The sequence below is a fragment of the Agelaius phoeniceus genome, chromosome 12 (genome assembly GCF_051311805.1).
Source record: "Agelaius phoeniceus isolate bAgePho1 chromosome 12, bAgePho1.hap1, whole genome shotgun sequence".
NCBI lineage: Eukaryota > Metazoa > Chordata > Aves > Passeriformes > Icteridae > Agelaius > Agelaius phoeniceus.
In genome coordinates this window covers 3,114,877-3,236,772 of record NC_135276.1, presented here as the reverse complement: position 1 = coordinate 3,236,772, position 121,896 = coordinate 3,114,877, and the positions used below count along the sequence as shown (strand labels likewise).

The window sequence follows — 121,896 nt, the reverse complement described above, 5'->3', positions numbered from 1 at the left end:
CCGCCGGCCGGGAGCGCTGGGGGCTGCCGGGCCGGACAGGGCCGGGCGGCGCCGAGCTGGGCCGGACAGAGCCGAACTGGGCCGGGAGGTGCCGAACGGGACCGGGCAGAGCCGAGCTGGACCGGGAGGTGCCGAAGCTCCGCTCCCGCCATCGCGCGCGGGACGCCGACGCCGCTCCGCGACGTTCCCGCCCCCAAGTCAGCGTCTGCGCCCGCAGCTCTCGCGAGAGTAGCCGCGCTCCCGGCATGCACCTGGCGGGCCGGGCGGGGGGGGGCGCTGTGAGGGAAGATGAAGGCGGCGGCCATGTTGGGAGCCGCGGGGCGCGGGCCGTGCTGAGCGCTCCGCTGAGGGCTGTGCCGGGGGTTCCGCTGTGTGGAGAGCGGCGGCTCGGAGCGACGGGAGGACAGCGTCTACTACGACTCAGGGGCGGGGTTGCTTGGCTACTTGTGCCTAGCTTAAGGAGCCCTCGGCAGCGGCGAAGGGGTGTCCCTGACCGAGAAGCAGCGCCATGAGTGGGGGGACGCCCTACATCGGGAGCAAGATCAGCCTCATCTCCAAGGCTGAGATCCGCTATGAGGGGATCCTGTACACCATCGACACCGAGAACTCCACGGTGGCGCTGGCCAAGGGTAAGGACGCGGCCGGCCGGAGGAGCGGGCCCGGCGGCGCTCGGGGAGGGGCGCTCGGGGAGCGCGGCCGCGGGACGGGATCGAGGCCGCGGCACCGGGATCGGCCCAGGAGCCGGAGCCGCGGCGCTGGCCGGGCGCTGGGGGGGCCCGGCGGGCGGGCTCGGCCTGCGGGGGCCCGGCGGAGCTCGGTCAGAGCCCGCCTCGTCCCGCGGGGGAGGTGGAGGCGAGAGAGGGTCTGGCGTGAGAGCGGCGGCGCTGCGAGGCCCCGCTCCCCCGTTCCCCCCGCTCCGGGAAGGGACCCTCGGCGAGAGGAGCCGGCAGCGGCTCCGTGCCGGGGGCTGCTCGGAGCTGTTCCCAGTAGAGTGCGAGTATGAAACCCGTGGCGGTGAAAGCGGTCCGGAGCTAGTGCGTGAAAAGGAGTAAGAGGGGGAGGCTAGAAGGAGGTTTTCTTTGCATGGCTAAGAATTCCAGACCTACAGGGTATAGGGCCGTGTGTGACTGGGTTGCTCTGCATCTTAGGACGGCAGACAGCTCGGGTCTGAAGGGAATCCTGAGTGCTGGATTACCGACAAAAGCTGAACGTAAGCTGTTAATTTTGGAGGTGTATGGCACAGTGTAGTCCGAAATGGCACGAGAATGTTATCGGCCACAATATATATATATATATATATATATATATATATATATATATATATACAAACACACATTTTTATATCGAGAAAGAGAAGAGATCTTTGTGAATGTATAAGAAAGTTAGAAAGTCAGGTTTACTGAGAAGAGAGTTGGGGCCAAAAAAGAGAATTTTTGAAACTGGGCGTCCGAAGGACTTCAGTGTTTCTCATGCATGGTAATTAATTCTCAAGGTAAAACATTAAGTCAGAACTTTTAATAACCTCTTTATAATAGATTCTGCAACACTCAGCATTTTTTTCCTTTACACTTCTTGCATCTGTGAAGTCTTGCTAAGTAATCTAAATTCATATGTAAAAGCAGAAAGTCCATGCAGCCATTAGGGAAGAGGAAAACTGAGTGCTTGTAAATGAAATATTTGGGACAGAGAGGGTTCCAGAGCTCGGTTCGTGGCCCATAGCAGAGGCTCAGCGCCGGTCCGCTCCGTTCTGCACAGCTGCGCTGGTGCTGGTGCATACCGCGAGTGTGTTCGCTCTCGCTGCCCTTTGTGGTAATTTCTGTTTGTGCGCTGTGTCACTTTAAGGCCTTCCCTCCTCGCAAGCAACACCTCCCCCCGTTATTGTTTAAGAAATAAGTTACTTTGTTTTGTAAATTGCGATGCGTGGGCTTTCAAACACCTTACGGTGGGTTTGGTCCCGGGCTTGCACATTTCGCTTTTGGGGCAGAGTTAGCTTTCACTGTGTGATTTTTGCTTATTTCTAAAGCTGCCTTTAGGTTAAATTGCCTGGCTGGAGTTGCATTATCTACTTTGAAAGGACAGCTGGTTTTGGTTTATACAAGTAAAAGCTGGATATTGTGATTAAAAATAAATGTTCAGAAATTCCAGTCGCATGCTGTGATTGTTAAGGTTTGTACAAAAGCACATAGAAAAAGAATCCTATCCTTGAGGACCTTGTGATAGTCTTGTCCAAAATTAGACTGATTTAGTGCTGACCAAGGCAATTTTTCATGACTTCTCTAGAGTGGTTAAGTCATGTTGTGGTGTATCTGCCAAAGTGTGCATATTTAAGATAGATCAAACTACAGTTACAAGTCTGATCTACTTCTCCTAGCTCTCATCAGAAATGTAAATCTAAACCACTGAATTTACTTGAATAAAACTTGGCTGAGTTAGCTGAAGAATGTGTATTTTGTAATAGTGTTATGATTCAGAAGAGAATAAACCAGTATTTCTAGGCCACCTGGAACCAAAAATCTCGAGATGAATGTGGAGCTGCTAACACCGTGTTAGAGTGTGGAGCATTCTCTGTGCTCATCAGCAGAATGCTCCACTCCAGAGAATTCAGCTTTCTGCAGGCTCAGCCACTGAATGTATGTGACAGTGTGTATGGAGGGGGGCAGGAGTGCTCAGTTATTGGCCAGCTCTGTTTGGGAAAGAAGCAGAACTTGTACTCTAGCTGTAAATATGTTGATCAGCTGATAGTTACCTCTTCTTCTTGTGCTGAGTCCAGAAGTCAGACTAGAACTGTTTACTGTGAATCTTGACCACAAATGTCTTTTCTTTTTGCCAGAGAGAGACACAACATAAACCCCCAAAAGATTTGATGCTTTCAGTTGCTGAGCTGTGAGGTGTGTGTGACATGACTATTCCCTGAATTGAATACAGGGCACCTTAGCATTATTCATATTCTAACTGAGGTTCTGAAATGGTGACATCAAGTGCAAAAGCAGAGCTAGAGTCTGTTCCTGAATAACTACAGATTTGCCCAACTGTAGGATTTGTGTGGGCTGAAGCAGTCAGAGATTAATCTCATGAAGTTGTGTTCATGGCATGCCTTCAATTGTCCCAAATTGTCGAGGTTTCAGACAGAAATGAGTTTTTGGGGTTGCCAGCACAGGCTGTAGTCCTTCCTTACCAGGGGCAATCTGCTCTTGTTCTCTAATCAGCATTTTGTTTACATCCTGGGGATCTGTTCACTGAGCTAAACTTGTGGCCTCTATCTCACAGCTAGAGAAGGAGAGGAACTATAAAATATTGAGCATAGCATTTTTAACCTAAGCTGGAGTCTGACAAGGTGAAGTGATGCATCCTCTCACAGAGTGTGTAAGTGTTATTTAAATAACAGGGGAAACCCCATCCACAGTGCATCCCAAACACTGCAAGCTGTGCAGACATTTGAGGTTCCCAAATGTTATTGGTGCATATGTTCTCTTTGGATCAGCAGCTTTTCAGAGACAGTGTCTGGAACCAAAACCCACTCACTCCTATTGTCAAGCCTCAAAATAACTGGAAATGTCCTTCTAGTTCATGGTTCTAGTTAACACTTAGTTTTTTAAAAATCGGTTATTAATTTTTAAAACATCATTAAGCCCAAGCAATTTAAGAGGAGTTTGCAAGCTATGGTTAGTTTTCTTGCTGGAAAATGATTGCTGCCCTGCCTGGAGCATTTACAGAATTCTAACAGTGCTTGATCTTAAATGTTGTGGCACTGACAAGGAGATGTGATCTTTCATATCAGTTATACATAATGCTTTTCTATGTCAAGGCACTGATATAGAGAGAGTTATTTTTAATGCTGTGTAAGAACAACCATATTGTGTCAGAAAAAGCTTTGTTCCTTCAACAGCAGGAAATCCTTAGGTATGTGAGTATAAGAACCAGAATTATATATTGTCTCTGCTATAATGCATCAGTTCTCACTTAGCAACTCCTGCACCACTGAGAGTTGCAGTTGGGACCATGATAATTGATAGATACTAATGAAACAGCTTTTGGTAATTTTAAGAAGTAGTTCAACTTCTGGAATGTTCAACCATCTGTGATAGTGTTGTCCATGGTATAATGACCCATCCAAAGGAAAACTTCCCTTTCAGACTTCTACAGAGTTAATGCAGGTGAAAGACTCAGAAATGCAGACAGGAAAGTTGAAATCCTGAGCTTGAGCTTATTCAGGGGTGGGAGCAGGAAAAGGAAGGGTTACATTTCTATCAGTTTTTAGGAGTGTATTTTTTAGTCAGTTAAGTAACATGCTCCTTGCATGTCTTGAAGGTTAGGGCCTGTGTGCCAAACCAAACTTGGGCACAGTATGTCACAGCAGAAAAATTCCTCTTGTCAAAGCCTGCTCCATCTCCCTGCGAGCGAGGGAATGCAGGCTGAGGTCATTGTCTGGGGAAGGAGCTGCTGTGTGCAGGCAGCAGAGCACGGCTGCACTGGAGGGAGAGGAGGCAGCTGCAATGACTGCAATGTTCACCTGTGGTGCTGTCCTTTCAGCGGCCGTGCTCCTCCTGGTGCCTCTGTGTGTGTGTTTGCTCCTGGGGAGAGGAGAGAGGCACTGCTGTGCACAGCCTGAATCCTTGCAGGAATCCACCTTGTGGGGGCAGAGCCAATGCCTTCACTTCTGCTCAGATTGCCTGTGTTAATCAACAAGTAATAGCTATACTGACTAATGACTGGGGAAGTTGCAGTGTGGCCATTGAATGCTACAGTAGTATAATATGGTAATATACATTAAAATATACTGTAATATCACAGTCAAAATCTGTACAAAACTTTGCTCACTTGGGCACAAGTATATAGATTAATAGGCTCAAGAGAGTTATTTTAGCTAGCTACTGACTTGTGTATATTTACACTGACAAAAAATAAGTTTGCTTTTAATGTGTACTGCTTGTCCTTTTGTTTGCAAGTCCTTAAGCCACTTTAGCTCTTTCAAAAATAACAGAAAAAACAATCCTGGAGTAGACAAGGTAAAATTAATTAAATTTCCTGCAGTTGTAAGATTGTCTTTCACAAGACAATCTTTTTGTGCTTATTTTAATCTCCTCTCCCTCTTCAGTATTTTGCTATATATGAACTACTGCACCTTGTTCTGGAGGAAGGAGATAGTCTGAGGAAATTCCCCAAGAGTCAGAGCTGGACAGGGCTCTAAGCCTGCTGCTGCTGCTCCAGTACCTTGTGCTTTTGATACTCTGGCAACTGAGTATTTCTGAGTATGAGAAAACATGGGAAAAGCTATTTCTTTGTAAAATCCTGCTATTCTGGCCACTTCTAATATTAGACTTCTTACTCTAATGAGCTCAGATTGTGTTAGATCCTAATCTAAGCGAGGAAAATACAAACTGTACAGGTAGGTATGCCTTTGCAATACACAAAAAGTAACTTTGAACTCCTTAACACTACTCTGAAGGACCTGACTGGGGTGGGCTCCTCAGGCTGCCCTTCTTAAGATCACCACACACACAGTTCTGGTTCCTGTTTTCAAAGGAAGCTGCACTTGGAGTGCTTATTTTGGTTGCTTGTGGGGAGAGAGCGAGTCTGAGCTGCAAATCAGGGGAGTTTGCTTACCCCTCTCCAGCAGAGCACATCTTCATTGGATGAAATGGGGTTTATATTTTGCAGAAGGCTGTGATCAAACCAGTTTGATTTGGGGCAGGGGAGAAGCAAAGGAAGAGTCAAACTTTTAGTAGCAATATTGAGCATAGCATTTGATGTATTTTATTGATAAACCATTGGCAACCCTATCAGGGTCTTCAGTTAGCTGCATAGACACTTCAATCTCTTAAAGATGAATTCTAAATTTTGGCACTGAAAGACTTCCTTTTGATGTTATGGTGATTTCATGGTGTGGAAAAAGACATTTTTTAACATAACTGAAATCCCTTTACTCCTTTCAGCATGTCAGTAGATGAAAGTCTGGTGGTTCCCTTTTTTAATTGGTTTAGGATGGAGAAAGGTAATTGTTATGTAACTGAAATAACAGTTCTAAAGGGTGTTAGAACTGTTCCTGTATGTGTCATGGACATTGGTATTAATATTGAAATACTTACCTGTGTAGTGTAGCTCTGCCTTAAGAGAAGTACTTTCCAAACATATTTCTTCCACAGTTCATCAGATTTTTATTTCCATGTAAAGGCAAGGTCCAACCCTCCAACTTAGCACCCTTTCTCTGTGGTGTTTCTGTAGAGTGGTTTCTTCACTTTAGCTAGAAAGGAAAATCCTTTGGTAACTAACTGATCACACTCTGGCCATTTTTGTGCACTTTTGTGGACAAAATGGCTACTAGAGAAACCATTTCAGTGTGAAGCAGTACAAAATCAACTTTGGTTTTACTTACCAAGGCAGCAGGTCAAATGATGGAAAGGAAGTCCAAGAGAATTTATTAGTTAGCTGATAAATAGGGTATCAGATGGCCAGAAAGTGAGGGTAGATCATGGTCAGGATAGTGAAATAGAAAAGCTTGGTGAATAAAAAGCAATGGGATGAACTGACCCAGGAATGCACATGACCCACTGATAATGTTATTTAAGCCTCTGTGCATTACTTTGAGTTCATTTCTGTGAATTCTTAAGCTCCAGACACTTTTTTCTGTAAAGGAGAAGAAGCCAGATTCCTTTTCTGACAAGGACTGCCATGAACTGAGCAGTGTGTGCCTTTTTACAGTGCTCACACTCTGCATTCAGAGCAGACTTTCAGATGCACAGAAACTGAAAAGATCATGCAAGTCAGCTCACTGATGATACATGAACAAAGTCATTGTAACTACTTAATGATGTTTTTCTTTGTAGTGTGGGCATGATCTCTTTACCCCTGAATTATGCTTCTTAAAAAGATTTGAATACCTGATGTTAAGCTCTGTTTATGCAGTATCACAAGAAGCAACAGTGATGGAAGATGGCTGGTGCAGCCTGAGAAATGACTCAGTATCACTTTATACATCTCTACAGGAGACTCTGCTTTTCTTGAAAAGAAAAGACTAATGGTTCTATGGCTGCAAATAAGTGCCTAATGATGTCTCCAAAATGTTGATGCATCTGAAAATGGAGGGAAATCTAATTCTGCTAAATTAAAGCAAAATACAAATTTTTTTTTTTCTCAGCATAACCTGTACCTTGCAAAGCAAACAAACACTTTCTAGAAGGCTGGAGCAAAAGCAGTCATGAGGGATTGTTAAGCTGCTACAAGTTAATGAGATTGTGACTGAATGGGACTGTCATGATTTTGGGGGTTTGTTTTTTCCCCTCTCTGGTTTCAGTCCATTGTTTAGTTTTTGCTTACACAACTAACCCTCAGAGACAATTCTCTTCTTCAGTTATTTGTTTGTTTCATTTGATACTCACCCAGGGCTGGCAGTCTAAGGCTGGGGAAAAGTTTCTGAGAGGGCAGTGACAGCAAAGTGATGGTGTCCATGTACAGTGCTGGTGATTACACGTGGTGCAAAAGGAAGAGCTTCATTGCTTCATTGCTGTGCACTCAGAAAGCTGCTGGAATTCATACAAGGAATTTCATGTCTTGCTGTAGTGCACACTAGGAAGATGGTTATGCCCCAGTGAGCTTGCTTAATTTGGCAGAGATCATATGACATCATATGAACCTTACACCAGCAAGAAGAATGCATTTTGCTTAGGGAAAATTGTATATACATCCCACAGAATTCTTGTTCTTTTGTTAAATTTTGGATCTCTTGAGGAATTCACATTTGATAATTCTTAATATTCCAGATTTTAGTAGTATTAGCATATTTTTCCTGTTTTTCAAAGGCAGAATATGAAGTATGTAAACTCATTTATTTCTTGATTCATAGGATTGACTTAACAGCCAAAAAAACCTGCCTTGCTGCTTCCCCTTCCCCTCACCAAACATTTGAAATATTCAATGTAATTAATAGCATGAGTGATGTCTCAGTCTTTTGGCTTGGGTTTTGACTCAGATGTTTTAGCTTCAATCACACGTTTGTCTGAGGAGAGTTGATAAAGAATATGATGCCTATTCAATAAAGGCTTTTTCTCAATGAAATTTTATCCCTTTCATTTGAAGCTGTTGGTCTCTGCAGTATATTTAAAGCCTTTTGTTGAACACGGGATGTTTCACTCTCTGTCTCCCTTGCCAATCTGCAGTTCGCTCCTTTGGTACGGAGGACAGACCGACGGACAGACCCATCCCGCCCCGCGATGAGGTCTTCGAGTACATCATATTCCGTGGCAGTGACATCAAGGACCTGACTGTGTGTGAGCCACCCAAACCTCAGTGCTCCTTGCCCCAGGACCCTGCCATTGTCCAGGTGAGTCACAGCAGAGGGGGAAATCCTTGTGCTGAGAGTTTGAAAGTTCAGGTGTTTTGTGGGATCTCAGCACATCGTTCCCGATGTCCAGAGATGCCAGGAGAACCCTTGGGGGTCTCGGAAATCCTGGAACGTTGCCAAGAGTGCTTGGTGGCTTGATTTTGATCCATCCACAGAAGTGACAGGAGTTTGAGGACATGAGAATCACTTTAGAGTGAAGGGTGTAAAAGGGACACATTTAGAGGGTGAGATACAGACTTTAAGGTTTTTGGTACAGGGGGTTATGGAGACAAGATGGAGGGATCAGGGCGTGTCTCGTCCTTCTTCTTTCTTCTTCTTGTCCTCCATCTCCTGTGGTGATGTTGGCACTTGGGGATTGGTTTATGGTGAAGGTGCACTTGCCAACATGTATTTATTCCTAACTGTAGTTCTTCTGTTCATGCATAGTTACATGATGATACTAACAGCAGACCTGATTAAGAGGTGGTGACATGACTTTTAAATCAGCTTAATATTAACAGGAACTGTATGGATAGTTTATATAATATTGGAAAAATGAGATTCTGGATGATATTTGAATGGCAAAGAAAAAGGAAACTGAGCATTGAACACCTTCACCCTTACCTTCATGCAGATGTTGTTAACATTGCTCCTTAAAAACCCAAACCCCATTATTTCCTGCTCTTCCACTCTTCCTTGCTGTCAAGGAAGAGTGTAATTGTATTGGAAAATAAAGGTAAATATCATGTACGTAGATTTTAGTATAAAGAGACATGACCGCCCCGTGGGTGGTCAGAGAGTGCCTGTGGCTGCCTTGCAGGTCAGACCTCTGCTGGGCAGACAGAAAATTCTGTAGATAAGAAATAATAAACAATCTGAAGATGGAAAAGCTGAAGAGTCCAGACTCATCCTTAGAAACGTGTCCACCCAAGAACCACCCTGCCCGTGTCAGGGCACAGACAGACAGACAGAGCCGACAGTGTTTGTCACTGGAACGTTCACAACCCAGTGGAAAGAGCTCTGGAAGGATCTTCTCCTGTCAGTCTTTAACTGTGAAAATGAGGGTTGAAATCTAACTCTAGCACACTGCACTACATACCAAAGCTGCTGTCTTTTCAAAAGCAACTAATGATGTTTTGTAGGTCTTCATGCCTTTTTTGAAAGGGACTTGGCTTAGGACACATAGTTCTTGGGAAGATCAGACTTGGTATAGATCAAATGGAGTAGATGATGAAATATCTCCAGATAATTAGTGGCTTTTTTTTTTGCTTGTTAGTTTTATTTTTGTTTTAATGTTCAACATTTTTTGCTAACTGTGACTTTAAAGTGTTTCACCTAGCTATGTTTTCAAACAGGCTTCATACTGCAAGGCAGTTGTTTGAATAGTGAATACTTGGTTTCTGAGGGGAAAGCAGCTTACAACTTGAAGCCTTCAGATTTGATTCATCTGTCATTTTTACTAAACAGACTGATAAATAGTTTTCTCAGGAATTTGTTGGCTTTTTGGTTGTATTTATGGAGTATCTTAAAAGTCATCCCTGAGAGCAAGAGGATATCTCTTGCTTCAAATGAAGGTCGATAATCCCATGTAATAAAATTCTTCTGCTTTATCTATTCTATAGGATAAAATTCTTGTGAACTTCCTTATGATGTGCCCTTGCATTTCTCCACTGACTTTTATTAAATTTGGTGCAAGTCCCTCTGTCAGTTGTAGTCAAGAGTGGTGAAGTTGCATTACTGTGAACCCCAATAACAGTGATAACCCCAGCCTCCTCCAGTATGCTTGGGTGTCTTATTGTACCTGTGGGGTTTGAAACTTCAAGGAAAAAGACAGGACACTTCCTAAATTTGCCAACAAAGTTTATATGTGTGTGTTGGACAAGAGAGTGTCTGAGGTTATAGGGAAAAGATGGCAAAATTTTGTGTTACTGTTTCCACATGTCTGTAAGCTGTACATACTTGTGAAAATGTTTTTATTAGAGTTTCTCCATGTCTTGCCTCACAGAACTATTTCCTAATTTTGGTGTAAATATGGATTTTTGCTAGTGTGTGGTGTGTTCTGCCTTTAGTCCTCACTAGGATCCTCGACCACGTCCTCATTCCAGTCCGTGGGCTCCTACGGTCCCTTTGGCAGGATGCCTGCGTACAGCCAGTTCAGCCCCAGCCCGCTGGTGGGCCAGCAGTTCGGCGCCGTGGGAGTTGGTAGGTTCACTTTGCTTCTGGGCTTTCCTGCCACTGAGGCTCCCTGGGTGCACAGACAGCAGCCACTGCCTAGAGTTTCATCAAAGCCTTCCAGCTGCAGTTTAGCTTGAAAGTAGAGAGGTCTTTGTAGTCTGCATCTTAAAATAATTATGGTTGAGAACTGAACACCTATCTCAGAGGGACCAGCATTCGTGGTATTTCACAAGGGGTAGAGGCAGCCCCTCCAGAGAGGCCCTATAGCTGCTGGGTTCACCACGTGCTGTGTGCCTTAACTAAGGATTGGGATTATTCAGCCACCACGTGGCAGTGCAATCCCCCAGCTGTTCCTGAGGTGTTGGCTGGCTGGGAAATAGATGCTGGAAGTATTTGTGAGCTGCAAGGGCTAGGTGCTCCTGTAGACTGCACGTTCTCTCTGAGACTCACAACCAACTTTCCTTCTTCCCTGAGAGTTTATTTCACAGTTTAGCTTTTCTCAAAGGAACTTAGAGTCTCATAACTGTTCTGGCAGCAGTGCTACTCCTGAAATGTTAGCCATGCAAAAGAATGGCTGTAGAATTGGCCATAATTTGATATCAATTAACAGTCATACTTTTGCTGAAAGGATCTTAAGTGGAAATGTATACCAATAACATGGATGGCTCCATAAGATGACTGTTTTGTTAATGCTTGTGGTGGTGAAGTTAGAAGTGCTCTTTTGTTTTCCATTTTAGATTGAAAAATTGAGATATTAGTCTTAGCAGCCTATGTGCATACATCTGTTAGATTAAACTAAAAGTGCATGGGAAGGGCAGACTTACATGTAGTCTAGAATAACTTAGTGGAGCTTAAGAAAGCTTCACTAATCATTTAGTGCTAGTTTAAAAAAAGTCTAAACCAGATTTTACAACTATATTATTTCTTTCAAAGCAGGAGGCTCTTTAACATCTTTTGGAACAGACTCTTCAGGCAGTGCTAGCATGTCCCAAAGCACTGCAGTTGGTTCTGCATTTACAACAGATGCAAGATCACTAAAAACGCAGATGTCTCAAGGTAAAGTCTTCTTTAGTGACTTCAATTTCTTTTTTGACAAGTTGTGTCCATGTGATTTTGGTGGTTGCCAGAAATGCCAACCAAACAGCTGAATTTTCTCATGAAAGCACTTGGTATTAAACCCAGGAGACACTGAGAGCCTTTGGTTTGCTCTTTAAATGTGTCTTCTCTACATCCTGCAGTGCTGCAGGCAGTAACACATTTATTGTTACCCTTAAAGCACCTGTACTGAGAAGCTGGGCTTAATTAAGTGAAATAGTGTCAGCAAACAGATACTTGTGGAAATTCAGAATTTAGTTTTGTTAATAACATGGCAGAACTGCAGATACTTCATACTGAGTGAAATGGAAAGTCCTTCAGCTTAAAATTTTAAAATCTTTATTCCTAACTGTAGTTCTTCTGTTCATGCATAGTTACATGATGATACTAACAGCAGACCTGATTAAGAGGTGGTGACATGGCTTTTAAATCAGCTTAATATTAACAGGAACTGTACAGATAGTTTATGTAATATTGGAAAAAATGAGATTCTGGATGATATTTGAATGGCAAAGAAAAAGGAAACTGAACATTGAACACCTTCACCCTTACCTTCATGCAGATGTTGTTAACATTGCTCCTTGAAAACCCAAACCCCATTATTTCCTGCTCTTCCACTCTTCCTTGCTGTCAAAGTGTGTGCCAAGATATATTTCTAATGCTGTTTTTAAATTATGCAATCATATTAAAAGGCAAAACACTTACAGCAAAGTTTATTTCCCCAAAATTCCAGCTGAGGTTTGTATACCCGTTAGGAGTGTTTCTAAAATTTTGCCAAAAATAGGTTCTACTTTGTTGGATGAATGCAAGGGGCAAAAGTATGCTGAGCATTTCTCTGTTGAAACAGAAGTTTGGTTTTCTGCAGTTCAAGCCTGCCCCATTTGTGGACATGCTGAACATACATTCTGCCACAACATTTCCTGTGCTTTGCTCTGAGTGTTTGCTTTTAGAAATATTTTTCAATTGCAAGTGTGGTATGGTTGGATTTATTGTTTTCTTCATGGGTTTGGTTTATTGTTTCTTTTCCTTTTGGTTTGTAATGAGACAGATAGAGCCTTGTTCTCTCCCTTACTGGGACTTGAGTCTAATTCTAATTATTCTAATGATTAAATGTACCAATTTGATGTTGTAAGCTTGTCTGGCTGGGTCAGTGGCTCCATGCTGAGGGTGCTTCTGCCTGCAGCCCCTGTGTGAGCAGGGCAGTGTGGGGCAGCTCCTCCAGCTCCTTCCCTGCTCTGAGCCCAGCCCATGGCACTGTCCTTGTGTGGGCAGGGATCCTGCAGCAGTGCCTGACTGCATCACAGCTGCCTTTGGGCAGCCCCTTCCCACCTGGCATCCCAGGAGGGCAGAAGGAGCATTTTTACCTCCAATCAATGCCAAAGTTTGATTCCACAGCTAAATGTACATCAGGAATAGGTTGGTAGGGGTTGGGTGTCCTACCTATTGTTTCATTATTGCCTAAGGGAAGGGGTATTCCTAAACATCCTTTATTCTGAATTAGTAGATCTGATGGTGCAGAATTTATTTTTTTTTGGACACAGCTGCCTTAACTGCTAAGGCAGGTAAACCTGTCAGCCTAGATTGGCTGAGAGCAGTAACTCCAGTAAGTCACCTCTGTAGATGAGAGATAACCCTGTGGGGTTTGGTTTGGTTTTGTTTCCCCCAGGTCGTTCAAGCCCTCAGATGGACCATTTGAGAAGGAGCCCCACCATGGAACAAGCTGTACAAACAGCTTCAGCCCACCTGCCCACTCCAGCACCAGTTGGGAGGAGGAGTCCTGTACAAACCAGACCTTTGGTGTCTGCAAGCCAAAAATCCCTAGAGAGCCAAGAGCACAGACGAGGTAGCTTTGGACACTTTTCATCCAGCTTCATTCCTTCCATACACATACAAAGTGCTCCTTTAAAGGGTTAATAGAAATTTTAATAGGAATTTTCCTGCTGTCTGCTACTGGTAGGCTGGCCAGCAGAGACCTGCATTAGATACATATTTCTTTTTAAATTTAAGCATATATTCTAAATTACTTTTTTTTCTTTTATGATTTAAATATGTGATTTACATTTATAGGTTTGGATTTTTTTAAAAATCGGAACTATATATACAAAAGTATGATCAAAAATACCTAATTGGATAAACAAATCATGTTTTTATTTCCAACTTTAGCTGAAGCACACAAGGTTTCAAGATCAGAAAATGAACTCAGAAATGAAAACAAACGACAAATTGGTAAATCATGTTTTGAGAAATAGCTATCATTGCTTTCAGACCAATACTTTTTTTAAATTTGCTAAAATACATAAATTCTTTCACATTTTGCTTTGAGAGGGTAACAACTTTGCATTGAGCCAGAGAAATACAAGCAAATGAAGTCAACATTAAAGAGAAAAATATTTTCTTGTTTTATACTAAGCAATCAATTTAAACAAAAATATGAATCAAGTACATGTTTACATCACAGAGTTATAAACATAATAGCATGAAATAAAAGCCTTTGTAGAAATATACTTGATTGAAAAGGCACTAATATTTTAACTTGTTTTCCAAAAGCTTTTAATGACTTCTAGAGAGTCTTTAACACACAAATTTAGTGTTGTTATGCCTTCTGTGTCACTTTCATCATTACTGTAAGTGAATTTACAAATTACAAGCTGCTCTGATGGGACTTCAAACAACAGGCATTCTCTTCTTGCACTTCTGAAGTCCCAGCCTGTTAGCCCAGGAATTAGAAATCAAACCAAAACACAAAACACCCTCCACCATCCTCAGAAAAAGCCAATCCACAAAGCAAAACCCAACAGAATTTCCCTCTTTTCAGTTCCAGGTGCACCTGCAGTACGGAGAGGCCGCGGAGGTCACAGAGGGGGCCGAGGAAGATTTGGTATCAGGAGGGATGGGCCAATGAAGTTTGAGAAGGACTTTGACTTTGAAAGTGCAAATGCACAATTCAATAAGGAGGAAATTGATAGAGAGTTTCATAATAAACTTAAATTAAAAGGTAAAACAATTTTTGCTTTAGATTTGAGCATGGAAAAACTGTGTCTTGCTGTTTTGATCCTACCTTGGAGAACAACTTTTAAAAGGCATTTAGTATTAAGTCTTGCTTGCAGTCATTAAAAAATAAATTTAAAAACCAATTAATAAGTAAACCAAAGTCATATGTTAATTAAATACTTGGGTCACTGAGGTTTTAACGAATTTTAACTAGTAGATATAATCTGTGAAGTTCTAATAAGTCTGTTAAAAATGCAGATTACTTAACCAGAAGTCCCAATAACATTTATGACTTTAAAATTCTGGAAAGGATGCAATAAAAAAAAAATCCATGTTTTAGGTTTCAATTATTAGACCAAAATTATAATGTCAATTATAGACCAAAAGCAAAGGAGTCTGGGATCAGAACTTCATTGTAGTACGTAGGAGAGTTTGTTTGAAAGTTTCTAGCATTGCCTTGCTTTTATCCTTTCCCAGAGGAGCACAGGAGTAGTTAGAAACCACGCTGCCAGCACTGGTTTTCTAGCAGGCTTCTGTTTTGATTACCTCATTCTCTTGTGACCAGCCACCTGTTTGTTACACTGCTGCTGCTATTTTTGGACAAAATTGTTGCAGGTTAATACAGTGAGTTCCCTGTTTCAGTGAATGATTGGCTAGAGGCTGGGAAACAAGGGGTGAAAATAAATGGTCAGATTTCAATGTAGAGTAAAAGCACCAGTTGAGTCCCTTAAGATCTGTCCTGTGGTGCTCACCTGTTTTTCTGGATCATTTCTCAATCAGTTGATGGTTTGCTGTTGATACTGTTTTTTCAGAATGATAAAGAGAAAAGGGAATGCTAACCATAAGTAGCTATAGAAATGTTTGGAGTGTGGTAGTTCTTGTGTGTGGTGTGGAAAGGTTGAGCTGGTTATCTGAAGTTCATGCACAGCATTGTGAGATTTAAGCTGTAGACATTTAGGAATGAGATTTGAAGATAGCAACAGCTGTTGATGTTGAACTATCAGCTTTGTTTTCAGTACTGATTAAAACAGTGAGTTGAACTTGAGGCATTATTAGGAAATAAATACATCACAAAGTTAGAGTGCTGGCCCTGCTTCTCAGAGGAGAGGCAGTAAAACCACAAGGCAAAGGAGAAGGACAAAGGGGATGAACAAAACCATGGGATGGCTTTTAGGAGGGTTCACTGAATGAGGCTCTTGAGGCCAGGAAGGAGGTAGCTGAAGAGGGGAGAAAATAGATGGGTGTCAAATCTGTTCTGCTGCAGGGTTTTCTGGTAACTAAACCCACAGGAAGCATAGAAACCTCCAGACAGCAATACATCCTAATTTACATGTTAAGTTGTTTGATTTCCACATTAAATTATTTTTGTAGCATGCAATATAGTTCCTGTCTGACTGGGAAAAACTTAACAGTTATTTTAGGCTGGTTTTTTTAGGCTTCTGTTTACTTTTTATTTTCCAGAAGATAAACTTGAGAAACCAGAGAAGCCTGTAAATGGAGAAGACAAAGGTGACTCAGGTGTTGATACCCAAAATAGCGAAGGGAATGCTGATGAGGAAGATCCACTTGGACCCAATTGCTACTATGACAAAACCAAATCCTTCTTTGATAACATTTCCTGTGATGACAATAGGTATGGCCTGCAAGGAGAAGCTTGTTAGTCTGCTTAATGCATGTTTATGTCATGAACTACTGTCAGTGCTACTCACTGCAATCAACTCTGAGCCAAAGGTGATTAGAGCTTATTTCCACATGCAGCTGGCAAAAATAAAACAGGAATAAGAAGTGCAAACTTTCTTTGTGGGCAAGTGCAATATGGTCATGGGAAGGTATTTTAAAATGTTTTAGGGCCATGCTTTAAGAACTTAATGCACAGGCTCTAGAATCTCCTTTCCAGATTTACTAAGATGTGGAGGGGGTTGTTTGTTTTGCTTTGCTGCTAAATTAACACTTTAGTTAAATCAATTATGACCCTGCTTTGGTAATGGTTTCTAAGCAGATTACATAACTGTCTCGGCCTGTAGTGTTGTTCAAATGGACAGATAGCATTTCAGGCAAATTCAAGCTTATCTTTTGCTGCTGCCTTTTTATTAGACACGATGATGTGGATTGCTGACCTGTTTTGACTTGCAGGAGTGGGAGGGGGCATTGCTGGTTGTATCACAGCCAGATAAAATAACATCTGTAACTGCAGCCTGCTTCTTGCTTCAAATGATACTGCCTGCAGAGGATGCAGGGTGTGCTTTTCAATATGGCAAACTCTTAGAGTTAATTAATATCTAATTCATGACTCTGCACCATATTCCTTCTCGATGAGCCCAGTGAACTGTGGCACACCCCTGGGTTCTTGTGGAAGGGATACTGTGCAGCTTTACCGTGTGATCCATGGATGGTTTTGCACCCTCTCGGAGGGCACCTCTCCCTCCCTTCCCGAGCGTTCCCAGCAATCCCTGTTGGTTCTGTGCTGCAGGGAGCGGCGACCCACCTGGGCCGAGGAGCGGCGGCTGAACGCCGAGACCTTCGGCATCCCCCTGCGCCCCAACCGCGGCCGCGGCGGCTACAGGGGCAGGGGCGTCATCGGCTTCCGAGGGGGCCGGGGCCGGGGCGGCGCCAGGGGCACCTTCCCCGCCCCCCGCGGCTTCCGCGGCGGATTCCGAGGGGGCCGTGGAGGCCGGGAGTTCGCCGACTTCGAGTATAGGGTAAAGTGCTCTTCTTGTTCCTCTGCCCCAGCCCGCTGCTCTGGGAAAGGAGCGCTCGCCATCTCCTGAGTCTACATTGATGTTGAGCTAGAACTGCCGTGCAGGGGCTCTGAGCTACTTCTCTGAAAGGCCGTTACTGCGGAAATTTTAGTCACATGGCATCATTTTACTATCAATAGCCAAAAGTAAAGGTTGCTTTCTGTCACATGCCCTCGAGTAGCTATTTGATAGCTGGTATTGGGGAGGAGAAGAAAAAGAAGGGGAAAAAAAGTTCTACAGATTGAATGCAAGTGTTAGAGATGAAAATTGCAAGCATTTTTCCAAGTTTTATATTTATGTTAAGCAAGTTAAATTATTCCCTCTCATCATTTATATTTTAAAGTATAAAGGATGAGAGGGAATAATTTAACTTGCTTCCATTGTGCAACAAACTTTGGAATTCTTTGTGAATGAGTTGGCACAAATCTTACAGACTGGTGTAGTGGTTAGAATCAGACAGCTATCCAGATAAGTTCAGATAAACTAGGCTTTTAGAGTTTTGACTGGGACAGAACACCAACTTCTGCTACTTTATTGCATGAGCAGTTAGAGTTTTGCAAACAAGAATATCTGATTTTTTTAATAGAAATTTTAATTTTTTATTGAAAAAAATGGGAGGTTACATCACAGCACATTTCTCTCTGTGGTGAGAGAAACATCCCTCAGCTGTTCCTTGATTAGTTTTCAATAGTTCATCCTATCACTTAAAGAAACTTTGGGTAGCTGAATGTGAATGGAAATGAGGGGTTGAAGATCAGCAATTTGAATTTCTGAACGAGAGTTTTGCTGCTGTCCAGTTGAGTAGGAGGTGGTGTAGGGGCTGAGGATCTGTGCTGTGCTTGGTATTGGGAGTGATGAGCTGCCCTGCTCAGTGCCAGCCTGAGGGGCTTTCACCAGCCTGATCTCCTCTGGAGGTCTCCTTTCTGCTGCAGGACATGGGCAATGGCCAGCACAGCACAGCTGCCCCCAGGGCTGTTGCCCTGATGAGTTTGTAGGGTTTGTTTTGCAAAATGAATTTTAACGCTGTGCTTTTGTTCCCTCTAGAAAGACAACAAAGTTGCTGCGTAGTCTACGAGAAAGCTGCAAACCAGGTGAACGTCTAGATCTTCTTGAATCAGAGAATTAGTTTTGATCTCTGCAAAGAATGAAGTTAATTTGCTGTATACTTGTCACCAGCACTGGGATTTAACTATTTAATTTCAAAGGGGTGTAATGCAGTTACTTTTGAGAAATGGCCATCTTTGAAAACAGTAAGCATTAAATATATTTGAGACAGAAGGATAAGTAATTTCTTATGTATAGTTAATTATAAGCAGTACTTCGATGGAGTTTTAAGTATTTTTTCATCACTGAAAGGATTTTTCTTATTACTAAACTGTATTTGATAATTGCTTCAAGTTGTAAGGACAATGGTATGCAGAAGGCCGTCGATACTGTGAGTGTTTTGACCCACCGAAGGTTGTTTTTTGGAAATCCTGTAAAATCCCTTTTGAGGTAGTTGTTCTTGTATCAACTAGGGTGCTGGACAGTAGAAAACTTGCTTTGTCAGTCAGATATGTACACACAGTAAATACTGTTTCTTAGGCAAAGGAAAGTTTTTATATAGTTGTAAAATTCCATTATATCCCATTGCCAAAGAAACATTACAAACTTTGTATAGCTGTATAAAAAGCAACTAATTTTTTAAAGAATAAACATTTTTAAGTCGGTAAACATACTGTTATTGCAGAAAGTTGATATGCTGAAGAACACTGAATTAGTTGGGTTTCTTTTTCTTTAGCAGCTTTTCAAGCTTAAATGTTTGATTTTATATTTGGACTATAATGAAGTTTTGAAAATGTTCTTCCATTACACAAAACTGGATACACGCTTCACTGCTCTTGCAAGAATTTGATTTTGTAGTTTCTGGTATATCACAGGATTTGACCAAGTTAAGGAGATATTTTCAAAAAAAAGGAGAAAAGGAATTTTCATATGTCAAGATTTGCAATTAATTTTACTTAGTGAGAAATATTAACTTTTTTTAATAATGGACCAGGCACACGAGTTGGTGATTCTCCTGGAATGCCTGGGATAAAAGTCTGTCTCCATTGTCAATTCTTGAAACGTTAACTTTGTTGTAATACCTGTAGACATGAGCAATTTAAAGAATTCTTAGTGTTTGAAGTTGTTTGCATTTTGATAGACCGTAGCTTGGAGACATTGAGACTCTGGTTCTAAGACCACGAAGTCACAAATGACAGTACGGACTTTTTGCCAATTCTGGATAACTAGTTGCAACTTTCTGATATGCTGAAATAGAAACCTGGTCATTTGTGTCTGTGTATGTATATGAAGGCCACAGGAATAAAGGGATCCAAAGATTACATCACTTTGATCTAATTTGCTGATTTATTTTTTTTTACTTCAGAATGTTCAGTGGTGATAAAGACGTGAAAAACTGCACTGTTGAAAAATTGGAATATTTAAAAGTGGTTGATAGAATCTTAATTTTATAACTTTTGTATAGCACTACAAGGAAGTATTTTGTAATTGGTTTCCTTATTAAGGTCAAGTATTTGACAGCCGTAGAAGTTAGATAATATTGTTTAGTAATGTTTTTGCATGTTTAACAACTGCCTTTTGGGATCCACAAGTCACGATTCTGAACACCTGTTGAGATTTTTGACCGTAGAGGCAAGTGCTGTCCTGTTGCAATAACTCTTTACTGTCTGAGGTGTTCCAGCTGTAAATACCCGGGCCGGGAGCCGCGGCCGGGGGTAAATAAACCCTGCGTCGGCCCGGCCGGCCCGCCCAGGCTTTCTGTTTTTTTATTTTAAACCAGAATAAACTGTTCAGTACAAGCGGCACGGCGGCGCTCCTTTGTTGCGCGGGGCGGGCGGGGCGGGGCTCGGGCGCTCCCGGCGGCGGCGGCGGCGCGTGCGCGGCCCGGGGGCGGGGCCGGGATCCCCTCAGCCGCAGCCGCCATGTCCGTGGCGTTCGTGCCCGAACGGCTGCGCGGGGCGGCCGAGGTGAACCAGGACACGCTGCAGCGGGTGAGCGACACGGGGCTGGGCCGGGGCCGGGGCCGGGGTTGGGCCGAGAGCGAGCCCTTCCGGGCCGCCTGGGGCAGAGCCGGCCGGGGCGGGCGGTGACGGTGTCTGTGCCGCAGCTGCTGGAGGAGAACGACCAGCTGATCCGGTGCATCGTGGAGTACCAGAACAAGGGCCGCGCCACCGACTGCGTGCAGTGAGTGACCGACGGGTGGGCAGGGCGGAGCGCGGGGGGCCAGCTGTGGGCTCCTCCTGGAGCTTTCCGGCCGCCACGAGGAAAACGCGGCTGGGCTCACGAAGGGGTTTCCCCAGAATCATTTGCAGAGACGTGTAAAGCACGGATGGTCCCCGCCGCCTTGGTCAGGGTGTTTGCCCAGTGCTCCTGGGCCCGCTCTGCTCCTCCGGCCCCTGCGGGGAGGGTGCGGCTGCTCAGACCCGCCCGGCAGGCAGCTCTGAACTCCCGCTCCGCTGCGTTCTGCGGCTGTCGGGCTGCCAGCTCAGTGCCCTCCTTCCCAGCGAAGCTGGGCAGTAGCACATGCTCGGCTACCGAGTGCAGCTCGGTGCCTTATAGCGGGCTTCAGAATGAGAAGAACACTAATTTTCCCCTGATTTATTATTCTAGTTTGCTTTCTTTTTCCCTAACTGCAAATACTGATTAGAGTACAGGAGTGCAAGTATGGGTAGTTGTCTAGAAAAGAACCTCTCCCAGATCCTGTGTTTCCTCCTCTCACAGGTACCAGCATATCCTGCACAGGAACCTCATTTATTTAGCTACAATTGCTGATGCCACCCCGCCCAGGACGCAGAAGCCTGTAGACTGACAGCAATACCTGGATGTGAGCAGTGCTGCTTTCAGAGGCTGTAGAAATAGTTTAGAGTCCTGCTTTGAAAACCAAGAAGGTGTGGGTTTGAAAAAAGCAGGTAAAAAATGATCTGTACTTCTGTATTTAAAATGTGAATGTAGTTTTCAGTGTAGTATTAGGCCAGCTTTTCCCCTGTTACTGTAACTAACACAGCTTAAGAATGATAATTATCACATTCCTTTTTCCCTCTGAAAAACTCAATTCAGTGTACTTCTGGGAATAGCCTGGTTGTCAAGACAGCACTATGGGAAGCAGAGCCCATTTCATGAGTCAGATTCTATAATGACAAGGGAAATGTTACTCTAGGTGACTCCTACCTCCAACATGACAAAGTTGGGCATGTGTTCCATCTATAAAAGCAGTAAACTCTTGTATCCTGTATCAGAACAATTGTGCTAAATAAACTAAATATGTTCTTCGTAAGTTGCAGTATATTCTGAATTAATAGAATACATTAGCAAAAGAGCTGCTCCGTGATTTAGTCAAACAGAAATGTTAACTTTCCTAGGACTGGTAGGATTGCCACACCACTCAGAAATTACGTCTAAGGGAGAAACCAAGCTTTTGCCCAAGTTTATTAAGGCTTTTTCTCTGTGCCTGAAATGCTCTGTAAACAATTCAATTCTTGCATAATCAGAACGGGTTCGTGTGTTTCCTGGGTACTGTCAGCACTGCTGGCCAGCTGCATGCATGCGTGCTCCTATCCAGTAAGGAAGAAAGTTTTGCACCCCCTGCATAGGCATTCCAGTGCCACAGTTAACACACACTAACCTAATAGCCTTGGTCACAGCAGGGAGGGGGACAGATTTAAGTTTTGGCTTGCTACCATCAAAGTTACTGACTCTGATTCCTAAAAATGTGAGTATCATGATTTTGGCAATGTTTACCTGCACTACCGGTTCAAAGCCCCTGCTGAAGCATTGTCTGTACCACATTCTTCTGTGACACCACCTGAGAAAGCACCTTTAAAGATTGGACTGTGCATAAAGTTCATTTTTATATGATAGAGTCAGTAAGTAGGCAGTTGACAATTTTCAAACTGTTAAATAATCCCATGTTAATGTAATAAGATCTTTGTTTACAAACCGAAGTTACAGTTTAAGGTGCTGCTCATTTTCAGCAAGGTGCATATTTTAAACAGGTATGACCTATTAAATGTATATCTTTAATAAAGCAAATAGTTTACTTTTACAGAAGCTTTAAAATACAAACTGTACAGTTCCAGTTCAGAAGCATTAGCTATTCACAAGAAGCACTGCAATAAGGGTAAGTTAACTAAGCACCAAACCCTTGCACTTGGCAGTGTAAGTGAAGTTTAAGGGCAAGACTCATTTGCCAAGTGCAACAATTCTTAAAATTACCAGTGTTCAGAACAATCGGAAGCAAAGGACAGAGTAGCACCCACGTGGTCAAAATGCAGACAAACTTTCTTTGTGTTCACAATTCACTTATGTAGGTCCAGAAACTTGCCAGCATTTGTAATTATGAATAAACTGCAAAAACTAGAGCAATCGTTTTGGCACTTGTTAGAAAAAAAGTTCAAAATTAAGTTGTTTTCATTAACTTCCATTTTGGTCTTAGTATGAATAACCAAGTAAGTACAACCAAATTTGGGGTTTAATATTAGATCTAAACAACAAGATTTAGGAAACTCGAAACCATTCATGAAGTTAAATAACCACTAACATTTTCAGTGGAAGGTTTTCAAAATTATAGTAGTACAGACCATTAACAATTTACAGACAGAAGCCACACTGATTGTGCAAAGCACATTACTGTAAAAAGTCTATGTACAGCAAACAAATCTTTGTAAACATGGTAAGTATGAAGTTTCAGAAAACATGGTGACAATATCATAAATACAGGCAACATTGGCATCCTCAAACAGCACAAAAGGTAACAATCTGGGCCTGCAAATAGAGCCCGTCACCATACAAACAAAAAGGTGGATGGGTTTTAAATACCCAAATGTTTAATAGTTTTAGTGTTGTGTATACTTTTTATTTATATATATATATATATAATGTATTTCTTTTTTGGTATCTTCAGATATAGATGTACTTAGTTTGTAAAACCAAAACCAAAAAATGTGCTTTATCTTCATTGAAAAATTATGTAGTTAGAACTAAGAACCCATTTTACTAGTAGTTAACATATTAGAATGATATGACTTAAGAAAAATACAAAAATAAGATTAATACTGTCAAAACTCTTATACCAGAAAATATTGTGGTTTTTAGACTCTTTCAAAGATGAAATATGAAAATTTAAATAAGCTCTAACTATATAAAGAATCTTCTGTAATCTCAATTCATATACAGTGGGATAGGTATACATATTTACCATTGTTCTTGAATTGGTAAGCACCAGTCACTCACCCCCATCCACTTTGGTTGGAAGATTATTCCTAATTCCACAGGTTCACTTAATGGCACATATTGACTGCAAATAATTACTTTATCCTTTTAAAAAAAATAATGTTCTTTTAACTAACTGCTACCCCACATTTCAGTTTTACTATCTTCTGAGCCAGCTCACAATTTTTAATCAACTGTAGCATCTGAAATAAGACTTTAAATAAATGCAAGTAGTCTCTTAGGCTTTGCTATCACACACTGCAGGAGCACCTTGTGGAGAGTGCCTGTGGCCAAATGCAGCCATAGGACAGGGTCTGTGTGAGAGCCAGGGTCCCTCTGTCCACACATGTGTCTGGAACCAGGGTCCCTCTGTCCATCCACACAGGTGTCTGGAACCAGGGTCCCTCTGTCCACACAGGTGTGTGAGAGCCAGGGTCCCTCTGTCCACACAGGTGTCTGGAACCAGAGTCCCTCTGTCCATCCACACATGTGTGAGAGAACCAGGGTCCCTCTGTCCATCCACACATGTGTGAGAGAACCAGGGTCCCTCTGTCCACACAGGTGTGTGAGAACCAGAGTCCCTCTGTCCACACAGGTGTGTGAGAACCAGAGTCCCTCTGTCCATCCACACATGTGTGAGAGAACCAGGGTCCCTCTGTCCACACAGGTGTGTGAGAGCCAGGGTCCCTCTGTCCACAGAGGTGCCATCTATGTCAAGCAGCTCAGGTCACGTTGACACAAGGCTGAGTGCTTCTGCTGATCTTCACCTACAGGAAGGAAACTGCCACAAAACTCAGTTTTGTGACTGTTTCTGCAGCAGTTCCCAAATGAACTTGCTTGTGTAGCACAGGAAAAGCCGCTGCTGCACTTCATTGTAAAAAAGCTGCCCACAGGCTGTAATGGAGAATACAAAGGTTCTACAGCTTGTCCTTTATAAATTTAAACACAAACAGTGTTGAGCAAAGTGACCACTATATATTTGCTTCAACATATTCAATGTGTTTCAGTAAGATGTTTTAACTATAAATCTATATGAAAAATAGCTATAAAATACAGTGTTTCTTGTATGGTAGTCCTTCAGCAGTTCTTTTTAGAAAAAAAAAATGTCTTGAAAGTAAAGGCAATTACACATTTTTAAAAGCATTTCTACATCACAGTTTTGGGCTGTTTCATGTACACCAAACATATTGGCCAGCACTGTAACTCAGAATCCAAGAGTTTGTCTATCTCCCCCAGACCCCCTCAATCCCACATCGAGAGAGAAACAGGATATAGCCAGCACAGCACTGTGAATCAAAGTCATGTCATTCCATTTGGCCCTGTGCTGCACGTTCCAGTAGGAGCAGCAGTCAGTACTGGTGCAGGTAGGATGGTCTGCGCTCGTGCTTTACTGGGAAGGATTTAAAGCCCTTGTTGATCTGTTTGTGCTGGGAAGCCTGCTGGGACTGCTGCTGCTGCTGCTGCTGCTGGGCGTAGGCGAAGCTGGAGGAGAGGCCGGCGGCGGGGCCGCACTCGCTGGCCCACAGGGGCGACTGCAGCATCTGCATGGTGTCACTCCACTGGCTGACAGGGCTGCTCATGGGGTACAGGGACGTGCTCTGGCTGGGCAGCGTGCTGGGCACGGAGCACGTGTGCTGCCACGGGGCCTTGGGAGGCCACGTTTTGGTCTTGTTATCCTGAGAAAACAAAATGGGTTGGGGTGCTTTGGTTTAACAACAGAACGCTGCTGCTTTGAGACAATACTGAACGTGTCACCTTATCACCTCCTTGAGATAATATTGTCACAAGATTAGCTTATATTTGAAAGCCTGTGACCGTGTTCACAGGGGTCTGAGGATGAGGGGACAGACGAGGATCTGACTCCATGTTTCAGAGGGCTGATTTATTATTTTATGATATATATTATATTAAAACTATGCTAAAAGAATAGAAGAAAGGATTTCATCAGAAGGCTGGCTAAGAATAGAAAAGAAGGAATGATAACAAAGGCTTGTGGCTCAGACAGAGAGTCCAAGCCAGCTGACTGTGATTGACCATTAATTAAAAACAACCACATGAGCCTACACCTGTTGCATTCCACAGCAGCAGATAACCATTGGTTACATTTTGTTCCTGAGGCCTCTCAGCTTCTCAGGAGGAAAAATCCTAAAAAAAGGATTTTTCATAAAAGATGTCTGTGACAAAAGCTGAACTGATGCCTACATATAGCACTATCAATTCTTAAAATATCTGCCCATTAAAAACCATTTACTTCAGCTTGACACACAGTGGCCCCACTGAAAGGGAAAAAGTAAATGACTTCCAATTTTAATATATTCAGCTTGGTGGCTGACAAAAGCACCTCACACTATTGAGTGCAGAAGGTTTAGGTTTTCACTGCAGTAAGCAATCTGGAGGTACAGATGCTTTTCCAGTTGACTGCCTGGTGCAGAGCCACCCCAAATGGCAGCAGCAGAAGGGACTGAGCCAAGCCCCACCCAGCTCACCTGACTGCGGTCATCTGCTGCAGAGAGAAGGGGAGGCGATGGCAGCGTGCTGGGGTCCTGCTCACCACTGCTGTGTTTTCTGCCACAAAGAGAGACACATTGACTTGTTGGTTTTACATGAGCCACCCTCATTAATCTGCCACTGGCACAGATCAGTTTTCAGAAACATCTGGTTTCATGTACTTTTTGTTCAGTACAGGTAAAAGCAACAATACAGAAACTGTCAGGGACATGACAATGCAGCAGTTCATGGAGCTACAGTTTCAACATTTTTGTAGAGGTGAAAGGAACCTGGGATAGACTTTTGCCCACTTTCAAGAAATCTGCCAGAAATTGTGGTTTTTCTTCTGTTACCTGCTCTTGTAGCTAGGTTTCTCTTGATTTTTTAAAGTATCTTTTCTGAAATAGCCTTACAGATAAGACAAAACACCAGTTGAGGAAGTGAAACATCTGCTGAAGCACAGTAATTTTACTGAAAAAAAATTTTCTACCTTCAGTTTAAATTTGTGACCTAATACCTAGTTAGCAAATAGAAGCCCTTGACCACATGTGCATTCTGGAAGACTTTTTTTCTTGGATTTTTTTGGTCTTTTTTGTTTGATTGGTTGGGTTTTTTTAGGAGGAGCAATTAAGGGCATGGGTTTAGATTAAAGCAGAATCTTTTATTTCATCCTTTTTGTAAAAACCCCAATCAGCATGCTCCAATCAGGCTCTCCTAGGTGAGCAGCCCTTTGCAGGTCACCTTTAGCACACCCAGCCCTTCTGCCTCCTCTCAGTGCCCAGCTTTAGCTCTGGGGTGTTGTCAGGCCCTGACCTACAGAGCACTGCTCTTCCTACAAGTGACAGCAGACAGCAGCAGTACTGTTACTTCAGCTGAGGTTTTGCTCAGTGAAGAACCCTCTGTGGACACTTTCTTCTGCCCTTTAGAGCACTACATAAACCACAGGCTTTTCTTCCTGCTCCATGATCAGTCTCTAGCTATCTACTGGCTTGGCATGTTAAGTCACCCTTATGTGTTTGCTTTCCTTCTCTGCTTTTTTTTTTTAAATACAAGTAATACAATAATAAATACAAGTCACATTTTTTCTGTGACTGTTTATGAGATGGTTCTTTCCCATTAATTTCAATTTAACGTTTATTGAAGCTCAATTTTTGTTCCCTCCCAATGAAGTCTTGGCTAAGTAAAGATTCAGGAAGTAGTAGCTACTCTTATTCCTTTCTGGTAATGCACACAAAAATAGCTGTCCAGGTAGAATCTGTGAGAAACTGGCACTGACTTTTCTTTCATTCACCAAAAAGCAGACAGACAATCTTGTATCCATGTATTGACTCCAAATTACTCTGTGACTGTAAACAAATATTTGGCCACTTATTTCATTTTTAGAAAAGACCAAAAAATAGTTTGAGAGAACAATTCCAGATTGGAATTGGGTTGGTATTCATGCTTCATCTTGTGCCTTTTGTTACTATTGTTCTGACTACCCTCTGCTGTGCAATCACTGAGGTTCCAAAGACACCGGGCCTCCAGCCCTTTAGAAAAGCAGAATTGCTGTAATTCACACCACTGACAGAAGTGGCCTGTTCATAGCTGAAAATCCTGGCTTGGTTTTTCCCTTACTGAAATTATTTACAAAGGCAATTTGGCCTTCTCTTCCTACTGTGAGAAGCAGAGGACGAAGCAGGGGTGGGTTTCCCACTCCCAGAACAGCAGCAGCAGCCAGGCTGAGAGGTGCACACCAGGTTAGCAGCAGCTTCTCCCAGTGCCACGGGCTGCAGCCAAGGCACCCAAACCCACCATGGCAGGCACGGCCCAGCTGCAGGCAGGCCCTCCACAGAACCAGGGAGGATCTCATAAAGCTGCAGGAAGCAGCATCTCATGCTACTCTCATGCAAGAAGGAAAGCACCAGGTCTTTCCTAGCCATAGGGAGCCTCAGTGAAGGGCTGGCTGTTTGCACAGAGCTGGTTTGTACCAGGAGAAAGCTGCTAATACAGCTCACATCACCAGTGTAGCACACAAACTCATCTTTGTGCAGACTTGTCTCATTTCCAGGAATTTCCTTTGCTACTCAAATGAAATTATATATAAACAAAAGGAACCTTCCAAAGTGGTCCATGTCTGTTCATTTTGCTCACCTCCTCTGCTTTACAGCAGCAACAAGGTCTGGCCCTGAGAACATGGAGAACAAACTGTCTCCGTTAGCTGAGGAGGTCTCATCACTTGAGCTGGCAGAGTCCCCTTGAGTACCAGACCAGCTGTTTGTCACATCACTGCAAGACAGAAATTGTATTAGTCCTTGTATTTACTGTGCCTGGCCCAGACTATGTGGCACAGTTGTGCTGAATCTTTGTCCCAGGTGATACCTCAGAGCACAACATTGCAGCACTTGGTAAAACAGTAATACAAGTACTTTCACTGGTTCTGAGTGGTCACATTAACTGCTCTGTCTGTTACAGCCTCTTTAGATCTATTTAACTACAATAATTATACCAATTAGAAGCACCTCTTCTGTTCAGGAAGGAGAAACAAGTGATGCTTGGGTTTGGAATCATTAAGTACTTGACTTTTTCACTGCCAAACTGAGCTAGAACACATTTCCATACTGGTTTTACGCTAGAGACTTGCTGCTCTTACATTATGGACAAATAGACAATCTTGAAACACTTCTTGTGTAGTAAATAGTTATGATTTGGGAGATATTAAAAACTACAAATGTACCTGCTGTGAGGTACCTGCCTTTTAGTAGCAGGATTAAGTGGCTAAAATCTGGAAAACCGAATTCAATCAGGCACCACAACTTTGACAGCATCACTTTTCATCAAAACTTTTTCATCAAAGCTTTTTCATCAAAGCTGTTTTCAAAGTACACAAAGAAAACTGTCCTGAATACATCTGTGCTATAGATTCCTTATTTCCTCTGTTGGGAGTCCCAGTCAGTCTCCATGCCACTCCAAGGATGACATCAGGCATGTCAGTGCCTTGGGATCAGCAAAGCAGGCAGGGCCACATTGCTCCTCTGAACAGTGAAGTGCAACTTTCACAGATGCAGCAACAACTGAAAAAACCCCCAGTATTCCCACATTCTGCCAAGTCTGGGTGCAAAACCAAGTTCCACAATAAACCATGCAGCCTGTGCAGTTCTTACCCCTCTGTGAAATAGTCAGGGAAGGGCCAGGTTTTGTGGGGATCATCAGGAAGGGGCCAGTTGCTGCGCGCGGTGCTCGGGCGCCGGACGTGCTGCGCTTGCCTCTTCTGTTGCATAGCCTGGTTCACCCCAGCCACATAGCGAGCAAACTCTGGATCAGAGCCAACTGAAGGAAAGAAACAACAAATCACTGCTGACACTCGGCTATTTCTGCTGCACTTCAGTGCTTCGGGTCTGACCATACCCCACACCACAGAAATCCCCTCCCTGATGAGAAATGGCAGCCAGCAGTGCATGGGTCTGCATGGAGCAGTGGAGAACCCTGAACAGGAAATGTTTCCAAAGATGAGACACACAGCATCCAGGGTGGATAATAATTATCACATGGAAGTACACCTGCCCCTTGCATTCCACCAGGGAAACCGTGTTTGTACTGTGATCCTGTCTGTGCTGAAAGGTCCAGTATCAGAGACACTGATGAAATGGACACTGCACATTTCTGCACACATGTGAAAAAGAGCAGAACAGTTACTGTAGCTGATACCAGAGTGCAACATGGTTTCCAGCTATGTTGTGATCCTGCTTGGATCATACTAGAACACAGAACACAGAGCACCAAAACTGCCTCAGTCCTATAAGGATGAGACAATTCTGAAAACATTCTGATTCTGATTACAAAATATTTCAGAATAAGAATTATATTTACAGAAAAAAACCGAGTAATTTAAAAATTCTTCCATTCTCAACATGCTTTTTGTGTCCCAAGTATCCAATAAGGAATAAGCACAGTCTTGAGCAGACACAGCAAAAGCCTTAATCCAAAAGTGTTTCAAATGCTCCATTGATCAGAGCAAGCAATTGCTGTATTCAAAAGGCTGCTGATAATGAGTCACTAACTGAGTCTCCACAGCTTCTCTTTCTTTTGCCTTTTCTTCTTCCCTGAGAAAAAAACTTGGCAATCTGACTGGATTTCTGGAAAATGTCTAGACTACATGCACAGTGATTGCAGTGGGAAGCACTGAGCTGCTGGCTTGCCAGTCCCAGCTGGAGATGGAGATGAAGAACATCCAGCAATCCTGCACAGCTCACAAAGCAGAGACCTTGCATCTGACAGCTCCCTACATTCAATCCTGCATTTAGAGGTTGTGTTTCCTTGTTCTCCTTTGACATATCCAGAAAAGACCTCCACAATGTTTTGCTGAATGCAAATTAAATAGACAGTGAAGAAAACTTTGTTTCTCTGCCTCCTTTACTAAGCAAGGGCTATCTGAGAGCTATCTAGGAACAAAACATCCCCAGTGGTGCTTGTTCTCCCTCTGAAATACCTTTATGGCGATTTAAGATGAGGCTGGAAGCCAGACAATTCCTCAGCTCTAAGAACAGAGTCTAGATGGATTCTGAAGGATATCCAGGCTTTTTTACCTGTGGACAGCATTAAGTTCTAAAGTGCTGGTATATTCAAAATAGAAGCTTGTGGTAATTTTTACCTCACTGAAAACATCAGGTGAGCAGGTTTTTATCAGATAGCAAAAGATTGGAGTTCCCAACATTCCTTCTATTATGAAGTTCTTATTGCAACATTCCTTCATCAGGTTCTTAGTGATGACTAAGTACTACAAAATACATTGTTGGGACTAGTTAGGTCCTTAACATGAAAAGACATAAATTTCAATTTTATAAATTCTTAATCAGCAGTTTTGCATCTGAAGAGAGACATCATTTTCAGACTCAAAGTATTTATCAAGAAAGTAATGTGTTTTGTTTCCAATGAGAAATGTCCAGTCCTAGGAAACCCTGGAAGTGAAAGACAGTGTTCTGGTTTACAGCTTTTTGTACAACACTAAAGCTTAAAATGTAAATTTCTACACCACAGCTCAACCTGGCAAGTTCTATGAAGAAAAGTTCTTTCTAGTGGAAGAGTATTCAGTTGGAAGGATTTTTGTTTGGTTTTGGTTTTTTAAATGCCAGATCTGTGAAAAATTCTGGTTTTACTTATCACTACAACTGCACAAGTGTGTATCCTAATCCGCTGAGCACCATTTATGGACCTTGAGTAAGTCACCCTCTCCAAGCACCACTTTCTGCATCCTTGACATTCATCAAATGGAACAACACAAGTAGTTTTTTGTACAGCTAAAGGAAAATACTACAGAAAGAGAATGGACTTAAAATGCTGAGAATACCAGTCCTTTGCATACCTGCTTTCTTTTCCCTCCACACACATGGACTTAGTGCTTGCTGAGAATAATTTTGTCCTTCCTTAGAGGCTGTGATAATCCTTAAGTCTATACCCTCAGTCTGTTTAACTAAGATGATGCTAATTCAGACTTACAGTTATTAAGCAACAACGTAACTATGGTGGCTACTTTTGCCATAGAAACTCCACTAATTAATCAAGGAAGTTGACAAGATAACTATCATAATTATGAGTCAAAGGAGCTGGTTTAAGACACCCACACATTCCAAACACAGACGAGTGCAAATGAGCCCGGGAAACTGAGCCCTGCTTTGATGAAAGGTTTCCCTGTTCTCTGCTCCTCCCTCAGGCAGCTGCCATAAATGCACACTCCAACATTCCTGCAGCTGTGTTCCAGGCCAACAGAAGTCACATTTACAAGGCAGCAGCTGTGTAAGTTGTTCTTAATACCACCATCAGAATCATACAATCACAGAATACTCTGAGTTGGAAGAGACCCACAAGGATCATCAAGTCCAGCTCTCAAGTCAATGACCCACATGGGGATTCATCTCCTCTTAAATTCCACAGTCAGTTTCTTGGTCTGGAGATATTTATGACTCTAAAATTTTATCTTAATTAATCTGTATTTACAATTTATTGGTGGTCCAAACACATGTGGCAAACCTCATGGCACTTGCTCTTTAGTCTCTAATCCTTTGACATCCAAACTTTTCACTGCAGAACCTACAGCTGTGGAACAGGAACCAGTTTGACTCCCAGGGAATTGGGGAGCAATGCAGGGAAAATGTGGGGATATGGGAAAGATGCAACCCAGCTGTACCTCCGGGTTATAGGAAGAATAATTTTGAGGAGAGGGAACACACCTGAGTTGAAGAGTTTGTTTTACACAATTTTACAAACTAAGTATAGGAAGAACATCATCTGTAAGTATGTTTTCAGTACTCTGGTGTGCTCCATATAGGAAAGGTCAGACTACCACAACTGGGACAAGAAACAAGGAATTGGTTCCCATGCTTATTAATGAGAGTTTTAAGATCACCTCCTGTTAAAAAAGCAAATTAGCACACACACAAATCCCTGCTTGCACTGGTGAGCACCCTTACATCCAGTGGGCAGCACAGGGAAATGACAGTTATTGCCAGCAATAGTCACAGTATTCTTTTACAAAGAACCCTCACAAAAAGCATAATAAAGGAAAAGACACACACCTGCAGGGTCAAAAGGCAGGATTTCTCCCAGCATCCCAAACACTCCATCAGTTTGGTCACGATTTGGCCACGTGTTGTTTCTAGGTCCTTGTGGTTTCTGTCCTAACATCTCTGCCATCATATTGTCCATATAGCTGCTCACAAGACCCAAGCTGTACAAATCAGAGCTTAAATCTGAAAAACCAGGATTGTTCCATTGATTTATATGAGACAGCCCAGCTCCAACAGCCGGAGCTTGCTGCTGTGAAGAGTTACTGAGCCATTTGGCAGGTACACGTTGCTGTGGTCCAATAGGTTGAAGCAGGTGTTGGTAATACTGCATTTGCTGCTTTTGGGACTGCTGCTGGGACAAGCCTTGCTGAGGAGGGTGCAGCGGGGCGTGAGACACAGACTGCGGCTGCTGTTGAACTGCTCCCGACTTCTGTTCTGCTGCTGTAGAGGATGCAACAGAGTTCCTTCTTTTCACCAGCGGAGAAGTCTGCTGCGATTTGCCCATGTTAAAACCAGACAAGAAATCTATAACATCCTGCATTTCTTGGTCAGTTGGTAAATTCATACCTTTGTCATCCTTGCCATCATCTGGTTTGAAGAAGCTGTCCCGCCTCTCCACGAGGAAGCCGTTGGCCAGCGGGTTGCTGGTGCTCTGCGCTGCCTGCAGGGCATCGGCGCTCCGAGGGAAGCTCCCCATGTTCAGGATGTTCTGCAGCCGTGCGTCCATGCTCGTGGGCATTTTAGCTTTCTCCTCTGAGCTGGAACTTATGAAGACGTTTTTGGAAGGTGTATTGGGGATTGAGTAACTTCCTGTGTTACTTGTACTAGCGCAGGAAGTTTTTTTTGTAAACCGTGAAGTCAGTTTGGAGAATGTCTTTTGCAGCCCCCCTGAAGATTTGCTTCCATTCCCCGGTGGCATGTCAACCTGGCTCCCAAATTCTGAGATTTCACGCTGTAACTGGATCTGAATACAAGGCAAAGCTTGCTCCCTGCATCAACAAAAACACGTATATCAAACCACCTAATACATAAGTGGGTTTGGACTTTGAGGAAAATGTGTATTGCAGTAATAGCTCAAGAAAGAAACAACACCAAAGACTGCCAAGTCCACCAGCTATTTCTTATGGTAACAAAGCAAATTATTCTTCATATTTGCAATACTTTCCACTCCTTAAATTTTAGTTGTGCTTCAAGACCTCAATGGAGACCAATTTAATATAAATGAAGTGCTTTTGTAAGAGAGAAGCAAATACTTTTAAACCCTTAGATATGCTGCTAGTTTGGTTTTAAGCAGTCTCCTGTATCTCTGGATGTACCCAGAAGGCATCTGTGGGGATTAAGTGTCTCACTCTCAGTCTGACTCCTGTTTTCCCCTTCTGATGAGATGGCACTGTCAAACCCCTCAGCACAAATTATTCAACAACGACAGCTTAGTTTGAACTAGAAAAGAGATGTACCTTCCTTCCTTCCACCTGTGTATATCAAACACAGCAGTATAGAGCACATCCACCAGCCCCAAAGTCTTCTCTGGATCCAGACTCCTCTGTAGCAAAGACATTGTTGCTGGATCTTCTTTCAGACACCTGTTATCATCAAGTTTAAATTAGAAATCAAAATGCTTATTTTTTTACATTAAACAATTCTACCACATCAGTCAGAATACTGAAGGCCAATTGCTGCACTCCTGCAGAACGACCTGGGAATGCCTGGTGGTTGCTGGGGCATTCTAGCTCTGCTTGCTGTGGAGCAGAGCTAACCTAACTGTGAGGTTCAGCAGTACAGTGTACTGAAATCATCACTGACAAGAGCTCTTCAACAGGCACAGCAACAAACACAGAACACACAGCAAACCTTTCTGGAACAGGGCAGGAGCCTGACACAGCCCCACACACGCCAGGAGCCTGAGCGGGGCAGGGTCCGCGCGGTGACGGCTCCGAACCTCCCGTGATGGCTCACACACCCCAGTGATGGCTCACAGATCTCAGTGATGGCTCACACATCCCCCAGCATGGGGAGTGATGGCTCACACACCCCAGTGATGGCTCACACACCCCAGTGATGGCTCACACATCCCCCAGCATGGGGAGTGATGGCTCACACACCCCAATGATGGCTCACACATCCCAGCCATGGCTCACACACCCCAATGATGGCTCACACATCCCAGCCATGGCTCACACACCCCAATGATGGCTCACACATCCCAGCCATGGCTCACACACCCCAATGATGGCTCACACATCCCAGCCATGGCTCACACACCCCAGTGATGGCTCACACACCCCAGTGATGGCTCACACATCCCCCAGCATGGGGAGTGATGGCTCACACATCCCAGCCATGGCTCACACATCCCAGCGATGGCTCACACATCCCAGCCATGGCTCACACACCCCAATGATGGCTCACACATCCCAGCCATGGCTCACACACCCCAGTGATGGCTCACACACCCCAGTGATGGCTCACACATCCCCCAGCATGGGGAGTGATGGCTCACACATCCCAGCCATGGCTCACACATCCCAGCGATGGCTCACACATCCCAGCCATGGCTCACACATCCCAGCCATGGCTCACACACCCCAATGATGGCTCACACATCCCAGCCATGGCTCACACACCCCAGTGATGGCTCACACACCCCAGTGATGGCTCACACATCCCCCAGCATGGGGAGTGATGGCTCACACATCCCAGCCATGGCTCACACATCCCAGCGATGGCTCACACACCCCAATGATGGCTCACACATCCCAGCCATGGCTCACACACCCCAATGATGGCTCACACATCCCAGCCATGGCTCACACATCCCAGTGATGGCTCACACATCCCAATGATGGCTCACACATCCCAGCCATGGCTCACACATCCCAGCCATGGCTCACACACCCCAGTGATGGCTCACACATCCCAGCCATGGCTCACACATCTCAGTGATGGCTCACACACCCCAGCCATGGCTCACACATCCCAGCCATGGCTCACACATCCCAGCCATGGCTCACACATCCCCCAGTGTGGGCCGGGGGTCCCTGAGCTCCACCGGGGCTCGGTACGTGCCCCCCGCGGTACCGCCCAGCGCCAGCAGGCGGCGCTGCCCCCAACCGCGAGCCACGGACAGCAGGGACAGACCGGAGCTCGGGACACGGACAGACAGACAGACACACACACAGACACACACACAGACACATACACAGACACACACAAACACACACACAAACACACACTCGCTCCTTCCTTGTTCCCCTCCCCTCGGGACACTCCTTCCTTTCTTCCTTCCCCCCGCAAACAGCACCATACACGTATGCACACATTCCTTTCCTTTCCTTTCCTTTCCTTTTTCCTTTCCTTCGGACACAGCACCAGGTCATACACCATACATGCATGCACACATACATTCCTTCCTTTCCTCCTTCCCCGGGGACACAGCACCAGGGCTCTGCTTCCTCCCTTCCTTCCCCCAGGACACAGCACCGGGGCTCTCCTTCCTTCCTTCCTTCCCCCAGGACAAGCACCAGGGCTCTGCTTCCTTCCTTTCCTCCTTCCCCCAGGACACACAACCGGGGCTCTGCTTCCTCCCTTCCTTCCCCCAGGACACAGCACCAGGGCTCTCCTTCCTTCCTTCCTTCCTTCCCCCAGGACACAGCACCAGGGCTCTCCTTCCTTCCTCCCCTGCCCAGGACACAGCACCGGGGCTCTCCTTCCTCCCTTCCTTCCCTCAGGACACAGCACCAGGGCTCTCCTCCCCTGGCCATGCCAGCAGCCCCTTTAGGAACAGGCTGCCTCTGTAAGGAGTGCAGTGAACCAAATGTGTTGTACTGAAACTCCTAAGAGTGCCTCCTTCCCAGTTGCCTCCTTCCATTGCCTCCTGCTCCCACTGCTTTGAAGGGGAGAAACCCCCCCAACCTGCAGATCAACCATTCTTTACTGCACACACAGCATCTCTTGGAGCCCTGAGGTCCATGGCCCACACCAGCACCCAAAGAACAGCCCAGTGAAGAAAGAGCAAAGGCTCTCACATTAACTCAGCCAATTCTTGGCCTCTCTGGGCTCCAGCTGGGACCTGCCAGGGTGGAGCATAACACCAGTACTGGTAGATTGTTATTTTTGAAACATTCTCTTTTATCACCAAGCTTTTCCATTTCCTACAAGTCTCAGTGCCCCAGCACTGCCCCTCTTGCCTTGCCTCCTACAGAGGAGCCTGACAGCAATGGAGGTGTTCAACAGTCCAGACAGAGGAACTTAAGGAAGCTGTGTCATAACTGTGCACATTGTCTCTTCCATTTGTAACAATTCTCCCCGTGTATTTCAGTCACAATCTCCAATACAGGATTTTTATTTACCAAGTTGATGGAACTTGCACCACAATTCTTGATCCTTCTAAACTTATCTGAGGAGCATAGGCTTCTTTATTTTCAATCTGTGCTGTGTCCACAACCACCTAGTAAATAAAATAAAAGGGAAATAAATTTAAGAATTAGTTATTTTATCATGCCTGTAGTTAAACTCTAATAATCTCCCCTCCCAGTCATGCTACACAGGTACAAAAAAAAACCAAACAAACAAATAAAACCAAACCAACACATGAAATCATTGTAAATTTACTTCTATTTTAATATAAAATTAGTTTAGTACAGAAACTAATTTCAAGGACTTAGTTCTTCTCAGTTCCATCCTGTAGTAATGCATCACAATGTTGTTACCAGCTGCTCCTCCTCCCTGCTGGTAGTTCTCAGTTCTAAGTATTTTTGAGAAGTTTAGCACAGTTTCTACTTTAAGAGCTCCCAAACACCTACTCAGCAAAATGTTTTAAATGATTTCACTGTAGTGCATGGTATGATATAGACAAGTAACATCCAGCCAGAAACACTTCAAAAGTCCTAACACAACCCCCCCTTTTTAAGGTTATAAAATTCCACACCAACATTTCTCTATTCTACCTAATGAAACTGTGCCATTATTAATTCCTGATTAAATCAAGAGAAGAAAAGTGGCTGTTCAGTTTGCTGGACTCTGAGCCACCTGTCAGATGTCATGGAGAGACATGAAGGGGAAAGCCTTGAAGACAACCCTGAGTCATGAACCTTTCTTTTTAGACAATGGCAAAGGAATGGATTCACTCCAGCTTCATTTAGCCTTTAATTTAGTGATAGTAAGTTCCATATTTGGTTCATGCTTTCTGTTGCTGTCCAGGCTGTGTGGGTTGGCCTTTTTGATCATTTCCATAATTTCCTATTTTGGTCATGCTGAAACAGCAGCTTTTTGGCAGCAGTCAGCAGTTGTTGCTTCAGTGGCCAGCAGATTAGCTGCACCATTTATCCTTGACATGCCACAAGTCCCCTGCTATAACTCAGCCTCAAGGGACATTATTGGCTTTGTTGCCATCACCTAACCTACACTGGGCCTGCTGCTAACTGGGTGTCTGTTACTGGGTATGAAAAAATGTGAAACAAAATGCTGAGTTTTTTCTCTCTCACTTTAACAAAACCATCAAATTACACTTGAATATAATTATTTCCCACCTTTCAAATATTTTAGTATAAGGCCTTCTATTTCCTTCAGTTGACTCAGCCTTTGCTCAGGTTTATTCAATTTTAAACATGCCTAAGCATGGTGACAAAATGCCACACCATCATCCACCCCTGAAAATACCTCTCATTTTGTAACAGGACAATTCCAGTAATCTTTTCTTGGTATTTGTATAGTTTAATTGTATTTAATTTGGTAATCTGCAATTCAGCCCTATTGCAGGGGTAATTTATAACTGTGCTAACAGTTAATAACTGTTAACAGGTAACTCCTCATAACTGTGAGCAGGAGAAATGAACTCAGGAGTGATTGTTCTCAACTCCCAAGAAAAACACAGTTTGCACTCAGACCTGAGGTCAGGTAAACTCTGATTTGTGCAGGCCTGTGCCAGGTTCTGGCTGTGGTGCGTGGTTGGTGCCCATGGTCCAGGCTTTGCTGGGGTGTTCCTCCCCCAGGACAAACCTTTGTTTCTTCCCTTTGCAAAAAGCTTCACATTTCTCAACATCTGTCAGAGTCAGGACATCTGAGGTTTAAACTTTGCTAGGGGATTCAGTGCTCCTGCAATGCATGTTGGTGTTTGCTATGTCTACTAGCACAAAAAAAAAAGAATTTTATCTGTTAACCTCTTTGCATGAGGCCAATTGGAAGTTTTATTTCTGCTCATCCTCTGAATTCAGCTATTTGAATGTACATTATTCAAACATGCAGTTTCATCAGCTGACCCAAATCTCAAAATGCAATTCTTATTATATACATGCTAAGGTAAGAACTGCAAATCAGCACATCAAATTATTGATGTTAAAAAACTACAGCCCAAAATAACCAAGAAACTAAGTCACAACTCATTGTGCTTTCCACACTTAATGAGTCACTTCTTAAAAGGCACAAGGGCACAAGACAGGTTAAAAGCAGTGAGGCTGCCAAGTAATGCTTTTTCCAACTGGGCATTTCAGATACAGATCCACACAATTCTGAATGAATGCAGAGAGCCCAGGATCTGAAAGCAGCACACCAAAGCCTACATAATACTGTGCCATGACTCATTTATCTGCCTTCTTCACAAAATAAACTTAAAATCAACACATCCTCCCTCCCCGCCTGGTGGTGCTTAGAGAGCAGCTTCCTGTACCTCAGACATGCATTGTTCTTGTTTTACAGGTGCTTCCTCTCTCCCTTCCACCCAAAGAACTCTTTAAAGACCCAAAGTACAATTTCTTGTCACTGCATGAAGCTACATGCAAGCATAACTGGATGTTGTAAAAAAAAATGGAACACAGTTTATGAAGAAAAACCTCAACCCTCATCCCTTCTGAACTGTAACAAATCCAAGTGAGAATGAAGGAGAGCAGCCTTGCAGCTCATTTTGTGTCTTTGAAGAGAGAAGCCTGCTACTTTCAGAACCTGATGTTCATGCAAAAATCTCTGGAGAAATTCAGGATTGAGCACAAGTGAAACTCCATAGCTCAGCACTGCCATTTGGGAGAATGTGTAAGCAAGTTTGATGGTGACACTCTCCAAAAGTGATGACAAACCTGAAGAATGTCAGTGCTCCAATTAGCAGCAGGTCTAACTTGTTCTGTCCAGACTGGGGGACACCAGATTTCCAAATTCCTGAGTCCAAATGTGCCACTCCTGAAACCCCCCCGGGGCAGGACTTGGGTGTGCACAGCACTGAACCCCCTGGAAAGGAAATGGAGGAAGGTGCAGCATCCTCCCAGCCCTGCTCCTCCAGACACTCAGGAGCCAGAGCTGCTCACACACAGCAACTCCCAAGGGTGCTGAGAATCTCCTTCCTCCCCAGCCTCATTTCCTGGACCTCACTGCTGAGCCCAGCATCCTACCCCAACTGTGGCAGCTGAAGGCACAATCCCATTTAACCCTATCCTTTTTCCAGTCCTCCTTGTATTTATTAGTATTTAATGCCCATTTTCTTTCAAAACACCTAAGTAGAAATTTGATAAATCCTGTTATTCCACAGTTTCTCTGTCCCTGCAAAGACACCACCTTCTTATGGCTCCTGTAAAACTCAGCCAAAGCACTGCCCTCTCCTGCCTTCAGCCCCTGTATCCCAGTGAAGGAAGGACTGACAGCAGGGGCAATGCTGTCCTGACACTGAGGGTCTGCACCTTTGATTTTATGCATTATATATCACCATTATATGAACAGTGACCTGAAATCCAGTGTCATTTCAACCTACTTCTCTAACAGGTATTTACTATTAAAGGGCTATCTAAGATCTGATATTTACCATCAAAGGGATGCTAAAGTAGAAATATCTGGCAAATTCATCATTTCCAATTTATCATTCAACATCACTGGATAACCTTTTAAAAGCACATGGTTTAATCTGCTAGGATGGAAGGTCTAGGTCATCTAACCAGCTGTGTGATCTGTCTGAAAAACAGACTTAAAAATATGCAGCTATTTGGGTTCTTTAATCACAAATTAATTATGAAGTCCTCATGGTCCCCCATCACCTTGAACGAGGAATCAGCAATGAACCAGCAAGAAGCATTTAACTCACTGTAGGTTAAAGACAATTCAAAGAATTCTTGACAAAACTATCACAGGCTGCAGTGTACCTTTATCCTTGCATTCCCTTCCTATGCTGAAGGTGCAGCCTTTTCCCCTACTCACAGTAGTCCAAAAATCCTACAAGTGATGCACAAACACTTCACCAAGTGCAGAGATTGCAGCCATTGGTCATGGGAGCACAAATGCATATTCTTATCAGAGTATGTTCCAAGCATCTATTTTTATCAGCTGCTAAGATACTGTAAATTCCACTGGTTTTCTTCCCCTCAAGAACACACAGTCCACAGCAGGCATTTAACTCTCCTGTCCTCTGTTGGAGAGGTCAGGTAGCATTACCTGGGCCAGAGACTTTATGCTGGGCAGGAAACTCAGCTTCCAGTCAAAGCAGAGAGGAAATGAAAAAATGGCAGCTTTTGAAGCCAGTTTGAGAGGGGGTAGATGTGTCTTTGGGTCTGTTTAGTTTGTCTTTTTTAACGTGGTCATCTATAGATTTGAAAGCATTTCTATTTCTCTTTGAAGTAGAAGTTTCATTTCTTGTGTTCTCTCTTGAAATGGGGACCAGGAAGCACCTGGTGCATTCTTCTGTTCCTGTCAAACAGGGACAGCACCTACAGAGCCCCACTGTCCAGGGACACACTTTGCTCACAAATCAAGTTAACTGCAGCACTAAAACCAGAGCAACACAAAGTAAGACACTGCAAATTAGCTCCTAACCTCCCTAAGCCCCAGCTCTCTGTTTCCTGAGGCCATTGGCAGTCACCTACCAGTCCAGCCTGGCCAAACAAGAGCTGCACAGCAGTTTTGCAGGCTCCTCTCCACGTGGAAGGGCAGACCTGGTTGAGCACTTCAGTGACGGGGGAGTCGTCGCGGGGGGTGAGTCCATTGTGGCATCCAGCTTCCTTGATCAACTGCAGCATTGTGTGCTGCAAAAAGAATAAACACGCTGTGCTACCAGCACACCACTCACAAATGCTACCAGCAGGGCTTCCAGATGGAGTTCTCATTGTTCTGCATGCTTTTCAAACTGCTATAATGTTCTGCAACCTCTTTATATAACAGGAGAGTTCCACTGCAGAACAGAAATATGGGAGATTGTCTCTGCTCTTTGGAACACAATACTGCTCCAAAATCATAAACAGTATTTCTGCTCATATTCCTGCAAAGCAGATTAATCAAAACTACAAAAAGCACTGCAAAGGCAACAAAAAAGCACCATTTTGAGCACTTATTGTTTCTTATTATATTATTTCTTATTAGAGTATTTCTTAATATAACTTGTTATTTCAACTCTTTCAGGAGGAAGGAACTGGGTTTATCTTAAAAAAAAAGTGAAGTGTTGATTAAAATCATCCAAATTACTTCTGAATGGACATATTTTCCATTTGTTTATACTGAAAATACAATTAACTTTTCCATAACTTAAAAATCTTTTTTAAAAATTGATTCCAGTTTGTAGGATGACATCAAAAGGAGCTCTGTTACAAAGTATTTTTTTCAAGTACCTCCCTTAGTACCAGGCTGGGCTGACTTATTTGTGCACCTAAGAAGATGAAGGCTCTGATAGGCATCCCTGGCTGGGGAATCTGTAAGGGCTCACTTTCCTCTGCACTTCTTCATAGCTAACACATCTCTTTCCAAAAAGTTCCCAGAAGCTTCATTGCATCCTAGATCTCTATGCCTGTTATGTCTGTGCTTCTCTCATATTTGACCAAAATTGCTCAGGTGGTCAAAATGTTATCAGAAACAGGTGTAGCCCTACAATGTTATCAACATCCTGTTTCCACAGGAAGCCAGGCTGAAAAAAGGCACTTTTAAACACAGGCTTGGCATGGAACCTCTATTGCTGCTGTTCTCTTCATTTTAATGAATTCTACTCTTTCTCCTCCCATCCTTATTTGTGTGGTTAATTAGGAGTTATTACCGTTTTCAGCTTCAGGTTTTCTGCTGCAGACTCATTGAAGGAGATTCCTTTCAGAAAATGGGTTCCAATCTGGACAGGGACAGTGGGCAGCTCACACTGAATGGGCTGAGGTGGAGTTTGTCTCCTTCCTGTTTGCTGAGCTTCAGCTTCACTGCAACAGCCCTGCAGGGCAGAACAGATCAAACAGAAGAAATGAAGACATTAGAAAATCCTAACGTGGGCCCAAATGTTTGTGTATTTTAAGTACCCTTTGCAAGGAGAGGAGGATGAAAGAGAGCAGGTTTAGCAGATCCTACCTGCAGACTTGCTTCAATTGCTTTTGGGTTCAAGTGGAAGCCAGCCTTCATTGCATATTCACAGTGACCCAAGCTCTCCAGAGCCACCTTGTAAGCCTGCCATGAAACAGAAAGTTGAGACAGCACAGGTGTGTCAGCAAGGAAGGCAGCACAGTCACTGTGCCTGGTACAGCCAGGGACTGGCACAAGGCTTCACCCCACTCAGTTCTATGGCATACACACATTTATCATGCCAGACTCCTAAGCTGTAGTTCCCAAACACCTCTGAGCTGTCTGTGGTACACAATTCTGCAGGAGCACACTCCTTCCCTATTGCACTCCTTGACCCACTGACTGCACTACATCATGCACATGAAAGCAGCAGACTTGAAAAACCACCTGCAAAGCACTGTCAATTTTCATGTTTAGCTCTTTGAGCTGATGTTCAGGGATGGCCACAGTCTGTGAGCAGAAAAGCTGCTGAACTTCAATTCCTGCCAAGCATCCATCACAGCCTCTTTCTCTCAGTCGAGACGTGGCCTGCAACGTAAAATAAAAACCCAGGGTGAGGAGGGTCAGCATGAAACCAGGTCAGGCTTAATTAAACTTCAGAAAAGAACAAAAAAACACACAGACTTTAAAATCTTCTACAGGAGATGAGAAGCAGCACCTGGGGGAAAGGACCTGGAGGAGACTTTATTCTAACTTGCTGGATTTCTGCTGCCACAGTGGAAGCAGAACTGATGGAACCTGTCCAGCACATGGGTGTTGCAAGCACTTGGGCTCAGCATTGTTTCTGTTACTATTTCAGCTCCCTGTCAGGACCAGGATCCTGTTACACAGCCCACACCATGGCTGGGCTTCCCTGAGGACAGACTTGTAACTCCAACACAAACAGAAAATATGTTAAATCATGTCTGCAAGCACTCCTGTGTTCACAGGATGACACATCTCATAAAGTTATGGCTGATTACTGTGCTGCAATTTGAGAAGTGCCACACAATGCTAAAATCAACTTAGCACAGCAAGAAAACAGCTTCGTGTAGTATCACTGTGAAAAACAAGAAATAAGCCAAATATCTACTTTTAGCTGTAAAATCCTACATCATTGAGCAGGGTAAAGCAAATAGATGTGGGTTATTGTCCAGTCTAGAAAGGAGTCTTCCTCTAAAGCAGGATGTCCAAATTGGGGGCTTCTGGTACCACAGCCAATGGACAGCCAGGGCCTCACCTGACAGAATTACTGCATTTCCCAAAGTAAACCCTAAGGAGCAAAACCAGTGCTGAGCTACTGCCAAAGCATCACCTGAAACTTCACTCTGGAGCAGCAGTGCTCTCCTGCCAGAGAGGCTGATTTTATACAAAAACAGTGGATTGCCTTCCACTCCAAAGGAAAAAATTGGCAAAGATTTCAGTATTCCAAATCCACCTTCTATTAAAATTTTTTGTATTAGTCTAATTATGAGAGAGAGATTTTATTTATTTAGAAACCACATCTTTTTCTTATGCAACCCTGGTACTCTACACAAATACTCCAAATCAGTCATTTCAGTCAATCAAAAATTGAGAAGTTTCTCCTATTGTTATTTTGGAACTATGGAGAATCTGTATTTTATCTCTCTCCTCCCCTGTATGTTTAATACAGGATTTGATTAGTACAATACTTGTACAAAACTATTTTGAAATACGGGTTTTGTATTTCTGAAAAACAGAAATAGGTGAAGTGGGATGCTCAAAAGGTAAAAAATAAAGTTAAGGCCCTTGATTCTCTGAAGCCAAGTATAATTTTACCCACAGTTTAAATAAATTTGATAGCAATTGCAGGGCATTTCTAGAAACTGCAGTAGTTTTAAGAAGCTAAGTATATTACACATAAAATTAATTACTTTTATGCCAAAGAAGTACAGCTATACCAGGATTAGACCTGTTACAATTATCTGCAATGCACCTAAAGCACTCCCAAATCCCTATTTTACCCAGTGAAATAAATTTATGCTGCAGTAAAAATCACAAATAATCCCTCTGCATCCATGTAATTCATTTGCTTGCCTGTACCTTGCAGATGTTAGTGGTAAATGGAGACCTTGACAAGATTTCTGCTCAGGATGAATAACAAACCATGTGGGCCAAATGAGACTGCACAAGCACATGCTCCAAGCCACTGGGTTTAGGGAAAACACACACTCTGTGTCTGAATCCATTCTATCTGTCAGGCTCCAGGGAAAGCAGAAAACCTCATAAAACTGAGGTTTCATAAATGTCTTTATAGAGCACTGGTTTGGGCTGGCAAAGTAAGGATTCCATAGGGGACAGAGGTTTGTGAAAGCACAGGTCCAGAGAGTGGCACATTTAAGTAACATGGGTCACATTCCAACAATGGATGGATCAAGCAACATCAAGCTTAACAGCATGAAGACAAAAACATTAAAAATTACCACAAAGATTACCATTAAAGTACAGAATAGAATTTGTGCACAAGATTTGAGAGAAATAGACATTATCTAGATTATTTTTCATCAAGATTGTGCTCTGTTTTCACAAAGACTTATTGAGGTTTTTATTTTTAATTCTCATAGTCTGCCCTATTTGATAACAAAAATCTGTTTGCATTGTGTGTGTGCTCCTTATGTTCACTCCTATCACAAAGAAAACTTTACACAGGGCAATCATTACATGAGTAAAATGAGTTTTAGTGCCTGAAACCAACTGTGCCATGTTTAAACAAATGCAGCATGTGTTTAAAATCAGGTATTTTTTCCTTTGTTAGGACACCCAGGCTTTAGGTTTCACTAAGTCCCCTGTGCTTACAGCAAGCCCTCCATACCTCTGCTGCTCCTCTCCATGATCTTATTGCATCTTCCAGCTCATTTGTGGGGCTGATGTTTGAGGCTCCAGTGCCACTCATGTTCTTCCTCTCCTGAGCTACAGCTTCAGCAAAGCAGGAGTGAGCCACTGGCTGGACCTTCTGCAGAGCCTGGGACAGGAACTGGAAGTGGACCTGCATCACTGTCAGGAAACAGCGCCCAAGTACCTGGGGGAGACCAACAAACCACTTCAAGCACACAGAAGAGCTCATGGAAGTTTCCCTTCTTCCTTTTTGTTTGGTGTTTGTGGTAACAAACTATGTTAAACCTGATTTTTTAAATTAAAATAACGCTTCAGATCATAAGAAAGGTATGATATTTAACCATTTACTTAAAATAATAAGTGAGCATTAGTTTCTATGAATGAAGAGGACACCAGAATAATTCTGAGTAGCTTTTAATTCTATACTCAAGTTCTGACTACTTGAGGAATGAAAAGCTTGCTCAGTTACTTGGCAAAATCAAGCACAAAAATGGGAATAGCATATTATCACAAGGACCAAGTCAACACCAAAACCCACCTGCACAAAGCCCTGGCTGAATTTCTGATAAAAACCCAAAACAGCAACAACAAACCAAGAATCACTTTAAAACATTAAGATAAAATGTAGGAGCTGGCCAGGCAGAGTGGTGAAGGGCAGGCAGTGGCATCAGCAGCCTCTGGCCCCATAACCCACACAAGGTGCCCAAAGCTGCAAGGCCCAAGTGGCACCAGGGGACAGAAGTGCCCTTGGGACACTGCAGTGGCTCCTGCCACGCTCCAGGAGGGCAGGGCAGGGCAGGGCAGGGCAGGGCAGGGCAGGGCAGGGCAGGGAGCAGGGGCTGCCCGGGCTGAGGCAGGAGATGCCAGCCCTGCCCCTGTCCCTGTGCCCAGGGACACTCAGGCACCTCGGGCACCACCAGCACAGGAGCCTGGGGCAGGAACAGCAGGGCCAGCACCCAGGGACACCCAGGGACACCCAGGGACACCCAGGGACAGCCAGGGACAGCCAGGGACAGCCAGGGACAGCCTGCAGAGCCAGGGCTCCAGCAGCTCCATCTGCCCCAGGGCTGCGCTCCCTGGGCAGGGAAAAGCTGACAAGTGTAGAACCAGGGAGCTGCAGAGAAAGGGGGATTCTCCACATCACTGTAAAAAGTATTTTTACTTTTCAAAGTGTTATTTTTACTTTTATTTTTAGTAAATTTTACTTTTATTTTGACTAAAAATAACTTTTCAAAGCTATTTTTACTTTTCAAAGTTATTCCAAGTGTTTCTTTTACGGAGTTTATCACACAAAGCCTTTAAAATGTTATTTGACTTTGATTTATTAAAAAAAGACTCAACTTGAATTCCATTTTAGGAATAATTCATAAAATACACAGATAATGTACAAAGCCATTGTGCCTTGGAGCCATTAAATCATCTGCCTGATTTTCAGCTACATTCTTCTGGAATAAAACTATTCAGACACCATGTATGTTCCTGGCAGGGCTCTCCAGTCACAGCTCCAGTTATATATGCATTTACTATCTGCTTCAGAAGAACCAGTGGTGGCAATGCTTTTTTCCACTGCATCCAGACTCCTTTTGACATTCCATTCTGGTTCAATCACTTCCCTTCTTTGTACAAGGCATCAAATTAAACATTTTTGGTACTTTGACTGACCTCTGAAAGTGGAGCTTGCCTTATTAAAAAAAACAGTCAGCAAATGATAAAATAAAGAAAACTCCAACTTTCCTGGGTATGAGATTAGAAAGATTTATAAGAAAAGTGCAGGAAGAGGCAACTGGTGATGTGAATTATTTCAGTGTAGGCAGAATGCAGTTCTCAGGGGAAGATGAAACTAGCACTCATTAGGAATTTCAAGCTGATTAAATTTCAAAGAATATTTAAGGTACAAAGGTTGAAGCTTCCCCAGCCTGGGAATAATGCTCAAAATAAACAAATTATTTAGGTTTTAAGTGGCAGCACACAACATTCCTACTTATAACTTCCAATGTTAAACAGTGGAGATAACTAAGAACATCTGCTTTACTGAACTTTTACTTTTGTTAGAAAAAAATCCATTTCAGCCTTCTTCCAGAATGGGTAAGGATGGTTTAAACTGTTTCACTATCAAAGTGGTGGAGGAGTTTTGTTTGAAAAAAATCCATTTCAGCCTCCCTCCAGAATGGGTAAGGATGGTTTAAACTGCTTCACTATCAAAGTGGTGGAGGAGTTTTGCACTGTTAAACATTCCCTTTGGATGGATGGTAGATGCCAAATTCATTTTAAGGCTTTAAAGAGCTCACTTGGTCAGATTTTCTGCCAAAGAGCCCCAGCTTTGCCTTACCCAACCTGCCCCAGCAGGGCTGGGCACTGACCCTGTGAGAGCAGGCAGGGAACTCTGCTGCTCACCCTGAGCACAGGGATGCAGCTTTCCACAGCCACCACCAGGCCTTTTGCAAGTTTATTTGGCCCACTCTCCATGCAGGAGTGTGTGACTGTCCTCCTTCAGAGCAGAACAAACACAAACCCTCCAAAGTGTGCAGGAATCCAGGCTGAACTGGAATCACCTCAGGTGTCAACCACCGACATTTCCTTGGACTGGTGATGTTTCCTTCATTGCTTAGATTTATTTCTATTGCATCATGAGGTCTTCAGCTTCCAAACTTTTTGTGCCACAGGGCTCAGCTGCAGCACCTTGACTCCCCTGACCTGTGTCAGGCAGGGCAGCTTTGGCTTTGGTCAGCTTTTGTCCCAGCAGAGCCTCACCTGAAGGAACCTCTCTCCTCCTGCAGCTGGAAGCAATGGGATTTTTGGTTCCCCACCAATGGGAGCACCAGAGATGAGGTGTTGGGTTGCTCTGTCCCACTTTATTCTCCTAATGGGGGCACACAGTCAGCTTTGGAATATTGCACTGGACAAAGTGCACCCAGAATTGCCAGTTTTACTGCAAACAGAGATGCCATACAAACTGCCTGGCAAGAAAATCTTGTACAACAGATCCCCTAAAAGAGAACACTGCCAGTAATAAAGCAGCAAATAGCAAGTGTCAGTCCCCCACACTTGATACAAACACTGGCTTGCAGTTCTCCAAGTGCCATTTTATGCAGTAAAACTTTCTTGTTTTTTTCCTTTTGGCTATTTTCTTAAACAAGAATTCTCAAAAAGCCAAACACCACAAGAGAATTATTCAGTGGTGTCCCCTAAGTGTCCTTGGCTGCCACTGAACTGGAGTGCCCCACTATGAGCCAACAGCCTTCCTGTACATGATCAGAGTGGGCAGAATATTATTCATTATTACTACAGAATATTATTCATTTTTACAGAATATTATTCATTTTTACTACCCAGCAGTACCAAAGAGTGATCTCATGAACAGAACACCTCCAAGGGAAGGCTCAGTCCTGCCCATGGGCTGGAATCACCTGCAGGCTGAACCAGATTCCAGCAGAAGCTGCAAGACTTGGGAAACCCAACAGACTCATTTCTTCCAGCAGTGACCCTAAAATCCACTCATGATGATCTGATCTTGACAGCTACTGAAGTAGTCACTAGCATTTAACAAAAAAAAAAAAGTGTGAAGCATTTTAAAAATAAAAAGCAGCAATTAAAATGTAAGAAAAAATATTGTTTTGCTACCAACAGTTCCTCAACACAGAAGAGTCTGGAGCCAATCCCTGAAAATCCCAGGAAAGAATAATTTTAAAAATGGTTCAATTTGGCTTTACAATGTTTGCTCAGGAAAACCTACATTTAATATTTACTCAGATATTTTTGTCTCACAAGATTCTTGTTCAAAAAATCTTAGGCTATTTTATAGACATAAAAGCCAAAAATTATCTGCATTTAATAGAAAACAGAGCACCCAAGAATATACCTGGAGCCCATCCATGCTGCCCTTTTCTACAGGAATGCAATGTGGACATTCCTCTCATTACTACCACTTCTAAGGCAATACACAAGCCTTGTGTAACTAAAAGTAATTCTTTATATTTTGCAGTACTGAGGCTTCTGCAAAGCTTCACAAGAGATGGAGAAATATCCTTACTTTTACCAGTTTTACTCCTCCCTATGGATTTGCTTTATGCTTTTATTAACAGAGTGGAGAGTTACTGCATTCCCCCAGCTGACAAACAGATATGGAAAACACCCTCTCATTTACCCTGATTTCCAAGCTGTTCCTCACCCTTACAGGCACAGAATACCCAAGAATTCAAAGGTGTTTGAAAGGGGAAGAGAAAAAGAAGAAAATAAAACCCAGCATTTGCATTTCTGAAATTAAGAAACCTTGGGAAACTCCATCTGCCACCACACTTTGATCAAGAGAAGCCACCTTCTCACACAGCCTGGCAGACAGTTCTGAAGTAGCAAGCTTTGTTCTCAGTAACAATAAATAAATTAAAACCTTCATCCTGTGGTGCTATAGCCCAGGGTGCACATGAGTTTCCAGTCCAAATTCAAGTCAGTTTTATTCACCAAAACTTAATAACTTAACTTCTTAAACTTAACTTGTATACTCTTATTATGGAATAATAACTCAATAACTCTTCTTAAACTTAAAACTTAACTTCTCTTGATATTGCCCTCCCTGGGCAGTAGACAAAGACTTGTGGCACCTGAGGAAAGCCACAGCTCCCTGCCTGATTCCTAAAGCCAAACCTGCTCTGCTTGGACTTCTCATTCCCCCCAAAAGCTGCAGCCTGTGTTAAACAAGGTTTAGGAAAACTGCATTTTCCTTAGCTGGGCTCACACACAGCCTCATGCTCAGGTCCTGCTCCTGACCCTGGGCTTGTGCCCAGTGCACCCTGAGTTACAGCTCACGTCCCTGCTCCTGTGACACCGTCCCTCAAACAAGAGCCCCTGCAGGGCCTTGCTGAGGCTCCTGCTGAGGAGCTGCCCCTCGGGGATTCACCAGCCCCAGCTATCTCAGAGCTCTGAATTCTTTCAGTCACCCACTAGAGAAGCTGCAAAGCACATTCAGATACACCTGTACTCCCCTCCTGGTATTTTCCAGGGAACAATTCCATTGCCTCACACTCTTCCCCCATCACTTCCCTGTTCAGTGAACTCTGATGAAGTCAGGCAAGCCCTTTATGTTTTTCTGCTTACATTGTGAGTTTTTTAATCCTGCTGGCAGTTTTATGAAATGTTAACTTCTCTATCCACCAGGGGGAAAAAAGCAAACCACTTTTTAAATTGAAATTTCAGCATCAACAGCTGAGTTTTCAAACCCCAGAAAAGCACAGTGGGAGAGGATCTCACAGGTCACCCTTCTGTCCCTAGCAAGGAGAAATTTCACCTAGGTCAGTTTTGCCAGAGGCAGGTTTAACCTGTTCTGTCAGCTCTGCTCATTACCCTTTGTAGCAATCCACATCAGTGCTCCACTAACGTTACAAAGGATTTCCACAGCATCTAATGTGAACCTTTCCCTCTGAAATTTAAGTTCCTTGCTCCACCTTACATGGACATGAAGAACAGACACTGACATGTTCTGGCAGCTTCTCACATACCTGAGCAATTGTGATTTTCCTTCTCAGCCTCCTCTTCTGCAGAGGTCCTCCAGGTCCTATTTCCTGCATGTCTGACCACTCCTGCTCCACTCCTCTGGCTCCCTGTTTCTCAGCAGTGCTGTGCACCTGCACTGCTGTGTTTGAGGCCATAATAACCAGTGAAGAGTTCAGCTCTTGGCTCTTGCAGGTTAGGGGTGTGTTAAATACATGGTAAATGTCTCTTTGCACAACAGCAGCAGCAGTGATTTATTATTTCCAACTGCACAACACTGACTCTTCCCCAACACATGACTCCCACGAGCCCTAGGACTGTTCTCCAGAACTGCTGCCCAGTGGGCTCCACTGCTGAGGCTGAAAATGTCCATTTAAATATTGCAACATTCATCTTTCCCCTCTGAATTCCATCCCAACTGCAAAACTCATTTGGCTAAGATTATTTTTAGTTCAGCAGGTCTCCCAGCATACTTGCATCCTGTGCTTTCAAGTCACCTACAAACAAATATATTCCTGTACTGGCCTCTGCCAAGGTCCATTCCAACAGCGAGCAGCTGCTGCTCCCTGGGCACAACCACCCAACCCAATTCTGAGTGTGCTGCAGAATTCACTCACCCACAGTCCTGAGTGACCCAGAGGATGGCACCCACCTGGCACAAACACTGCTGAGCAAACCCTCCCTGGGCACAGCCAGCAGCACCTCTGCCTGCCCATGTGACAAAAGCAGCTCTACTGATGGCTCTAACACTTGGAAGGACAGCATTTCCAAGCCCACAAAAACCCTAGAAGGTGTCTAGTGCTTCATATGTTTTGGTTTTTTTAATTCAGAAAGTCTTTCAGCACATCTATTATAAAGATCTATTAATTACATAAACTCATTCTTTTTTATATACATTACAGCTTTAAAGAGTGATATTATGGGATTGTGTTTAAAAATACCAGCCTACAGAAGACATTTATAGCACATATACAGCCCATCTTCCTTCATTCTACACCAAATATACAACACTGAGAACCGTGGTACACAACTGCAGGGAGAGCTGACTGACAAATTGCACCTTCCCAAAGGATTCCATCTGCAAGTGGCACAGCTAGAGAAAGCAGGTAATGCCTGACAGGCACAAACATTCACTCTGACAAAGCCACCTGAAACCTGAATCAAAACCAAGAGAACTTAAAGTAGTTTTCCATTCAGGATATAGCTCTGAAGGAATAACTCTGCAGATTGCTGCAAAGTGAAGAAATATGTCAAAACACAAGGAGCTGCTTAAAACTGCAGGGACTTCTCTGTGACTATCACTTGACACTGCCTGCTAGGCAACACATTTAGTGGAGGAGAAACACCCAGACCTTCCCAGGCAGGCACAGCAGGAAGCTGGGGATCTTCTCTGAATCCTGACTCTTGGGTGCTCACTGCCAGCACAGGAACACTGTAGCAAAGTCATGACAGATTTTTACAGCACTAATATCTCACACAGTGTGTTATTTTGCTCTCACAACAGTTCAAAAAGACAAAAATGTTCTAAAGAGTGATAAAATCACTCTTTAGTCAATGAATATGTAGTTTTACTGAAACACTGATGACAATATGCTACTCCCATGTGCTCAGGTTTCTCCTTGGTATTACCCATTCCGAGGGAAGTGTAGGCTGATTCAGAATATGATGCCATAACAGTTTTAGAAACATTAGCTAACATAAACTAGAAAATGGTTTAAAACTTTTGTCTAGTTGGTTCTTCTACAGAAATACCTATTAAATACCTAATTTAACATAGATGGAGGTCAGATCTCACAACTGACTTAGTACTTTATCAGTATGTAAGAAATGAAGAGTTTCTTTTCCCACCAGCATCACCCACAAATACACAGCAAGGTGGATAAAACTTTTGGTGTAGAAGGGATTTTGAAGAGAAATCCAGTTAAGAAGGCATGATACAAATTCACGTGCCCAACAGCATCCTCCAGGGTAACCTACCTCAATGTCTTGTAGGCTGAACTCTTTTTGATCTTTGAAGTTTGCAGCTCCTGCGCTCAGTTCCATCAGCATTTTTGCTATTTCTGGTTTTATTGCTGCTGTGAGTCGACTGGCCGCTTCCATGACATGTTCCTGCACGTCTTTCAGTTGCATAGCTGCCTTGGAGTAGTGCGAGTTCCTGAACACGCCGCTGAAAAGGTCCGTGAGGAAAGTGCTCGTTCGGCAGAAGACGTTGAGCGCATCCAGGTACTTGGAGATTCCCTGCTGGATGTCTGCGATGGGAGTGGTGTGGGAGGCGGGGTGGGAGCAGCCGCCAGCAGCAGCTGGGGACACCAGGGGGGTGCTGGGGGACGCCAGCGGGGCGCTCAGGGTCCTGCCCAGCTCGGGCATTTGGTACTGCTGGTGTTGCTGCACCTTCTGCTTGGACCCGCCAAGCAAGAAGCGCCGCTTGTAGTCCATTTTGCTTTCTTGTGCACTGCAGCAATACATAAGTGAGTGCTTGTCCAGAGAGTTCTCCAATTCACAATCACTTGTCAAATTCCTTCCTCGGGTGTCTATGTGCAGTAACAGTGCAGGACTGTGCACGCAGGTTTCACAAAAGGCATTTCAGAACGGCAAGCGCCTGGATCATCTGTATCAGCAGTGGGAACGGCAGCACATCTGCTGACTCCGTGTTTTCAATGCTGGGTGCAGCCCTGCTGCAGTTATAAACTGTACTCACAAAGCAAGCCCAAGTGTCTCAGTACTGCTCTGTCCCTTGTGTGGTATCCCCTCTGCAGGCAGGAAAGCCAACTGGAGCAGAGGAGTGATGGCCCACAAGTTCTTCACAAGCACAACACTGTCCCTTGCTGTTGCATCTACAAAAGTTAATTTTGTCAATGCAAGTAATAGTTTGAGAAGCAATACCTTAATACAATTCTCCCATTAGTAGTATCAGGAAAAGTGGAGCAAACCACCGATCAACAGCGATTATAAAAGCAGTGCAGAGGCTCTTTCCTTGAAAAAGCAAATCCTTACGTCAGCAGATCAAATATCTTCAAATGTCTTGACAGATCCAGTCTGCCAACTCAGTTTACTTGTAGTGTCTCTTCTTAATATTGGAGGGGGGAAAAAAATCTGGACTGTTTACAGAAGACTTTGCAAGTATAAGCTATTAAAAACTGTAGTGTTTGTTATTGCAAGCCTTCTTCCCCTTTCCCTGTTTGTTGAGGTAGTTGTTTCCGTTGTAACTTTAACAAGTGGTGCTTCCAGACTGCATTTGCCCTCAATTGCAGACTCAGAACAAAAATGCACAAATGTATTTGTAAGGCCTCTAGGTCATTTCCTGTGAAGGGGAAAAAAAAAAAAAAGTTATACATCAGAGAACAATGAGAAGGTTTGAAAATTTAACTCCTGCAGTGTCCCAGTTCACATTTCTGGGCACACACTGTCAGCAACACCCAAGATCCAAAGGGAGAGAGCTGAGAGAGTTTAAAAGGCTGTTAGAAGCCAGTGTCATCCTGTGGCTAAACTCAACACTGGTATATTTTCTTGTTAATTCTTTCATTGTAGGCTGTCAAACTTAAGAGTCTGCTTAATCCCCAGTGCAAGTCCTGCACAGTTAAGAACAGTGGAAGGTTATTACTGCAGAGGTCAAGGGGAGTTAATCACATTTTCTAATCTCATCCTTTAAAAATAATTTAAAAATTGAATCAATTAAAACTTTTTTTCATGCACCATAATTTATTGCAGAACTTCCCATTTATTTTAATAGTTTACTAAGTCAACAGATACAGGTCCCTTTTTTTTTTATTTAGTACAACAACACATAAATCTGCCTAATCCTACCTGAGATTAGCTGAGAAATACAACATTCATGTCCCATTCCAGTGTGATGGGCAGGCAGCATCTCTCATTCACAAGGTGGTACACGAGGCACAACTGCCTAAGAACCTGACTGCTCTGAATAACACTCTCAGCACACATGCAACTAGGGAGGAAGGACAACTTCTGTACTGCCCTGCTCCTGCTGGACACCCCTGGTGCAGCTGCAGAGCCAAGAGCTCCTCAGGGCATCTGCAGAAGGTGAACAGAGCCTGGGCAGTGGGGCAGGGAGGAGATGGAGCACAAGGTGTTCAACACCAGACACTCACACAGTGTCAGGGAGTATCAGAAGGATACAACTCCTCCCATCAGTGTGCCCAGTCCCAGCTCCAGTCACACTTCAGGCCCCTCTCTCCCTCTCCTACACACCCCCCTTGATTCTATCAAACAAGGACATCCCTTTCCTCACTGCAGCAATTGCAATGTCAAAGGTACTTGGAAGAATAATCCAGGAACCCTTCCATTTAACAACAAAATGTTCCTTTAGCTATTATATTTGAGCAATGAAATCTGTAGTCCTATTGTCAGAATGGTTGGGGAAGAATTTCTTATTTCCATCTGTCTGAACACACACAATATTCATTCATTCATTCCTTCCCATTTTGGCACATATGTAGGATACAAGCATCCCACAGATAAAGAAGGCAAGACACAGCAGGACAAAACATCCAGAGCTGGGTAGTTTCATTCCCAATAAAACAGGACACAAGTTTTCCAGGAAATCATTGCTGCAGATGGTTCAGAGATCTACAGCAAATATTCCTTCTTACTGGCACTTTTTAAAACCTAAAACTCAAAGGAACTCCCATATGCATTTCAGCATCCTGAAAGTACTCCAAGCTGACTACTTAACCTCCCTCTAACTACTTCTCCCAATATTCACACTGAATGTGTCAAAATGCAAGAAAGTCATTAAAACCATAATTTTGCAGGATGTCTTGATATCACATGCATAGCTGAAAGTAATTTTCTCCTTGTTTTACAAGTTATGGTGTCTTACAGTGGAGAGCATGATTAAATTGGTTTCCTTGATTGCATATAAATGTAGATGGAATAGAGAGTTAGTTAATTTAAATGCAACATGTAAGTAAATTAGTGATTGTTTTTCCTAAGTAGACATGAAATTTCTCATTGCAGAGGAACTTAAGAAATGATCATGAAAGAAAAAACTAAGAAGGAAAGGTTTTCAAGCTCCAGGGTACTGATTTAGATAAGATTATCAGAGATGCACCTCAGCTCAGTGCTTGTGATTACACACAGAGCCTTTCAGGATCCAACAAGCTGAACTCATTTGGAATGGTCAAATATTTAGCCATAAATGCAATGAATAGGGAAAAAAATGGTGGCTTCATACTTTCTACAGTTACAAACAAAAATGACAAATCATTGTGTCTTACTTCTAGACAATTTTGTAGTCAAACTTGCAGGTACTTACTCAATTCTTCAGCTTCAAAATTCTCTTGCAATAAAACCTACACAGAAGCTTAAAGAGGACAGCTTGTCTCTTCAGCTGATATTTATTCAGAGAGAGGAAAGCTGCACGCCTCAACACCAGACATGTGTCTGAATACCATGTCTGAAACTCTAATGAGCTCTCTGACATGCTACATACAAAATAAACATTCCTCCTTTTGCATCTTTCCCTGAAAAAGTGAGGCACAGAAGGTTCCCACGCTCTCCCTTCCCTTCCCACTGCTCTTGGTGTGTGCACTAAATGTGAGGGCTCCACACTGAACCGCAGGGACTTCAGGCCAATCTACCTCTTGCCACCTCAGGGGGAAAAAGTTACCAAGGGTTTAAATTCTAGTGACACAGGAACAGCATGTTATCACCCAAAATATAACCTTAGGCTTATACTTCATTCTGTGGAAACAGAAATACTCACAAAAACCAAGTGAAGGAATTACCAAGAAAGTTACCATACCACACGAAAAGGTATTTTAGTCCTTCTTTTATGTAATCAAAACCAAAATAGTGCTGTTCAGGTACTATCAAACACTTATTGAGAACTAATATACAATATATAATTAGAATATAATATAATACATAATACATAATTTATAATATATACCCAGGTCTACTACCCTGCTTGGCCAAACACTACTGGAAAAGCCCAACATGATGTTTGCATTCTCACTTCAAGGAGTTAATGCCAAAGTTAAGGAACTGCTACAAGTTTGGACTGTCTGAACTCCCAGAGAATCAGCTGCACAAGCTCCTCTAAAAATGGCCCCATTTGCATAGAGGAAACAGAAATTGCAGGAAAATGAGTGCAAATGCAAATCTACTCACTAATTATTTTAAATGCAGCATCCAAATATTTTTGCTTGGGTACTTCCCAGAAAAATGCTTTTTCTTAAATTCACCAGTCACAAGAGATACAACAAACAGGGAAGACTCTCAGGCAAGTGGAATTTGGTACCCCCAGCTTGTTTTGGACCAGCATGAGGAGTCCATCTGTCCTGTTTGGGATTACCCTGCTAGAAGAGGAGGCAACTTTCCCCCTGAATCAACACAAGAAATTGAGCAGAGGAAGCAGTGCTTTAAAAAAGGTTCTGACCTCAACTTTAAAAACTGGCAAAAGTTTGCCTTCAGTTGGTCTTTATGGATTCTGTTGTCCTTCCAGAGAATAAACAATAAAACACAGAAGATCAAGATAGTTCATCACACCTGAGCCAACTTTTTGAATGTAACTCTTCATGCTATTTCATGCTGGTTTTAATTAGATGAGATACAGATTCCAAATCTCAGGATGAACTCAACACCGCACCCACCGTTTATGTAAAACAAACAAGATCCAATTAATGGTCAAAAAAAAGCTAACTCCAAAAGAGACAAGCCAGAGCAGCCAGATTGCTTACCCAGGAAAAGCCTGAACAAACAAACCCACGGTGAGGCCAAAGGGCCAGGAAGCTGCCAGAGCCAAGGGCCTCCTGTCAAAAACACACAGAAGTCTCCCTGACATTTAGAGATACAAATGTGGTGCAAATCCAAAAGTCACCTCACAAGGAAAGCTGCCATTCCACCCCCACAGGTTCCTGCCACCAACACGTACATCCCATCCATCACTGGCCAGGCCACCCCATGCCCACATTGAACACCTTAAACCAAAGATATTCCACATGATCCTCAACACCTGCACAGCAAACTGGGAGCAGGAGGGCGAGGGAAACCTGTACAGCATGGCCTGAGGAGTGCTCAATGTCCCTCTGTCCCCAGCACAGCTGGCTCAGAGCTGGAAGAGGGACCAGGCAACAACACTTTGTGTGTGGGCATCCAGCTGCAAAGAGCCTGGGGAGCTGGGAAGGACCTGAGTGACCGGGTTCACAGGGACCAGGATCTGACTCCATGTTTCAGAAGGCTGATTTATTATTTTATCGTATACATTATATTCAAACTATACTAAAAGAATAGAAGAAAGGATTTCATCAGAAGGCTGGCTAAGAATAGAAGGAAAGAAAATAAAAGAGAGAGAGAAGGAAGGAAGGGGCAGGAGGAAGGGAGGAAGGGAGGGAGGGAGGGAGGGAGGGAGGGAGGAAGGAAGGAAGGGAGGAAGGAAGGGAGGAAGGGAGGAAGGGAGGAAGGAAGGAAGGAAGGAAGGAAGGAAGGAAGGAAGGAAGGAAGGAAGGAAGGAAGGAAGGAAGGAAGGAAGGAAGGAAGGAAGGAAGGAAGGAAGGAAGGAAGGAAGGAAGGAAGGAAGGAAGGAAGGAAGGAAGGAAGGAAGGAAGGAAGGAAGGAAGGAAGGAAGGAAGGAAGGAAGGAAAAAGAGAGAGAGAAAGAGAGAGAGAGAGAGAGAAAGAGAGAGAGAAAGAGAGAGAGAAAGAGAGAGAGAAAGAGAGAAAGCAAGCTTGTGTCTCAGACAGAGTCAGAGCCAGCTGACTGTGATTGACCATTAATTAGAAACAACCACATGAGCCCAATCCCAGATGCACCTGTTGCATTCCACAGCAGCAGATAACCATTGTTATTTCCATTCTCAGGGGGAAAGTCCTAAGGAAAGGATTTTCCAGGCAGTGTGTGTGGGGCACAGAGCTGGGCACAGCCCAGGGTGTGGCAGCAGCTCGGGGCTGGCAGGGCAGGAGGGCTCCGGGAGGCAGCACAGAGCCCTGGCTGTGCAAATCTCACAGCAGCACCCTGGATTGAAAGCACGGGCACCACCGAGCCAGGAGGAACAGGAAGGAGCCAGGTGGGCCCTGGCAGAGGGTGGCACCCGTGCCCAGGTGAGCCAAGGCAGCCCCAGGGAGCAGCCAGGAACCTCCCTGCTCCTCCTGCTGCACAGGTCACTGAGGGCAGGCAACAACACAAGGGACTAAGGTAGTGGAAACTCCTCCAAGCAAACTTCTCAGGATCCTCATACATAATCAGGTTAAAAAAAAAAACAGTCAGGTATCCCCAACTACTTTTCAGGAGCTATTTTAAGACAGACATCACATTTTTAACTGGGAGCTGATTCATTTTAGACTCTCCCAAATTGAAGATGGATTACATCTATAAAACACATCTATTCGAAAATACTAGAAATTGGAATTTGAAATTACTAGAAATTGGAATTGGTCTGGAATTGAACCCCAGACCAGGGATTCAATATAAAAAACAGTTCTAATTTCAGCAGCAAATCTCAACCTGATAAATTAAATTCTGACTTTGACTACAACTTCTCCACTACTCTCATCAATACACCACATCTATTTTTATTAAAATTGCCACAGGAATGGCACCTGTCTAATATATCCAATCCACCCATGAAGAGCAAACACATCAAATTAAATATATGCAGGCTTTTAAAATTTGTTTTCATTTTCAAACACAGTTGTGAACGCAAAACTTTTCAGAATAATACAAGAGCTGAAACTACATTTCAAAAATCAACAAGAACAGCCACCTTCAAGTAATGCTGGCTGGCAGAAAATATTCATCCACCTCTGACATCAACCAAGTTATTCTGCACCTGGAATTTCTTACCAACACATCATAAATACTTAAAGCATGCAAATGCTTTTATAGGGGTTGACAAGTACTGATTATCTTCACTAGCAGGGCAAAGGAGGCTCAGGGCTTCTCCAGACTCACTCCCACAGCTGGCAGGATGCAGGCACAGGGCAAGAGCCCCAGCAGCCCAGGAATGGCAGCAGGGAGAGGATTCTCCTCACCCAACCCCAACTGCTTCTGGCTGGAGCCACAGATCCAGGATGGAAAACCAGCACTGCTTTCCAGGGCTTTCTAATGGGGTGGGCTGCAGCCTCCAGGAGACCCAGGCACCTCCTGGATGGGCTTTTTTTGTCACCCAAGTTGTAAAAATCTCCTATTAGAGGCGGATAGAGGAAAGTCAGAAATACACCATTACACCAAAATCATTTTAGCTCTTGTTAGCTCATGAATTGCTCATTGGGATTCCTTTTTGGCTGCTTGCCCAGAACAGTTGGAGGAAAAAAACCAAACCAAAACAAAAAAGCAGTCAAGTGAATCCTTAGTGAATCCATGAAGCCCCTGTTGGACACATCCTTCTCCCAGGGTGTCCCATTCCCAGGGGTCCCAGCTCCCTGGGGACACAGGGGTGCCAGCAGCCACCCTGGCAGTGCCCCCGTGTCCTCCCTGCCCCAGGTGGGGATCAGAGCCCCCAGGGAGCTGCACAGGGCCTGTGCAGTTAGCACAGCTCAGCTAGAATCACACTGAGCACCCCCAATTTCCAAATTAATTTATTAATTTATTAATTTGGAACCTGCTCTCACTGAGCAGTGAAGCAATTACCAACCAAAGCACTGAGATCTGCTAAACAAGCAACCTGATTATTAACTCAAAACACCAATTTCACTGATGATATATCTACCTAGCTTTATAGACAGTTTCTGAACTAATTTATTATGCTTTTTTCTGAGTTTTCTTCCCTTCAAAATGACACTCCTTAAAGCAACAACAGTAAATTATTTGTGCTTATTTCTGTCTTCTGCATTTGTACTGAACAATCCTGTTGGGGTGCATTTCTGTTAGGTGCCCAAAATGACAAGCAAAGACAAAAATATATCTATGCCCTGCCCAAAAAATCCAAATAACCAACAATTCTGTCATGAAAACCACTCAGAAACAGAGAGAACTGGAAAAGGCTGAAGAACATCAAATCTGGGGAGTTAGGTAAGTGCTGAGGGTCCTGCCTGCTCAGCACCACAGCACTTCACCTCTTTCAGACAAAAACCCCATAAACCTGTGTGACTACACTCCCTAAAAGATTCACATGCCATGTCCTCAGTCAGATTCACACTTGCCAGCCCAGGAACTGGATTTTTCCAAGGCAGAGCCTGCAGTCCATCAGGAGACTTCCTGCACTTTGTTTGAAGTGAAACACCCAACACTTGAAATAGCACTAACTCAAGTCTCAGCAATAAGACATGACAGCAAAAGGAAAAGCTGGTGAAAGGAATGTGTTAAATCAGAGCTTCTTTCAGCCTTGTGTGCCTCAGCCAATGTCAAAAATAGATGCTGTGTCAGATCAGGATCACTGCTTCAACCCTCCCTTGGCAATAGGTGCTTATGTTACCTATTCTGAAAGCAGGACCTGCTCCCCTTTGGGAACAGAAAGAAAATAATGCCCATTCTTTTGGGAAACAGCCTAACAAAGCCCCTGCACACAGCAAGAGAAATTCCCACACATGACTGTCAGCCAGGGGAGCCTCCAGGCCCCATTTCCCATCTCCCAAAAGGGTGCACTCACCACCACACTCCCCCAGCAGAGCTGGAAAATGTGCTAGGATGAGGAAAACCTTCTGGGACCAGACTGAAAATAAGCATAAGCAGCACGAATTTCAGTAGAAAAGGCACAGCTCTGCCTCCCAGAACAGCTCACCTGCAGAATTCTTTGATTCTACAGGACTGCCCAGGAAGAGACATCTGTGTCCATGGACAGCCATCCATGGGAAAACAAACTGCCCTTCCAAAGAGGGGCAAAAACTGCAGGAAGGGTTTCAACCCAGGGACAGTCAGCTGACAATTTCTGCAAAATCCTGAGATTAAATTAACATGTTCCTGTAAATGAGCCACAGATTCACTTCCTGCTGAAGGGAAGTCAGGAAGGAAAGGTTGAGCTAGAGAAGTATTCCATTATAATTTGTGGAACAGGAATATTACTTGGTCAGGCTTATGCACATTGGTCCAGTTATGGCCACCTGAGACAAAGTCCCAAGTCTGCCTTTGCACCCCCACATCCACACTTGAAGTCCTTCTAAGCAGAAGCCACCCACAATTCTTCTTCACCCTGTCACTCCTGATTACTGTATTCAAAAGTATAAATGTAAACACAGAGTCTGTGATAGTTTTAAAAAGCAAGCACTTCACTAGAAAAACAAGCATTAAGAAAACAAATTTAATTGTTTCTCAGTTGTGTACTGAAAACTCCAAAAATCACCATTTTCCAAGTTTATGCAGAAAACCAGCTTTCACATGGAGGGGTGAACACAATACAATAAAAAACAGTAAAAAAAGTCCAGCACTAAACCATCCTACTGCAACCATGAGGCTACAGTAGACATCTTAAACCTCTGGGCTCACTTCAGTGATGAACTTAGGCACATGTTTAGCTCCAGGTCCAGTTAGTGGTGTCTCCCACACAGTCAGGTAAGAGTTAAACTCCTTGTTACCCCATCAATTGGAGCTTTCAGCACAAGCAAATGTCATATTTTGTTTTCAGTAACTGGGAAGAGATGTTTTCAATACACATTTTAAGATCCATGCTAGAAATTTCTACTAAAATTCGTTTAAGAGGTTTAGGAAATCCCTTTGAAGAGCTTAGTTCCTGCTGAGTCAGTGCAGATCAAGAAACCAGGCAGAAGGCTCCACACAGAGCTTTATTCTCATCAGCTTAAAAGGATTTGTCCATGGACTCACACTGCAGAAAAAGCTTCCACACCCAGAAAAACGGGAATAATTCCCACTCTTTGACCATGTACACAGAGAAATAAATGAAAGAAATTCTTCAACACATCTTCCTTCAACAGTTAGGTTCTTCTGAGGAAGCTTTCATTGTCCTGAACAAATCACACCTTAAACAAGATTTGGAAAGACAATAAGAATAATGGAATAAGAACCCAGGTCAATACCACCCTATTCAGGCATGACATACTGCATGCTCTGACACATTATATATATATATATATATATATATACACACACACTCAGGAGTAAGGGACTAAAGACACTAGGTTAACTAAGGACAAATTTATCAACTCATCCATGGAAAAAGAATCCAAACCTCACACAAAAAGTGATGGGCTCTGGTCTGATCATTACCATTGAGGAAGGTGATCTCAGGGCTACAGCTGACTGGTTTTGCTGAACATCAGCCTGATGCTGAATGGCAGAGTCAGAAGAATAGATCTGGAAGGGAACAGCCCTGTTGGAAAAGCCATACACACACTTATGGCACTGCATAAATCCATGGTTTACCCACATATCCCATTTAGTGTGCAGTTCTGGTCTCTCAGCACCCTCCCTGCCAGAGAGGCTCCCTTGGGTGACTGCACAGTCTGACCACAGGCTCAGGAAACCCCAGCAAGCTGTTGAGGACAGCTTTAAATCAGTATTGCCCACAAATTCACCCTGCTCTTGCCTTTCCCTACAAATCCATTTATAACCTCCAAGGGATAAAATAAAGGAGGTTGAGGTGGATCCCTTTTGGAGCCTGAATGAGCCATTTTTACTTTGTCACTCTCTCCACCCCCAGCGCCCACTGAGGGCAGTGAACAGAAGTGCCACAAGGACACACTGTTTACAACTCCTCTGCAAACAGAAACATTTCCTCATCCCAGCTCAGCTGTTCCCTCTCAGACTTGCAGCCCTTCTGCTGCTCCTGCAAACACAGATCCCACATTTCAGAAATGCCCCAGGACTTTGCACTTCCCAGCACACACACTCTTGAATTTTCCCACCGAAATAAAGCCCTAAGCCAAACTCTTTTAGGAGTTGGTGATGCTACACAACTTAAGCCAAACTCAGTAACTTCAGCAGGCATTTCAATTATTTTAGTGCTGTTGGATATAAGTAGTGTTTCAAGGCAGAGAAAATTATAGCTCATCCACACATTTAAAGCTCTTCTATGAAGAAGGAAGTTCTGAGCACTAGAAACATGAGACAGATTATGTACAGCAAATCCTGTAAAGCCTGTATGTGATTTTTTTTGCCTGTTTGCAGCAAGGATGATGAAAGCTTTCAAAACATTTGGAGTAACTCAACACCAACAATCTTTCCTCACCCAAATTACTATGCTGCTCCTGAATTCTCAACACTTGCCACAGAATTCATCTACAACATTCTTGATACCAGACTACATTAAAGCAATGAAAAAGCCCTGCAAGTGCACTTTCTTAGCTGCATTAAATGTACTAATCCTAACCCCCTTGTATAAATGAAATGGCACACCAGCAGGTACTATCTAGCATGAGGAATCTATCCTCTTTCTCATTTAATAACTATTACCATAAACACTCCTTTGTGACTGAAATTAAAACTTAATCCAATATTTACCAATATTTATTCCCTTCAGTACAGAGTAGGAGCTTTATCCTCATGCTCTCCCAACTCATTCATTCAAAGTCTCCTACTTGAGAAGTATTAAGTATTCTGAAATGATATTAATTTCATTTCCAAAAATATGAACAGGAGTCCAAATCAGAAAAACTGACATCAGCAGATCCCCTCAGTGCCACAGGACAGTTGCAGCCTCGGGGTTTTACTGTCTGTGCACACAGAGATTCTGTCTCCAGAGCACAGCTCCTGTCCCAGGAACAGCCTTTCCAAATGCTTTATGGGCTCACTGTATTTGAGCAGCATAAATTCATCACTGAACAGCTGGAGTTTTGCCCAGGAAAACAAACTATCTTCTCCACTGAAGAGAGAGACACGATGATTACGCCTTTCATATCCCTCTCATGTTGAAAATTATGGAATTACCAGAAAACTGTAATCATGAAAATGTTAAACTAAGGAGAATGTATTTTTACAGCAAATGAACATAATTATGTTTACCATATTTGGGCCCAAAGCTGGCTGGCAATCCAGTCTGTATATAGACAGCAGTATCTGATTCACTGTCACAGGATATGAATAAACCAGAGCAATCCAGTGTGAATTACAGTCTCCCTCCCCATAACAAAACCAAACATTAGTGTGTACATAATACTATAAAAGCATAATAGTACTGTAAATAGCAATTCCATAAATAGTAGTAGCTGAGTAGTTTTCACTTTAATTCTAAAAATCATTCTTGAACTAGACTTCTGTAACAGGAGACTTTTGGAACAGTCAAAATGCTTTATTTCTAACAAATCTAGGGTTTGTAATATATTATCATATGTAGAACTAATCTCTGTAGCTGATGAAGGAACAGTGGTGACAAGTAATTTGAGATCATAAAGATTAGCAAAGTAGGAGCAGTAGCATGCATACTTCATAACCTTTCCTCATTTTTTCTGATCAAAAAAGCTGCTTGTGTGTCCTGGGTACAGAATTCACCTCCTCATTAAGGCCAGAATTTTTAAAGCTTAATTAAATATAGATGAGATTTTTAAAATAGCCTTAACTCATCTTGCATAGCTGGGGCCAAAATAGGATTAGTTATAAGCTCAAATACAGCATCCCTTCCAGTTTATAAATCTCTAATACAAATTCAGAGCCCAAACTTGCCACCTGCAAGGTTTCCCCCTTGGAGACCACCCAGAGCTCAGTGCTTATCTGGCTGCTCTGCTGCTCTGCCTGCTGTACACAGCACACAGTGCAAACCTCCTTCCCCAGGAGCTGCCCACCCTCTGCAGGTGCTGCCACAGCTGGGTCAGGCACAGCTCTGGGCACTCAGGATCCTCTGCCTGCCCCAGCCAAGGCCACAGTGCTGAGATGCAGACTCCAGTGCCTCCATGAGCTGCTCCAGTAATCCCACCTGCTATTTCAGTCCACACCATCATTTGTTGCCTCTCATCCACACAACGTAAATGCCAAAATAAGCCACAGGTCAACATCAAAAAGCTGCACACGGAGGAACTCTGCAGCAGCCCTGGGTCTCCTCCATCCACTCCTTACACAGAGAAAGCTGTAAGAAATTTCTGTCTTCAAAAGCAATTGTTCCTGGGCTTTACATTTTATATGCTTTTCCTGTAAAGACTAGCTTGATTAAAGTTATTTTCCTCTTATTAGGAAAAGCAAGTATTTTAATATTTTACCAATTGTTTTGCTGCTTCTTTCAAAACAGAGTTAACATTCTTAAAAACAAAGTTAATTTCTTTCAGTACAAATAAATTTACACGTTTGGAAAATAAACCCAGTGTAGATGCTACCAAGGAGTATAAATAACTTCCCCAAGAGCTCTTTGCTAACAAATGCATACACAGAATTCTGCTGGCACTCTCCTCCCTCCCAGCTCTGAGCTCTGCAGTAACTATACAGCAGGGAAAGGCACACAGCAGTCACACTGATGTGCACAGAAATACTGATGGAATGGGATTTCTGCCTTAAAAAAAACTGCCTTGTTCTTAGGTTGAAAATGATTCACCAAAGAACTCTCAAATATTTCCCAATAAAATCATCAGTAGTCAAATAATTATCAATCCTAATCTACAACATATAAAACACAGTCACACCACTTTACCACGTCCTGAAATTAAGAGTACTGAGAGTTTTATATAAACAACTAAGCCCTCAATCATGGGCATGATTTGTCACCAGGTTATGTGCCAAATATTTCTGCACTGGGTTGTGCAAGAACTCTTTTGTGCAGCAGAGGATACAATGGGATATTTATGCTGGTATAATGCATTTTGAAAGAGAAACAAATGTAATGTTTTAATCCATAAAACAAATTAACACAATGGGATTGATCTTTGCAGTAGAAATACAACATCCAGAGGCAAACATGGAGACTTAAACTTTGATTATTTGTTAGACCTTCCTGAAACCTCAGGTGTGCTCCCCCTGAAGCACCAGGTCCCAACAGTGGCACACACCCAAGTGGGAGATCCCAAGCCCACACCTAACCAAATACAGGCTAGGAGACCTCTCCACACTCCTTAAAAGAGCTGGAGTTGTTCACAAACTAAGACAGGACAGAAACATTTAAAATTTTAAGTGGCATCTTCTGATGTGTCAATTATACTTAAAATTTATTAGCAACGTGAAAGACTGAGCTTCAGTTAAATGATATTTAGGTGACTCAAGCCATGCTGACACTCCTTCCCAGCAGCTTTTATTGACAAAGGGCTTTTCTGCTGCCCTGACAGTGACACAGGGAAGTTCTGCCAGCCACGAGACATTGCAAAGATGCCAAATACATTTAAGCAATGTCTCAATAGCAGCTGATGCATCTACCATGGATTTGGCCAGGCACCTTCCAAACACATTTCCCCAGGATCAGGTTTAGAGAAAGTGACCTTTTCAGCACCAGGACTGGCTGTGCTGCTGCCAGGACCCCCCCTCTGGTACCAAGCACTGCCCATGACTAATCTGGCACCAGCAAGGAGAAGGCTACAATGCACAAGGCTCAGCATCAGGGCAATTCCTCAGCCTGGCAACTCCTATTGTGTGCATTACTACAAACTCCCCCAGGCACCATTTTTAGCCACTGCTGGATTTCCTCCCTTCTCCCATCCCCCAGCCAGGCTCCAAACCTTGAAGTAACCTTGTTCTGTTCCCCCCCCAGAGACAGCTCCATGCCTGAAACATAACCTCTAATCTTATTTTCTATTTCTAGCATACAATTCACGACCCTTATCCCAATTTTTTAAATTAAATATCCTCCACATTGCACACTCTGCTTCCGACAGTCAGGACAGAGCATGGAGTATGTCAGAATTTATGGCCATATGTTTCTTGTTGAGGACAATTTAACATTGCTTTTAAGAGCATTAGAAACAATGTATTTATACAATATAGGTTTAAAGCTTTCTCTGGTAAAGATATTAAACACAACTGTCAGTACTCCACTGCAAAGAAACAGCTTAATTTGTTGGAAGGTTTATCTAAAGACCTTAAAATACAACAGATCTGCACTTCAGGGCAGTTTGCAATGCAGAGCATTAACTGCCAGCAATTATTCATACTTGAGAGACTATCTGTGGACATTAGGTTAAAGTCTTACAAATTACAGGGGTTTGTTACAAAATCTCATCTGACACCATCTATTTATGAGAACTTTGCTTAAACTGGTTTGGGTTTTTGCAATGACAAAATATGTTTGTTTGCCATTGATTCTGTAACTTCTGTTAAACAAAGCCAATTAAAAGTGCCCTACTGGACCAGACACCCATCTAGGCCACAATGGCAGTGGTCAAGCCCTCCACTTTTAATTAATGCCCACAACCCATAACCTTCTTTCCTATTTTTACCAATTATACCCATCTGCACAGTTGCTAGGGCAAATGTTTTTCCATGAACAAATTCTCCCACAAAAGCACTTTGACACACAGCAGCTCCCAGAGGAATGAAAAAAGGTTCCTCTGTCTCTGAAGTGCTGAAAAACCAGAAGTTTCCAGGACACATCCCAAGGCTGGAGCTTTCAGCCTGGCATGGCCAGGAGTGCCAAGAGGTACAAGCAGGGCTGGGTTTGCAGCAGCCACGCTGAGCACGCCTCTGCCTACCCCAAAATGAGGATTTCAGCCCCAGGGAGCTCCCAGGAGGGAGGGGAGCTGGGCACTGCTGAGCCAGGGCTGTGCCACCCAGCCTGCTCCCTGCCCCTCAGGGACCACCCTCACTGACACTGAGGGGAAAAGGGAATCCCCATGGACCCACACCCCAAAACACTTACAACACACCAATACAGAAGCAAGTTTTCCAGAACAAGGCCAACTGTACTGATGTGATTTGATTAATTAGAGAATTAGCCAGCCTAGGATGCTAACAGCAAAGAAATTGCCACTAGTACTTCACAAAATTACTTTCCAAATTGTATTTCAGTCATGAACAGTTACAGGACAACTTGACCATAGAAGCAAAATTAAGAAAGAGGAATGATCCTTGAACCATGACATTAGGTGTTATGACACAATATGTAATTTTTTTACATATATACCTTATCAATGTGCTTGACAATCAATATGGCTTGTTTCACACCATTTTGCACAGGCAGTTCTAGTAAATACCATCAGTTTGTTCTACTTCTCTCTCCCACTCCTTCAGCTTCCATCCTATTCTCAGCAGGGCATCATTTGAATTTCTTACCAGCTCCACACAAAGCCAACAGTGTAAGTGGGAGGACTGCCTCCAGCAATTAAGAATAGAAGTAGATAAGTGAACACATACCAGACTAGAGAAAATCAAGTGTGAGAACTTCTTAAGGTAGCAGAGCTGGATTTTGGAATGGACTGAAAAGCAACAGAGAAACTGTGAAGGCAAGAGTCACCTCATTAACATATTTATCCTCTACTGGGTATCATGAAACAAAAGTTATCAATGACATGAGCAGCCCATGACACTCATTCCTAGGTGACTCCTGGGGGATAACAATACTTTCTTTCTTTAAAAAAATTGGATAAAATTACACTGTCAACATAAAGAAATAGAAGTCAGGACTGCCTCATCCCTCAGCAAAAACATGATGTTATAAACCCATATTTTGAATGGTAATTTCACTGAGTCTTAAGGGTCAACATTTGAAAACTTCTCTACCACACCTCAAAAAAAGGACTCAAAGCATCTTAAAAAACCTCACTGAGATTCTCATGTCAATGAATGACAGCCACAAAAATTTATCATGCCACTAGGAAAATATGTGAAAATATGTTTTCAAAAGGATACTGTTAGTCAAATGGAAAAAGAGTATCACAACAGCACTGTCCAACAACCCAGCTACTTCAAAACACTGAATTAATTAAGCATTTTATGAACACCAGAGTTATAAAACGCATCATTTAAAGAACTAATATAATATTGCTTGTCAATGTAAACATAAGTTAATTTTCCCACAGTCTCTGCCTTTACTATGAAAGGTACTGAAGCAATTCTAAGTCTTCATCGAGGACAGCAGTAAAGTCTTTAATTTTTCAGCACTGTTTCCACTCCCATCTTTCACAAACTTGTGGGAACACAGCATAGGTGGTTTTAGTTATGCTAAGAATATTCTTCATTAGTCATAAAGGATGAAACCCAAGTTGTACCAGAGTGAATCCATACGTGACACCATTTAAAAATCATTACTTCATAGGGCAAGGGCTCCTGGAGCACAGTCACTGCTGCAGGCTGGAGCTGCATGCTGATCTGTGCCTTCATTTCCAATAAAGCATGCCATGCACATCCAACTGAGTCAAAACAACCCTTCCAACACACAATCCTTCAGAGGAAACATTCAAATTACTAATGAGCTCATGAAAAGCTTTGAAGCTCACTGAAAATTTAGCCTTTTTTTTTTTTAATTTCTGAAAGAAAACCTGAGAACTATTTTCTGAAAAATCAGCCTTTGACTTGGAGCACTGGAGCATCAGCAGGTGCTGGGGGCAGCGCTGCTATCACTGCTGTCCCTGCTGGAGCAGGGTTAAAGGGACACTGAGCACCCAGTGCCTAATGGCTTTATTTGATACTTAACAACACAGTCAGTAAACTAATGCTTAAAAATTAATTTAACAACCCCATTTAAATTAGTAAGTATGATCTACAAGGACACCAATGTGATCTAGTAAACAGTGAATTGGCCACCGTGCCTTGTGACTCTGCTACCTGCCACAAACTCCTGGCACACCTGGCTGAGCTCACACAGCTCCCTGCTGGGAGCACACTGCAGATCCAGCCCTCAGGAACACAGCAGGAATCTTCTACCTGAACACAGATCCCACACACTCACGGCTTCCAAATCCCTCCAGCCCCAGTGGAACCATCACACAGCACTTACAGCTCAGCCACGCTCAGTTTGGACAGAACTCAATGCCCATGCTCTTCATAATCAGTATTATGGAAACAACTACTTCCACAATGGCTCTGGAGAAGGTAGGTGAAATTATTATTTAGGGAAAAAATCCTTCTTGCATCTGCTTTAAGAGAAGCAGCAAAGTAACAGAGCCCAGGGAACAATGGAGTGGTTGGGAAGAGCCCTGCTGCTGGACCTTGACATCTAAGGCTTCAACTTCCACTGCAGTTCTTTATTATGGTCTCTATTTAATGATAATGCCCCTTCTTCCACATTTTCCCCCATTAGGCAGGCTCTGATAAAAACCTGAACCTGTGTGTCCTGTGCCCCTGAATTACTGATGGCAGCAGAAAGTGCCAATGGCTGCAGCACAACCAAAGAAAGCAGCAAATGCTTCTGCAGGAGGATTTCCATCCACTCTTATTCCCCACCATGCTAAGAGGCAAAAAACAGGGAGCTGTGTTCCTACTGCACCAATACTCCTTCCTCCTACAGCTCTGCAAGGATTTTGCTCTGCTTTTAGAACTATTCTGTTAGATATTGTGGATTATGTAGGATATAGATACTGTAATTGCCTATCTGTAGAAACCTCTCAGGGAACACTATAATGCACAAACACAGGGATGCCACATTTATTTTCTGCATTTCTATTTATAACGTGAAGTTTGGAGTTTCCTGCAAATTCTGAACACTAAAAACATATTCTGCTTTTTTATTTCCAATTCAACAACACTGATCCATCATCAATTTCTTTTCCCTACTTTCAGATTAACTCCAGCCAGCTTAAACCCCACAGCATCAGACAAGGATCCTTACCACACACTGAGGTATTCATAGATTTGGTTTTACCCACAGCAATACAAAATATGGATTTCCTGCATGTACCTAACAATGCCTGCTACGTGCACACTGCACAATACGTGCTCTGCCCACTGAAGGAGTCGGATTTCAATGAGACATTTTCTCCAAATTTCAAGTCTAGAAATAAATCAAATAATTACCTTCCTTCAAAGCATCCAGTAACACTCTGCAGCTGGAGCAGGCCATACCACTTTGTGCATTTATTTTATTAGGAACAATGTGTTCTAAGGACAGAACTGGGACTAACCACAATCAGAGTATTATTGGATACACCAAGGGGTTTTATCCTCTGCTACCACTTGTGCATTTCCATGAAGCAAGGAGAGTTTGGGCAGTGCTTTAGCTGCCCCAGGGACACTAACCCACACCAAACTGAGTAACAATAACAGGAAATCTTTTGCATTTTCAGCATGGCAGATTCCTCTCCCCATCTTTCAGCTAACATTCCAATCCTCACTATGTAACACATACAATCAGGAGAGTTTTATATGGCAATTAAAGTTTAAAGCAGGAAAAAAAGTAAAACTAAAAGCAAGAACAAAAATAAGCACGGGGGAAAGGACAGTGACTGGATTCAGCAGCATAAAAAATGGAGATGATTCTGTGCCTGGCAATGAAACTGATGGGTTTTTTCACAGCATATCAATATAACAATATTCAAAATTCAGATGAAACTATATTTTAGGGCTCTCAAATGCTATTAGTGAGGCATCCTGCTGCTTTCTGAGTTGCTGCATGCCTATCAGAAAATCACTTTAAACAGCAGAGTCACTTGTAAAATGGAACCTTAGCTGCTCTTAGAGCTAATGTTTTATTCTCTGTCTGAAACAGAAAATTATTCCATGGACTGCTTTTCATATTCTTCAGGTGATTATGCTGGCATTTGTCTCTGAATTTGAAACATACACTCTGTTTAGGGGTCATTTCTTTGTCCACACTTTGGTCACAACAATGGATTTTTATTAGTCCAAACTGACACTTATTTAGTACTAATAAAAACTATTTCAATGTTAAATTAAGCAACCTCTACTAGTAAGCACCTAGAAGATAACTACTCAAGAAAAAGCATCAATGAAAAAATCTTGTGGCATGGAGGTTTTTACCATACACCAATGTTGTAAATACCTGACTTGACTTATCCTGAATTCACAGAATGTTTTGGGTTGGAAGAACCTTAAAGCCCATCTCATCCCAGCCCTGCCATGGGCAGGACACCTTCCACTATCCCAGTTATCCTTGGTTATTCCAAGGGCCCATCCAACCTGGCCTTGGACATTTCCGGGGTGGGGCAGCCACAGCTTCTCTGTGCCAGGGCTCAGCACCCCCACAGGGGATCATTTCCTCCTAATATTTAATCTAAATCTACCCCCCCTCAGCAAAGAACATTCTCTCTTGTCATAGTGACAGATTTAATCTTGTTATTCATAAAGAGTTTTTTACCTAATATTTGTAGTTCTAAAAAATTACATTGAATAGTCTCTCTCAATTACTTATTGAGTTCATGACCATGAGCAGTTGTTTTGCTGTGTTTCTTACTACCCTCTTCTCATATTTAACAAAACCCAACATTTTGTACAAAGAAAAGAAAACAAACAACAAAAAAAAAGGAGAGGCACTGCAGTGTAAGTGCAAGTAAGCCACAAGTACCTGGCACACAACCTTCAGCTCACCACCAGCCCAGCATGAGGCAGCATCTTCCATAGGGAAGAACATGGAGCAGCAGCTTTAGGAAAAAAGTCATTTATCAGAAAAACAAAAACCAGTTCTTCCCTTCACATCATCTACAAAGCATGACTTTTGAAGTATTAGTCCTGTAAATGCTGGTTCTTACCAAAGAGGTGCACAGCACCTGACCTGCTGTGCTGGAACACCCAGCAGTTAAGACAAAGGCACCTTACACCTGAGGACACACAGGACACACACTGATACATGTAAGTCAATTTGTCAAGTGTTTCCCTCCTCTGAGGGTTATTCTGCAGCTGCAATTACCATTCCCTGCTTTTTTTCAGAATATATGAAGTGGATCCTCTGAGACCCCAAGGTTTGGGCTGTGCAGACAGAAACCCACCAAGCTTTGGCCAAAGCACCACCTGCCTGTGACAGTGTAAGGCCAGGGAAAGCCACTGAGCTACAGCACTTGGGTCAATGGTGTGATGTAAAAGAAGAAATATTAAAAATCCTCAACACAAATCCTTAGCAACAGCTAAATAAAGGATTTTAAGTCCACTAAGGCTACAGTGCTTTGAGGCACGATGAGGTTTTTCACATGCTACTGAGCACAATAATCAATATTCACACACAGCTACTTCCAATTTTGCCTAAAGTCTACTGTTCCAAATTATACCAGTTTAACTTTGCTCACATTAGAATTCGTTTTAGAGAAAAATATTTAGCATAGATGCAATATGCAAGATGCCCTGAATTCATATTATAATTTATTCTTCAACACACTGAACATCTGAATCAAAACACAGGACACCTTCCTGGGAACACTCATGATTATGAAGACTGGATCACTTACAAAGCTTTAAGTCAAAAGGAAAAGGAGCATTATTATGTAGTGTAGAAAATTTAGTAAACTATATTAGACATGTTTTTCTTTCTTTCATTTCATGTGCAGCGAAATACAATCAACACAGCAGAGAAAACTCATGCTCCAGACCAGAATATATCAAACAGCATATGCAAAGAAGACACAATATATTGCCTCCCTGAAAGCACAAGAATTTTTGGAAAGAAACTGCTTCATCTGTCCTACAACAATTTCAGAACAAAATATAGATACAACCTTTTAGCAGAAAGCAGCTGACTGAAATATGTCATTTTCTCCTGTTTCAGAACGTGACTTAAAATACCAGTAACAACATATGACATCAGACAGAGAAAAGCACCCAATGGCTGCAATGTGAAGCTGAAAAAAAAGCCCCATAAAAATGTGAATGTCCCAGGAAAAAGAACAAACTACAACATTAAGCCAAATGTCATATAAAGTCATATAAAGCCAAGTCACATAAAACCAGCAGCAGTCTTCATCTCTCACACTGCATAAAGTCAGGGGCCATGAAGGCCTCTCAAGTGAAACACAGCAAAAGATGCTGAAACCCAGGAGAAGGCAGTCTAGACAGACATTTCCATCAATAATCCCCCTGAGTGCAAGGGAATCATGAATAAGAGGGTAAGGATAGAGGAACTTGAAGAACAGCAACATGCCAACCTACAGACATGTCCTCAGAAGTTTAGTGTAAAAATCACTGCAAATTGTCACAACCCCCCCATCAATGCACTGCACAAACAACAAACTGTGCAGCTGTTTAAGAGCAAATTAAACTTATATCCTGCACCTTTAAAGGCAGAGGAGCTCCTCTGAGAAATTCCCACAGCATGGTGTTCATCTAACACACCTGGCCAAGAACAGCCTCCAGAAACACCCCAATACACAGCATCCACCTGGCACCTCCTGAGGGACAGCTCCTGGCATCTGCCAGGCACCTGATGATCACTGAAATATGGAAAAGGAGGGCACACACAGGAGCTCTCATCTTCTAACCCATGTTCAGCAGAAGCACAAGTACAGAGCAAACCATGGTCTGTTTTTCATTTGTCTGTCTGTATCAGACAACCCCAGTCAAACCTCCTACCACCCAACCATTCCAGAAACTAAGATTAGAAAAAAAAAAAACCAAACAAGCTCTTTTCCTGCTGCATCTTCAAAGGAAGAAAATGCACTTTACCCAAAAAACATTTCCCTAAATCTTGTGTGTCAACGACAGATTTAATCTATCATACCAATTCATCACCACAAAAATGTAACATTCCTATACAAAACCAAAAAATGTATCATTAGTGGTTTTCAACAGATTTCCTATCCAGAAACATCTGCAGAGCAATGGATTCACATAACCAGTCAAGGAACTTTTCTAACCACTAAAGCAAGCAACAGATTGACTTCAAAATAGCACAGGGCAGATGTACCACTTTTCCACATGGAAAAAGCTCTAAGTGCACTTGACCAGAGACTGCCAAACCAGACCTTACACTGGCCCACAACCCAGCATTTGGTCTTAAAACTGAAATAGCCATCCATGTGAAAGACAACATTTAAATTAGCATTGATAATCTGGATCTGTAGAATATCTTTGCTAAGAAGGAGGTATGAACAAGGCTGTGTTAAATTCACAGCCAAGTTTTATATAAAATTTGCTAATTACCAAAGTTATTTTGTAATACCTGCCTAAAACTTTACAAGCTTTGCTCCCCTTTGGGCCTGGAATGAGGTCAAAGTCCTGAATTCAACATCACAATCTGTTGCCCTGGAAATTATTGCAATGTTTACACAAAGAAGTTTATTATAAGATCTAATAGGATTGCTCAAAAAAAATGTTTTCATTCTCCTTCTGAAGGCAATACAAGACAGACAGAAAGACTCCTTTGAGTAAGGACTTCTCCAACATTTTAATACAGAACCAAGCATGCTCCCAAAAGCAGAATGTTGCTATAACATGCTCTGTTTTTCAGGGTTTGGTTCTAATAACTGACATTTCTTTCCAGGACTTCATACAATTTTCATCAGCATGAAACAAAAATAAGCCAGAAAAAACAAAAACGGAACTACAAGTTCACATACACTTGCATTACTTTAGGAAATTTAATTTTTGGTTGACCTACCCTGCTCTTCTATACATAAACTTGACCAACTTCTCTTTAAAAACAGCCAGAACAAGTGTAACACTACCAAAGCCTTGACCTTGTTTCTATCAGAAGATGTGCACCTATTCACACTGGTGAAAGGGCAATTTGTTTGTACTGCACTATGAGTTACTGAAGGAATGTCCAAGTAGCCACTCACACCTCTGCTCTGTCATCTGCACCACTCACAACTGAACTCAGTAAAACAAAATTCTGATCATTACCAAGTTTCTTCATTCTGTTTATTTAGTAAGTTAAAGGTTTTTGTTTTTCCTAAAGAATACATGCATATTTAGGAGAAGATCTATTTTTCATCATCATATTAAAGTTTTTGATTGCATCACTTGCTTGCAAATGCTTATCTCATATAGCAGAAAGGGTCGATCTTATTGCCTTAATATTTAAATATTTGCAAGTTGTATTGCTCAGCCGAAAAACCACAAATAAATATCTAACTATGTGTTTGGTAAGAGGCTAAATAAAGTTTATTCTGCAGCTCAGAAACATGCACTGATGAGGCAGGACTCTGGAACAGTGTCCTCACACAGTCTGAGTTAATGCTATTCCACACCACCTGGCCTTAACTCCTGCTTGCACCAAGAGCTGCAGAGCACTCCACACAAGCAGCATTGCTACTCTCCTCTCCCACCAGTACCTTCTCTGCTCAGGATCTGGCCATCTTTTACAAACACAGGGGCCTCGAACAAACAATGAACACCTGCATTCATTTTTACCTGCATTTGACAAACACGGTTTCTTCTGAGTATTTGCAGATTACAAATTCATCCTACACTGAAGTTGCCCTGAAGAAGAACACACAGAACTGGAAGAATAACATTTTTAGGTACCCTCTTCCTCCTTGTATCCTTCCTCCTTCCACATGATACAAAACCATCTGGTGCAAGATTTGCAAATAGCATTCTGAGAAACATTTTGAAATACTCACCAGAAAGAGGTTACGTTCCTCAAATCTTTTGGAGTGTGGCACAGAATGACATTTACTCACTGTGATCCTTCCCCTGTGATTCCCCAGGCTGTCACTGCAGCTGGGAGGATGCAGCCATGAGAAGAGTCTTCCAAGAAGAGGAGTGTTTCTGTGTGTGTCCTTCCTAGGCCCCACAGCCCCCTCTGCTTTTCAGCAGTTTTGTTACATGATCATATAAAAAGAATAGCTGGCTTCTTCAGGATGAGATTACCAGCTACAAATATTTTTAAGGGACTTCAAAAAAATGTTACCTTGTACTTAGACTCTTAGGAAAGATCTCCAGATTTTCCTGGAATGTGAGCTGCAGACATTCAGGAGCTTTATCTTTCTCCAGGGAAGTCCTTGTGTTTGGACTCCAAGTGTTCTCAGGTACACAGCCAACTTCTGTAATATGTACAGAAGAGCAGGAAGTTCAATTTTATTAAAAATGCCTAGTATCATTGCCCTGAATATCCTGGTATGAGACAAATCATGTGGACATGCTTCAGAGGATCTAATTTTACCCCAGTAAATCCAGAGGAATTCCCAACACCATCAAGAAACTCGCAAACATACCAGTTATGACAGTCAGGTAATCTGCTTGGGAAACTAAAACCACTCAGTTACTGACAGGATTAGAGATAAATTTCATTGGTAGACAACTCTCACATGAATGAATCACACTAGAGATGCCTGTGGAGAAATGGAAAAAAGGAAGTCCCTTGTTCCTGCTCTTCTCCTACCCTCTCCTTTACAACTCTGCTTTAGAGTTCCCAAAACGTGTTAAAATAAAGCATTAAAGAAACTAAGTACAAAATTATTATTTCTATCAAGGGAAACAAACTTTCTCTTACATTCAGAAGCTGTTTAGGTTAAGGAGATTTCTTCTGCTCCCAGATTGCAGAGTACACGACACGGAGCCCGAGGAATTTTCTATAATTGGACAGTACCATTTAAATGTCAACTTTGAGTGCACAACTAAACAAGAGTCACACCTAAAACACTGCTGTTAAACAGCCAGTTGACATGTTCCCTTACAGCATTCTAACCAGCACAGAGGTAGTGTCAGGAAAGAACAAAAATAGAATAGCTCAACATGAGGAGTGACCGACAGGGTGGTGGAAGAATTCTCCTGTTGAAATTTCCCAAAGAATCTATCTTTTGCAATGCTGTTGTACAGAAATGCTTACCAGAAAATGTTAATGCCTGACAAGTACCCCACTGTAATAATGCTTGATAAACCACAGAGTCCCGTTGACCCCACACCCCCAACCACCTGAAAAAGCAGAAAACTCTTAGGAAAGTCAGCAACAAAAGATCACAAAGAAGGAACAATGAAAATCTAGCTAGCCTAAACCAGAAAATACTCATCAGATATATCAGGGAGAAAATGTTACTAAAAACATAAGCAGGAATTGGTCACAGCTTAGGGATGCATTGTAAAGATGTTTCCTAAGGCATTATTTTGTCAATGTGACCCTAACAGTAAAACATGGGCAGTTACTCTACAGCAAATTTTTTTTTCAAGTTTTTGGTTTGCTTTTTAGCTAATACAGCAAAAATTCTATCTGCCAATGCTATTGTGTTCTCCTACGAGGGCTTTCCTTAGAAGGAAGAATATTTATTTCCTCAGTGCAAATGGTTTTCAAAGCCAAGTCCTAGAATACCACACTTCCAACTGGAGTTGGAAAAGCTGCCGTGTGTTATCACCAGACTGAAGCCAATTTGCCATCGATGGAATGCAGTATCACAGCTGGGAAAATGCCTGGCGTGCTGCACAGCCTCTCAAAGATGCCTGAAAGGCTCACAGAGCCCCAGCTACTCCCACCTCAGACCCACCCCTACCCTCAGAGACATCCCAGGGCTCCCCCAGCTGTACCTGGGCTCTTCGGCATTCCCCTTTTCAGCCCTTTTCTGTCATTCTTCAAGGCTTGACCAGCATTTCTAAACCTTCTATTTTGCTTTTTCTCACACACACACACTCCTTTTTCTTTTACTCCAAAGCACTCCAGCCTGAATCCCTGGAAGCTGGTTTGCCTCATGCAAAGCTTGTGACCTTAACAGAATCACACAGATCAATTCCCCAAAATTTATCTTAAATAACCAACACAGTAATTCATTAATTACAGCAGGGTAAGACCAGATTGACACTCCAAGACCACAGTTCTCAAAACAATTTTTCTAGTCACATTAGAGCTCTTCAAAGTGAAACACACCTCATTACCACCAAAATTATGATTCTGAAGTTCTATTTTAAAATTCTTTTTTTGTCTCCTTGTTTTAATCATCATTTAGACAAAATTCAAGGACTGGACTAAACCAGTTTATCCACAGAACACTACAAGACTGGAATCCTATCAGACCAAATTGGCAATTCACCTGCAAAGCAGAATTTGTGAATGGAATGTGTCCTATTCCCCCACACACACCTTAAGGGTTTCTTTGATGGCTGAAAGGACAAATGTCTAAACAGCTCCTAATGTAAAATTGTCTTGAGGTACATGAACAGCAGAAGAGAAGAAACACAAAGCCAGAGGTGCAACAAACACAACTTCAAGCTTCTTCTCAGTGAGTGTGAAACCCATCTTTAACATATTCTACCTAATTTTCAATACATTTTTTCATCCTACAAGCCAGAATTTCAGATTTTACAGGTATCAAGACACAGGACCTCCTATGGTTTAGATCCACAGTCCCCACTAAGTGTCCGGCACATACAAAATCAAAACAGAACCTGGAACGCACCATGGCCCAGAAGCATGGGATTGCCTGCAGCTTGTCACCAAAGGCCTGGGCAGGGCATCCAGACACATCACCAAGCTCTAGGAGGAGCAGAGCAGTTACAACACAGAGTTTTGTCAAGTGCAGCAGCGCCAGTTGCCCTCAGAGCCAGCCCCAGCAGAGCACCCTGTGATGAGGTTACCCATGCTGCTGGAAATGTCATCTTTCATGTTCAACATAAACCCCTTCTGTAGCTCCTGACAATACCCTGGCATTGTTTGCAACACGTAGGTTGTTGCACTGGCTAACACCCAATTCCAGTAATAATATTCTATCTACCTACAATCACCACAAGAAAATACTCATGCTCAGCCCTGACTGGTCCTGCAGCACAGCAGCAAGCTCCCGAGAGCTGCCACACTCCAGCAAGTTCTGTATCTCCCTGTGCAGTTACCTATCTGCACTGATCAGACACTTCTCTAGAACTCTAGAAACACCTTGAGATTACTGGGAATAAAGGAGCTCTTTTCATACAGCACAATTAGTCATATCAGCAGTGATAGCTATTTTGAGCAGCACCCATTAATCACTATCATTAGCAGGATTTCTGGTGTACCAGCATTCATTGTACCAAGAACAAGTCTTTTCCTATTACAGTACTACCACATAAACAAAAGCAGCAGCACAATTTCTCTTGACATAACCCTGTTTTGAGTAAGGCAAGTGTAAGCACTTAAAATGACTGTCAGTGTCAGATTTAAAGAAAAGCTTACTTAGGACAGAAAAATACAATTGTTTTGTTGCAAAGAAAAACTGGACGCCATTTGTATGCTGAGGCAGAAGGAGTGTTGAAAAATAATAAATAGTGGGAAGAAGTGGGGAATAAAGATCTCAAGCTGGAGACAGCACACCCTCAGAAAAATAAGATGCCAGTGACCAAACCCAAGGTGACGCCCAAGAAGCAGAAGAAACCCAGACCTCACTTTGACACGTCGGTAGCACATATTTGCCTTATCACATTTTATGAGGGATCATTTACCTGCTAGCCAAAATTCAGAGTCTCAGAACAGACTTTCACCTAGGAAAATATTCCCTGTATGCATTGCTTCCAGTTTCCTAAGCACCCTGAGTAACCCCTGATACAGAAGGAGAGCAGCCTGCCTTACACCGACCGAGGGAGCAGCACCACGAGAGGCACGGAGAGAAAGCAGCGGCACTGAGCTGCTCCAGCCTGGCTCCTCCAAGCACCAGGAACACAAAACACACCTTCATCACAACCAGACATTAAATACTTAGAAAGGTCTGCTGGGAAGGAAAGAACAGAAAATACAGGAAGAAAGAAAAACCTTCTGCAAGTCTTGAACCTGGAAAACTTGGCATTCTTTACAGAAGGGTCCAGCTTTATCTTCTGTAAAAACATTGCCCAGTAGAAGATTCGAGCCAAGTGCAAAATCATGTTGGTACTCACGATGCACAAACAGCACCTGTGCACATACCAAAATGGGCCCACACTGCTGATCCCATGAGCTGCACACCAAAACCTTCATGTGCCAGGAGCCACACAACACATAGCACATACCTCAGAGAGGTGAGGGAAGGGGAGCTTCAGCCGCCGGTGCCCACAGAAAACAAATACAGCTCCTCAAGGGCACCACTACCTATCTGCTGACAGCACTGAGCTGAGGAAACAGAAACATCCAGCAACAATAGCCTGAAAATCCAGCAGCTGTAGATGAGAGATTGTCCAAGGCCAGCCGGCAGTTCCAGATGCAGTGCCATTTTGGGAGCCAAGCCTCAGCCCGTGCCAGCTGCATGTGCCTCCGAAGGAGCCACTCGGTAACACCAAGTTTACTGCAGCTACGCACCACTGAGGTATGGCCCTCGTCACAACACCCAGACATCTGTGCCTCTATAAAATCAGTAATGATAATAATAACGGCCAATTTATACCTCTGACAGGGTTTATAACCTCACATAAAACAAACAAATAAGACCTTCCGACTGCTTTCAAGTTCCTAAGCCGACATTCACCCGACAAATACATACCTCTACCATTTCCTCTCCGCTCAAACGAATAAAACCCCTCAAGCAGGCAGAAGCAAGGGAGCATTGATAAAGTTTTAAGCTACAGCCCAAAATGCGTTATCCTCTTCTGCTGGCAGCTACCATATGCACACAACATAAGGCTCGGCAACAACAAGCGGCACTCGCAGCTCGCATCAGGTGAACGATCTGTACGCAGCCCCTGCAGCGGCCGGGGACGCCGCTGCCCGCAGGCCCCGGCCCGGGGGGCGCGGAGCGGCCCGGGGGCCCCGAGCCCGGCCGGGCTTTGGGCGGCGCCGCTGCCGCGGTACCGGGGAGCTCCGGCCGGCGCCGCCCGGGAGAGGCCGCGCGGCGGGGCCGCCCCAGCGCCGGGGGCCGGCGGGGCCGGGCCGGGCGGGCGCCCCGGGTCACCGTGGAGCAGGAAGGTGCGCAGGAATTCCCGCAGGCGCAGTCCCGGCCCCGCCGTGCTGCCCGGGCTGCCCGCACACGGGTCACGGGGGGGCGGCCGCAGCCCCCGACACCGCCTCGGGCTGCCCCCGACACCGCCCCGGGCTGCCCCCGACACCGCGCCCGGCCCGGCCCGGCCCCGCCGGGGCACCGCGGCCACGGTCCCGGTGGGAACCGGCACCGCCGCCTCGCCTCCCCCCGGCCGGGGCTCCCCCCGGCCCCAGCCCCCGCCGGCGCCTCCCAAGCGGCCCAGGGGCTGCCCCGGGCGCTGCCGCCCTCCGCGCCGCGTCCGCCCGGTGCCGCGGGCGCTGCCAGCCCGGTGCCCGCCCGGCCGGGCCCGCGGGCCGCGCTGCGGGGCTCGGGCGGACGCGGGCGGGGCCGGGCCGGGCCGCGGGGCTCGGCGGGGTCGGCGCGGCGCTCACTCACCTGCCCGCGACAGCCCCGGGCCCCGCGCCGAGCGCTCCGGAAACGGCGGCGGCTCCGCCGGGGCCGGGGAGGGGCCGGCGAGGGGCGGGCGGAGCCGCGAGTGACAGCGGGAAGGGGCGGCGGGAGCGGCGGGCGGCGCCGGCCGCGGGCAGCGGAGCCGAGGGGGCGGCGGGGACGGCACCGGCACCGCGGGGTCCGGGCGGGGGCGCGGAGAGCCCGGGACCGGCCCCGGGTGCGGGGCGAAGAGCCCGAGGGGCGGCCCGGCGGCACAAAAAGGGAGAGGGGGATGAGTTAATCAGGGAATATTTTACATGAGCTTAAAATTGCGAGGGTTCTCACTGTGTTGTTCTGGGATCAGATGCAGCGTCCCGATCCAGGAGAGCTGTTCGAGGTGGAGATCGCCGGCGGCACCTGCAAAGTTCTCTATTCCTTTTCTGTCCAAAGTCACTTGCTGAACAAACTGCAGGGTTCAGCACTGGTGTTCAGTGCATTTATTTGGGAATTATGTAAAACGCACAAACATCATCCCAAACCGATCCCTTTGACATAATTGTCATGGTGCTACCGACTTTAGGAATTGTTGAGAAATAGGCCTGGTCTAGGATGTGAGTTTAAACTGCTTTCATATTATTTCTCAGGCTTAATGCAGGTTTTACACAGAAAAATTTGCTGTAAAAAATGATGTATTTTCAAATCCTATTTCTACAGAAAGAGTCTCTGTTAATCCTGTCTTCCTTAGTAAAAGGTGATTGCTTTTCATTTCTATGACTTATTTAGAACCTTACCTTCTAAATGGAATAAACATTTAATGATGTACAGAAATGTCTAGTAAAGTTAGAAAATAAGGCAATGTGTAGTAGTAGGAGAGTAGTTAAAAACTGTTAAAATACATGTAAGCAAAATTTTTGCCTACAGGGCTCAGCATCCAATCATCTGGCTCTCATTCCCCCCCAAAAAACCCCAAACCCACACACTTGGCTATGATACTCATCAAGTGAAAATAACAGTAATTTCAGTGCTGCTAATCAGAAAACTCTGTGGGAAGAAGTGAAATTGTCAATTTATTGGACACCTTCTAGCCACAAGCTAGAAATAGTCCTCAAGTAGCGTCTGCGGGGAGCTGCCTGGGAGCAATCTGTGGCTTTGTTTCCTTCTCCAGAACAGATGGTTGCTGGCAGACCGGGCTCCTCATCAGTGCCTTCCCTCTGAACCCTTCTGATTCTTGTATGTCTACTAAGCATGCCTCTTCCTAGTAAATTTAGTCCTCAAATTAAGAGATACCTGGGAAATACTTGGAAAGACACAAGGGAACAGAAGGCTGTCATATTGTTGGTTCCTTCAAGAGAGAGAGAGAGAGAGGTGTTGAGTATTCTTTGTACTGGAAGAGTACAATAAAGGGCTGGAGATGGTAAATTTTTTACCTTTTTTTTTTTTTTGCTTTTAACTAAATGGTTGCTGAGACATTGATTTTGGGAAAAAAAGACAGACTGATGAGGTTTCAACAAGGTTTTATTTGAAAGAAGGTATAGCTATGAAGTGGAAAAACAGAGTGTAAAGGGAGTCAAAAGAAGCTGAAGAGGAGGGAAAAGAGAAAATAAAGTACTGGGATGAATTTTCCTTCCTTCCAGGACAGATATTGAGGCAAGACCTAAAAGTAATCTAAACCCCCCCACACACACAAAATTCCTCGTTTTCTTGGTTTAGTGTTGTTTTGCTTTTGGGTTTTTTTCAGGAATGAAGAGGGAGATATTAACACACACAAACAGAGATGTATTTTTAGGGATGCTCCTATTTCCTGGCCATGGGGAGCAGGGTGGCCCCCCTGGGGCTGGGTCAGGCTGGGCAGAGCCAGGCCTGCAGCAGGAGAACACAGCCCCAGAGCTTCCTCTCCTCTCCTCTCCTCTCCTCTCCTCTCCTCTCCTCTCCTCTCCTCTCCTCTCCTCTCCTCTCCTCTCCTCTCCTCTCCTCTCCTCTCCTCTCCTCTCCTCTCCTCTCCTCTCCTCTCCTCTCCTCTCCTCTCCTCTCCTCTCCTCTCCTCTCCTCTCCTCTCCTCTCCTCTCCTCTCCTCTCCTCTCCTCTCCTCTCCTCTCCTCTCCTCTCCTCTCCTCTCCTCTCCTCTCCTCTCCTCTCCTCTCCTCTCCTCTCCTCTCCTCTCCTCTCCTCTCCTCTCCTCTCCTCTCCTCTCCTCTCCTCTCCTCTCCTCTCCTCTCCTCTCCTCTCCTCTCCTCTCCTCTCCTCTCCTCTCCTCTCCTCTCCTCTCCTCTCCTCTCCTCTCCTCTCCTCTCCTCTCCTCTCCTCTCCTCTCCTCTCCTCTCCTCTCCTCTCCTCTCCTCTCCTCTCCTCTCCTCTCCTCTCCTCTCCTCTCCTCTCCTCTCCTCTCCTCTCCTCTCCTCTCCTCTCCTCTCCTCTCCTCTCCTCTCCTCTCCTCTCCTCTCCTCTCCTCTCCTCTCCTCTCCTCTCCTCTCCTCTCCTCTCCTCTCCTCTCCTCTCCTCTCCCCTCCCCTCCCCTCCCCTCCCCTCCCCTCCCCTCCCCTCCCCTCCTCTCCTCGTATCCAAATCTGCTCCTATTTTCTTATCCTACTGATTTAATTGTATTCAGTGGAGTGTGCAGAAAGTGGTTCTGTCAACACTAACAGTGGAGTTACACACAATAGTCATATTTTTTATTCTGACTCCCTGGATATATTTACATATTCTTATATGTAGATAAGGTGGTTGGTTTTTGGTTTTTTTTTTTACAGTGCTGTATAACAACTTTTAGCATATAACTATCTCTAATGAGCAGACATTTCATTTGAAATTTACTGCAAATTAAATTTATAGATTGAGAGCATAAAGGCACAAAGGACTTGTAAGAATTGTAGCCTCAAAGTTAATATGTCTTACCAGATGGCAGGAATTTTAGACAGACTGTGAAATAAATAGGAAGTTCACACTTCCTGATATACACAGGGCATGAAAAGATGCAATTCAACAGAGTGTGTAATAACCAATGAAGAATAAAGAAGAAACTCTAAAGGGCTAGAAAATATGTGGTGTAGGTGTCTATTGTGACATTGTACATTAAAATTATTTTTCTGAGGTCTTACAATGCAATATTTAAAATGAGTAGTCTATTTTTAAATTTTTGTGAATTCTATTTGAAAGATGGTAGTATGATTAACTATTTAGTAAAGTCCTATGTAGATCAGCATAGAATAATGTATTCAGTTATGTTTTCTCCATTGATGTTACATATAAGAGACGAGTGCTTTCCAAGACCTCCCTTGAATTGGAGGGGAAGGAAATCAGTGCACAGTTTAAATAAAAAATAACAATGTTTTTTAAAAAAAGAGGAAATCAGCTTTGAAATGTATTATGAATACAACTCAATGTGATGGGCTGTAGGAGGAAGAAATCATCAGCTTGGGAAAAGAGCAGCACTGGCACAATGGCCATGAGCAGATGTTAATAAGGATATGCCTATCAGCAAGGTGTGGGATAAGATTAGGAGGATGAACGTTAGTAATATAATCCCCAAAGAGTGTGTTAAGGGAAAAACCTAATTCACAAGAGGTTGTTTCTGCTAACCAGATGGAGATGTGTTTAGGAAAAGGAAATGTGGGGAAAACCAGGGTGATTTTGGAAAACAGACTTGACCACTAATGTCCTATTGTATCAGCAGTGATTTTCCCTTTGTGGTCGGTAATTCCTGTGGACGCTGCAGTGAGAGCACGTTGGAGTGCAGATGAGCAGAGCAGTGTTCCCTGGTGTTGGGGCTGTGTGTGCAGGTGGAGCTGAGCAGCAGTGAGCACGCAGCTCTGGCTGGGGCTGTGTTGTACAGTCTGTACAGTGTGTCACAGCCCTCGTGGCCACAGCCTGACCCACTCCTGCTGCCTGGATGTTTGACAATGCAGGCATACATGTAGGCAAATCGGCCTTCTAAAAATACATTTCACAAATCATCCATTCCAGCTGTCAGGCTGAGAGCAGTCCTTTTGTCCCGCAGCCCCGGACAACGAAAATCCCATTTCAGACAAATGAAATTTAGTCCTTTTCTGCCTGCCAGGAAAGCTGCTGACCTGTGCTTTGTGCCCTCAGTGCTCTGCCCACCATTGTGTCCAACCTGAGGCTCAGCACACACTTGGCCTCCTGCCCAGGCCTCAGTCTCATCTGGAAACACTGAGCATGGCTGGCTATAAATGGCCACCTAAAAATAAAAAGAGGGACAATCACCTTTTCTTGTCAGACAAATCAAAGTCCAGGTCACCTTAAAAAATGCTAGGCTGCAAGCCATACTGGTTATAGGGAAAATAAATAAGTACATGAAGTACATAAACCTCTGAATCCTGCATGGGTCAGTCCAGTTGTGATCGAACTGAACGGAGGCCGCTGACTTCAGCTGACACTGGATGTGTCCCATGACCTTCTGGTTTATATATTTAGATTCCCCATACTAATCTTCTCTTCCACAGGTCTGATGTCATCACCATTATTATAAGCAGAACTTGTGACTTGATTGACAGCAAACAACCTTTCCAAAAAGTAGCCAAGGAGTAAGAATGTTTTGTCAGAGTGACACATGATCATGACTGCCTGCAGTCCATTTTTGTTTACAGGCAGTGGAAGAATTTCAGATATTTATAAGGTCAGTGTCCCCAGTCCAGAGAAGAAGGAGACGTGTTTGGTTTTAAATTGTTGTTCTGCTTACAAAATTGACTTCCAGTTGGGCTTGAATGAAGGACTAGGCTTTGAGGTAAATCCTTTGCCTGCTGCAGCCTGGAATGGGCTGCTCCCAACTGCACACACAAAGGGGTCACTGGTATGCCATATTTTTGCTTTAGGAAGTCAAATACTTAAACATATGCATAATTCTTTTTGACTGTCTGGTGATTCAGATGTCTGGGATCCTTGTTTCATTTTTCTTGTTTTTTTGAAGACTTTCACAAAAAGGAATCAGCTTGCAAAACCACAAAAATGTACTTCTCAGGCAGCTGCTGTAAAATATTTTGCATGGCCATCTCAATATTGGAGAAATCTTTATATTTAAAAAAATCATTCTGATGATTAGCAAATGAACATGAATTCATTATCAGTAAGGCATTAGCAGTTGCCTTAGAACCATTCAAGGTATGCTGCAAACACAGAGGAGCTGAGAGAATATTTGTGAGACAAAGAGTGTTGACATTCAGTCATACTAGAACTTAGAATATTGTTTTAAAGCAGATATGCTGCAAATGTGGGAATGAGAACTAGACTGGGGTTTTTTTCTACTTAATTTGGCATTTAAGTATATGGCACAATAAGGTCTGACAAAAAGTAAATAAATGTAAATCTATATAACTAACTCCACTTATTAATAGGGTGTTAAGGACTTGTAATATTACAGAGTCTAAATACTATTTAGGAAGAAGTGAAACAAAATTTAGAATTAATTCTAGAACATTTATAAACAGGTATAGAAAATAGTGTCCTACTACTGAATGTTAGAAATTAGAATCTGACCACCAAATGATGTTCCGTTTGTTTGACCTCGTTCAACTGATTCCATTAAAGTGTTGTATATGTTTCAGATAACAAAATTTGACTTTTTTAGTAAGTATCTTATATTGGATATAAAATTTTTATTTTAACAGTCTATACTAAACATTTTACCGTACAAATGGTAAATTTTATTTAACTTATGTTAATATAAATACACAAAATTAATACATGTTTTATAAATACATATAAATATTTAAAGTGGTCTAGAAAGAAGCTTAAAAAGGTAGATTTAAATCATTTCCATGTGGTAATTCCTGTAGCATGGGATTGTTGCAGGGGGACTGGATAGGGGCCCACGTGCTATTGCATTGACTTAGTTTTTATCAGGGCACTGTAACAAAGGCAACTGAATTTCAGCTGCCTTAGTGGTACTGTTATTACCTTTTGCCTATACAGATTTTTATTGTGGAAGACTGCCAGATAAGGAGCAATTTTGTAATTGAGAACGTGGAGTTGTGAAAGTAGTTTGAACAGAAGGGTAAAAGGGAAGCATATAAGTTAATGTTTTATGGATGAAATTTTGCTGAATTACTTGATAACGCAGAGAAAAGTGTAGTAGATCTACATATGTTTGTCATATGTTGCTTCAGTAGATTCTTCATGAATTACTGAAATGCTCAGTGTTTCACTGTGTATCACAGGTCCCTCTATGTCTGAGAGTGGGGTGTGAGTACACTCCTTACAGCAAGGCAGGAATGCACTGCCAGGAGCCGCCTGTGAGACTGCCCCAACCAACCCTGCTGTACCCACCATGCAGAGCCTCTTTGGGGTGCCCTATCCAAACAGGCCAGGTCTCCTGCTGAATCCTGAAATGGGAGATGCCCATCAGCTCCTCTTTGGCCATGACAGAGCTTTGGCTTGAGAAGAATTCAGGATGTTGACAGAGAAGAGTGGGACTCATCTACTAAAACCTGGCAATGCAGGCTTGTCTGTTCTCATGGGAGAGTGCAGCCCTCTGTGCTCGACTCGCTGAGGACCATTTTCCTCTGGCTCCAACAGGAAAACCAGCATAGGTGACCTCCCTGGCACCAGCACAGGTGCCCTCACTGGCTGGTTTCAGGTTCCTGATTTGTTTAGTCAGCTCCCAATGCCTTCATACTTTCTCAGTAACTGCTGCCAAGGCTGTACATGGTTTGCTTGTATCATCAGGCTCTGTGGGGCCAGGCTCTCCTGCCCACATCTGATACCAGGTTTGAGCAGCTTGCTCCCCTCATCACTAAGCTAAAGTTGATGATACAGTGCCCAGTCTTTTTTTTTTTTTGCTTGCTTGCTCTTTAAGCTTTCTCAGCAAAAATGGTACCCAACAGGCTGTGTTATCAGGTGCAGCTATCCTGCACTGCTGGACACATGCAGGGATGCAGAAGCAGATCTCACAGGGATTATGGTTCACTCTACTGTTGTCTTCTTCACAGCCCAGAAATTCCACAGTTGAAAATTAAGGGCTACCAGAAGTTGTTTCTCTGGCATCCCACAGAACTGAGATCCTTCAGCTGCACCAGGCAGAGAGATGCCCTTGATGTCTGAATGATGCTTAATGGTGCTCTCTGCATCCCTTGTCTCAATTTCTGTGCCCTCCTTGTTTCAAGAGGCACCTACAAACCTCTCTGTTGTTGCTGGGCTCCAAAGGCCACAATGCATCTGTCGACACAAATTGTGTGTAGCTTTGCTGAAATTGATAATTGTGGTTCCCAGCTCTTTTGCATGATATCTAATCAATTGCAGTATTGTAAAAGAAGGTAGATTAAGCCACCAAGTCTGTATCAGACTATCAGATCACAGTTGTGCCTGGTGTGAGAGGCAGGAAACAAACCATCAGTCCCACCAGAAGTGCACATATGAATTATGCAACTCTTGTGTGAGTTGTCACATCTGTGAGCACAGGGACCATGAGACAGCAGCCCTGTGGTAGTAACTGACAGCTGAGGGAAGGAAGATCTTCCTTTGTGTGTGCTCTGCTAAATAATTCAAAGACAAGATAAACAGCACCTATAGATGCATCTTTTCTTCATTTCACAGTAATGGGTCAAGATACTCTAAGTCAAATATGTGCATTTCAGATCCTTTTAGGCACCCATCAAGCCACCAGTTACTAAAAGATAAGGGAGATAAGACAAATTCTATACATCAGTTGTTTTCTGTTGTTGAGTTTGCATATGTTAGTTTTTCTTTCAGAATTCCAAGAGTAAGGAAATTATATCATATAATTCTTGCAAAGTTAACCTTGGATAGTGGTATTGAGTGTCAACAGACTGTATTCACATCTCAAGGATCATTGTAATTCCAGGAGCTGGGAGATGAGAAGGCAATAAATAATAGGATACAGGGTAAGCTCTTCTTCCTTTTGAATGGGAAAATATTTCAGCCATGGTGATGTAGTTGACAAATGTTTGGTTTAGCATAAAAGAAAAAGGAGCAGAAAAGAGATTGAAATATATAGTCATATAGGAAATAAAAAACCTAATCAATAAGTAGTCACAAAAGCAGTGAAAAACTTCTCCTAGAGTGTTCTTAAATTAAAATGTAGAACATGCACATGTATCCTCCAATCTGGTCAATATTGTTTCTAGAGAATAAATAATCTGTAGATTTGTTGGGGGAACACAATTTGCTATTTCCTGGAATAATTGCCCACAAACATGAGCTTGACGCCTGTGTTAAACTAATGAACTCTTGCCTGTGTATGGAGGGTGATCCCAGGGATGGATGGTTACAGAAAAGTCAGATTTGGATATTAGACACACATGTCCCTAGCAGAAGTTGTGGTTTTCTCCTCATGTGGATTAAAAACCCACTGACAGTCTTCAGAGTTGCTAATTTAGGCCTTTCTGATTGCAAGTTCCAGGCAACTCCATGTTTTGCTTCATAGGACAATTCTAGGAATGGTGGTTTCCTGAGAAAAACAAGCTCATAAGGCTTTGGAACTCTCTCTCTCTCATGGTTTCTGTGCCTGCAGAATTGGCAAACCAGCACAGAACATAATAAGAATGAAGTTCAATCTGTAGTGGTTTTACACCCTATGTTTTTAAGAGTCTGCAATCATTTTTCTGAAAACATATGAACAGAAATCCTCATAAAGCTCTTTCCTCCATCTGTACAATGGTATACAAGTAATTTGGGGACTTTCAGTCATAACTATAGTAGCACTAGCAAAAGCTTGTTAGCTTCAGTCATGTTTTTTCTTATTAATTTTAAAAACCGTGGTGCTGCTCTTCCAGTGAGATCCATTTGCACATAGGTCTCATTGAAGGCCCAGGACCTGCATTTAATATGATTCCATTCTGTATCTAATCACACTCCCATTTTACAGAAAATGAAGGTGGGAAGTTGGTTCAAGGTCAGCAATTTATTTATTAATAATAACATTTGTAAATATCCTAAAAATCGAATTCAATAGGAATTTCAACACCTCAAAAATGCAAAGATCTGGAGAGTTTATCCCCTGAAAAATTGGATGATATCATGAATGATGAGGTATAAAATTGTGTCTGTAATTTAAGAACCTGCAGCTATTTGCAGTGTAGTGATTTTTGCCCCCTGTATGACCATACCTTTTAAATTCAAGTGTCTGATAATACAGACAAGCAAAATCAAACAGGCAGGTAGTTCAAACAGAATCTGTAGAAAGGACTGCAGTAACATATAGATCTTTTAGAAAATATTCAGTCTATAAAACTGGGATTTTAAAGAGTGAGACTGGCAAAAGAATCAGGCTCATCTGATATGCAGAGGAAAAAAATGTCAACCTGAGGGTAGCATCTTCTAGAACAAAATCTACATTTCCAGAGAACTTCCTTGAACTGAAACAAGCTGCAAGATGAGCTCATTTCTTAAAATATTAATAGTAAACTTGGGTGAGACATTCTTATTATGCTTTCACCGATGCAAATTCATCAAATTGCAATGATAATACATCTTGAGAGATTAAGTTTATAACAGAATATCAGATGGTTGTTTCTGGGTTTTCTAAGACCCCGAGACTGGTTTGGCATGCAGCTGAACCATCATTTATCTTTGCTGACAGCCCAGTTTTCATTCCCAGCCTTTGTGCTGCTGTGCACCAAATGACACTGTCCAGTTGGGGGTATTTTTAGACTGCTCTGTAGCAGATGCAGGCTGGCACATCCCTGCTTCTCCAGTGATGTGGGTCACATTCCCAGCAGGAGCCACAGCAAGAGAGGAGGAAGGAAACCACTTGCAGAAATGGGAGTGGTGCAAAGCCCAAGCCTCAGAGCTCTGCTTTAGTGGGTCAGCAGCCAAGAACTGCGTGTGAGTAGTGCTTTAAAGCTGTCTTTGCTTCCCTTCAGGGACTCCACTTGCAATTGAAATATCACACATGGGGAGTTTGCCAGAGCTTTGAATTAATATGCACATGACCAGAACAGTTAAAGTCACCTCCTGTTTGGTGCTGAGAATTCCTCATCCTCAGATGTGTATTCTATTCACTGCAGCAGTGAGGGACGTTTGGAGAAGTGAGTGTAGAATAGGGAATATATTCCAAGAGTTTAGTTGTGTTGCCTTTTAAATGTGCATATTTAAATGTAAATGTTAAATTTAGCTGCGGAGATCAGGCCCTATGACTGCAAAAAAATGATTTTTCTAGAAACCAAAGTAACTGAAATGTCTATATTAAAGCATTTCCATTGAGAAAAATACCTCTAATCTGGAAAGATGTAGCATTTAATCTCAATAGCATGTTTTAAGACCTTTACTCTCTATTGTATAGTATATGTGCAAAATCAGTACAATGTGTAATATGTGTATAATTATGCATAATTATTATGATTAATATTTAATTAATGCTAGCACAACAAATAGTAAATATAAAAATTACTTCAAAAAGTAATAGTTATAGGAACTGATGTAATTCAATTAACAACAGAATGAATTCCCCATTGTTTTCAGCAGGACCCCACTTCCCTGGCTGATGGAGTCACCTTATGAAAATGAGACCAGGACAGCTGGATCACAGACCTGCAAACCAGGCTTGGGCAAGGTGAACTTGTGAATGTGCACTTTTACTGTGAATGTAGGCTAAAAGTACACGTATTTTAACAACTTTGCTACCCTTCTGAATGAAAAAAGATCTGCTTGCTTTCTTTTTAGATGAGTCCTTCTCCTGCAGGTTTGTCTCGTTCTTGTGTCACCACTAATGCACTTAGGACTCAATAAGCTCCCTGGCTGTTGCATCATGAGCAGAATTATTGCTTGCACTTCCTGAATTTATCTTCATTTTCACATTGAAGTCAGCAATAGTAGCTTTTAATATTAAATGGGCCAGGCTGACAGCTAGTAAATTGAAACTGCAAAGAAAATGTGATATAAAAATCAGAGGAGTCACCATTTCTTTTCTCCCAAACACTTGAAATAAGAGTAAAAATCTTATTTCAGCTTCGCTGCTTATAAAGGAGAAGAAACACTGGAGGTGGGAAGAGAAGAAGTTTCTGTGTGGTGCCTAAAAACACCTCAGACGGAGCTTACCTGTCAGGAGCCCCCAAGCTGATACAAACGGGAGCACTAAAGTGATTTCAGATTTATCATAACAAAAAGAAAGGCCTGAAGCGAGGGGGCCCGGGCCGGGCAGGAGCGTTCCCTCAGGGATGGAGCAGCGCCGCGCTGGGGCTGCTCAGCAGCGAGGGCCCCGATGCTCCAGGGGGAACAGCACGGATTCCCTGGGTCAGATGCCCCTTTTTAAGCTGTTTTTTTGTCCCTTTGGATTGGTTTCTGTCGGGATCCTTCATTTGCAGGAAGGCTTAAGGCGCTTGATTGGCCATGACAGTTCTGTCCAGGCTGGCTCGTGGGGCTCTTTACTGAGGTGTGTTATGGTACCTTGAGTACCGTATTTCCTATAACTGCCCTTTAACCCCTTTTACAATATAACAACCAAACTAACAGTACATGCTTAACGATTATCAACTATTTTACCACAGTTTCTCACCTATTTTTAACAATTGACAGGGGTTCCACAGTGCCGCGCTCTGCCTGCAGAGCTCCCGAGAGCGGGCACAGCCCCGGGGTGCTCGGAGCCGGCCCTGGCAGGGCATGAGCACCGCACCCACCCTTGGAAGGGTTCTGGTCCCTCTGAGTGCCACTGAGTCCCTCTGAGTGCCACCGAGCCCCTCTGAGTGCCACCGAGTCCCTCTGAGTGCCACTGAGTCCCTCTGAGTGCCACCGAGTCCCTCTGAGTGCCACCGAGCCCCTCTGAGTGCCACCGAGTCCTCTGAGTGCCACCGAGTCCCTCTGAGTGCCACCGAGGGAGCCCCGGCCAGCCCCCACACCGTGCACAGCGGGATGGGGGCACCCTCCCGTGCCCCGGGGGTATGGAGGGCAGCCAGGCTGATCCCAAGGGTACAGAAGGACAGAAGGACAGCCAGGCTGATCCCGGGGGTACAGAAGGACAGAAGGACAGCCAGGCTGATCCCGGGGGTACAGAGGGCAGCCAGGCTGATCCCAGGGGTACAGAAGGACAGAGGGCAGCCAGGCTGATCCCGGGGGTACAGAAGGACAGAGGGACAGCCAGGCTGGTCCCGGGGGTACAGAAGGACAGAGGGACAGCCAGGCTGATCCCGGGGGTACAGAAGGACAGAAGGACAGCCAGGCTGATCACCTGCAGCAGAGGAGACGCTGGAACAAGGGCGGAGGATGAAGGGGCCAGCTCTTAGCAGGGGTTAATCCAAGGTTTATTTCAGGAGCTCCGGGGAGCCCCTAGAACCTCAGGGGGCTCCTGCTGAGAGCCCCGGGTGAGGTGCAAACCTAAAGCAGGTAACATTTACTGACCAGTAAGTGGCCCTAAGGGATGGACACTGGGAAAATGGACATTTAGGACTGAGTGTGGGGTAACACTTGGGGGTTGACCCCTGGCCTCTGGCTGATCACTCAACGTCCTGGACCGAAAGTTCTAGATGGAGGGGATGGGATGCTGAGTGACTGACAGACTGACAGGGTGGGGATTTGGGGATGATCTCAGCAAAGGAAAGGGATTACACAGGTAGAGGGAGGGGATACCATTTGGGGAAAATAAGGGGATACAAAGAGAAAACCATTATAAAACATAAAACCACACTGCAACAAGAAGGGGCATTCCCACCGAGCTGGGCACCATCTCGCAGGGAAAGCTGGCACCGTGCGCTCAGCCCCGTGTGGCACTCGGGGAACTCCTGGAGCTCTGTGGTGGTTTTTTTGCCAGGTTTTTATGGAAAAGGGCAAGCACTCGGCAGTGCCTGTGTGCTGCAGTGTCACCTGCAGGGGCTGGCTCGGCTGTCCCAGTCACCGGGGTCGTGGCGCTTTCAGCCGGGCTCCTCTGGCCACAGCTGTGAATTGACAGGGGAATTTTATCCTTTGGTCACACATACATACCTGAAGGGAGTTTGTGCTACTCAAATAAGTGTTCTTGACCACTACTGAAAGCTCTGCCTTCTGTAGCAGTGTTATTGAAAATTCGTGGGTGTATGCTTATTATTTAAAAGAGTGCCCTTACTTTCTGATACAATGGTAAATTATAAATTTTTATAATGGTAAATTATAAATTAATTTCCTACTCAATGGTTAAAATCCATTGTGCAAAGAGGAACTGTACCCAAAATGAATGTATTCCTGGGCTACCAAAACAGATTTCTATCTGGTAGCCAGTATTTGTTTCATCTAACAAAAAATAGCAGTCTTTGTTACAAAAAAAGACATTTTAGAAACTCTATTACTTGGTAGCTTTAGCAAAACAATAATTAACTGAAGAGATTTTATTCTGTGCTAATAGAAGTGATTTATTGCCACACTCAGGACAAGCATCTCATAAAATAACTCTTCCAACTTTCCCAAGTGTAGGATTCTACTGCTGGGTTTGCCTCCCATGATCATACAAACAGTGGTACCTGTGCTCCTCCCCCAGGAATACAGGGTTTAACTACACATGCATCTTAGCAGAGATGAGACCCAAATGTGGCAAAAAGGAAATTGCTCTCATCTTACAGAGCTTGATTAAAGCTTTAGGCATAGAGCTTTTTAAATGACAAATGCTCAATGAAATAATATTATGTCTTTATACTCCAGAGCACTATTAATCTGAGGTTCTAGGACTTTGAGAAATGTTAATTAACTCATTACCATTCACATAAAGTGTTACCATTACATTCATTTTGTGGGCTGATAACCAAAGCATGGAATTATTATATTTTTCAGAAAGAATGAGGTTGGGATTCTCTTCCATGAGTGTTCCCTATCAGGTATTTACAGAGATTTAACTGTTTATGCAGTACTGAACTCCATGGATCTTCCATCAAGTCAGCCCAAAAGGAAAAGCAACAATTTTGGGAGGGATGGCACAACTTCAGCAGAACCCAAAGAAGGATTTTTCTGCAGCTTTAAGCTTTGTGTTGGGTATTTGGGAGCCCAGATCTGATAGCTAAGAAGCTAGGCAGTGTTTTTAAGGGTTTGAAGAAGTTGCATGCTCTGGGAAATAACAGAGACACTTTTGCCTGTTCTGCAGAAATGTAAAGGTTTGCATCACTTTAAGCATTTTTTTCCCCAGGAAGCTGCCTGCTCTTATAATTCAGGATAAATAATATGCAAATTAGGAAGCCACTGTTTGGTCCATTGAATTGCATCTCAGGCTTGCTGCAACCTGTTTGTGGTTTCAGTATAATGAAAGAACAGGATCACTGCAAAACACAACTCACCACAGAAATGTTGTGCAGTGTGGGTACAGAATTTGTTCACCTGGTGCACACACAGCCTCGTGCTTTGTTTCCAATGGAAGCCACCTGCAGAGAATTTGGGGGAGAGATGTAGAAGCCCCATAGGCAAAGAATAATCTGCTGTATGCATTAGACCTCAGCCTTAAATCTGTTTGTATGGCAAAAACATGAAGTATGACATTTTCATATACTTCCCACAAGTTTCAGTCCAAGAAATTACTGCTTTCCAGTCCCACAGGTAAAAATTTAGCCTCTGAAACTCTTCTGAATCTTGTGAACCTGTTGGTCTCAATGATTTTTCTTAAGAATTAGTTTTGTAATATAATTACATGTTTATGTTATTATTGTTATTTTTTTCATTTCACAACAAATTTTGCTTTGTTTCCTGTTACAAGAAAGCAAGGACTGAGGTTCAAGATCTACTTTTTCTGTAACGTGCTGCATTTTTTATGGTGGTTTTTTTTTTGTTTGTTTGGGGTTTTTTGGTTTTTTTTTTTTTTTTGGTTGGTTGGTTGGTTGGTTGGTTGGTTGTTTTTGTTTTGTTTTTTTTAAATCAAGGTCTTTCATGCCTGATTCATTTTTAGGGTAAAAACCAAACATCTTTCACTTTGCCTTTTCCCTTGCCCAGGTCATTCTTCTCATCCTTTTTTTAATTTCACCTATCCCTGAGGTATCCTTTATTGAAGTTGCTGCCACTCATAACCTTACACTTCCTTCCATATAAAAGTACTGATTTATCTAACATTCTTCTACTTCTTAATTATCATTTTTTATGCACATCAATATTTTGTTTACTTGTTTTGACCACAGCTAAACATGATCTCAGTCTGCTCTCTAAGTAGGGACCATTTATAAGAATTAATCACACAAGTAACTCTTCTTCCCTTCCATAGCTCAATGCTTTGTACTTAACAAATTTGAGTTTTGTGTTCCATCAGCCTGCCCAGGTGATGCTACTCAGCTGGGTCTTTTGAAATTCTTTCTAGGCCTCTCTAACCCTCACATAAATAACCTCTCATCTACAGATGATGCTGCTCCCTTGTCAAATTTAGCTCTTTTCTAAATCAGTGATAGATATGCTAAATCACAGAGAGCTGTTATTTTATTTAGTACAATTGCTAGTATAATTCCAATATAAAAAATCTCTAGTTTGAAATTTTATGTGTCTCTGAAAGTTAGCCTGTTTTCTACCTGTGTTTTACTCTTCAGTAGCCATTACCTTTTTTAGAATGGCAAGTAATTAAAACATGGTGGTTTAAAGCTCACTTCTACTCTGGCTCCCTTTTCCAGATCTGTAATAAAGAGAAACTGATAGGAAATACCTCTATTATACAGAATCAGATTTATTTCTCCACAATAGTAGAATTTATGTTCTTAGCCTGCCTGTGTTACAGGGGGTTTGGACCACATAATGATTTCTTTAAAGGAGAAAGATTTTTGAGCAGTCTTGGGAATCTGGAGAGGTCCCAGCTGACTGATGCCATAAGGCATGGGATGCCCCTGTGGTGACTTGGGGTCATCTGTCCTGGCTCTGCCCCCCTAAGCCTCCCAAGCACCCCCAACTTCCTTGCCAGCATGGCAGTGCAAAAAGTAGAAAAGGTCTCTGTGTAACCTCAGCAATAACAAAACCAAAAGCAATTTAATATTAACAACTCTGTGTTCAGCATAAGTTCAAAACATAGCCCTGTTCTGCAAAAAAAATTAACTCTACCCTACCTGAAACCAGCACAATGTCTTACTAAAAAAAATATAATTTCACACTTCGGAAACTGAGTTTTATATACATAAAAAATAATCTCATGCTTTGGACAAATCTCTAGTGTTTTAAGGGTGACATCTTTAAAAATGTTTATTATTAAGAGAACCCCCAGTGAAACCACCGACTCTGCCGTTACCTGCCGCGGTAACGAGACGGACCGCCCTGATGGCATCCAGAAGCACCATCGCGTGTGTGAACAGCGGCAGCAGGCAAGTTCGGAATTCCTTTTCAGGGCCGTTTGGCAGCTCCCGGGCAGGGAAGGACCAGGCGGGCCCCACACGCGGGTGGCGAATTCTCGGTGCGGTACCGCCATCTCTCGGTCCCGCTCCGCGCAGCAGCGCAGCGCGCCCGCATCCCGCGCTCTGTATCCCGCACTCTGCATCCCGCATTCCTCATCCCGCGCTCTGCATCCCGCATTCCTCATCCCGCGCTCTGCATCCCTCACTCTGCATCCCGCACTCTGCATCCCGCATTCCTCATCCCGCGCTCTGCATCCCGCACTCTGCATCCCGCACTTTGCATCCCGCATTCCTCATCCCGCGCTCTGCATCCCGCACTTTGCATCCCGCCCTTGCATCCCACACTCTGCATCCCGCACTCTGCATCCCGCATTCCTCATCCCGCGCTCTGCATCCCGCACTTTGCATCCCGCCCTTGCATCCCGCACTCTGCATCCCGCCCCTGCATCCCGCCCCTGCATCCCGCACTCTGCATCCCGCATTCCTCATCCCGCACTCTGCATCCCGTACTCTGTATCCCGGGCTCCGCATCCCGCCCCTGCATCCCGCCCTCTGCATCCCGCCCCTGCATCCCGCACTCTGCATCCCGTCCCTGCATCCTGCACTCCGTATCCCCCACTCTGCATCCCGCCCTCTGCATCCCGCCCCTGCATCCCGCCCCTGCATCCCGCCCCTGCATCCTGCACTCTGCATCCCGCACCCTGCATCTCGCCCCTGCATCCCGCACTCTGCATCCCGCACTCTACATCCCGCCCCTGCATCCCGCACTCTGCATCCCGCCCTCTGCATCCCGCCCCTGCATCCCGCACTCTGTATCCCTCACTCTGTATCCTGCGCTCCGCATCCCGCACTCCTCATCCCGCGCTCTGCATCCCGCGCTCCGCATCCCGCACTCCTCATCCCGCCTCTTCATCCCGTGCTCCGCATCCCGCACTCCTCATCCCGCCTCTTCATCCCGTGCTCCGCATCCCGCACTCCGCATCCCGCACTCGGCATCCCGCGCTGGACATTCCTGCGCTCCGCACCCCTGCACTCCGCACCCCTGCACTCCGCACCCCTGCGCTCCGCGCCCCCGCAGCCCCGCGCTCGGCGCTCCCGAGCTCCCCGCAGTCCCGCTGGATGCGATTCCCGTGGGCTGCTCCCGGGAGCGGCGTTTCCCCGGCAGGAATCGCCCTGCACTGCCGGGCACGGCGGGCCCGGGGCTCCAGCTCTGCTCGCGCTGTTCACAGCCTCCTCCACACCTGGGGCTGCTCCCCAGGGGAAGCCTACGAACACCCGGCAGGGCTGTAACAGGAGTATTTAAGAATCCCCCACCCCTCCGAGGGGAAAAGTAGAGAGTGTAGTCTGCAGAACTTCTCTGCGTGAGTTTTCAAACCTGTAAAACCTGTGATAGACAAAAAGTGTATTGAAAGCACAGCTCTACTTTCTAGCCAAGACATGTTTACCTATCACGAATCTAATCGACAGCTGTACTTTTAAGTACAAAAGATGTGGTGCAAGACCTGGGATTGGGTGTGTGGAGTCCCAGTCCCAGTGACTCACCAGGAGCCATGCAGAGGTTCACTTTCTCAGCACTGCCACCTGGAACTGCTCTGCAGCAAGTGTCAGGAGTGCCAAGGATCTGTACAGTGAATTCAAAGTCCTGGAGGTGCTGAACTCTGCACAATATCCACCAATATCCATGTTTCCTAAACCTGGATATGCCAAAATGTTCTGGTATCTAATGAATCAAAAGTCCTTATGAGGACTATATGAACCACACAGTTACTAGAACCAAAGAATTATCCCATACAGAAATTGATTCCAATAGACAAGCAATAGAGAATTAGCAGCGGGAGCCTTAACCAAAGTAAGCACCTGTGATTGCTCTCCTGACCACCAAGAAAGCCTTAAAAAGTATTCTGCAAAGACAAGCCCAGGAACAAAAATGATAACATGGATATAATGGACACATTGATCTTACAGTACATGGCATTTTCCACACACAAATCACCTCGTGGCCCAAAGGAAACAGCTAACTGCTGTTCTCTGTTCTGTACAAGACCAGCATTACTTTTCCCCCTGTGAGTTTCCTCCACTGGTGCACGTGCCAGGTACCCTTTTCTTTTCCCCTTCATGTTGTCTAACTGATTTACCAAGCAAAGTTAAATTCAGAGCAATTTCTTCCTGTCTGTGCTTAGCATAAAGTTTGCTCTCTCTGTGCCACATTTGAAGAGGAGTTTGTACCTGAACATCACAGTCTGGGAAAAAAGATTACCTCTCCTTGCAAAGCATCCCAGCCTTGAAAATGCAGGACACTTACTTTATCAGAAATACTAAAAAATGTAGGCATGGACCAGCAGCTCAAGTATTTCTGAGTTAGTGCAGTGACACAGCCCCGTGACCTCAGGCTGTGCTTTTGCCCCACAACTGCTCCAACCCCTCCAAGGTGCTCTCAGTGAGCCCCAGTACACCCAACTCCCCAGATGGGAATTGCCCAGCCAGGTTTGTCCCTGAGCTAAAAACAAAAGCTGATGGCTGTGAAGCACTCTGAAAATCTGGGTCCTTTCTTGTCTTTGAAACCAGGAACTGGATTTGAATGTTTGATCCCTTTTTTATTGTCCATCTTCAGGAAAATCCATTCTACTACTTTCTACGAGGCCATGGAAGTATTTTGTTCCATTACTGGAAGAAGAAAGCAGGATTCAACACTGTAGTTTTGTTTGCTTTCGTATAATAAGTTAGTACAATGGATTTAAATTGAAGTGGAATTATATATGAAAATTTTTTATCATGCCAAAAAATTTCAATTAGGGGAAATTAGCCACTTGGTTCTTTCTGATAAATTAATCATAGAGATTATCTATTAAACGTGGTACTTAACCTTTCTGGCATAAGTGCCTGAGGCAGTAGTATTTAGGCTCTCCACATTAATTTGGAAATATTAATTTCTAGGCAGCTGTCTTCCAAAATGGAATTTTCACTTGTCTTTTTTTTAAGTAGGTCATTGTGCAGCTGTTGTTAAAGAGGCTGGCATTTGTGGAATGGTAAATCCACCATTGTACCCTATCAGCCACAAAATTGATCTCCATCAATTACAGTATATCCTTTACTGAAGTGCCCTTTCTCAGCCCCAAAGGATGTCATCCCTCACTGTGGTAGCCTTTGGCCTTTTCTGGAATGGGAATGTGTTTCAGAGGGTTATCCTGCAGCAGCTGAGGCACCACACTGTGTTCACACTCTCTGCCTGCCATGAGATAAGGGCTTGCCTTGACTTCATGTTAGCACTCCTATCTCCATTAGAGCTGCCTTCAAATGAATCCTGAGGGAAATGGGTATGACAGCTCTCAGCTGCCAAAGGAGCAGCTGGTTCACCTGCTGAACACCCAGTGCAAACCTTCCTCAATGAAATCAATGGGTGCTTTCACTGGGGACAGGCCTTGCTGTCCCTGTGGTGCTCAGCTGTTGCACAGCTTATGGAGAGACAGACCTTGTCCTCTGCTCCTTCAGAATTAGAATCAGGACCTTGGCCTGCTTATCTTCCTCATATGTCATAAAATTTGCATAGTCTGCTGCAGGAACAGTTTGAATTCCAGAACTCTCTGCATTCTAGTGAAAAAAAAGAGAGGAAGTAGGAAGGTTTTGGAACCAAAGGATTCTATGGAAAGGAGTCTAAGGAAAGAAAATATGAATGGCAGACAATTTATATAATTTAAGGTTAATTAAATGAGAAAGAATATCTCAAAATCTTAGAATAAAATGTTAGAAAGACAAGAATATACATTGAAAGAAGGACAATGGACTATACATTATGTGAGCAGCAGGCACATTAGCAATGAATGGGTAACCAAATCAGTGTCCCAGAAGACAGAATTGGTAGCCAGGCTACCAAACCTGTGACTGTGGTGTCACAGTCAGTTTGTCCCTACTGTTAACTAGAATCAATAGATTATCAATTACCTTATTGATTACCTGAACCTATAAATTCTTGCACAGATACAATTAAGCATAAGAATGCTTGTAGACTTGGAATGTAAAGTTAACAAAATCCTGCTTACTTTGGGATTGGGTCAGATAAACTTGAAGATCTTCGAGGTTTAAGAGATGGAGGATTTTGAGATAATTCAAATAGTGCAACAACTATGATAAAATAAGACAGGGAAAGGGAAACAAAATTGAGACCTGTGTCTCAGTCAAAAATGAATGAACTGAAATTCAGACTTGGACTGAGATATTTTGTGTTTCATATTTTGTGTGAAAAGGGAAAGAACTATTTCAATAATAACAATTCTTGTGATCAGAGCAGTAAGATGCTCATGTGGCTCTCTAATTTGGAAAGGAAGTGGAAAAGTGAGGTGGCCAGAAAACAGAAGTATAGTAACGAATGAGGATTTAAGAATTGTCAAAAGACCTTTAGCAGGCCTTGTAACCTGATTGTGAAATCCTGAACATGAAGACAGTAACAGCTCAGACACCATGCAAATTTTACAGTGAAAGGCAGGATGGGAATTGCCAGTTTTGAAATAATAAAGGTGGAAAAGTTGGTGCAAAATGGAGACATTATCATCAATTTAAAAATGACAGGACAGCTGGGAGGACCTGCAGGAGAAGTGGCTGTTAGTGTGTAAACATGGCAGACCTGTGGCTGATCAGAAGAAAGAGGCTCTGAGAACAATGCCTACTGCTAATAACAGCAGAGAAACTTGGGAAAATGGGTGTACAAGACCCCTGGATTTGATTGGGATCTGGTAAGAACAATTTAATGAATACTGCTTCCTCTGATTTGAGAGAAATCTGACAGGTGAGTCAGAAGTTTCATGGCTGAATATCAAATGCTGTCAGTACGATTAACATTTTTAAAAAGGGTATTTGCTCTCTCCCTGTGACTAATAGAAGATATTTGTTAAGCCAAAGAACTTTATATCACAGGTTACACCTGGATTACAGTTTCTGACTGAAAAGGAGTCTGTGATTATTCAGATACAACCTTTAGGGTTGTATCCTAAAGGTCTTGGACAGGAAGGAAAATATGTAAAGGTGACATGGCAGTGTGCATGATATGTCTTTTTAAAGACTTACTGGGCCCTTGTGTTCTCCTCTGTGGCATCAACTCCAAAGTTTAATTTTTGCCATTTAATTTTCCTGCTGTACTTGAAGGTGTACAGGGAACCACATGCAGTGAAAAACGGCCAGGCAGATTTGGGTGCATGAAAGAAGCAGCTCTGGCTTGGTGAAGTTGTCCAAACCTATGACTGGCAAGGCTGAGAGTGGCCTCCAAAGATGTAAAAAACCCCTGAGAATATATCAAGTGATTAAGATTTATTTTGCTGAAGAAAAAATGTTTTGGTCTATTAAACAGTTATTTTAAGTCTGAAAAAGCAAACCTTAGAAACAAGCAAGAGCGAGGTATGGAAGGACTTTTGCTAAGGATCAATTATGAATGCTTTTTGTTTTGCAACAAGGACAAGATGCTGATTCTGCAGCTTAAGACTTGGGCTGTGATTTTAGTGCTCTGAGTCAAGTTCACGCTCTGTGACTCTGATTTGGGCCCAGATCCACAAAGGAGCTTAGGTGCTTAAAACATGATTTCACTGGGATTTGCTCCCCTAAGCTGCAGAATGCAATCTCTGGAATTTGACAAACTCCTTTACACACCCAAGTTTAAACAACATCCTGCTTTATGCCCAGAACAGCTTTTGCCTCCAAGGATGGCACAGCTGCTGCTCTGCCTGCCCCGGCCTGCCCAGAGCTTAGCCAGGTGTGATGGACGGGGTGGCAGGCAGGGGTGAGGGCAACAAGGACACGGGCAGGAGTTTGGGATCCAGGGACACGGGCAGGGGGCTGGGATCCGGGGACACGGGCAGGGGTCTGGGATCCGGGGACACGGGCAGGGGTCCGGCACCCAGGGCAGCACCCGGTGCCCCGGCGTGCGCGTCTGCGGCAGTGCGGGTGTCACGCAGCCCTGTCCCCGCTGTCACCAGCCCTGTCCCAGCTGGTGCTGAGGCCGCCTTCGAGCGTTGTCGCAGGACGGGCCGTGGCCCGGCCCGGGGTAAAACCAGCCCGACCAGGGACGGCGTTTTCACCGTGCACCCGCACAGCCGCGGGCGGACACTGGCCCCGGGAGGCGCTGAGCCGTGGTGGGGACACCGCGATTCCCTCACACGGGAGGTACAACCGGGAGCGCTGCGTGTTCCCCGGGGCTCCCGGCCCCGGCCCCGGCCCCGGTCTCGGTCTCGGCCTCAGCCTCAGCCTCAGCTCCAGCTCCAGCTCCAGCTCCAGCTCCAGCTCCAGCTCCAGCTCCAGCTCCAGCTCCAGTCCCCGCCGCCACCCCCGCGCCGGGACCCGCGGCCGCTCCTCCCCGTCTGGCGCGGCACGGAGGGAATCCCACGGCGAAGGGCGGGGACGGGGCCGTGCCGGGCCCGGCCGGGGCGGGGCGGCCGCAGGAGGCCGCGTCGCCGCTATAAAAGCGAAAGCGGCGGCAAGAGCTCTGCTGCCTTGCCCGGTTCATCCCGCCTCGACTGCTCATCCTGCGGACATGGCGCTGTCTGGCGACCCCCATTTCAAGAAGCTGGTGGAGTGGCATAAGGCCAACTCCTCCAAGCTCGTCCTGCGGCAGCTCTTCGAGGCCGACAAGGATCGCTTCCAGAAGTTCAGGTGAGGCCGGGCAGCCCCACGGCTGAGCGGGGCAGCGGCCGCGGGCCCTGGGGCTGCCGCGCCTGGGCGGTGCCGCGTACGAGGCCCGGGGAGCCGCGGCCCCGGAGGGTGCGGCGCGGCCGGGCCTGGCGGGCAGGGCTGGCGTGGCCCCGCTCCGCTCCGCTCGCTCCCCCCGCGCAGTCCCGGCGGGGAGCGGATGGCGCACGGCCCGCGGTGCCGTGTCCGCCACGGCGGGGCCATGCCGGGCCGTGCGAGGCTGATGGCGGCCCGGGCACACGCGCCGGGGGGGCCGGGCCGGGGGCGGGGGAGCCGCTCGCAGCGCCCGGGGGGCGGCCGCGCCGCCTGCCCTTGACTCATCCTTGCAGCAGGGTACGTGCCGGGCAGCACAGCGCCCGCTGCGCTCGCACAGCCGCACTGTGGGGCGGCACTCGCAGCCTCTCGCACGCCGTGCTTAGTCACGATAAGCTCCGCGATAAAATCGCGAGGGGCCGCGCATCCCCCGGAGCCCCCTGCGCCCCTACGAGCCTGCCCTGTGGCGGCAGCGGGGGAATTTAGCCCTCCCTCGCCTCACGCCATCGCTGCTACAGAAAATGCCTTGCAGCGCGTAGGGGAGGAAGTAACAAGTGGAGGCATCGTGATAACGTTGAGCGCCTTCATCTTGTGAAGTAGAGCACGTATTTTCTGTTTGCTGGAGGCCGTGCTGAGACGGCGCGTGTGTGGTTACGTTGTTGTACTATAGCAGCAGTCGGAAAAGTCTAATATGAGATTCATCCCAGATTTGGGTTTTAAGATGAGCCTGAGTGATAGAGATAAACCGACCTTCCATTCTAGAGTGTTGTGATAAGACTTGTTGCGTGCATCAAGCTTTTCATTCCTGTCCTGCGTAAAGGGATTTTTTTCCCCCTTTTGAGCTCATTTGAAAATTCTTACATTGTAAGTAAAGATTGTATATGAAGTCCTGCATATATATATATATATATGTGAGATAAAATATTACTTGAATTGATGGGAAAACTATGCTGAATTTTTCGAGTACTGGCTTCACCTGGCCCTTTTAACAGGACTTTTTTTTATTTTTTTAAGAAATTGATCAGTAATGTCTTATTAAATCTGCTGGATCCTCACTAATAGACTTAGTTCCCATTGCAAGTTTTCCTTATCTCCAGTATTTTTTGGTGAAATGGTCTTTACTGAGGTTTTTTATTTCAAATACCTCCTCTAATTCATGTCCTTTTGTGCTGCCCATAAGTAAACAGTTGCAGTATCTTAAGATTGCTTCATCTATCTTAATCCATTCTTTTAATTATTTCAGTCCTGTTTCCTGCAAAGCCATCTCATTCTAGTCCAGGAGAACTTCCTCATAGCAAAGCACAATTGCTGAGCTGATAGCTTCACTGGTACTCTTGCCAGTGCGGGCTGCTCTGAGCCAGATCAGCAGGAGGATGGTAGTTAATATCTGTGGAAAACTGTAGTCTGGAGGTTTGGCCACGTGCTCCTGTGTCATTTGCAACTTCCTTCATGTGAAATTAAGGTTTATGAATATCTTTTAGTTCTGGAAGATTTTGTTGTAAAATCATTGACTTCCTTCCTTTAGAAGGAAAAGAGAAACCTACCCAGGTGAAAGTGCTTCCTGATACTGATTCTGGAGGAATTTCAGAACTGGTGTGAATAGTTTTTAATCTGAGTATTTTAATCTGGGTACACGTATCTATTCAATATTTTTGGAATAACATTACACTCACTGACTGCATCCTCTCAAATATGTATACAAAAAATCCTTTCTTCCTTTTTTTTCCTAGTTCAGCATTTGTATGTCCTGTTTGCCTGATAAGGAGTGTAGCCACACCTGTAAGAGATCTTTGCCTTCTTTGCCACCCAAGGTGGTGAGGTAAGGCCTGATAGGAACAGTTCTTATCAATGTGGGTTGTTCACTGAAAGCTGCTGGCTTTGAAAGGGTTAGAAGAGATAAAATGCAGCCATCAGAATACTCAGCAGGTGAGGGATGTCTGGGTGCTGACACAGTGTTAGAATGACACTCCTGCTGCTTGGCTTGTCCCTTGTCAAGGATAAGAGTAAATGGAAAGTAAGTGCAACTGGAGAATGTGGTGGGAGATGCAATCACTGAGATGCTGCAGGTTGAGGGCAGCATCACTTGGAGGTGGCTGTGGCCTACGTGACAAGGCTCTTGTCCCCCCTGAGCAGCACCACCACCAGCTGCTGCATTGCAGGGGGTGCCTGGGAGAGCACAGCTCGGCTGCAGGGCCTGGGGCTTCTGTTTGAACAGAGGGTGGATGGATCCACAGCATTGCACTGTACACTCTGTGCTCCACCTTGTGTGTGGCAACTTAAATCTGGTGGCCATTACTTGATTTGGCTTTGCCTGAAAAGTCTTGGCAGCACATTTCTGCAGTTTCTTCAAATGAGCAGTGGCTTGAATCCAGCCATAATTTCATGAGAGATTTTGTCTTCTGGTCTTAGTGAGATCGATTTTCGTTCATATATGTAAAGTAATGAATTGTAGGTGGAAGACATCTCAAGTAAACATGAAATCCTTTTCTTTGTGGAGTAGAACACTTGGAGGGGCTATCAGCTGCTGTTTAATGTAGAAGGAGATCTCCAAGCGTTCTGCTTCTCTGAAATGAAGTGAAACTGAAGACCTGTTAGTATGCTGATGGTCTTGCTGTATCATTAGTGAAATGTCTTCAAGTCTGAGATGTCTTTAAATAAATTGCATCAAATATCAAAGGCTTGTTTTTTTTTTTCCATGCTGTATCTGAGTAACAGTTGTGGCAGGTGAGGCAAACCAGTCCTTCCCCTAGGTAGCCATATTTCAGGGCTCCTGGTGCTGGGGGTCAGGGTTTCAGGATTGCTGTTGGCAGCCTGCTGAGGAGAAGGGGGGTTAGCAGCACTGATAGTGCTTTTCCTTGCTTGTCTGTGTTCTCACTTATTAAAGAAACACAGTTCTGAGACTGTGCTTGAAGACACCTTCCTTTCCTTATTCATGCTTATACTTTAAGACCATAAGAAGGATGTTACTGTTAATGAACATTTAGTGAAGTTAACAGTAAGTGAAACCACTGAAATGATAAGACCTTGCTGGTTATTACTGTTATTGTGAGTTCAGCTCCATTCTTCCTTTTAAGAGTCTTGCCTGTCACGTTATGTATGAAGAGCAATTTTTACTCTTATTATTATGAGTGTATGTATTATGAGTGTATTATGCTGTGGTGTGTCCCTGTGAATATATATCAGGAATATGTGGTGGCTAAAATAACAGAGCATGTTTCTGTGCTCAGGTATTGAGAAAGAAGCAGCAAGGGACACAATGAACAGAGCAGAAACACAGAATTTAGATGGCTACAATTTCCTGTGGGGTGTGTGTGGAGCAACAGGGAAAGTGAGATGTGCTTTTATCAAAGGCTGACTTACAGAATTCAGCTCTTCAGTTAGAGTAATTTATAGATTTGGTTGGAAATTATTGCAAAGAAGAAATTGCCAAAACAATATTGTAAAGGATTAGAGGAGCTACAGAACCTTGTATCATATAGATACAAGGATAGTAAATACAAATGGGCTCACTTGGTTTCTGCTGGGCTACCATTGCTGTTTCCTCTCAGATGTGAACCTACAAGTGCCTGTATTCTGATGGGTTAGACTGTAGCTTGCAGATAATTTGTTAAATAGTTTGGGGACCTCCACTGAATCAATGAGGATAGTGAGACTAAACCATGCACAAATGAGATTTAATTCTGCATAGTAGTTGGCAATGTTTCTGTTCAGGATGTATAGATTTTAAATTAGACTTGTTCAAGACTCTGTGTGAAAGAATGACAGGACCTGTAGGATGACAGTTTAATTTTCCAGCAGCAGAAGAATGTGAAAAGCTCTTTACTGATAATACATTAGGAAAAAGCTGATTATTGCTAGAAAATGCTAGTGGAAACAATGTGATTGTCCAACTATGCATCAAATATACTTAATTGTGTTTGGGTTTTCACAAGCAGAAAGTGGACACTGTAATTCAGATTGTGGGAAAACACGATTTTCAAAAAAACAGCAGTCATTTTATGAAACTTTTTGGGCAAATTGGTCACTCTTCTTTACTAACTTAGTCTAATTAGGATTCCCATTATTTTTGTAATCTACAGCACAGTTACCATTGCCATCCTTAGAACAGTCACCCCTCAGGAATGTGCAATTTAACAGCCTGTTGATTTTTGACAGCTTGACCCTGAACACTGACCATGGGGACATCTTGCTGGATTACTCCAAGAACCTTGTTACAGAAGAAGTGATGAAAATGCTGATTGAACTGGTAACTATTTAAAATCTTGCATTAATAAACAAAATAACTTTTACCTGTAACTCACTATTCTAGCACTGTTTATAAACATTAGCTAACATATAAGTTAAAAGGCATCTGTTTACAAGTCTTGGCAGGATTCAAATTCTTGCATTGTCATCTAGCCTTGAGTTACAAAGCCATTTTTCAATGCATATTTGCATAAAAATGTGCTTTGAAAAAGGAAAATAATATTTTTTTTACCTAGAATCTAGTGAGTCTTTTAATCCATCATAATTTGTTTCCCTGTCTTGTGTTAAATGTTCATACTCTTTAATGTAGCTGGACCTTTGTAATATGTGTTGACTTCCACTATTTTAAGAGGAATCTATATTTACCTTTCTCAGGCAAAGTCAAGGGGTGTGGAAAGTGCCAGAGAGCGCATGTTTAGTGGAGAGAAGATCAACTTCACTGAGGTAAGGCTATTTCTGTCCATGGTTCTTTCCACTTTACTTGTGCTTATTATGGATGTTTATGCATCTGTGTAAGCAAAGTCTGAAAAAACTTAACTTTAAATACTTCATTGAAATCCTGAGTGATTGGAATGTTTGCTGCACTACTTCAAGAGAAAATTTTACAGCTCTTACTAAAAATACCTCCTTCCTTCAGTATATCTTATTTTAGAGATTTTGGTGGTATTTTTTTTCTCTTCCCTGTTTTGTGGAGAGGAAGATGAGTTAGACCATACAAAGGACATGGAGCAGAGTATTGCATTACATGCCTTTTGCCTAGTGTTAGTGTTCATAAAGCTTAATAAACTGCCTAAAGGGTGTGAAGGGAGGGTTGTGTAAGACTTTCTCTTTTGGACTGTGATGCTGCTTGTTTTTCAGTACAATTAACAGTTGAGACTATAAACAGTCTTAGGAAATCAGCCATGTATTTCAGTAAGAGGATGAGTGCCTTCCTCCTTTTGTAGATCTGAAGGCTCTAGTTATGGTTAAATCTTTACTAAAACATATAGAAAACCAACTGTACTTTTTCTGATGTTAAAAATAGGATGGAAACTGGGAACTCCACAGTACAGTGGGTTTAATTAGTCTGCATTAAAAATGAAGTCTATTTAGTATGTTTGAGGCAAATTCAGAGAAACCAGTATTTCCTTGGAGTTGGCTATTGACTGGTTTAGCTATTGCACAAGCTGTTTGTTTAAAGTAACTCAGCAGTTGGACATTGTATTGTTTGTGAATGATTCATGTTTGTGAAAAGGCACAGACAGAAAGAAATACAGTTTCACTGGAGAAGTGGTTCCTGTTCCTTCTGTATTAATGCCTTCATTTCACAGATGTAGCTACTGAGAAAAGAAAGCAGGCAAAGAGGGTGAGGAGTCTTAAATCTGTCTGGAGGTTTTGTCTCATACTGCCTTTCACTAGCCTCGTGGAACACAATTTATTACAGGGTTAGCCTATCTCTGACTGTATTATGGAGTTGTTCTTCATTGTGTACTGAGAGCAGGTGTAGCAGTTGAAGTGTCAGAAGGGTACAGTTTGCACAGAAAGCACGTGAACACAATATCAATCTCTGATGTGTTTCTGCTGCTAGCTCCCTCTTTTCCTGCTGTCTTGACACCACTTCATGTATCCTGTAAGTCTAGGAACACCTCTATCAGGCTGTTCCTCAGGTACTTCCTTCCAGTTCAGAAGCTGACTTAGATGGGGTTTACCTAATTTTTGTTTGTATAGAATATCAAACCAGTTGGCTTGGCTCTGGAATAGGAGCATGTGGACAATGTGAAACTGTCAGGTGGTAAGCAGGATGCTGTCAAGCAGCATGAATAAACCTAGAGCAGCTGGACATGAGGGAGCTTCTTGATGGCAAGAACTGACTTGTCCACTACTCTTGATCTGCTTTAGAACATTCTTTGGATTTTTGTCTCAAGTATTTTAGACTTGTCTGTGTTTTGGTGCTGCAGGCATTGGCTGCATGGTGTGTGCTTATGTGGAAGTTCTTCATCGTGCACCCATGTGTGTCACTGCCAGGTGTTGGTCCCAGACGAGTTAAAACTTGGAGCTTGATGTGGAGCAAAGAACATTACAGGATAACTCATCTGAGCACTCATCATGGGGACAGGCTTTATAGCCTGCATGGTGTTTGGGGAATGCTTCTGCTTAATAGAGATCAGGTCAAGTTATGCCTCCTCTTGATCAGACAAAGCATCCTTCAAGCCTGATAGTGAGCAGTACTTACCAAATACCATTCCATGGCTGAGTGCTGCAAAAAAATTTCTCTGTTCACCCCAAATCTGAGTGGGTATACTTGAATTAGCAAGTGAAAGAGGGTTTTTGTATTCCAAGTCAGTAACCACAAGCTCAATGATTTTTGAATTAGCATTTGGTATTTAAATCATAACTTGGCAGTTCATATTGTCTGTGTTGTCTTTGTCTCACAGTGCCTCTCATTGTGGAACAATGAGGTAGAGCAGACTAATATTTTAATTTGTTCATTAGTATTGACTAATTCCTTCATTCTGGATTAAAACTGTTAAGCTCTTAAAACCACAGGGCAGATTTTGGTGCTTTGACTTATGTGCAGCTGTGGAGAAGTAACATAAATCCTGCATGCTAGGAGATTTTTCTTCTTATAGCACAACTACTAAATATATTTGGTGTGCAAGTGTTCAGGCAGCATTTAATTGTGGGCAGTGGATAGAGGGATGTGGCTATTGTATTCTTTGTTGTCAAATGCTTAAATTATTTCTCTTCCTATATTAAATGGAGTACTCAGGATAATTGAGAAGATGCCTGAGAAAATAACTTCAGCTGCTTGTTGTAATTGATTTTTTTAGTGTTGTCATCAATAAGAAACAATTTCATTCTTGAATACCTAAAGCATGCCAAAATAAAGATCACTGGGTCATGAATATTGCTGGATTCTGAACTTTTAAAGGGCTTTTGAGCCTTTTCTCCCAAGTGAACTCTTCCTTTGCATACTGTGCTGTTGTAAGCCCCTTCCACTGAGTCGGGGGAGTGAGAGGGGGATTGAGGTGGCCACTGATGTGTGTATGCACACACACTGGAAACACTTCTCTCCTAATCCCAGTTAATCTAAAGGGCTTTCAAATCTTGATGACTATACTGCCCTCTGGATGAGGCAGCTGAGGCCCTGGGGTGTAACTTGGAGAGAGCCTCATCTCAGTTTTCTCCCCTTGTTTCAGAACCGAGCTGTGCTTCACATTGCTCTGAGAAACCGCTCCAATGTGCCGATCCTTGTGGATGGGAAAGATGTTGTTCCAGAAGTCAACAAAGTGTTGGACAAAATGAAGCACTTCTGTCAGGTGTAGTACCACCACAGCTTATTTTTTATGTGTTTCTTTTATACCCAGCCAGGTTCTTACATGTGGATTGTAGACTGGTTCATGTGAATTGGGTCCTTTTCTGAGGTTTACAATAGTTCTGGCTCAAGCATGGAGTTGGAGCTGATTTTATTGATCCACTTTTCTCTCCCTGTTTCCAGTTGGGTTTTTCTTTAATGGGCTCCCTAGATTTTGTTCCTTCAGCAGTAATCTTGTGTGTACTTTGGAAGTCTTGTAAATCATTAAGTGCCATTCAAATATTACTTTATTTCTTGCTAATTTTTGAACTAATTGGCTGCACCAGGTAGAAACTGCCTCTTAACATTTGTGTAAAATCAGGAGGGAGGTAGGAGTTCCCAGCTCAATTGCAATTTGATTATGCTCTACTTAAATAGTTCCTTAAGGATCTCCTGGGTTTAGGTCAAATCACTTTAATTCTATTCTGTTTGCAGAATACCCACCTGGGTAGTTTTAGTGCATTTTAAACAAGGCTGTGAGGACCTAGACCTGCCTGGTTGCTGTTGTGAGTCTTAGCCAGGTGGTAATGCCCTGTTTCACTGCAAATTCATACTTCTATGCAGAATGAGCTTGCATTCTGTTCTATTCTTAATGATAAATGCCAAAGCCACAATAACTGACACCAGTTGGTGTGGATTTGGTACTTTCTTCATATGCTGTGAGACTTGAATGGCCATGGAAATTCTGTGGTGTCTGGCACTGTAGAATTTCTAGCTGGTTTAGGTTTTGGTAGTGCAAAACAAGAGTTTTCACTGGTGCCATCCTCTTGTTTGCTCTATGGTTTCAACTATCAGAACATGTGAATATCACTTTCATGTGGATGTATCTTCTCTGCAAAATAAAAATCATGTTAAGCAGTTTCTTTAAAAATATTAGCAAAGATGCTGGTTTCAGTTGACTTAGAAGATGGGATTTTAAGACTATGGCAGCATCATCTATGGGGTACAGGAATGCTGTTAGTAAAATGGATTTTCTGTTTGGAAAAATGAAAAGTTTAAACATTTGTAGCAAAGGAGAGCAAAAATCAGCATAACTAAACACCATGTAGAAAAATTGCTTTAGAAGTGGGGAATGTACTTGGAAGTATTCATGATACCAGGAAGATTGCTTTTGTGATTGGAACAGATTGAATGCATAGGTGGTAGATGATGGACAAAATTCAATGTAGAGTTTCTGTTAATGTTTGGAATTTTGTTTTGTTTCAGTGATGCTTAAAGAACAGGAATACAGCAGGAACTTAGACCATGTGCTGTTAAGGTGCAGCCCAGAAATAAATCCTAATGCAAAGCATACCTGCAAGAGAAGCTTTGAGAATGGTTTGCCAATAAATCTCTTATCTCTGTGGCTTTATTCATATTGTCTTCCAGTTTAGTTAGTGAAGCTCTTTCTAATTAAAGACACTTGAAGAACAGCTTCAGGTTGAAATATTTGTTGCACATAGTTTAATGCCCAAGATTTTATCATTTTTGGATAGATGTCTCTTGCCTTAGCAAACACTATAAATGCTACAGCAGTTCACACAGAGAGGGAGTTTTAACTGCATTGAGTGTTTGATATTTCAGTGTGTTTTTGCTTCTATCTTAGGCATAGCACAATGTCTGGCTAAGAAGGTGGCTCTGAGTGTAGGCCTTAAGGTCTAGAGGTTTGAAAGCTGTTATTTGGCAACTTTCTACAACAATACCTGAAAACAAAGCCTGTTTGCTGGTCCTGGGTTAGCATCAGTAGCTTTAGTGCAAGTATGAAATGGTCATTGTGTCTCTTGTTAATTTTTTTGCCCCAGAGGGTCCGCGGTGGTGAATGGAAAGGCTACACTGGCAAGACAATCACTGATGTGGTCAATATTGGCATTGGTGGCTCTGACTTGGTAAGCTCCTGACTTCTATACCCCCTGCCCATCTCTGTGTGCATGCTTCCAGTGAGGATAAAATCTCATTGTGGCTTCTGTGCAGGGCCCTCTGATGGTAACTGAAGCCCTGAAACCGTATTCCAAGGGAGGCCCTCGTGTCTGGTTTGTATCCAACATTGATGGTACTCATATAGCCAAAACCCTGGCTGAACTCAAACCTGACACTACTCTCTTCATCATTGCATCAAAGGTATGTCTGACACAAGCTCTGCCTTGGCCTGCCCTGCTGTAAAGGGTTCAGTCAGGAGGGAGGGCTGTCCACAGGAATATCCAGACCAGGGGATTCCAGGTGGATTCTTTCTAAACAGGCCTGTTGTGATTCTTTCTGAACTTGCAGTACAAGGTTGTGTTGGCTGCTGAAATACTTGGGGATCTGTAAGTCAAATGCTGAGAATTACTTAACCTAAATAAGATACAGGAACAATTTCATGTTGTCTGGGGTTTATTTCTCAGTCAGTGCAAGTTTTAGCTTTATTCACAAAAGTTTATTTTCCTGCACTTCTCTGTAGGTGGAATGTAGGATCCAACGTAGTTATTTCTTTGAAGTTCTGGATATTATTTCATTCCTAAAGGACTTTTGATCCTTTATTTTATGTACAGTGTACTTGTTAAATGCTGGTTTTTTGCATTAATGAATTGCATGTACTTGAAGAATCTCCATTTTATAGGGTAGTCACAATACCTTCACCTAAATAACTTAAATGCTGAGTTCCTTGAGCACTATAAATGCTAAGCTGCTTTACTTAGAGGTAAAGATAGGTGTCATCTTCTGAAGTAGCAGCAGCTTATTTCTGACTGCAGACTGAATAGCTGTGTTTAAGTCTTGCCTTGCTAAGAAGTGACTCTGTAAGCAATAATTGCCAGCAGCCCTCTCCCTCTGAGGAATGCTTCTGTCTGAGCAGAGGAAGGAGGTGGAGACAAACTTCATGGTTATGTAACTTGGGTTGCCTTCGTTTGTCAAGCACAGTAGAACCTTTCTGCTGATGGAGGCAATCTGCAGCAAGTGAATGTGTGTGCAGTGCTGCTCATGCTCTGCACGGTGCTCATGAGCTTATCTTGGCACTGCTGCAGCTGAGCAACAGCTTATGGAGCAATAAGGAAACTGCACAAAGTAATACTGATGGTCACTTGCAATCACTGAGTCCAGGGATCACGGTTCAAAGGCTTAGAAAACTGCCAGATTGAAAGAGTAACACTTGAGTTTGTTTGCCAGACTGTAGTTAGCTAATTGGATATGTTTGGAAGAGGATGAATGGCATTTTTTTCTTTCCATAACAGGCTTATGTTTTATAATGAAGTATTTCTGGAGATGGATGAGAGTAGGATGAATCTAGTGTTCACCCTTAAAGCTAAATTTTGATGGCTGAATAAATCAGAATGGTTGTAGATACTTGCAAAACCGCATGACTGAACTTCTGTGCACACTTCATAAAGCAGGAAAATGTTTTCCTCTAATCAGCAAAAGAAAAATTATGACAAGAGTCTTGGCAGAAATGAGTGCTCTTCCATGAAAAAGTAGGAATTGAAGAACAATAGGACAGTCCAGCTGGGTTATCCTGTTTAGATGTTCAATTAGTTTGTTTTTAGTTGAACAGTAAAACTTCAGTCTTTTACTAAAAAATTAAAGTAGAGGACTTTAGTCTCAAGGTTTTACAAAACAGTTTGGGGAATGGGAAGGCAGGAGATGGGGAATAGTTATTCCAATTTCAAATACATACTAGCTTAAAACTAGATGGGTAAATCTAGCAATATTAGTGTTTACTTGGATTCATAAGCTTGCTTTTTTCTGTAATCTGGCAGCAGCTGTGTGTTATGAACATCTAGAATCACTGCTCTAGTTATGACATGTGATGCTTTAGTAACCTGAAGTTGTTTCCATGTTAAGAACAGTTTTACTTATTTGCTTTCCACTGTGCAGACCTTCACCACACAGGAAACCATCACCAATGCAGAAACAGCCAAAGAGTGGTTCCTGCGTGCTGCTAATGATGTAAGTCTGAGATGTGTAGCTGAAGTAACAGAATTTTGTTGTGCAATTTCTTCCCAATCATTCTGTGTGCCTTGGAGCAGAGCCAGTAACAGCCCCAACATCAGCTTAGCAAATGATCATTGATACAGTGCTAAATGCATTTGTACTTAGATCATTTCAGGGCTTTGGTAATGACAGGCTATTTTGTCCAATTGAAGTGATAACTCACTAGTTTTTCATTATAAATGGTTCTCATGCATTGTTCCTCCAAATCTTGCCTCTTAAGTAATAGAATGTAGTGTTTGCTTAGAGCTAACCAATAATTTGCTAGAACTACTAGTAATGAAAAAACAAGAATAGTGTGTGTGGTACTACCTTTAAATTATTGCCAAATCTTTAAAAACTAGAGGTGAAGCTATGGTTGGAACAATACACTGACATTTCTATGGCAGATGGCTGTGCTATGAATAGAAACCTTGTATTTGGCTCATTCTCTCCTATTTTGAGCTCTTAAAGGAATAAAGCAGATAGTGCCTGTTCAGGTAATTAAGATGGGCAGTGACCTGTTCCAGGCAGGGTAGCTGTACTTAGTTTGAAAGCTGGGCTCTGAAATTCCTCCTTACACTGCTGTTCAGACAACTCATCCTTATCACAGCACCTTCTGAAAGACTGAAGTGTGCCTCTGGAGCTTGACATTTATCAGTAATTCCAATTGTCTTGGTTTTTTGCCCCTGGCTGGAAGGGTGGTGGGTGCACATTGAGCTCCATCTGCTCCAGGGCTGTGGTGGTGGTGTCCAGGCTGGGCACACACTGAAGGAGAGGCTGTGCCTCTCTCTGGAGGCCTTGATGGGAATATCCCAGAGGGTTCTCTTTGGGTATGCTCCCAAATCCCACACTGAATGTGAATAAGATGATTTCAAATTAATAACAACTGATGATTGTCAACAGCATTTTGTTTAAATGGTAGCAGATCAGCTTTATAACCAGAAATGAAAATAGTTAACATTGTAGATCTAACTATTTTTTTTATTTTTATTAAGCCTTCAGCTGTGGCCAAGCATTTTGTTGCCTTGTCTACCAATGCTGTAAGTATAGTCAATCTAGTTAATTTTTCCTATGTACCTTTAAGGCAGCCTTACCTTAAAATCTAGCAAGGAAGGCTGTCCTTTAAGATGCTTGAATACCAAATTTTAGCATTCCTTCTGAATGGAAACCTATTTTTACCTACTCAGAGTAACTGAAACACTTCTAGAGTATTGAGCTGTACTAAGACTGGACTTTGATTATAGATGTGTGCTTCTTCTGCTAGAGCTTTAAATCTGAAATCAAGAGCTCTTGTGCTTGGAATGACTTGTTATTAATGAGTGTTACCTCTAATTGCCTAAGTTGTGTGACTGCAGTTACATAAGCAAATGTTATTCCAAACTCCAGAGTTTGAAATAGTGAAATAGTTGAAAGAGTTGAAATAGTGCAGGCAGTTTGAAAATGCTTATGATGAGCACACTGTGTGGTGCTTCATGCAAAAGTATGAAGCAGAGAGACTGTCAGTAACTAGAAAAGCACTGCAGTCATTGGCAGGGTGTCAGGGACTGACATTATGCTTCTGGTAAATGTTAACTGAGTGTCAGTCCAGCTTTAACTCTATGGCCACTTAGATTCATCAGGAAATGAATGTATGTCCTTGATTTTTTAATAGTGAGTAGTGATAGTTATTTCTGGAAATGAAAATGTAATTTTTGTGATGGATGCAATGCTTTTTTTAAAATAGATGTAGTGTAGGATTGTTTATTTAATAGATATCAAACTTGTATTTGCTTGCTTGGTATAAAGCTTTTTATGACTGTTGGTTTTACTGACGGTGTTTTTTCATGTTGATTTTAGCCTAAAGTTAAAGACTTTGGAATTGACCCAGAGAACATGTTTGAGTTTTGGGATGTAAGTAAATGTCTGATATTATGTGGTAGATGTTAACTGTTAGCTTTTTCTGAAGCAAGTAAGATGATTCCAATTAGATGTCTTGAAACTGCAAAAGCAGTTTCTAAAACAGCAGCTCCTAAATTATAGGAGTTGTATTCGGTGCCCTTCAATACCTGAAGAGCTCTGACTAAAGGCAAATTGACAACTCTTTCCCAGTCTGTTAAAATTTTCCAGTCAAAGGTCTGAAGAGGAGTCCTCCATGTTCTTGGCTGTCTAATCAGCTGTTGAGTAACAGGAGATAGTCTTGACTTACTGCTCTATGCATGTAGTTATTATAAGCTGTGACATTTGCCTCTTGGTGTCTATGGTATATAACCTAGGCCTGGTAAAGGTCAGACATCAGAAATGGGAGCCTGATTGGAGATTTTGTAGCAGATGCATATTTTAAGTATACTGCCCTTAGTCTTGGTCCTTATACTTAATTAGAAACAGGCTGGTATGTCTCATTGACTAATTGCCTGACAAATAAGCTGCTGTTCAGAAGTTGTTTGGAATGTTACCTTTCCCAAGTGTCAGAATTTTGCTGAAGCAGGCTTTCCCTTTAGAGGAGTGACTTTATGAAAGCAGTTATACAAGCTATATATGACAAATTAAGGATTTGGAAGTTAACTGGAATCAAGCTATTTACTTAAGAGATGTTATAAAAATTGGACAAGTAGGATAACTTCAGACTGCAGGTTCTCTTGACTATGCCAAATATACACAGTGAACTGTCACCAGAAGGAGCATTGATTTTGCTAGGAACAGTCTAAACACACACTGCTGTTTTCTAATAGTTTGAATGTAAAAGCCTTGCACTTCTCCATCTCAGCTGTTTCTTGTTTGCAGTGGGTTGGTGGTCGCTACTCCCTGTGGTCTGCCATTGGTCTCTCCATTGCCCTGCATATTGGTAGGTGTTCCTGGGATGTCACTGTGCCAAGAATTGCCCTGTTTGCTTCAGGAATGTAACTATGGAGTGCATTACCAATAGTGGATTGTGAATCAGATTTGGGGCAAATACCATTTACCTGCCTACTCTGAGTGGTTGGATGTGGGTGCTAAAAAATGCTCTGCAATGTAATGGAAATGTTGGTATTTTAATACTGCAAATACAGTTTTGGAAATTACCCCGTATTTGGGGACAAATAGTCAAATTGCATTGCTTTAGTCACAAAGCCAAAAGTGCCTGATTTATGTAAAGCTGTAGAAGGGTTGAAAATCTGACCTTGCATCTGACACTGCTAAACTTGAAGCAGAGTATTTAGTATCTGTGAGTATACACACACTAACACCAAAATCCTGTTTCTGGTTCTGCATATGAGCTCTGTTTAGCATTGTTAACAGTGTCCTTCTGCTATTAATTCCTTTTGCTTCCAGTACTTTGTCTAGGCTATAGGGCCTGATGATTACATTTGTTCCCTCATCACTGCTTTCAGATGTTTAAAGTCTGAAACTATAATGTCATTTATTTTTCTAGGCAAAAGCTAGAATTCCCTTAGACTGGGATTAGAAGAATAACATTGGGTTTGATGTTTTTTGGAATTATATGAATAGGAGTTTTCATGTGTAGAAAAACCTATTATAAGAGCAAAATAAACAAGTCAGGCACTTACTGTTTCATCTGCAATAAACTGTTCACTGCTGCTGTCAGGCAGATTTGGTGCTGACTGCTGACATGCCAGCCTATCTCCACTTCTTTCTCTTAGGCCCCTCAACTGGCACAGCTGGCCTCTGACCACAGGTAGAGCTGCTGCTTTGAGTCCAGACACTTCACCTCCCAATTGCTATGTATGAATCAGGATTTCTGTTTTTTCAAGAAAGATTAGCCTTGAAGCTATTCATTTGGGAAAGTGAGTGGAGGTTTAGATACCCTAACTGAAAAGCAAAGGAAGCTCAGGTGAATTGTTAGCAAGAACAGGGAAGGGAGGGGTAGCCTTTTTCTTTGAGAATATCTTATTAGAGCTGTTTCTCCTCACACCAGTGCAGAAATCCCTGCTGTGCTAGCCTTGCCCTGTTTTTTTGGCAGATGTCTCCCACTGGCTGTGATTAAGTGTTCAAACTTGCTTAAAAACTATGTGGCCTCAAAGTAGGCTCTGTATTAAAGGCCTCTGTTTTCCTTCTAGTTGCTCATTCTGCCTGGGGATTTTAGGCAAAGGTTTTTGAATTATGTTTCATGAAGTTGGACTTGCTCTGAAGTCTGGCTTTAAGCATAAGTGAATGTCTGGCTTATGGGATGCAATATCAGGAGAAGTCTGAGTGCAGCTTTAAACTTGATTAGTAGTTGGGAGCCTTGCTGCATACAAGGAATCAAAACTGTTTCTCAGTTGTCTCTATAGGAAAAATGAAGCTTGAGTTGTAATAGTAAATAAAAACTGACTTCTTTCCATTGTTAGGTTTTGACAACTTTGAGAGTCTGCTTGCAGGAGCCCACTGGATGGTGAGTGTTGGATGCCCATTTCAGATTTGTTCCTCTTAAAGAGTTGTTAGTAAGGAAATGGAAGGCACATTGATTGTCCAGCTCCCCATGT

At 43.4% G+C, this 121,896-nt stretch overlaps 4 protein-coding genes across 11 annotated transcripts in view; 3 read left to right on the top strand and 1 right to left on the bottom strand.

The window, feature by feature from the left end:
• The first annotated feature begins 259 nt into the window (after positions 1 to 259).
• Positions 260 to 20,165, top strand: LSM14A (LSM14A mRNA processing body assembly factor). Of its 6 annotated transcripts, none has more exons than XM_054640611.2 (10): positions 260 to 629; positions 8,154 to 8,317; positions 10,387 to 10,519; positions 11,429 to 11,548; positions 13,254 to 13,430; positions 13,751 to 13,813; positions 14,403 to 14,582; positions 16,040 to 16,211; positions 17,049 to 17,277; positions 18,365 to 20,165. In XM_054640611.2, exons 1-10 carry the CDS (start codon positions 509 to 511, stop codon positions 18,440 to 18,442), a joined length of 1,437 nt encoding a protein of 478 aa, XP_054496586.1. In that variant the 5' UTR covers positions 260 to 508; the 3' UTR covers positions 18,443 to 20,165. The 6 variants fall into 6 exon arrangements, with proteins under 6 accessions (XP_054496586.1, XP_077041092.1, XP_054496591.1 ...); XM_054640616.2 differs by having other exon boundaries at positions 261 to 629; positions 18,361 to 20,165; XM_054640610.2 differs by having other exon boundaries at positions 261 to 629; positions 11,426 to 11,548.
• A 40-nt stretch (positions 20,166 to 20,205) lies between these two features.
• SS18L2 (SS18 like 2) lies at positions 20,206 to 21,634 on the top strand. The gene is made up of 3 exons (XM_054640618.2): positions 20,206 to 20,351; positions 20,468 to 20,544; positions 21,082 to 21,634. Exons 1-3 carry the CDS (start codon positions 20,283 to 20,285, stop codon positions 21,167 to 21,169), a joined length of 234 nt encoding a protein of 77 aa, XP_054496593.1. The 5' UTR covers positions 20,206 to 20,282; the 3' UTR covers positions 21,170 to 21,634.
• Positions 21,635 to 22,355: 721 nt separating this feature from the next.
• GARRE1 (granule associated Rac and RHOG effector 1) lies at positions 22,356 to 83,165 on the bottom strand. 3 transcript variants are annotated; one of them, XM_054640607.2, is made up of 14 exons: positions 83,048 to 83,165; positions 53,172 to 54,495; positions 45,688 to 45,894; positions 43,263 to 43,403; positions 42,885 to 42,980; positions 42,589 to 42,750; positions 41,432 to 41,590; positions 36,947 to 37,044; positions 34,055 to 34,180; positions 32,607 to 33,586; positions 29,199 to 29,364; positions 28,189 to 28,323; positions 26,055 to 26,133; positions 22,356 to 25,244 (listed from the first exon to the last, which is right to left on the bottom strand). In XM_054640607.2, the coding sequence occupies exons 2-14, from the start codon at positions 53,658 to 53,660 to the stop codon at positions 24,918 to 24,920; spliced, it is 3,165 nt and encodes a 1,054-aa protein (XP_054496582.2). In that variant the 5' UTR covers positions 53,661 to 54,495; positions 83,048 to 83,165; the 3' UTR covers positions 22,356 to 24,917. The 3 variants fall into 3 exon arrangements, with proteins under 3 accessions (XP_054496582.2, XP_077041090.1, XP_077041089.1); XM_077184975.1 differs by lacking the exon at positions 83,048 to 83,165 and adding an exon at positions 77,683 to 77,791; XM_077184974.1 differs by lacking the exon at positions 83,048 to 83,165 and adding an exon at positions 63,312 to 63,601.
• Positions 83,166 to 105,615: 22,450 nt separating this feature from the next.
• Positions 105,616 to 121,896, top strand: part of GPI (glucose-6-phosphate isomerase) — a 22,009-nt gene continuing 5,728 nt past the window's right edge. The window contains exons 1-11 of the mRNA XM_054640572.2: positions 105,616 to 105,888; positions 110,113 to 110,203; positions 110,578 to 110,646; positions 113,382 to 113,501; positions 115,318 to 115,401; positions 115,487 to 115,633; positions 117,362 to 117,433; positions 118,453 to 118,497; positions 119,294 to 119,347; positions 120,218 to 120,278; positions 121,762 to 121,805. Coding sequence (XP_054496547.1) covers positions 105,770 to 105,888; positions 110,113 to 110,203; positions 110,578 to 110,646; positions 113,382 to 113,501; positions 115,318 to 115,401; positions 115,487 to 115,633; positions 117,362 to 117,433; positions 118,453 to 118,497; positions 119,294 to 119,347; positions 120,218 to 120,278; positions 121,762 to 121,805 — 906 coding nt within the window. The 5' untranslated portion in view covers positions 105,616 to 105,769. The remainder of the gene's footprint in view (positions 105,889 to 110,112; positions 110,204 to 110,577; positions 110,647 to 113,381; positions 113,502 to 115,317; positions 115,402 to 115,486; positions 115,634 to 117,361; positions 117,434 to 118,452; positions 118,498 to 119,293; positions 119,348 to 120,217; positions 120,279 to 121,761; positions 121,806 to 121,896) is intronic.

Excerpts from the sequence above, each read along its gene's own strand:
- GARRE1 (XM_054640607.2), bottom strand. The coding sequence starts at position 53,660 with ATGTATTGCTGCAGTGCACAAGAAAGCAAAATGGACTACAAGCGGCGC. Across the intron at positions 43,404-45,687 it reads CATGGAGAGGAGCAGCAGAG|GCCACGTCTCGACTGAGAGA; the intron begins GTATGGAGGGCT and ends TTTACGTTGCAG. Across the intron at positions 29,365-32,606 it reads CCTGCCTTTTGACCCTGCAG|TTGGCTCTGATCCAGAGTTT; the intron begins GTGTGTGTCTTT and ends TCTTTCCTTCAG.
- LSM14A (XM_054640610.2), top strand. The coding sequence starts at position 509 with ATGAGTGGGGGGACGCCCTACATCGGGAGCAAGATCAGCCTCATCTCC. Across the intron at positions 11,549-13,253 it reads AAAAACGCAGATGTCTCAAG|GTCGTTCAAGCCCTCAGATG; the intron begins GTAAAGTCTTCT and ends TGTTTCCCCCAG. Across the intron at positions 14,583-16,039 it reads TAATAAACTTAAATTAAAAG|AAGATAAACTTGAGAAACCA; the intron begins GTAAAACAATTT and ends TTTATTTTCCAG.
- SS18L2 (XM_054640618.2), top strand. The coding sequence starts at position 20,283 with ATGTCCGTGGCGTTCGTGCCCGAACGGCTGCGCGGGGCGGCCGAGGTG. Across the intron at positions 20,352-20,467 it reads ACCAGGACACGCTGCAGCGG|CTGCTGGAGGAGAACGACCA; the intron begins GTGAGCGACACG and ends TCTGTGCCGCAG. Across the intron at positions 20,545-21,081 it reads CGCGCCACCGACTGCGTGCA|GTACCAGCATATCCTGCACA; the intron begins GTGAGTGACCGA and ends CTCCTCTCACAG.